Below are 113,701 nucleotides of genomic sequence, written 5' to 3' on the forward strand. Positions count from 1 at the left end.
TATGCGGATATTAGAGAGGACACAAATTTCCCCTTGAACAGATTTTACTTTCACACTTATCCACAGTGGAACACTTGGTGGGCCAGACTGAGAGAGCATGTGACCAGGAATGCGGCTGTAGCCCGGTGGGAGGTGGAAGCACTGGAGACTGGTCCCTCTTTCATCATTTATCCACAACAGAACAGCTTGAATGGGAAAGTAGGAGGAAACCCAACATCAGAATGTCCCCTAGCTCAGTGGTTCAAGCATTCTTCTGAGAGATGGGAGACCCCTGTTCACGTCCTTTCTCTCCCCTCAGCAGACAGGGGGAATGAAACCTGGGTCTCCCATATTCCAGGTGAATGCTCTAACCGCTGGGCTAAAACTTCTGAGGAGGACACCACGTCCTGCTGCAGTACAATTGTGAATTGTATGGGCAACATGGGCAAGCAGCACAGCTAGCGAATTGAGCTCCGCATATGAGGTAGGCAACTAAATGCCTAACTTCCCCTGGCTCATGGACGGCTCCGGCCTTAGGTGGGAGACAGGTGCCCAGACTCCCAGAGGGAGGCAGCTGGGCATGTGCCCACAGGCTGGGACACGGGCACCTAGGGAACTTTATACTGTAAAAACTTCGGAGCTGCTGAATGAATTTGGGCACCTACAGAGTTCGCTGTATGGTTTGTATCAGAGGGGTAGCATCTGATGAAGTGGGTATTCACCCATGAAAACTTATGCTCCAATACCTCTGTTAGTCTATAAGGTGCCTCAGGACTCTTTGCCGCTGTGTGATTTGTGGATCACAGTGGAGCCAAACCCAGGACTTACAGACCGAAATTGGGGATTGAGGGGCCTGGGTCCCTTTGTGGTGGAGCCCACCCTTAGCCTTCCATTGAACGAAACAGGGCAGGAATTTCCCAAACTGCAGCTGATGTACTGACCAACAGGTGGAGCTGATTCCCATTGGCCCTCCTATTTCCTCGGTTTAGGGCATGAGCACTGGGTATGATTGGGCCCCGGTTACCTGCAGATTAGGGGAGGCTGTTAATTACCTGGGACAGCTGTCACCTGGCTCTGGGTCACAGTATAAAGCCCCAGAGCACCAGTTTCCCTCCATACTGGATTTGCTGCAAGCAGGCAGGATGAGTCACAGAAACAACTTGGGCTTTGCTCTTCTGTGCTGGGTGGTCAGTGGGGTGACCTGTTACAATCGCTGGGATTTCTCTAGGAGTGACTCTGCCATCTGGAGACCCACCCCCAGGGCTGAGCCCCCTCAACGACAAGCCCATGTTCTCTCTCTTGCCCAGCCCTCCCCCTGGGCTTGGGCTGATGCTTCCCAGCTCAGGGCTGTGTCCGTGCTGCAGCCTGTCATGGTGCAGTGTGAGGAGGCTCAGATGGTGATCACTGTGCACAGAGATCTCTTTGGGATGGGGAGACTGATCAAAGCTGCTGACCTGAGCCTTGGCCCAGCTGCCTGCCGGTACGTGTCCCTTAATGATGCAGAGAACACAGTGATCTTTGTAGCTGGGCTCCATGAATGTGGCAGCACCTTGCAGGTAAGGATTTATGCAAGTCAGGAGCCCCTACTGATCGCTAGCATCACTGCCCCTGCCTTGTCTGATGGGGTAAAAATGGGGCAGCAGGAGAGAACAGTGGGTGGGATTTTGTCCATCTTATTGATAAGCTCCCTGGTTTTTCCTGGGTGCTTCTTCTTAGCTTCCAATCTCATGCACCAGGCAAAGAATTCTGGCCTGCTCAGCTCCTGGAGCAGGCTCACAAGTGGAGCCTGAAGAGGGTGCTCTTGTGGCTCAGACAGACTTTACTTCTAGACCCCCCTGTCCAAAGTCTGTCTGCAGACTCCACAGACCAGAGCCTGCAACTGAATAAACTGATTGGTGTTAGCCTGAGCTCTGCATAGTCTGTAGGAGGGAAAGGGACAGACTACTGGCTTCCTTAATCCCTGCTCAAAATTCACCTCAAAGCAGCTAACAGATTAACCCTGGGGGTTTTACTGTCTGAGATTCCTTCACAACCGGCACAGAGGAAACCCGTGAGCAGAGTTGTGTAAAATGGCACTACTGTGGTGCTCATCTTCCGATGGCTGCTCTAGCAGACTGAGCTCTGAAATCCCCTGCTTCTAGTGTCCAGTCCTTCCAAAGACAGTTGCCAGTTGACTGGGCACTGGTTGGAAAACTTGAGGTCATGTTTTCCATCTGGCTGAGGCTTGTTCTTAGGCCCATCTGAATAACTTTACAAATGCTCTGTGTACTAGTATTTAACCCTTCCATGTCTGCTCCTTCCCAGATGACCCCAGACTCCCTGGTTTACAGCACAAGCCTGAGCTATAACCCCACCCCTGCCAGCAACCCAGTGATCCTGAGAACCAATCCAGCTGTGATTCCCATTGAGTGTCACTACCCCAGGTGAGAGTCTGAGATGCTCAGATTCCCTCCCTCCCCTTCAGTCCCTGGTCTGGGATCTGGCTCAGTGACTGAGGTTTGCTCCTCTCCCAGGAAGGACAATGTGAGCAGTAAAGCCATCAAGCCAACATGGGTTCCCTTCAGCTCCACCCTGTCTGCTGAGGAGAGGCTGGATTTCTCCCTGCACCTGATGAATGGTAGGTGGGAGGAGCCTTCAGGGGAGCCCAGCCCTGCCTGCCTGTCTGTCTGTCCTGCTCACTGTGAACTTGCCTTGCAGATGACTGGAGTGCTGAGAGACCCTCCAATGGATTCCAGCTGGGGGAGGTCATGCATATCCAAGCTGATGTCAGCACTGGGAACCATGTGGCTCTGAGGCTCTTTGTGGATAGCTGTGTGGCCACCCTGAGCCCAGACAGGGACTCCTCTCCCCATTATGCTGTCATTGACTTTAATGGGTAAGAGCTGGGAGCCCTTTCTAGTCTAAAACAAGACTGATCAGGGACTCTTACTGACCCTTGATTCTTGTGTGTAGGTGCCTGGTGGATGGGAGATCAGATGACACCACCTCGGCCTTCATATCCCCCAGGCCCAGGCAGGACTCACTGCAGTTCATGGTGGATGTGTTCAGGTTTGCAGGAGATGCCAGGAACTTGGTGAGAGCCCACATTTCTGCTCCAAGTTGATTTCCCCAGGCTAAGCAGCTGTTAGGGTCCCCTGAGATGGTCCTAACCCCTCTTCCCACTTCCCTTCCAGATCTACATCACCTGTCATCTGAAAGTCACTGCAGCTGAGCAAGCCCCAGATCCTTTGAACAAGGCTTGTTCCTTCAACAAAGCAGGCAACATGTGAGTAGCCTAGAACCCCATCAGGGGAGTGACAGGCAGCCTAGAACAGAACTCTTCACTGTAGATGACTGTTCCTGTTCTGTTCCAGCTGGTCTCCAGTGGAAGGCACCAGAGACATCTGCAGGTGCTGTGAGACTGGGAACTGTGGGCCCGCTGGACAGTCCAGGAGAGTGAACCCTCTGGACAGATGGTCAGGGAGGCGCTTCCAGAGAGATGTGGCCTCCAGGCATGGTAGGATCTATATAATCAGAGTTAATAGGTGGCTGTGTGGTGTTTAGGTCTCTCTCAATAAAAAAGGGGGTTCTGCTAGACAACCCAGGGACCTTCAACTTGGCTTTATCATAATGTGGATAACAAAAGAAGCAACACGGATGTAGTAACGTCTCTTACCTCAATACAGGTGACTCCTCACTGAGGGAGGCTGAGGCTGATGTTGTGGTAGGACCCCTATTCATCACTGATGCCTATTGGGGATCCAGGAATCTTGTGGAAGAACAAATGGAAGTAGGGAAGGCAGCATCACCAGGTACTTAACTTGTATAGTAGTAATCCATGCACCTTCAGGGCATTGGGCCTTTTATGAAAAGTGAAAACTCCCTCCAACCACCAGGCTCAGCCCTGCAACCCAAGGGAACACTGAGTAAATGGCTTTGCCAGGACAAACCTATGGGCTGTCAGACCAGTGGGGAGGACCCAAAAGAAGCAAACTAGAATCCAGGGAAGTTCTCCATCCTCCACTCCTGACTCCACCCCCAGCTGGGCTGAAGCACTAAAGTGGCTGAGACTAATTTATAATCTGGGTGGCTTGTTTAACAGGAAGTGCCTGACTCCTGTTCCAGGAAGTTATGACAAAACACATACCACATAACCAATAGAGTGACCTTAACAGAGGGCTAGATTTAGGAGGGAACATGGAAAATTACAGTAGGGTCATAGGATTAACAAGGTGGGAATCTCATCCATGTCTTGGATGTTGATCCACAAATCCAAGGAGTATAGGGAAGCAGATGTCAGGTGTATGTATAGACGTTTTTTAGTCAGCCTTGGATCAGTCCAATGAGTCTCATAAGCAAACTAAGGAAATGCATGTAGATGCAACTGGTTGAAAGATGTTACTCAGTAATTATCAGTGGTCTGCTGTGACTCTGAGAGGGTGTATTTAAGCAGACAGTCCCTGGGTCTGGTACTAGTCAATAGTTTTGTTAATCTCTTAGATAAGAGGGGTGAGTGTACTTAAAGGGTGGCTGACACCGTGCAACCCCTCTCAGCTTGCACTCTGGAGTACAGGATAAGAATTCAAAACTGACTGGAGAATTCAAGATGAAAGTCCATGAAGTGCTAAGCACTACACTTAAGAAGGGAAAAATCAAATGCCTGGCTACAAAAGAGGGAATAACTGGCTTGCTTATGTAGGATGCAAACACCCAGCGATTTCACTAAAGCTGGAAAAGTGCCTGGTTCCCATTCTAACCACAGATCTTTCCTACAGGTGCAGAAAAGACTCCTGGGCTGGTGCTTGGGCTGAGCTTGGTGGCTGCTGCTATTGGTTTGGCCTCCATGACTCTGACCATCTGCTTCATATACAAAAACCGCAGCCGTGCAATGGCTGGTGCTGTCATGGGACTTGGCCCTTCTGTGTCATGTAAAATAAACCCATAAATGGACTTGAGTCTGGTCAGTGCTGACTTCTTAATGGGTGGGAGTGATGCTTTCTGTGCTGTGGGGGTAACTCAACCAGCTGGTCCTTTCATGAACTGACACTGCAATGATTACTATTCACACAGTAGGGGGATGAGTGCAGAGTTAGCCTCTCTCCTGGCAACAGAGTTGAGCTGTTAATGTGAAATGTTGGCAGTGCTGTCCTGAGCTGCTTGGGATCTAACACCTGCTACCTGTAGTCCTTCTCCAAACAAAAGCAGTCTGCCTTCATTTGCAGGGGGAGTCATGGCTGGAAGTCACTGGTGACAACAGCTAGAGGCAGCCAGAATGCTGAGAACCCATCTAACAGCAGGCCTATCCTAGATAGAAAGGTATAAATTCCACCTCGAGGGGAGACACCCACGCCATAACTAGTGTGGCTGTGGAGTGGGAGGGGCTCCCTGCCTCACTATGTACCAGGGTATCACTGTCAAGGCAACTAGCCCCTCACAATACCCCACGCAACAATTTTATTTTAAAGTTGGCAAGCTCAACAGACAAGTGCAGATAAGCTTCCTCCAGCTGGAATTTACACCTGGTCAAGTCTAGGGTAGCATTATTGCTAATGAGAACAAGCTACCAGTGGACCAAACTCATCCCTGGTATAACTTCAATGGCCAGGCATTAGTCATAGTCCTGGCCCTGCGGTGGTTCAGTAGGGCTTGGCTTATTTATACAGTGGCCCAGCCAACATCACTTAAACAACCTCCTGCACTATCTTGGTCAGAAAACTCTGCTGCATGACACCCCTTACAGTGTGGGGAAGGGACGCTGCAGCTGTGCTCTGATGACCTCTGTAGCCAGCATCCTCCATCCAACCTGCCTTGCTCTAGAGAAGTCCTGGTACAGTAAAAAGAAAAGATGTACTAGTGGCACCTTTAGAGACTAACCAGTTTATTTGAGCATCAAATGCATCCGAGGAAGTGAGCTGTAGCTCACAAAAGCTTATGCTCAAATAAATTAGCTAGTCTCTAAGGTGCCACTAGTACCCATTTTCCTTTTGCAAATACAGACTAACACAGCTGCTACTCTGAAACCTGGTACAATAAAAACTGCCTTGGAAGGAAAACTGCAAATGCAGGGGCCAGAGCAGGCCGCGGGGGGAGGGGGGGGAGAGGGGTGCATAGAGCAGGACCACTGAGGGCACCAGTAATGCTAGGGTGGAGGATGCCAGTAGCTAAGATGCATGTTCCTATCTGACAAGATGTGGAATAGGAAATAATCCCATGTGCCTCCTAAACATCTTCATAGGGCTGTGCTGCTGTGGGGAAAACTATGGCCTTATCTAGAGTGAACCCTTGTGCTGAAATGTAACTCCCCTGCAATGGCAACATCATAAAACCATTGCAGGGAGTGGTGTAGCACTTCCGTCCATGTAGTTAGGATGATGGAGTGTCTGGGTAGATACTGTTCCATACATCAGCTGTTCTTGTCAATTTTGTGGCTGCAGGGGAGCCATGTAACTAACAAGAAAGCCAGTTCCCCAGCCTGGCTGCTATTCTTGCTTGGGCTGCTACCTGGGCTCCCCACTGGGAGCCCTACTGCCCCCCAGAGTCCCTGCCAGGAGTACAGCAGCCAGCTAGATTCCAGCTGTGGATCTCTCTGCTGGAAGCAAGAAGCCCCAGGTACCTGCCCTCCTGGCTGGGAGCACAGAGGCAAGAACTGTTCATGGTGGGTGGGAGGCACAGGGAGCGGGAGGTGCTGATGGGCAAGGCCCGCTGGCGGGCAGGAGGCACTGGGTTGCCAGTGGGTGCTCAGCACCCACCATTTTTTTTCCCATGGGTGCTCCAGCCCCAGAGCACCCATGGAGTCGGCACCTGTGATGACACAAGATGCAGGGAGGAATTTTATCCCTCTTTTACACCTGTGGAAACTGAGGCATAGAGAGGCTGTGACATGGTCATGGTCACCCAAGAATATGGCAGCAGACCTAGAAGTTGAACCCTGAGCTGGTGAGTCCAAAGCCAGTGCTTCAACCACAAGAACACACCTCAAGGTCATCAGCAGGGTTCTGCACACATACTGCCCTCAAAAGAGCAGAGCTGGCTCTAGCTGCTGACCGTCCCTCTGTTCTCCCAACCTTCCCACGCCTGGTGCTGCAGAGATACTGACTGCTCAGCTGCCTCTAGGACAACTTTAACCTTCCCACCATTCCTTAAGCTTTCAACCCAGCCCTTTGTTCCACTCTAGACAGCTCCATGCCCCTAACATCCCTCCACTATGACTGCATTTATCTATCCAAACCTGCAGTTGGGGAGGGGTCGTGTAATCATCCCCATCTCACACAGGGGAACTGAGGCACGGTGACAAAGCGCCAGAATTAGTGGCCACCTATCTAAATTCCCATGTAAGTGATTTTGAAAAAAAAAAATGCAAAATTTGGTTTTAAAGAGAAATTTAGCTGCGGCCTTCACTAGACTGGCTATAGAGAATTTCTATCAGGTGGAGCCATAAAATGCCCAACCATGATCGGCATCCAATTTAACGCAGGCCCTTTAGAACCAGCCCGTGGCCCTCTGCCCGTTCAGCTAATCCACCGTATAAGTGGACTGTTCAACAGTTGGTTAGACAGCAGCAGATTCAGGCTGCTTGTGTCAGGAATGGAAGTGTTCTCTAGTGGTTAGAACCGTGGCTACAGACAGGACAACCAACCACATGCTTCGGATGTTCGCTTCAATAGACAGCCTGGCTCAGTGGATGACACTCAGATCTGCCATATTAATGACCTAGATATAAATGTGACCTTTCCCAAGAGGACCATTGTGCAGCCTCTTGGTGACCTTACCTATAAAACAGGGGAGAATGAGACCTGTCTCCCCTAGTGCATGCGGAGGAAGCTAGTCAAGTATAAATACACATAAATATGAACAGCCATCGCTGGAAGCAACAAATCTTGAACTTACAGTCTCCTGGGCCCAGTTCTTCCAAGGTATTTAGGCTCCTAACTTCCATTGAGCCTAACTACCTATGAGGAACTGGGTCATGGTTCCTAGCCCAGTGCCCTGTTCCCTGGTTGAAAGAGGAATCCTGTGTTTATCTGTGCATACAGACACAGCATGCATGGCTCACAGAAAACCCCTGGGCTCTTCCCCAGGACCAGAAATAAAACAGAATGATTTTGGATAGGCTAAGTTTTGGGACTTGTTCTTTGGACTGGACATTAGCCTTCAGCAGGGGTAGCCCAACGATCTCCGTTTCACGGGGATCCCTCCCTGATCATTTCTTAGCTGTGCAAAAATATCATGATCAGATTGTTCAAACAGCATACTCAAAATTTAAAAGCAGGCCACTTGGGAGAGCTGTGGCTGGCAAACCCTTTGGTCAAATGAACTCAAGTTGGCATCCCAAAATGCACCTCAGCCGCTGAACTAGAATGCCAGTTTGGGAGCTGATCTGACTATCGACGCCAAGTTCAGATAAGAGACAAAATTCAGAGACCAGGAATTTAAACAGAGAGTGGGTTTCAAACGTAACCATGATGCAGCGATCACTGCTCCATAATAAAAATCCCCTTTGGAATGCTCGGCAGCTCTCCAACACGAGTTTCTACAAGCCATTACCCTATGATCCCACTGAGAGTTACCAAAAGCAACTACAGCATTTGCTCAAGAAACTTCCTGAAAAAGCACAAGATCAAATCCGCACAGACACACCCCTGGAACCCCGACCTGGGATATTCTATCTACTACCCAAGATCCATAAACCTGGAACTCCTGGGCACCCCATCATTTCAGGCATTGGCACCCTGACAGCAGGATTGTCTGGCTATGTAGACTCCCTCCTCAGGCCCTACGCTACCAGCACTCCCAGCTACCTTCGAGACACCACTGACTTCCTGAGGAAACTTCAATCCATCGGTGATCTTCCTGATAACACCATCCTGGCCTCTATGGATGTAGAAGCCCTCTACACCAACATTCCACACAAAGATGGACTACAAGCCGTCAGGAACACTATCCCCGATAATGTCACGGCTAACCTGGTGGCTGAACTTTGTGACTTTGTCCTTACCCATAACTATTTCACATTTGGGGACAATGTATACCTTCAGATCAGCGGCACTGCTATGGGTACCCGCATGGCCCCACAGTATGCCAACATTTTTATGGCTGATTTAGAACAACGCTTCCTCAGCTCTCGTCCCCTAAAGCCCCTACTCTACTTGCGCTATATTGATGACATCTTCATCATCTGGACCCATGGAAAAGAAGCCCTTGAGGAATTCCACTATGATTTCAACAATTTCCATCCCACCACCAACCTCAGCCTGGTCCAGTCCACACAAGAGATCCACTTCCTGGACACTACAGTGCTAATAAACAATGGTCACATAAACACCACCCTATACCGGAAACCTACTGACCGCTATTCCCACCTGCATGCCTCCAGCTTTCACCCTGACCACACCACACGATCCATCGTCTACAGCCAAGCTCTGCGATACAACCGCATTTGCTCCAACCCCTCAGACAGAGACAAACACCTACAAGATCTCTGTCAAGCTTTCTTACAACTACAGTACCCACCTGCGGAAGTAAAGAAACAGATTGATAGAGCCAGAAGAGTTCCCAGAAGTTACCTACTACAGGACAGGCCTAACAAAGAAAATAACAGAACGCCACTAGCCGTCACCTTCAGCCCCCAACTAAAACCCCTCCAACGCATTATTAAGGATCTACAACCTATCCTAAAGGATGACCCAACACTCTCACAAATCTTGGGAGACAGGCCAGTCCTTGCCTACAGACAGCCCCGCAACCTGAAGCAAATACTCACCAACAACCACATACCACACAACAGAACCACTAACCCAGGAACTTATCCTTGCAACAAAGCCTGTTGCCAATTGTGCCCACATATCTATTCAGGGGACACCATCACAGGGCCTAATAACATCAGCCACACTATCAGAGGCTCGTTCACCTGCACATCCACCAATGTGATTTATGCCATCATGTGCCAGCAATGCCCCTCTGCCATGTACATTGGTCAAACTGGACAGTCTCTACCTAAAAGAATAAATGGACACAAATCAGATGTCAAGAATTATAACATTCATAAACCAGTCGGAGAACACTTCAATCTCTCTGGTCACGCAATCACAGACATGAAGGTCGCTATCTTAAAACAAAAAAACTTCAAATCCAGACTCCAGCGAGAAACTGCCGAATTGGAATTCATTTGCAAATTGGATACTATTAATTTAGGCTTAAATAGAGACTGGGAGTGGCTAAGTCATTATGCAAGGTAGCCTATTTCCTCTTGTTTTTTCCTAACCCCCTCCCCCTCCCCCAGATGTTCTGGTTTAACTTGGATTTAAACTTGGAGAGTGGTCAGTTTGGATGAGCTATTACCAGCAGGAGAGTGAGTTTGTGTGTGTATGGGGCTGGGTTTTTGGAGGGGGGTGAGGGAGTGAGAGAACCTGGATTTGTGCAGGAAATGGCCTAACTTGATTATCATGCACATTGTGTAAAGAGTTGTCACTTTGGATGGGCTATCACCAGCAGGAGAGTGAATTTGTGTGGGGGGGGTGGAGGGTGAGAAAACCTGGATTTGTGCTGGAAATGGCCTAACCTGATGATTACTTTAGATAAGCTATTACCAGCAGGACAGTGGGGTGGGAGGAGGTATTGTTTCATATTCTCTGTGTATATATAAAGTCTGCTGCAGTTTCCACGGTATGCATCTGATGAAGTGAGCTGTAGCTCACGAAAGCTCATGCTCAAATAAATTGGTTAGTCTCTAAGGTGCCACAAGTACTCCTTTTCTCTTTGGAATTGAGTATCAGCATTGCAGACTCTGCACAACTGATGTTTCACATCCACGACAAAATGTGTCAGATTTAATTGAATGAAACCTCACAGGAATCTCCCAGAATACAACTGATGAACTGACCAACAGGTGGAGCTGATTCCCATTGGTCCTCCCATTTCCCTGCTCCAGGGATGGGTAGTGGATGTGATTGGGCCCCAGCTGCTTGCAGTCTAGGGGAGGGTGTTCATTACCTGGAGCAGCTGTGAACTGGCTTTAGGTGCAGGGTATAAAAGGCCCGCAGCAGATTCTCCCCATAGTGGGTTTGCTACTGGTAGGCAGGATGGGGCACAGAGGTAGCCTGGGCTTTGCTCTTCTGTGTTGGGTGGTCAGTGGGGTGACCTGTTACAATCCCTGGGATTTCTCTAGGATTGACTCAGCCATCTGGAGACCCACCCCCAGAGCTGAGCCCCCTCAACGACAAGCCCATGTGCCTTCTCTTGCCCAGCCCTCCCCCTGGGCTCGGGTTGATGCTTCCCAGCTCAGGGCTGTGTCCCTGCTGCAGCCTGTCACAGTGCAGTGTGAGGAGGCTCAGATGGTGATCACTGTGCACAGGGATCTGTTTGGGATGGGGAGACTGATCAAAGCTGCTGACCTGAGCCTTGGCCAGGCCACCTGCAGGTACACATCCCTTAATACTGCAGAGAACACTGTGACCTTTGCAGCTGGGCTCCATGAATGTGGCAGCACCTTGCAGGTAAGGCAGCTTCATAGAAACCAGGAGCTTCCTATTTGTGGGATTAAAAAGGGTAACAGTGCTGCACAGGGTCTTGGCTCAGTTACTGAGCCGCTAGCTATTTCTTGGAGGGGAGGGTGTCTTTTTTTCTCTTCAGTCTCCTTACAGTTGAGAACTATTTCATGCCTTTATGCTCCAAAAGGAGGTTTAAGAGCATGCATGGGGAGTGAGCCATGGTGGCTCTGTCAGATTTCACCAGTGGACCCTTGTGCTCAGTCCGAGCCAGGGACTTTGACTGCCAGTAAAGCCCACTTTGGCTCACTGAATTCTGTGAGCTCTCCAAACCCTGTAGATGGGAAGGAGGCAGCTGAATGTGTTTCTGTACTCTGGTAGCGCAGTAACTTGAGAAGTGGAGTGAGTGTGTTTTACATGGGGGGGAGGGGGGAGCAGTTACTGTATGGCACATGCCTCAGAATAGGCACAGAGGAAACTCGTGAATAGTCATGCGAAGGGGGCACGACCATAGCTCCAGTATTTCGATGGCTGCTCCAGCAGAATGAGCACAGGAACTACTTGTTGGAAGACATGCCCACTTCCTGGAGAACTGTCTTAAATTCTCAGCTCTCAGCTGAACTCCTTGCCCTTAATCTGTCCGATGTCCCCTCCTTCCAGATGACCCCAGACTCCCTGGTTTACAGCACAAGCCTGAACTATAACCCCACCCCTGCCAGCAACCCAGTGATCCTGAGAACCAATCCAGCTGTGATTCCCATTGAGTGTCACTACCCCAGGTGAGAGTCTGACATGCTCAGATCCCCTCTCTCCCCTTCTGGAATCTGGCTCAGTGACTGAGGTTTGCTCCTCCTCCCAGGAAGGACAATGTGAGCAGTAAAGCCATCAAGCCAACATGGGTTCCCTTCAGCTCCACCCTGTCTGCTGAGGAGAGGCTGGATTTCTCCCTGCACCTGATGAATGGTAGGTGGAAGGTCCCTCCAGGGGAGCCCTGCCTGCCTGTCTGTCCTGCTCACTGTGAACTTGCCTTGCAGATGACTGGAGTGCTGAGAGACCCTCCAATGGATTCCAGCTGGGGGAGGTCATGCATATCCAAGCTGATGTCAGCACTGGGAACCATGTGGCTTTGAGGCTCTTTGTGGACAGCTGTGTGGCCACCCTGAGCCCAGACAGGGACTCCTCTCCTCGCTATTCTGTCATTGACTTCAATGGGTAAGAGCTGGGAGCCCTTTCTAGTCTAGAATCTACCTCAAGTCTGTGGGGATCTTACTAACCAGAGTTCTTGTGTGTAGGTGCCTGGTGGATGGGAGATCAGATGACACCACCTCGGCCTTCATATCCCCCAGGCCCAGGCAGGACACACTGCAGTTCATGGTGGATGTGTTCAGGTTTGCAGGAGATGCCAGGAACTTGGTGAGAGCCCACATTTCTGCTCCAAGTCGATTTCCCCAAGCTAAGCAGCTGTTAGGGTCCCCTGGGATGGTCCTAACCCCTCTTCCCACTTCCCTTCCAGATCTACATCACCTGTCATCTGAAAGTCACTGCAGCTGAGCAAGCCCCAGATCCTTTGAACAAGGCTTGTTCCTTCAACAAAGCAGGCAACATGTGAGTAGCCTAGAACCCCATCAGGGGAGTGACAGGCAGCCTAGAACAGAACTCTTCACTGTAGATGTCTGTTCCTGTTCTGTTCCAGCTGGTCTCCAGTGGAAGGCACCCGAGACATCTGCAGGTGCTGTGAGACTGGGAACTGCGCATTCCTTGGAGGACAGTCTGGGAGAGGCAGCCCTCTGGACAGATGGTCAGGGAGGCGCTTCCAGAGAGATGTGGCCTCCAGGCATGGTAGGTTCTGTGCCCACTTCACCTGGGAAGATGTCTGGCTTACTCCAACAGACTGTTCCTGGGGGATCTTCCACCCAAAATGGGATGGATTGGTTTTCTAATAGTGCTTCTCTCCCAATACAGGTGAGCCCTTGGTGAGGGAAGCTGAGGCTGATGTTGTGGTAGGACCCATAATCATCTTGGATACTGATCAAGGATCAAGGGATCTCTCAGTTGCTCAAATGGAAGCAGAGAAGGCAGCATCAGAGGGTAACTAGTTCTAATGAACAAGTCTCATGGTGCCTCTATTGTCACTACTAATCTACATTAGGTTTGCTGGGAAAAGATCTTCTAAAAGATGGAAGAAATGAGTTTTATGAAGTCAGTTGTAAGAATCCCTTAGGCCAAGGAGGGAGTGTTAATAATGAGTCAACAAGACTCAAGAAGGGCTCCTTGTTGAGAGGGTCCAACCAGAGCCAGTCACATAGGACTGTTGGCCACTGTAGCCTGGGCTTATCTGCTGGGACATCAGTTGTGTCACCTGAGACCTGCAACCTATTATCCAGTGGGATTTATAAAGAGGTGCTGATCTCCTGCTCCAGCCACTTCTAGTAGACAAACTCCAATATGTATGGCTATAAAACACTTCAAAAAACACAGCCCTACAATACAGCTCAAATAAAAAATCCCCCAGTTAATAAAATGTGGCCTTCACTCATGTACCCAGCGAGTCCCTGGTAGATTTTTGGAGAGGAGAGGTTGCTGGAGAAGCAACTAGCTGCAGTTTTAACCATGTGTCCTTCCTCTTGTAGGCTTCTCTTCTACAGCTGGGCTGATCTCAGTGGCAGCTGCCATTGCACTGGCCTTTATTACTCTGGGGATACTTGTATACAGAAGATGCAGCCGTTCCAGTGCCTGAGCAGTCACATGCCTTGGTACCTTCTGTCTAATGTAAATAAACCCCAGTGACTTGATTCTGGTGTGTGATGTATTAATGGGCAAGGGAGATGCCTTCCCTTCTGTGGGAAGGAAATGGTGTGGTTGATGCACCAACTACATTATGGACACACCCACGGGGCTGCATGGGGAGAGATCATGTGAGGGTGAAGAAAGCAGAGATTGCTGCCTTCAGGTTCCCAGAGGCAAACGGCAGGGGGATTTCCCTCCACCTGAACTGTCCATCTGGCACCTGTAACCATTACAGGGCTCTTGCAGTAGAGAGAACGCAAATCCCCCAGCCACTGGGCCCTCTGAATGAAACAGATGCCATGAGGGAGTTCCTACTGACTCCATGACTGGCTTTAGGTGATGCTCTAGGGCAAGGGTTTTTAAACTTCATTGCACTGCAATCCCTGTTGTCCAACTACTGCCCTGGCCCAGGGGGTCAAACCCCCAGGGCTTACCCTGGGGAGCAGGGGCTGTAACCTGAGTCCCACTGCCTAGGGCAAAAGACTGACCTGCCAAACAGGGCTGAAGCCCTTGTGCTTTGGCCCTGGGCACTGGGGCTCAGTCGGCAACTTTAGTTTGAGCCAGTCTAACACAGCCTTGGCAAACCCATTAAAATCGGGTGGTGACCCACTTTGGGATCCTAACCTGCAGTTTAAGAACTGCTGCTCTAGGGTAACTACTCACCTTAGAGAGAAGGATCGGGGCACTTTAGACAACTTGTTCTCACCATGGACTGAAATCATGGCTGGGGTGAACTCTTTAGGCTCAGGCTAGTTAGTTCTGCAGGCTAGCCCTGTTCTCTTGCCACCAGGCCTAGGCAGAAAGTATCTTAAAAAAAACTTTCCAGTTTCTGTGCCCTTACCTGCAGTGTAGTGAGGCCTGTACAACAACGATCATGCAGCCTCTACTCAAACCCAAGTGTAAAGGGCTCTATCTAGTTCTCTACAGTGGTAGAGACAACACAGCCAACCCTGCTCTAGGACAGGATGTCACTTCCTCAACATCTGCCCTTTAGCTGTGTGGGGAGCAGATCCAAGACCAGGGTTGCACAAATAAACATCCTCAGCAGGCCAGAGGAGAGCAAAGGGAGCAGCAGCGTGTATGTTCCCAGAACAAGCTCTCTGCCGGAGTGGTTATTCACCCTCTCCCGGGTGATGCTGCAGGGGGCAGGAGCAGCCTCTTTCCTCCAACACATGCAGCTCTCTGAGCAGGGGCCCTTGGAGGCTTGCTGTGCACCTGCAAGTGGAAGGGACTCTGAGCGAGTAAGGTCCTGACAGGGACTGTCTAAGGTCAGAGCGCCTCATCTACAGTGTCCAATGACTCCCCCAATGCCCTGGGAGGTAGGGGAATGCTGACCACCTTTCATACAAGGGGGAAAAGACAGAGTTATTAAGTGAGGTTGCCCAGGAAGGCTTTGGCACAATGTGGAATTTAACCTTGGTCTCTTGCATGCCAAGGTGGTGTCTCAACCATCAGACCATGTCTCTCAATGCTTTTCAGCCCATATTCCCAAAGTCCCTCTGTTCTTGTCCCCTCTGACTAGCTGAGATCCAGCCCTCAAGCCGTAGGTACATTTCCCCCTGCCTCTGGCACAACTCCAGCCCTTCCTCTAAAATATGGGTCCTCTAGTTGGGAAGCTCCAAGACCCTGACATCCTTCAAATCCCCCTCCTTTCTCTGCACTCAGCTTGTTTCTCTCCCTCCCAAATATTGTTGGCTGGATCTAGACAAACAGCAGGAATCATTCCTGTCCTCATTTCACAGAGGAGACTCTAAGGTTCAGTGCTGCTAAGCCAAAATTAGTGGCCAGGTCCCAAGTGAAGAGGAGTTGGTGCTGCGTGAGGGGCGTGGATTCAATGCCTGGAGGTACTGCAGCTGGTAGAGCTGTCAGGCCCTGACCTGCCAGTTTTCTGGCTTTCTCGGGTGGCTTGAAGAGGGGATGCAAAATCTGATTTTTAAATAGAAATTTTGCTACAACCTTCACTAAACTGGGAAAAGAGCAATTCCATCATGTGGAGCCAAAATTACACCCCTGGGACTCACCTGGTTTGGACACAGTCCTCTGCCCCTTGACCTAACCTTTCTGTCAGTGGGCTTCACAGCTGCTTGGCAGAGAATCAGGATTCCTGGGTTCTCGACCCAGCCGTGGGAGGAGACTGTGGTTTCGTGCTTAGCACAGGGAAGGTAACCGACCACATTCACTCCATGCATTCATTCATTCATGCACGGCTGTGACTGGGGTCATCTGGAGAGACCTGGGTTTTATTTCTAGCTTACCCAGGGCGAACATGATGTAACTTCTCAGTTAGCTTAGCTCTAAGATACCGGAGCATGAGAGCTGCCTTGCCCTAGTATAGGGCAATGAAGCCTTAATCAGTTATTAGTGCTGCAGGAACAAATACGTATTAAGAGCTGTCAGTGGAATGGACCAGTTGCATGCCATCCCATGGGCTCCCCACAGGTATGGTGTTGAGAACAAGTGTCTGTCTCCCTCTGGGCACACTGTCATTCCATGCAGGGCTCGCAGCAGTCCCATTCGTTGCTCCATCAAACCAGAGATAAAGTTGAATAACTTCATATGGACTAGCTTTTGGAGCTTGCCCCTGGTGCAGGCCACTAGATTCCCACAGGGGTACCTCTGCCCCAAGAATCTCATGATGCCAACTGACAGAGGGTACTGGGAGACACCGGGGCACAGGGACCCCCTGGGTTCACCAAAAGAATGTCATGTAAGGTCTTGAATGAAGCCTCGGGTCACACAGGTCATCATAACCTTTGTGAGATGTAGGTATGGGAAGTATGCAAGGAGCACTGAAAATTACGATCTGTAGGCCTTGTAGATGAAGCAGGCCTCTCAAAGGTAGTGCATCTTGAGACAAACTCCTCCAGCCAGCTAATGAGGAGCTGGCAGAGACTTCAGAAAGAAACTAACAGGATGAAGTCAACATTGGAGGGGGAACCCTAGCTAGAGGTAAACATCAAAGGTGCATTCTGGTGTATTTGAGGAGCAAAAAGACACCCCGACATCAGGTGCCTAGGAAGTAAACTGATAGCGAGTTGGTGTCATGAAAAAGGAGTCTAAGCCAGGCTTAGCTGAAAATGCTGGAGAGAACTTCGGTGAGAGACACTTTTCGAGACTGGAGGATAACTTGTTAGTTAAGCATAGGCTCCAGAACGCGAGTTATGATTTTGTTTCACAACTAGCCATTTGTTTCCAGCTCTCACACCATTTTTATGTGACTATTCTGTCTTAAATAAATCTCCTTTTGCTTTAGAATTCGGCTGAAGCGTTGTGCGTGATACAAGAGCGGTGAGCTAACGCCAAACTGGTAAAGGGGGACGCCCTGTCCTTTAGCAACAGAAGGTCTGGGATTTCTGTGGATCTCCAGTGATCAGGGCTGGATCCCACATTGAAGGACTTGAAGCCTGGGGCGCATTGATTGTCAACCTGCCAGGCAAAACACAGGCCTGGGCTATCCCAGAGGAGAATGCTTGAGGCGCTGATGGGCTGGTTGCATTGGGGAGCTAACACCCAGCTGGCACAGGCAAGGCTCCTTCATACAGGAGGCTGGTGGCAACTAGGTTGCTGCACAGCCCTGGCTGCCCTGAGAAGTGTCACAGTCCCTATCCCAGGAATCTCAGTTTCACATGGATCCTCCCCCCAGGACAGGCCCTCTCTTGGCTTTGAGAAACAAACCATTCTGGGGGAGGGGAAATATAGGGGCAGATGTGGGTACATGTTGGGGAAAACAATTCAACCCAGCAAACTCCACCCCAACCCTGGAAGGAGAACACCAGTTTTGGAATTCATCTGACGAGTTATGCGGATATTAGAGAGGACACAAATTTCCCCTTGAACAGATTTTACTTTCACACTTATCCACAGTGGAACACTTGGTGGGCCAGACTGAGAGAGCATGTGACCAGGAATGCAGCTGTAGTCCAGTGGGAGGTGGAAGCACTGGAGACTGGTCCCTCTTTCATCATTTATCCACAACAGAACAGCTTGAATGGGAAAGTAGGAGGAAGCCCAACATCAGAATGTCCCCTAGCTCAGTGGTTCAAGCATTCTTCTGAGAGATGGGAGACCCCTGTTCACGTCCTTTCTCTCCCCTCAGCAGACAGGGGGAATGAAACCTGGGTCTCCCATATTCCAGGTGAATGCTCTAACCGCTGGGCTAAAACATCTGAGGAGGACACCACGTCCTGCTGCAGTACAATTGTGAATGGGGTCAACATGGGCAAGCAGCACAGCTAGCGAATTGAGCTCCGCATATGAGGTAGGCAACTAAATGCCTAACTTCCCCTGGCTCATGGATGGCTCTGGGCTTAGGTGGGAGACAGGTGCCCGGACTCCCAGAGGGAGGCAGCTGGGCACGTGCCCAGAGGCTGAGACACGGGCACCAGGGAACTTTATACTGTAAAAACTTCGGTGCTGCTGAGTGAATTTGGGCACCTACAGAGTTCGCTGTATGGTTTGTATCAAAGGGGTAGCATCCGATGAAGTGGGTATTTACCCATGAAAGCTTATGCTCCAATACCTCTGTTAGTCTATAAGGTGCCTCAGGACTCTTTGCCGCTGTGTGATTTGTGGATCACAGTGGAGCCAAACCCAGGACTTACAGACCGAAATTGGGGATTGAGGGGCCTGGGTCCCTTTGTGGTGGAGCCCACCCTTAGCCTTCCATTGAATGCAACAGGGCAGGAATTTCCCATACTGCAGCTGATGTACTGACCAACAGGTGGAGCTGATTCCCATTGGCCCTCCTATTTCCTCGGTTTAGGGCATGAGCACTGGGTATGATTGGGCCCCGGTTACCTGCAGATTAGGGGAGGGTGTTAATTACCTGGGACAGCTGTCACCTGGCTCTGGGTCACAGTATAAAGCCCCAGAGCAACAGTTTCCCTCCATACTGGATTTGCTGCAAGCAGGCAGGATGGGGTACAGAAACAGCCTGGGCTTTGCTCTTCTGTGCTGGGTGGTCAGTGGGGTGACCTGTTACAATCCCTGGGATTTCTCTAGGAGTGACTCTGCCATCTGGAGACCCACCCCCAGGGCTGAGCCCCCTCAACAACAAGCCCATGTTCTCTCTCTTGCCCAGCCCTCCCCCTGGGCTCGGGCTGATGTTTCCCAGCTCAGGGCTGTGTCCGTGCTGCAGCCTGTCATGGTGCAGTGTGAGGAGGCTCAGATGGTGATCACTGTGCACAGGGATCTGTTTGGGATGGGGAGACTGATCAAAGCTGCTGACCTGAGCCTTGGCCCAGCTGCCTGCCTGTACGTGTCTCTTAATGATGCAGAGAACACAGTGATCTTTGTAGCTGGGCTCCATGAATGTGGCAGCACCTTGCAGGTAAGGATTTATGCAAGTCAGGAGCCCCTACTGATCCCTAGCATCACTGCCCCTGCCTTGTCTGATGGGGTAAAAATGGGGCAGCGGGAGAGAACAGTGGGTAGGATTTTGTCCATGTTATTGATAAGCTCCCTGGTTTTTCCTGGGTGCTTCTTCTTAGCTTCCTGTCTCATGCGCCAGGCAAAGAATTCTGCCTTGCTCAGCTCCTGGAGCAGGCTCACAAGTGGAGCCTGAAGAGGGTGCTCTTGTGGCTCAGACAGACTTTACTTCTAGACCCCCGTCCAAAGTCTGTCTGCAGACTCCACAGACCGGAGCCTGCAACTGAATAAACTGATTGGTGTTAGCCTGAGCTCTGCATAGTCTGTAGGAGGGAAAGGGACAGACTACTGGCTTCCTTAATCCCTACTCAAAATTCACCTCAAAGCAGCTAACAGATTAACCCTGGGGGTTTTACTGTCTGAGATTCCTTCACAACCTGCACAGAGGAAACCAGTGAGCAGAGTTGTGTAAAATGGCACTACTGTGGTGCTCATCTTCCGATGGCTGCTCTAGCAGACTGAGCTCTGAAATCCCCTGCTTCTAGTGTCTAGTCCTTCCAAAGACAGTTGCCAGTTGACTGGGCACTGGTTGGAAAACTTGAGCTCAAGTTTTCTATCTGGCTGAGGCTTGTTCTTAGGCCCATCTCAATGACTTTACAAATGCTCTGTGTACTAGTGTTAACCCTTCCATGTCTGCTCCTTCCCAGATGACCCCAGACTCCCTGGTTTACAGCACAAGCCTGAACTATAACCCCACCCCTGCCAGCAACCCAATGATCCTGAGAACCAATCCAGCTGTGATTCCCATTGAGTGTCACTACCCCAGGTGAGAGTCTGAGATGCTCAGATCCCCTCCCTCCCTTTCAGTCCCTGGTCTGGGATCTGGCTCAGTGACTGAGGTTTGCTCCTCTCCCAGGAAGGACAATGTGAGCAGTAAAGCCATCAAGCCAACGTGGGTTCCCTTCAGCTCTACCCTGTCTGCTGAGGAGAGGCTGGATTTCTCCCTGCACCTGATGAATGGTAGGTGGGAGGTCCCTTCAGGGGAGCCCAGCCATGCCTGTCTGTCCTGCTCACTGTGAACTTGCCTTGTAAATGACTGGAGTGCTGAGAGACCCTCCGATGGATTCCAGCTGGGGGAGGTCATGCATATCCAAGCTGATGTCAGCACTGTGAACCATGTGGCTTTGAGGCTCTTTGTGGACAGCTGTGTGGCCACCCTGAGCCCAGACAGGGACTCCTCTCCCCGCTATGCTGTCATTGACTTCAATGGGTAAGAGCTGGGAGCCCTTTCTAGTCTAAAACAAGACTGATCAGGGACTCTTACTGACCCTTGGTTCTTGTGTGTAGGTGCCTGGTGGATGGGAGATCAGATGACACCACCTCGGCCTTCATATCCCCCAGGCATAGGCAGGACACACTGCAGTTCATGGTGGATGTGTTCAGGTTTGCAGGAGATGCCAGGAACTTGGTGAGAGCCCACATTTCTGCTCCAAGGCGATTTCCCCAGGCTAAGTAGCTGTTAGGGTCCCCTGGGATGGTCCTAACCCCTCTTCCCACTTCCCTTGCAGATCTACTTCACCTGTCATCTGAAAGTCACTGCAGCTGAGCAAGCCCCAGATCCCTTGAACAAGGCTTGTTCCTTCAACAAAGCAGGCAACATGTGAGTAGCCTAGAACCCCATCAGGGGAGTGACAGGCAGCCTAGAACAAAACTCTTCACTGTCGATGACTGTTCCTGTTCTGTTCCAGCTGGTCTCCAGTGGAAGGCACCCGAGACATCTGCAGGTGCTGTGAGACTGGGAACTGTGGGCCCGCTGGACAGTCCAGGAGAGTGAACCCTCTGGACAGATGGTCAGGGAGGCGCTTCCAGAGAGACATGGCCTCCAGGCATGGTAGGATCTATATAATCAGAGTTAATAGGTGGCTGTGTTGTGTTTAGGTCTCCCTCAATAAAAAAGGGGGTTCTGCTAGACAACCCAGGGACCTTCAGCTTGGCTTTATCACAATGTGAATTACAAAAGAAGCAACACGGATGTAGTAACGTCTCTTACCTCAATACAGGTGACTCCTCACTGAGGGAGGCTGAGGCTGATGTTGTGGTAGGACCCCTATTCATCACTGATGCCTATTGGGGATCCAGGAATCTTGTGGAAGAACAAATGGAAGTAGGGAAGGCAGCATCACCAGGTACTTAACTTGTATAGTAGTAATGCATGCCCCTTCAGGGCATTGGGCCTTTTATGAAAAGTGAAAACTCCCTCCAACCACCAGGCTCAGCCCTGCAACCCAAGGGAACACTGAGTAAATGGCTTTGCCAGGACAAACCTATGGGCTGTCAGACCAGTGGGGAGGACCCAAAAGAAGCAAACTAGAATCCAGGGAAGTTCTCCATCCTCCACTCCTGACTCCACCCCCAGCTGGGCTGAAGCACTAAAGTGGCTGAGACTAATTTATAATCTGGGTGGCTTGTTTGACAGGAAGTGCCTGACTCCTGCTCCAGGAAGTTATGACAAAACACATACCACATAACCAATAGAGTGACCTTAACAGAGGGCTAGATTTAGGAGGGAACATGGAAAATTACAGTAGGGTCATAGGATTAACAAGGTGGGAATCTCATCCATGTCTTGGATGTTGATCCACAAATCCAAGGAGTATAGGGAAGCAGATGTCAGGTGTGTGTATAGACGTTTTTTAGTCAGCCTTGGATCAGTCCAATGAGTCTCATAAGCAAACTAAGGAAATGCATGTAGATGCAACTGGTTGAAAGATGTTACTCAGTAATTATCAGTGGTCTGCTGTGACTCTGAGAGGGTGTATTTAAGCAGACAGTCCCTGGGTCTGGTACTAGTCAATAGTTTTGTTAATCTCTTAGATAAGAGGGGTGAGTGTACTTAAAGGGTGGCTGACACCGTGCAACCCCTCTCAGCTTGCACTCTGGAGTACAGGATAAGAATTCAAAACTGACTGGAGAATTCAAGATGAAAGTCCATGAAGTGCTAAGCACTACACTTAAGAAGGGAAAAATCAAATGCCTGGCTACAAAAGAGGGAATAACTGGCTTGCTTATGTAGGATGCAAACACCCAGCGATTTCACTAAAGCTGGAAAAGTGCCTGGTTCCCATTCTAACCACAGATCTTTCCTACAGGTGCAGAAGAGACTCCTGGGCTGGTGCTTGGGCTGAGCTTGGTGGCTGCTGCTATTGGTTTGGCCTCCGTGACTCTGACCATCTGCTTCATATACAAAAACCGCAGCCGTGCAATGGCTGGTGCTGCCATGTGACTTGGCCCTTCTGTGTCATGTAAAATAAACCCATAAATGGACTTGAGTCTGGTCAGTGCTGACTTGTTAATGGGTGGGAGTGATGCTTTCTGTGCTGTGGGGGTAGCTCAACCAGCTGGTCCTCTCATGAACTGACACTGCAATGATTACTATTCACACAGTGCGGGGATGAGTGCAGAGTTAGCCTCTCTCCTGGCAACAGAGTTGAGCTGTTAATGTGAAATGTTGGCACTGCTGTCCTGAGCTGCTTGGGATCTAACACCTGCTACCTGTAGTCGTTCTCCAAACAAAAGCAGTCTGCCTTCATTTGCAGGGGGAGTCATGGCTGAAAGTCACTGGTGACAACAGCTAGAGGCAGCCAGAATGCTGAGAACCGATCTAACAGCAGGCCTATCCTAGATAGAAAGGTATAAATTCCACCTCGAGGGGAGACACCCACGCCATAACTAGTGTGGCTGTGGAGTGGGAGGGGCTCCCTGCCTCACTATGTACCAGGGTATCACTGTCAGGGCAACTAGCCCCTCACAATACCCCACGCAACAATTTTATTTTAAAGTTGGCAAGCTCAACAGACAAGTGCAGATAAGCTTCCTTCAGCTGGAATTTACACCTGGTCAAGTCTAGGGTAGCATTATTGCTAATGAGAACAAGCCACCAGTGGACCAAACTCATCCCTGGTATAACTTCAGTGGCCAGGCATTAGTCATAGTCCTGGCCTTGCGGTGGTTCAGTAGGGCTTGGCTTATTTATACAGTGGCCCAGCCAACATCACTTAAACAACCTCCTGCACTATCTTGGTCAGAAAACTCTGCTGCATGACACCCCTTACAGTGTGGGGAAGGGACGCTGCAGCTGTGCTCTGATGACCTCTGTAGCCAGCATCCTCCATCCAACCTGCCTTGCTCTAGAAAAGTCCTGGTACAGTAAAAAGAAAAGACGTACTAGTGGCACCTTTAGAGACTAACCAGTTTATTTGAGCATCGAATGCATCCGAGGAAGTGAGCTGTAGCTCACAAAAGCTTATGCTCAAATAAATTAGCTAGCCTCTAAGGTGCCCCTAGTACCCATTTTCCTTTTGCAAATACAGACTAACACAGCTGCTACTCTGAAACCTGGGACAGTAAAAACTGCCTTGGAAGGAAAACTGCAAATGCAGAGGACAGAGCAGGCCTGGGGGGGGAGGGGTGCATAGAGCAGGACCACTGAGGGCACCAGGAATGCTAGGGTGGAGGATGCCAGTAGCTAAGATGCATGTTCCTATCTGACAAGATGTGGAATAGGAAATAATCCCATGTGCCTCCTAAACATCTTCATAGGGCTGTGCTGCTGTGGGGAAAACTATGACCTTGTCTACAGTTAACACTTGTGCTGAAATGTAACTCCCCTCCAATGGCAACATCATAAAACCATTGCAGGGAGCGGTGTAACACTTCTGTCCATGTAGTTAGGATGATGGAGTGTCTGGGTAGATACTGTTCCATACATCAGCTGTTCTTGTCAATTTTGTGGCTCCAGGGGAGCCATGTAACTAACAAGAAAGCCAGTTCCCCAGCCTGGCTGCTATTCTGGCTTGGGCTGCTACCTGGGCTCCCCACTGGGAGCCTTACTGCCCCCCAGAGTCCCTGCCAGGAGTACAGCAGCCAGCTAGACTCCAGCTGTGGATCTCTCTGCTGGAAGGAAGAAGCCCCAGGTACCTGCCCTCCTGGCTGGGAGCACAGAGGCAAGAACTGTTCATGGTGGGTGGGAGGCACAGGGAGAGTGCTGGTGGGTAAGGCCCGCTGGCGGGCAGGAGGCACTGGGTTGCCAGTGGGTGCTCAGCACCCACCATTTTTTTTCCCATGGGTGCTCCAGCCCCAGAGCACCCATGGAGTTCGCACCTGTGATGACACAAGATGCAGGGAGGAATTTTATCCCTATTTTACACCTGTGGAAACTGAGGCATAGAGAGGCTGTGACATGGTCATGGTCACCCAAGAATATGGCAGCAGACCTAGAAGTTGAACCCTGAGCTGGGGAGTCCAAAGCCAGTGCTTCAACCACAAGAACACACCTCAAGGTCATCAGCAGGGTTCTGCACACATACTGCCCTCAAAAGAGCAGAGCTGGCTCTAGCTGCTGACCGTCCCTCTGTTCTCCCAACCTTCCCACGCCTGGTGCTGCAGAGATACTGACTGCTCAGCGGCCTCTAGGACAACTTTAACCTTCCCACCATTCCTTAAGCTTTCAACCCAGCCCTTTGTTCCACTCTAGACAGCTCCCTGCCCCTAACATCCCTCCACTATGACTGCATTTATCTATCCAAACCTGCAGTTAGGGAGGGGTCGTGTAATCATCCCCATCTCACACAGGGGAACTGAGGCACGGTGACAAAGGGCCAGAATTAGTGGCCACTTATCTAAATTCCCATGTAAGTGATTTTGAAAAACAAAATGCAAAATTTGGTTTTAAAGAGAAATTTAGCTGCGGCCTTCACTAGACTGGCTATAGAGAATTTCTATCAGGTGGAGCCATAAAATGCCCAACCATGATCGGCATCCAATTTAACGCAGGCCCTTTAGAACCAGCCCGTGGCCCTCTGCTCATTCAGCTAATCCACCGTATAAGTGGACTGTTCAACGGTTGGTTAGACAGCATGAGATTCAGGCTGCTTGTGTCAGGAATGGAAGTGTTCTCTAGTGGTTAGAACCGTGGCTACAGACAGGACAACCAACCACATGCTTCGGATGTTCGCTTCAATAGACAGCCTGGCTCAGTGGATGACACTCAGGTCTGCCATATTAATGACCTAGATATAAATGTGACCTTTCCCAAGAGGACCATTGTGCAGCCTCTTGGTGACGTTACCTATAAAACAGGGGAGAATGAGACCTGTCTCCCCTAGTGCATGCGGAGGAAGCTAGTCAAGTATAAATACACATAAATATGAACAGCCATCGCTGGAAGCAACAAATCTTGAACTTACAGTCTCCTGGGCCCAGTTCTTCCAAGGTATTTAGGCTCCTAACTTCCACTGAGCCTAACTACCTATGAGGAGCTGGGTCATGGTTCCTAGCCCAGTGCCCTGTCCCCTGGTTGAAAGAGGAATCCTGTGTTTATCTGTGCATACAGGCACAGCATGCATGGCTCCCAGAAAACCCCTGGGCTCTTCCCCAGGACCAGAAATAAAACAGAATGATTTTGGATAGGCTAAGTTTTGGGACTTGTTCTTTGGACTGGACATTAGCCTTCAGCAGGGGTAACCCAATGATCTCCGTTTCACGGGGATCCCTCCCTGATCATTTCTTAGCTGTGCAAAAATATCATGATCAGATTGTTCAAACAGCATACTCAAAATTTAAAAGCAGGCCATTTGGGAGAGCTGTGGCTGGCAAACCATTTGGTCAAATGAACTCAAGTTGGCATCCCAAAATGCACCTCAGCCGCTGAACTAGAATGCCAGTTTGGGAGCTGATCTGACTATCAACGCCAAGTTCAGATAAGAGGCAAAATTCAGAGACCAGGAATTTAAACAGAGAGTGGGTTTCAAACGTAACCATGATGCAGCGATCACTGCTCCATAATAAAAATCCCCTTTGGAATTGAGTATCAGCATTGCAGACTCTGCACAGCTGATGTTTCACATCCACGACAAAATGTGTCAGATTTAATTGAATGAAACCTCACAGGAATCTCCCAGAATACAACTGATGAACTGACCAACAGGTGGAGCTGATTCCCATTGGTCCTCCCATTTCCCTGCTCCAGGGATGGGTAGTGGATGTGATTGGGCCCCAGCTGCTTGCAGTCTAGGGGAGGGTGTTCATTACCTGGAGCAGCTGTGAACTGGCTTTAGGTGCAGGGTATAAAAGGCCCACAGCAGGAGATTCTCCCCATACTGGGTTTGCTACTGGTAGGCAGGATGGGGTACAGAGGTAGCCTGGGCTTTGCTCTTCTGTGCTGGGTGGTCAGTGGGGTGACCTGTTACAATCCCTGGGATTTCTCTAGGATTGACTCAGCCATCTGGAGACCCACCCCCAGAGCTGAGCCCCCTCAAGGACAAGCCCATGTGCCTTCTCTTGCCCAGCCCTCCCCCTGGGCTCGGGTTGATGCTTCCCAGCTCAGGGCTGTGTCCCTGCTGCAGCCTGTCACAGTGCAGTGTGAGGAGGCTCAGATGGTGATCACTGTGCACAGGGATCTGTTTGGGATGGGGAGACTGATCAAAGCTGCTGACCTGAGCCTTGGCCAGGCCACCTGCAGGTACACATCTCTTAATGCTGCAGAGAACACTGTGACCTTTGCAGCTGGGCTCCATGAATGTGGCAGCACCTTGCAGGTAAGGCAGCTTCATAGAAACCAGGAGCTTCCTATTTGTGAGATTAAAAAGGGTAACAGTGCTGCACAGGGTCTTGGCTCAGTTACTGAGCCGCTAGCTATTTCTTGGAGGGGAAGGTGTCTTTTTTTTCCCTTAGTCTTCAGTCTCCTTACAGTTGAGAACTATTTCATGCCTTTATGCTCCAAAAGGAGGTTTAAGAGCATGCATGGGGAGTGAGCCATGGTGGCTCTGTCAGATTTCACCAGTGGACCCTTGTGCTCAGTCCGAGCCAGGGACTTTGACTGCCAGTAAAGCCCACTTTGGCTCACTGAATTCTGTGAGCTCTCCAAACCCTGTAGATGGGAAGGAGGCAGCTGAATGTGTTTCTGTACTCTGGTAGCGCAGTAACTTGAGAAGTGGAGTGAGTGTGTTTTACATGCGGGGGGGGGGGGGGGCGCAGTTACTGTATGGCACATGCCTCAGAATAGGCACAGAGGAAATGCGTGAATAGTCATGCGAAGGGGGCACGACCATAGCTCCAGTATTTCGATGGCTGCTCCAGCAGAATGAGCACAGGAACTACTTGTTGGAAGACATGCCCACTTCCTGGAGAACTGTCTTAAATTCTCAGCTCTCAGCTGAACTCCTTGCCCTTAATCGGTCCAATGTCCCCTCCTTCCAGATGACCCCGGACTCCCTGGTTTACAGCACAAGCCTGAACTATAACCCCACCCCTGCCAGCAACCCAGTGATCCTGAGAACCAATCCAGCTGTGATTCCCATTGAGTGTCACTACCCCAGGTGAGAGTCTGAGATGCTCAGATCCCCTCTCTCCCCTTCTGGAATCTGGCTCAGTGACTGAGGTTTGCTCCTCCTCCCAGGAAGGACAATGTGAGCAGTAAAGCCATCAAGCCAACATGGGTTCCTTTCAGCTCCACCCTGTCTGCTGAGGAGAGGCTGGATTTCTCCCTGCACCTGATGAATGGTAGGTGGAAGGTCCCTTCAGGGGAGCTGAGCCCTGCCCTGTCTGTCCTGCTCACTGTGAACTTGCCTTGCAGATGACTGGAGTGCTGAGAGACCCTCCAATGGATTCCAGCTGGGGGAGGTCATGCATATCCAAGCTGATGTCAGCACTGGGAACCATGTGGCTTTGAGGCTCTTTGTGGACAGCTGTGTGGCCACCCTGAGCCCAGACAGGGACTCCTCTCCTCGCTATTCTGTCATTGACTTCAATGGGTAAGAGCTGGGAGCCCTTTCTAGTCTAGAATCTACCTCAAGTCTGTGGGGATCTTACTAACCAGAGTTCTTGTGTGTAGGTGCCTGGTGGATGGGAGATCCGATGACACCACCTCGGCCTTCATATCCCCCAGGCCCAGGCAGGACACATTGCAGTTCATGGTGGATGTGTTCAGGTTTGCAGGAGATGCCAGGAACTTGGTGAGAGCCCACATTTCTGCTCCAAGTCAATTTCCCCAAGCTAAGCAGCTGTTAGGGTCCCCTGGGATGGTCCTAACCCCTCTTCCCACTTCCCTTCCAGATCTACATCACCTGTCATCTGAAAGTCACTGCAGCTGAGCAAGCCCCAGATCCCTTGAACAAGGCTTGTTCCTTCAGCAAAGCAGGCAACATGTGAGTAGCCTAGAACCCCATCAGGGGAGTGACAGGCAGCCTAGAACAGAACTCTTCACTGTAGATGTCTGTTCCTGTTCTGTTCCAGCTGGTCTCCAGTGGAAGGCACCAGAGACATCTGCAGGTGCTGTGAGACTGGGAACTGTGCATTCCTTGGAGGACAGTCTGGGAGAGGCAGCCCTCTGGACAGATGGTCAGGGAGGCGCTTCCAGAGAGATGTGGCCTCCAGGCATGGTAGGTTCTGTGCCCACTTCACCTGGGAAGATGTCTGGCTTACTCCAACAGACTGTTCCTGGGGGATCTTCCACCCAAAATGGGATGGATTGGTTTTCTAATAGTGCTTCTCTCCCAATACAGGTGAGCCCTTGGTGAGGGAAGCTGAGGCTGATGTTGTGGTAGGACCCATAATCATCTTGGATACTGATCAAGGATCAAGAGATCTCTCAGTTGCTCAAATGGAAGCAGAGAAGGCAGCATCAGAGGGTAACTAGTTCTAATGAACAAGTCTCATGGTGCCTCTATTGTCACTACTAATCTACATTAGGTTTGCTGGGAAAAGATGCTCTAAAAGATGGAAGAAATGAGTTTTATGAAGTCAGTTGTAAGAATCCCTTAGTCCAAGGAGGGAGTGTTAATAATGAGTCAACAAGACTCAAGAAGGGCTCCTTGTTGAGAGGGTCCAACCAGAGCCAGTCACATAGGACTGTCGGCCACTGTAGCCTGGGCTTATCTGCTGGGACATCAGTTGTGTGACCTGAGACCTGCAACCTATTATCCAGTGGGATTTATAAAGAGGTGCTGATCTCCTGCTCCAGCCACTTCTAGTAGACAAACTCCAATATGTATGGCTATAAAACACTTCAAAAAACACAGCCCTACAATACAGCTCAAATAAAAAATCCCCCAGTTAATAAAATGTGGCCTTCACTCATGTACCCAGCGAGTCCCTGGTAGATTTTTGGAGAGGAGAGGTTGCTGGAGAAGCAACTAGCTGCAGTTTTAACCATGTGTCCTTCCTCTTGTAGGATTCTCTTCTACAGCTGGGCTGATCTCAGTGGCAGCTGCCATTGCACTGGCCTTTATTACTCTGGGGATACTCGTATACAGAAGATGCAGCCGTTCCAGTGCCTGAGCAGTCACATGCCTTGTACCTTCTGTCTAATGTAAATAAACCCCAGTGACTTGATTCTGGTCTGTGATGTATTAATGGGCAAGGGAGATGCCTTCCCTTCTGTGGGGAAGGAAATGGTGTGGTTGATGCACCAACCACATTATGGACACACCCATGGGGCTGCATGGGGAGAGATCATGTGAGGGTGAAGAAAGCAGAGATTGCTGCCTTCCGGTTCCCAGAGGCAAATGGCAGGGGGATTTCCCTCCATCTGAACTGTCCATCTGGCACCTGTAACCATTACAGGGCTCTTGCAGTAGAGAGAACACAAATCCCCCCAGCCACTGGGCCCTCTGAGTGAAACAGATGCCATGAGGGAGTTCCTACTGACTCCATGGCTGGCTTTAGGTGATGCTCTAGGGCAAGGGTTTTTAAACTTCATTGCACTGCAATCCCCGTTGTCCAACTACTGCCCTGGCCCAGGGGGTCAAACCCCCAGGGCTTACCCTGGGGAGCAGGGGCTGTAACCTGAGCCCCACTGCCTAGGGCAAAAGACTGAGACCTGCCAAACAGGGCTGACGCCCTTGTGCTTTGGCCCTGGGCACTGGGGCTCAGTTGGCAACTTTAGTTTGAGCCAGTCTAACACAGCCTTGGCAAACCCATTAAAATGGGGTGGTGACCCACTTTGGGATCCTAACCTGCAGTTTAAGAACTGCTGCTCTAGGGTAACTACTCACCTTAGAGAGAAGGATCGGGGCACTTCAGACAAATTGTTCTCACCATGGACTGAAATCATGGCTGGGGTGAACTCTTTAGGCTCAGGCTAGTTAGTTCTGCAGGCTAGCCCTGTTCTCTTGCCACCAGGCCTAGGCAGAAAGTGTCTGAAAAAAAACTTTCCAGTTTCTGTGCCCTTACCTGCAGTGTAGTGAGGCCTGTACAACAACGATCATGCAGCCTCTACTCAAACCCAAGTGTAAAGGGCTCTATCTAGTTCTCTACAGTGGTAGAGACAACACAGCCAACCCTGCTCTAGGACAGGATGTCACTTCCTCAACATCTGCCCTTTAGCTGTGTGGGGAGCAGATCCAAGGCCAGGGTTGCACAAATAAACATCCTCAGCAGGCCAGAGGAGAGCAAAGGGAGCAGCAGCGTGTATGTTCCCAGAACAAGCTCTCTGCCGGAGTGGTTATTCACCCTCTCCCGGGTGATGCTGCAGGGGGCAGGAGCAGCCTCTTTCCTCCAACACATGCAGCTCTCTGAGCAGGGGCCCTTGGAGGCTTGCTGTGCACCTGCAAGTGGAAGGGACTCTGAGCGAGTAAGGTCCTGACAGGGACTGTCTAAGGTCAGAGCACCTCATCTACAGTGTCCAATGACTCCCCCAATGCCCTGGGAGTAGGGGAATGCTGACCACCTTTCATACAAGGGGGGAAAAGACAGGGTTATTAAGTGAGGTTGCCCAGGAAGGCTTTGGCACAATGTGGAATTTAACCTTGGTCTCTTGCATGCCAAGGTGGTGTCTCAACCATCAGACCATGTCTCTCAATGCTTTTCAGCCCATATTCCCAAATTCCCTCTGTTCTTGTCCCCTCTGACTAGCTGAGATCCAGCCCTCAGCCGTAGGTACATTTCCCCCTGCCTCTGGCACAACTCCAGCCCTTCCTCTAAAATATGGGTCCTCTAGTTGGGAAGATCCAAGACCCTGACATCCTTCAAATCCCCCTCCTTTCTCTGCACTCAGCTTGTTTCTCTCCCTCCCAAATATTGTTGGCTGGATCTAGACAAACAGCAGGAATCATTCCTGTCCTCATTTCACAGAGGAGACTCTAAGGTTCAGTGCTGCTAAGCCAAAATTAGTGGCCAGTTCCCAAATGAAGAGGAGTTGGTGCTGCATGAGGGGCGTGGATTCAATGCCTGGAGGTACTGCAGCTGGTAGAGCTGTCAGGCCCTGACCTGCCAGTTTTCTGGCTTTCTCGGGTGCCTTGAAGAGGGGATGCCAAATCTGATTTTTAAATAGAAATTTTGCTACAACCTTCACTAAACTGGGAAAAGAGCAATTCCATCATGTGGAGCCAAAATTACACCCCTGGGACTCACCTGGTTTGGACACAGTCCTCTGCCCCTTGACCTAACCTTTCTGTCAGTGGGCTTCACAGCTGCTTGGCAGAGAATCAGGATTCCTGGGTTCTCGACCCAGCTGTGGGAGGAGACTGTGGTCTCGTGCGTAGCACAGGGAAGGTAACCGACCACATTCACTCCATGCATTCATTCATTCATGCACGGCTGTGGCTGGGGTCATCTGGAGAGACCTGGGTTTTATTTCTAGCTTACCCAGGGCGAACATGATGTAACCTCTCAGTTAGCTTAGCTCTAACATGCCGGAGCATGAGAGCTGCCTTGCCCTAGTATAGGGCAATGAAGCCTTAATCAGTTATTAGTTCTGCAGGAACAAATACGTATTAAGAGCTGTCAGTGGAATGGACCAGTTGCATGCCATCCCATGGGCTCCCCACAGGTATGGTGTTGAGAACAAGTGTCTGTCTCCCTCTGGGCACACTGTCATTCCATGCAGGGCTCGCAGCAGTCCCATTCGTTGCTCCATCAAACCAGAGATAAAGTTGAATAACTTCATATGGACTAGCTTTTGGAGCTTGCCCCTGGTGCAGGCCACTAGATTCCCACAGGGGTACCTCTGCCCCAAGAACCTCATGATGCCAACTGACAGAGGGTACTGGGAGACACCGGGGCACAGGGACCCCCTGGGTTCACCAAAAGAATGTCATGTAAGGTCTCGAATGAAGCCTCGGGTCACACAGGTCATCATAACTTTTGTGAGATGTAGGTATGGGAAGTATGCAAGGAGCACTGAAAATTACGATCTGTAGGCCTTGTAGATGAAGCAGGCCTCTCAAAGGTAGTGCATCTTGAGACAAACTCCTCCAGCCAGCTAATGAGGAGCTGGCAGAGACTTCAGAAAGAAACTAACAGGATGAAGTCAACATTGGAGGGGGAACCCTAGCTAGAGGTAAACATCAAAGGTGCATTCTGGTGTATTTGAGGAGCAAAAAGACACCCCGACATCAGATGCCTAGGAAGTAAACTGACAGCGAGTTGGTGTCATGAAAAAGGAGTCTCAGCCAGGCTTAGCTGAAAATGCTGGAGAGAACTTCGGTGAGAGACACTTTTCGAGACTGGAGAATAACTGGTTAGTTAAGCATAGGCTCCAGAACGCGAGTTATGATTTTGTTTCACAGCTAGCCGTTTGTTTCCAGCTCTCACACCATTTTTATGTGACTATTCTGTCTTAAATAAATCTCCTTTTGCTTTAGAATTCGGCTGAAGCGTTGTGCGTGATACAAGAGCGGTGAGCTAACGCCAAACTGGTAAAGGGGGACGCCCTGTCCTTTAGCAACAGAAGGTCTGGGATTTCTGTGGATCTCCAGTGATCAGGGCTGGATCCCACATTGAAGGGACTTGAAGCCTGGGGCGCATTGATTGTCAACCTGCCAGGCAAAACACAGGGCTGGGCTATCCCAGAGAAGAATGCTTGAGGCGCTGATGGGCTGGTTGCACTGGGGAGCTAACACCCAGCTGGCACAGGCAAGGCTCCTTCATACAGGAGGCTGGTGGCAACTAGGTTGCCGCACAGCCCTGGCTGCCCTGAGAAGTGTTTGGGCACCTACAGAGTTTGCTGTATGGTTTGTATCAGAGGGGTAGCATCCGACGAAGTGGGTATTCACCCATGAAAGCTTATGCTCCAATACCTCTGTTAGTCTATAAGGTGCTTCAGGATTCTTTGCCGCTGTGCGATTTGTAGATCACAGTGGAGCCAAACCCAGGATTTACAGGCCTAAATTGGGGATTAAGGGGCCTGGGTCCCTTTGTGGTGGAGCCCACCCTTAGCCTTCCATTGAATGCAACAGGGCAGGAATTTCCCAAACTGCAGCTGATGTACTGACCAACAGGTGGAGCTGATTCCCATTGGCCCTCCTATTTCCCTGGTTCAGGGCATGGGCACTGGGTATGATTGGGCCCTGGTTACCTGCAGATTAGGGGAGGGTGTTAATTACCTGGGACAGCTGTCACCTGGCTCTGGGTCACAGTATAAAGCCCCAGAGCAGCAGTTTCCTCCATACTGGGGTTGCTGCAAGCAGGCAGGATGGGGTACAGAAACAGCCTGGGCTTTGCTCTTCTGTGCTGGGTGGTCAGTGGGGTGACCTGTTACAATCCCTGGGATTTTTCTAGGAGTGACTCTGCCATCTGGAGACCCACCCCCAGGTCTGAGCCCCCTTGACGGCAAGCCCATGCGCCTTCTCTTGCCCAGCCCTCCCCCTGGGCTTGGGCTGATGCTTCCCAGCTCAGGGCTGTGTCTGTACTGCAGCCTGTCATGGTGCAGTGTGAGGAGGCTCAGATGGTGATCACTGTGCACAGGGATCTGTTTGGGATGGGGAGACTGATCAAAGCTGCTGACCTGAGCCTTGGCCCAGCTGCCTGCAGGTACACATCCCTTAATGCTGCAGAGAACACAGTGATCTTTGTAGCTGGGCTCCATGAATGTGGCAGCACCTTGCAGGTAAGGATTTATGCAAGCCAGGAGCCCCTACTGATCCTTAGCATCACTACCCGTCTTGTCTGATGGGGTAAAAATGGGGCAGCAGGAGAGAACAGTGGGTGGGATTTTTGTCCATCTTATTGATAAGCTCCCTGGTTTTTCCTGGGTGCTTCTTCTTCGCTTCAATCTCATGCACCAGGCAAAGAATTCTGGCCTGCTCAGCTCCTGGAGCAGGCTCACCAGTGGAGTCTGAAGAGGGTGCTCTGGTGGCTCAGACAGACTTTACTTCTAGACACACCTGTCCAAAGACTGTCTGGAGACTCCACAGACAGGAGTCTGCAACTGAATAAACTGATTGGTGTTTAATAGGTTAACCCTGGGGGTTTTACTGTCTGAGATTCCTTCACAACCTGCACAGAGGAAACCAGTGAGCAGAGTTGTGTAAAATGGCACTACTGTGGTGCTTGTCTTCCGATGGCTGCTCTAGCAGACTGAGCTCTGAAATCCCCTGCTTCTAGTGTCCAGTCCTTCCAAAGGCAGTTGCCAGTTGACTGGGCACTGGTTGGAAAACTTGAGCTCGAGTTTTCTATCTAGCTGAGGCTTGTTCTTGGGCTCATCTGAATGACTTTACAAATACTCTGTGTACTAGTGTTAACCCTTCCATGTCTGCTCCTTCCCAGATGACCCCAGACTCCCTGGTTTACAGCACAAGCCGGAACTATAACCCCACCCCTGCCAGCAACCCAGTGATCCTGAGAACCAATCCAGCTGTGATTCCCATTGAGTGTCACTACCCCAGGTGAGAGTCTGAGATGCTCAGATCCCCTTCCTCCCTCCCTCCCCTTCAGTCCCTGGTCTGGGATCTGGCTCAGTGACTGAGGTTTGCTCCTCCTCCCAGGAAGGACAATGTGAGCAGTAAAGCCATCAAGCCAACATGGGTTCCCTTCAGCTCCACCGTCTGCTGAGGAGAGGCTGGATTTCTCCCTGCACCTGATGAATGGTAGGTGGGAGGAGCCTTCAGGGGACCTGAGCCCTGCCCTGTCTGTCCTGCTCACTGTGAACTTGCCTTGCAGATGACTGGAGTGCTGAGAGACCCTCCAATGGATTCCAGCTGGGGGAGGTCATGCATATCCAAGCTGATGTCCACAAAGAGCCTCAGAGCCACATGGTTCCCAGTGTGGACAGCTGTGTGGCCACCCTGAGCCCAGACAGGGACTCCTCTCCCCGCTATGCTGTCACTGACTTCAATGGGTAAGAGCTGGGAGCCCTTTCTAGTCTAAAACAAGACTGATCAGGGACTCTTACTGACCCTTGATTCTTGTGTGTAGGTGCCTGGTGGATGGGAGATCAGATGACACCACCTCGGCCTTCGTATCCCTCAGGCCCAGGCAGGACACGCTGCAGTTCATGGTGGATGTGTTCAGGTTTGCAGGAGATACCAGGAACTTGGTGAGAGCCCACATTTCTGCTCCAAGTTGATTTCCCCATGCTAAGCAGCTGTTAGTGTCCCCTGGGATGGTCCTAACCCCTCTTCCCACTTCCGTTCCAGATCTACATCACCTGTCATCTGAAAGTCACTGCAGCTGAGCAAGCCCCAGATCCCTTGAACAAGGCTTGTTCCTTCAACAAAGCAGGCAACATGTGAGTAGCCTAGAACCCCATCAGGGGAGTGACAGGCAGCCTAGAACAGAACTCTTCACTGTAGATGACTGTTTCTGTTCTGTTCTAGCTGGTCTCCAGTGGAAGGCACCCGAGACATCTGCAGGTGCTGTGAGACTGGGAACTGTGGGCTGGCTGGACAGTCCAGGAGAGTGAACCCTCTGGACATATGGTCAGGGAGGCGCTTCCAGAGAGATGTAGGCACAGAACCTACCATGCCTGGAGGCCACTTCACCTGGGAAGATGTCTAGCTAACTCCAACAGACTGTTCCTGGGGGATCTTCCACCCAAAATGGGATGGATGAGACTAACCTGACATGTATTGGTTTTCTAGTAGTGCTTCTTTCCCAATACAGGTGACCCCTTTGTGAGAGAAGCTGAGGCTAATGTTGTGGTAGGACCCCTAATCATCTTGGATGCTGATCAAGGGATCTCTTAACTGGTCAAATGGAAGCAGAGAAGGCAGCATCAGTGGGTAACTAGTTCTAATGAAGAATAAGTCTCATGGTGCCTCTACTGTCACTTATTAATCTACATTAGGGTGGCTTGGAAAAGTTGATCTAAAGGATGGAAGAAATGATTCTTACAAGATCAGCTGTAAGAATCCCTTAGCCCCAGGAGGGGTTGTTGGTAATGAGTAACCTTGGCTCAAGGAGGGCTCCTCGGTGAGATGGTACGACATTGACTGGCTCTGGTTAGACCATCGACCACTGTAGCCTGGGCTTATCTGCTGGGACACCAGTTGTGTGGCCTGAGACCTGCAACCTATTATCTAGTGGGATTTATAAAGAGGTGCTGATCTCCTGCTCTGGCCACTTCTAGTAGACCAACTCCAAATATGGCCCTACCACAGAGCTCAAATAAAATCCCCCATTTTATTAACTGTGGCCTTCACTCATGTACCCCGGAAGTCCATGGTGGATTTTTGGAGAGGTTGCTGGAAAAGCAACTAGCTGCAGTTTTAACCATGTGTTCTTCCTCTTGTAGAATTCTCTTCTACAGCTGGGCTGATCTCAGTGGCAGCTGCCATTGCACTGGCCTTCATTACTCTGGGGATACTTGTATACAGAAGATGCAGCCGTTCCAGTGCCTGAGCAGTCACATGCCTTGTACCTTCTGTCTGATGTAAATAAATCCAATGACTTGAGTCTGGTCTAGGACTTATTCTTAATGGGCAAGGGAGATGCCTTCCCTACTGTGGGGTTGGAAATGATGGGGTTTGTGCAGAAACCCCCTCATGGACTCACCAATGGGCTTCAAAGGAGAGACCATGGGAGGGTGAAGAAAGCAGAGATTGCTGCCTTCAGGTTCCCAGAGTCAAATGCTTAGTATCTCTCATAGGCAAATGGCAGGGGAATTTCCTTCCTATAACCATTACAGGGATCTAGCAGTAGAGAACAGAAATCCCTCAGCCACTGTGCCCTCTGAGTGAAACAGATGCCATGAGGGAGTTCCTGCTGACTCTGACTCTGACTGTGGGTTCAGGTGATACTTTAGGACAGGGGTTCTCAAACTTCATTTCACCACACTCACCTTCGGTCAACAATTACTGTCCTGGCCTAGGGCATCAACCCCCAAGGGCTTCAGCCCTGAAGCCCTGGGGCTTTGACCCTGGGCAGTTGGGCTCAGTCTGTGGCTTTAGCCCCAGTCAGTCTAAGACAGCCCTAGGAACCCTATCAAAATGGGGTCATGACCCACAGTTTGAGAACTGCTGTTCTAGGATAACTTCCCCCTGATCCTTGTGTCTAAGGTGAGCAGGCTTGCAAGTTCTTCTCACTATGGCCTGAAATCACCTCTGGTGTGAGATGTTGGGGTTAGGGCTAGATGTGAGTGTTCAGACCAGCCCCGTTCATTGCCCTATGCAACCAGGCAAAAGTGGTCTAAGATGGGTGGGCAAACTTCTTGGTCTGAGGGCCACAGCTGGGTATGGAAATTGTATGGTGGGCTATGAACGCTCACAAAATTAACAATTCATAGTGGGGCTCTATAAGGCATGTTACTGAGCTGGGGGGAGGGGACTCCACAGGTCAGTAACAGCAACTCCTAGGGGCCCTGCTGATAGTCACATCAAGGTGACCATACCAGGCCCCGTAGCTGGGATGGTTGTGGCCCTTGGATGGTTGTGAGAGTCTGGAGGGTCATATGCTGCTAGCCTTAATCATTGGCTAGTTTGGGTGGAGGCTGGGGCCAGGAGGCTGGTGCTGTGGGAATAGGGGGTATGGCCATATAGGGGCAGGTTCCAATCCTGGAAACAGCCCAGTGAAGTCTGAGTAAGCGATGCCGGTCGCACCTGTGCAGTGTGACTCTGCTTGCAGGAAAATGGTGCTCATCAAGGTGTTGTGAGACGGGAGCGGGACAAGCCCCTGACCCTGCTCCCCAGCAGCAGCTCAAGGCCTGGATTAAAAGGTGTGATGGGCCAGATGTGGCCCACAGGCCTTCGGTTGCCCACGCCGGTCTAAGAAAATCTTCCAATTTCTGCTCATGCTCTGGGCTATGACCTGCAGATCAGTGATCATGCATCCAGGGCAAGCTCGACTCAGTCTGAAGGGCTCTGCTGTCTTGATCTCTCTACCACTGTAGAGAACACAGCCCACCCTGCTATGTGACGGGGCGTCATTTGTTCAAACAACCTGTTATAAATGTAAAGGGAAGGGTAAACACCTTTAAAATCCCTCCTGGACCTAGGAAAAACCCTGTTACCTGTAAAGGGTTACGAAGCTAGGTTAAGCTTGCTGGCACCTGACCAAAATGACCAATGAGGAGACAAGATACTTTCAAAGCTGGAGTGGGGGGGGAAACAAAGGGTCTCTGTCTCTGTGATGCTTTTGCTGGGGACAGAACAGGAATGGAGTCTTAGAACTTAGTAAGTAATCTAGCTAGATATGCGTTAGATTATGAGTTCTTTAAATGGCTGAGAAAATAAGCTGTGCTGAATGGAATAGATATTCCTGTTTTTCTGTCTTTTTGTAACTTAAGGTTTTGCCTCGAGGGATTCTCAATGTTTTGAATCTAATTACCCTGTACGGTGTTTACCATCCTGATTTTACAGAGGTGATTCTTTTTACTTTTTCTTCTATTAAAATTCTTCTTTTAAGAAACTGAATGCTTTTTCATTGTTTTTAAGATCCAAGGGTTTGGGTCTGTAGTCACCTATGCAAATTGGCGAGGATTTTTATCAAACCTTTCCCAGGAAAGGGGGGTAACATTTGGGAGGATTTGGGTAGGGGGGAAAGATGTTTCCAAACGGACTCTTTCCTAATAATAATACTGGTTAGACGCTTGATGGTGGCAGCGACAGTCCAAGTGCGAAACGTAAAATAGTTTGTACCTTGGGGAAGTTTTAACCTAAGCTGGTAAAAGTAAGCTTAGGAGGTTTTCATGCAGGTCGCCCCTTCTGTACCTTAGAGTTCAGAGTGGGGAAGGAACCTTGACACAACCTCTCTCCTATAGCTGCGGGGGAGCAGATTTCAGCCAGGGCTGCACAAACAAGACGTGCTGTCAGCAAACCCAGGGAGGGTATAGGACCAGCACAGTGTATGTTCCCAGAACAAGCTCTCTGCAGGAGTGGTTATTCAGCCTCGTGACGCTGCAGTGGGGCACGGAAAATGGTAGGCAAGATAGTGGGGAAGGAGCGGCCCCTTTTTCCTCAAACAAATGTAGCACTTTCAGAGCAATGGCCTTTGTAGGCTTCCTGTGCACCTAGACTTGGAAGGGACTCTAAGCTATAAAGGTAGTGATGGGGGCTGTCTAACGCCAGCACCTAGCACACAGTATAAAAATTCCCCTAACAGAACCCCAGGGGGAGGGGTGTGCTGACCCCTTTTCCCACAAGGCAGGAAAAGACTAAGACACAGGAAGATTAAGTGAGATTGCCCAGAAAGGCTTTGACACAGTGTGGAACGTATCCTTGGTCTATTGCATGCTAAGGTGGTGTCTCAACCATCAGACCATTTCTCTCAATGCTTTTCAGCCCACAGTCCCTCTGTTCTCGTCCCCTCTGACTAGCCGAGATCCAGCCCACATGCCATAGGTACATTTCCCCCATCTCTGGCACAATTCCAGTCCTTCCTCCAAAATATGGGTCCTCTAGTTGGGAAGCTCCAAGGCCCTGACATTCCTCGAATCCACCTTCTTTCTCTGCACTCAGCTTGTTTCTCTCCCTCCCAAATATTGTTGGCTGTATCTAGACAAACAGCAGGAATCATTCCTGTCCTCATTTCATAGAGGAGATTCTGAGGTTCAGTGCCGCTAAGCCAAAATTAGTGGCCAGTTCCCAAACTAAGAGTTGTTGGTGCTGCGTGAGAGGCGTGGATTCACTGCCTGGAGGTACTGCAGCTGGTAGAGCTGTCAGCCCCCCAACCCTCCAACTTTCTGACTTTCTTGGGTGCCTTGAAGAGGGGATGCAAAATTTAGTTTCTAAATAAAAATTTTGCTACAACCTTCACTAAATTGGGAAAAGAAAAATTCCGTCATGTGGAGCCAAAATTACACCCCTGGGACTCACCCGTTTTGGACACAGTCCTCTGCCCCTTGACCTAACCTTTCTGTCAGTGGGCTTCACAGCTGCTTGGCAGAGAATCAGGATTCCTGGGTTCTCGACTCACCTCTGGGAGGAGACTGTGGTCTCGTGCTTAGCACAGGGAGGGTAACCGACCACATTCACTTCATGCATTCATTTCAGACAGCAGCATGGATCAGGGCTGGATCCCTCTCTGAAGGGACTTGAAGCCTGGGGCGCACTGATTGTCAACCTGCCAGGCAAAACACAGGCCTGGGCTATCCCAGAGAAGAATGCTTGAGGCGCTGATGGGCTGGTTGCATTGGGGAGCTAACACCCAGCTGGCACAGGCAAGGCTCCTTCATACAGGAGGCTGGTGGCAACTAGGTTGCCGCACAGCCCTGGCTGCCCTGAGAAGTGTCACAGTCCCTATCCCAGGAATCTCAGTTTCACATGGATCCTCCCTCCAGGACAGGCCCTCTCTTGGCTTTGAGAAACAAACCATTCTGGGGAGGGGAGATATAGGGGCAGATGTGGGTACACGTTGGGGAAAACAATTCAACCCAGCAAACTCCACCCCAACCCTGGAAGGAGAACACCAGTTTTGGAACTCATCTGACGAGTTATGCGGATATTAGAGAGGACACAAATTTCCCCTTGAACAGATTTTACTTTCACACTTATCCACAGTGGAACACTTGGTGGGCCAGACTGAGAGAACAAGTGACCAGGAATGCAGCTGTAGCCCAGTGGGAGGCGGAAGCACTGGAGACTGGTCCCTCTTTCATCATTTATCCTCAACAGAAAAGCTTGAATGGGAGAGTAGGAGGAAGCCCAACATCAGAATGTCCCCTAGCTCAGTGGTTCAAGCATTCTTCTGAGAGATGGGAGACCCCTGTTCACATCCTTTCTCTCCCCTCAGCAGACAGGGGGAATGAAACCTGGGTCTCCCACGTTCCAGGTGAATGCTCTAACCACTGGGCTAAAAGATGGGAGGAGGACACCGCGTCCTGCTCCAGTGCAATTGTGAATGGGGTCAACATGGACAAACAGCACAGCTAGTGAATTGGGCTCCGCATACGACGTAGGCAACTAAATGCCTAACTTCCCCTGGCTCATGGACAGCTCTGGCCTTAGGTGGGAGACAGGTGCCCAGACTCCCAGAGGGAGGCAGCTGGGCATGTGCCCACAGGCTGGGACACGGGCACCTAGGGAACTTTATACTGTAAAAACTTCAGAGCTGCTGAATGAATTTGGGCACCTACAGAGTTCGCTGTATGGTTTGTATCAGAGGGGTAGCATCCGATGAAGTGGGTTTTCACCCACAAAAGCTTATGCTCCTATACCTCTGTTAGTCTATAAGGTGCCTCAGGACTCGTTGCCGCTGTGTGGTTTGTGGATCACAGTGGAGCGAAACCCAGGACTTACAGACCGAAATTGGGGATTGAGGGGCCTGGGTCCCTTTGTGGTGGAGCCCACCCTTAGCCTTCCATTGAACGAAACAGGGCAGGAATTTCCCAAACTGCAGCTGATGTACTGACCAACAGGTGGAGCTGATTCCCATTGGCCCTGCTATTTCCCCGGTTCAGGGCATGGGCACTGGGTATGATTGGGCCCCGGTTACCTGCAGATTAGGGGAGGCTGTTAATTACCTGGGACAGCTGTCACCTGGCTCTGGGTCACAGTATAAAGTCCCAGAGCAACAGTTTCCCTCCATACTGGATTTGCTGCAAGCAGGCAGGATGAGTCACAGAAACAACTTAGGCTTTGCTCTTCTGTGCTGGGTGGTCAGTGGGGTGACCTGTTACAATCCCTGGGATTTCTCTAGGATTGACTCTGCCATCTGGAGACCCACCCCCAGGGCTGAGCCCCCTCAACAACAAGCCCATGTTCTCTCTTTTGCCCAGTCCTATCCCTGGGCTCGGGCTGATGCTTCCCAGCTCAGGGCTGTGTCCGTGCTGCAGCCTGTCATGGTGCAGTGTGAGGAGGCTCAGATGGTGATCACTGTGCACAGAGATCTGTTTGGGATGGGGAGACTGATCAAAGCTGCTGACCTGAGCCTTGGCCCAGCTGCCTGCCGGTACGTGTCCCTTAATGATGCAGAGAACACAGTGATCTTTGTAGCTGGGCTCCATGAATGTGGCAGCACCTTGCAGGTAAGGATTTATGCAAGTCAGGAGCCCCTACTGATCCCTAGCATCACTGCCCCTGCCTTGTCTGATGTGGTAAAAATGGCTTGTTCTTAGGCCCATCTGAATGACTTTACAAATGCTCTGTGTACTAGTGTTAACCCTTCCATGTCTGCTCCTTCCCAGATGACCCCAGACTCCCTGGTTTACAGCACAAGCCTGAACTATAACCCCACCCCTGCCAGCAACCCAATGATCCTGAGAACCAATCCAGCTGTGATTCCCATTGAGTGTCACTACCCCAGGTGAGAGTCTGAGATGCTCAGATCCCCTCCCTCCCTTTCAGTCCCTGGTCTGGGATCTGGCTCAGTGACTGAGGTTTGCTCCTCTCCCAGGAAGGACAATGTGAGCAGTAAAGCCATCAAGCCAACGTGGGTTCCCTTCAGCTCTACCCTGTCTGCTGAGGAGAGGCTGGATTTCTCCCTGCACCTGATGAATGGTAGGTGGGAGGTCCCTTCAGGGGAGCCCAGCCATGCCTGTCTGTCCTGCTCACTGTGAACTTGCCTTGTAGATGACTGGAGTGCTGAGAGACCCTCCGATGGATTCCAGCTGGGGGAGGTCATGCATATCCAAGCTGATGTCAGCACTGGGAACCATGTGGCTTTGAGGCTCTTTGTGGACAGCTGTGTGGCCACCCTGAGCCCAGACAGGGACTCCTCTCCCCGCTATGCTGTCATTGACTTCAATGGGTAAGAGCTGGGAGCCCTTTCTAGTCTAAAACAAGACTGATCAGGGACTCTTACTGACCCTTGGTTCTTGTGTGTAGGTGCCTGGTGGATGGGAGATCAGATGACACCACCTCGGCCTTCATATCCCCCAGGCCCAGGCAGGACACACTGCAGTTCATGGTGGATGTGTTCAGGTTTGCAGGAGATGCCAGGAACTTGGTGAGAGCCCACATTTCTGCTCCAAGTTGATTTCCCCAGGCTAAGCAGCTGTTAGGGTCCCCTGGGATGGTCCTAACCCCTCTTCCCACTTCCCTTCCAGATCTACATCACCTGTCATCTGAAAGTCACTGCAGCTGAGCAAGCCCCAGATCCCTTGAACAAGGCTTGTTCCTTCAGCAAAGCAGGCAACATGTGAGTAGCCTAGAACCCCATCAGGGGAGTGACAGGCAGCCTAGAACAGAACTCTTCACTGTCGATGACTGTTCCTGTTCTGTTCCAGCTGGTCTCCAGTGGAAGGCACCCGAGACATCTGCAGGTGCTGTGAGACTGGGAACTGTGGGCTGGCTGGACAGTCCAGGAGAGTGAACCCTCTGGACAGATGGTCAGGGAGGCGCTTCCAGAGAGACATGGCCTCCAGGCATGGTAGGATCTATATAATCAGAGTTAATAGGTGGCTGTGTTGTGTTTAGGTCTCTCTCAATAAAAAAGGGGGTTCTGCTAGACAACCCAGGGACCTTCAGCTTGGCTTTATCACAATGTGAATTACAAAAGAAGCAACACGGATGTAGTAACGTCTCTTACCTCAATACAGGTGACTCCTCACTGAGGGAGGCTGAGGCTGATGTTGTGGTAGGACCCCTATTCATCACTGATGCCTATTGGGGATCCAGGAATCTTGTGGAAGAACAAATGGAAGTAGGGAAGGCAGCATCACCAGGTACTTAACTTGTATAGTAGTAATGCATGCCCCTTCAGGGCATTGGGCCTTTTATGAAAAGTGAAAACTCCCTCCAACCACCAGGCTCAGCCCTGCAACCCAAGGGAACACTGAGTAAATGGCTTTGCCAGGACAAACCTATGGGCTGTCAGACCAGTGGGGAGGACCCAAAAGAAGCAAACTAGAATCCAGGGAAGTTCTCCATCCTCCACTCCTGACTCCACCCCCAGCTGGGCTGAAGCACTAAAGTGGCTGAGACTAATTTATAATCTGGGTGGCTTGTTTGACAGGAAGTGCCTGACTCCTGCTCCAGGAAGTTATGACAAAACACATACCACATAACCAATAGAGTGACCTTAACAGAGGGCTAGATTTAGGAGGGAACATGGAAAATTACAGTAGGGTCATAGGATTAACAAGGTGGGAATCTCATCCATGTCTTGGATGTTGATCCACAAATCCAAGGAGTATAGGGAAGCAGATGTCAGGTGTGTGTATAGACTTTTTTAGTCAGCCTTGGATCAGTCCAATGAGTCTCATAAGCAAACTAAGGAAATGCATGTAGATGCAACTGGTTGAAAGATGTTACTCAGTAATTATCAGTGGTCTGCTGTGACTCTGAGAGGGTGTATTTAAGCAGACAGTCCCTGGGTCTGGTACTAGTCAATAGTTTTGTTAATCTCTTAGATAAGAGGGGTGAGTGTACTTAAAGGGTGGCTGACACCGTGCAACCCCTCTCAGCTTGCACTCTGGAGTACAGGATAAGAATTCAAAACTGACTGGAGAATTCAAGATGAAAGTCCATGAAGTGCTAAGCACTACACTTAAGAAGGGAAAAATCAAATGCCTGGCTACAAAAGAGGGAATAACTGGCTTGCTTATGTAGGATGCAAACACCCAGCGATTTCACTAAAGCTGGAAAAGTGCCTGGTTCCCATTCTAACCACAGATCTTTCCTACAGGTGCAGAAGAGACTCCTGGGATGGTGCTTGGGCTGAGCTTGGTGGCTGCTGCTATTGGTTTGGCCTCCATGACTCTGACCATCTGCTTCATATACAAAAACCGCAGCCGTGCAATGGCTGGTGCTGTCATGTGACTTGGCCCTTCTGTGTCATGTAAAATAAACCCATAAATGGACTTGAGTCTGGTCAGTGCTGACTTCTTAATGGGTGGGAGTGATGCTTTCTGTGCTGTGGGGGTAACTCAACCAGCTGGTCCTCTCATGAACTGACACTGCAAAGATTACTATTCACACAGTGGGGGGATGAGTGCAGAGTTAGCCTCTCTCCTGGCAACAGAGTTGAGCTGTTAATGTGAAATGTTGGCAGTGCTGTCCTGAGCTGCTTGGGATCTAACACCTGCTACCTGTAGTCCTTCTCCAAGCAAAAGCAGTCTGCCTTCATTTGCAGGGGGAGTCATGGCTGGAAGTCACTGGTGACAACAGCTAGAGGCAGCCAGAATGCTGAGAACCGATCTAACAGCAGGCCTATCCTAGATAGAAAGGTATAAATTCCACCTCGAGGGGAGACACCCACGCCATAACTAGTGTGGCTGTGGAGTGGGAGGGGCTCCCTGCCTCACTATGTACCAGGGTATCACTGTCAGGGCAACTAGCCCCTCACAATACCCCACGCAACAATTTTATTTTAAAGTTGGCAAGCTCAACAGACAAGTGCAGATAAGCTTCCTCCAGCTGGAATTTACACCTGGTCAAGTCTAGGGTAGCATTATTGCTAATGAGAACAAGCTACCAGTGGACCAAACTCATCCCTGGTATAACTTCAGTGGCCAGGCATTAGTCATAGTCCTGTCCCTGCAGTGGTTCAATAGGGCTTGGCTTATTTATACAGTGGCCCAGCCAACATCACTTAAACAACCTCCTGCACTATCTTGGTCAGAAAACTCTGCTGCATGACACCCCTTACAGTGTGGGGAAGGGACGCTGCAGCTGTGCTCTGATGACCTCTGTAGCCAGCATCCTCCATCCAACCTGCCTTGCTCTAGAAAAGTCCTGGTACAGTAAAAAGAAAATATGTACTAGTGGCACCTTTAGAGACTAACCAGTTTATTTGAGCATCGAATGCGTCCGAGGAAGTGAGCTGTAGCTCACAAAAGCTTATGCTCAAATAAATTAGCTAGTCTCTAAGGTGCCACTAGTACCCATTTTCCTTTTGCAAATACAGACTAACACAGCTGCTACTCTGAAACCTGGTACAGTAAAAACTCCCTTGGAAGGAAAACTGCAAATGCAGGGGACAGAGCAGGCCTGGGGTGGGGGGGGGGTGCATAGAGAGCAGGACCACTGAGGGCACCAGTAATGCTAGGGTGGAGGATGCCAGCAGCTAAGATGCATGTTCCTATCTGACAAGATGTGGAATAGGAAATAATCCCATGTGCCTCCTAAACATCTTCATAGGGCTGTGCTGCTGTGGGGAAAACTATGGCCTTGTCTACAGTGAACACTTGTGCTGAAATGTAACTCCCCTGCAATGGCAACATCATAAAACCATCAAAAAACTTCTGTCCATGTAGTTAGGATGATGGAGTGTCTGGGTAGATACTGTTCCATACATCAGCTGTTCTTGTCAATTTTGTGGCTCCAGGGGAGCCATGTAACTAACAAGAAAGCCAGTTCCCCAGCCTGGCTGCTATTCTGGCTTGGGCTGCTACCTGGGCTCCCCACTGGGAGCCCTACTGCCCCCCAGAGTCCCTGCCAGGAGTACAGCAGCCAGCTAGACTCCAGCTGTGGATCTCTCTGCTGGAAGCAAGAAGCCCCAGGTACCTGCCCTCCTGGCTGGGAGCACAGAGGCAAGAACTGTTCATGGTGGTTGGGAGGCACAGGGAGCGGGAGGTGCTGATGGGCAAGGCCCGCTGGAAGGCAGGAGGCACTGGGTTGCCAGTGGGTGCTCAGCACCCACCATTTTTTTTCCCATGGGTGCTCTGGGGCTGGAGCACCCATGGAGTCGGCACCTGTGATGACACAAGATGCAGGGAGGAATTTTATCCCTATTTTACACCTGTGGAAACTGAGGCATAGAGAAGCTGTGACATGGTCATGGTCACCCAAGAATATGGCAGCAGAACTAGAAGTTGAACCCTGAGCTGGGGAGTCCAAAGCCAGTGCTTCAACCACAAGAACACACCTCAAGGTCATCAGCAGGGTTCTGCACACATACTGCCCTCAAAAGAGCAGAGCTGGCTCTAGCTGCTGACCGTCCCTCTGTTCTCCCAACCTTCCCACGCCTGGTGCTGCAGAGATACTGACTGCTCAGCGGCCTCTAGGACAACTTTAACCTTCCCACCATTCCTTAAGCTTTCAACCCAGCCCTTTGTTCCACTCTAGACAGCTCCCTGCCCCTAACATCCCTCCACTATGACTGCATTTATCTATCCAAACCTGCAGTTAGGGAGGGGTCATGTAATCATCCCCATCTCACACAGGGGAACTGAGGCACGGTGACAAAGCGCCAGAATTAGTGGCCACCTATCTAAATTCCCATGTAAGTGATTTTGAAAAAAAAAAATGCAAAATTTGGTTTTAAAGAGAAATTTAGCTGCGGCCTTCACTAAACTGGCTACAGAGAATTTCTATCAGGTGGAACCATAAAATGCCCAACCATGATCGGCATCCAATTTAACGCAGGCCCTTTAGAACCAGCCCGTGGCCCTCTGCCCATTCAGCTAATCCACCGTATAAGTGGACTGTTCAACGGTTGGTTAGACAGCACGAGATTCAGGCTGCTTGTGTCAGGAATGGAAGTGTTCTCTAGTGGTTAGAACCGTGGCTACAGACAGGACAACCAACCACATGCTTCGGATGTTCGCTTCAATAGACAGCCTGGCTCAGTGGATGACACTCAGGTCTGCCATATTAATGACCTAGATATAAATGTGACCTTTCCCAAGAGGACCATTGTGCAGCCTCTTGGTGACCTTACCTATAAAACAGGGGAGAATGAGACCTGTCTCCCCTAGTGCATGCGGAGGAAGCTAGTCAAGTATAAATACACATAAATATGAACAGCCATCGCTGGAAGCAACAAATCTTGAACTTACAGTCTCCTGGGCCCAGTTCTTCCAAGGTATTTAGGCTCCTAACTTCCATTGAGCCTAACTACCCATGAGGAGCTGAGTCATGGTTCCTAGCCCAGTGCCCTGTCCCCTGGTTGAAAGAGGAATCCTGTGTTTATCTGTGCATACAGACACAGCATGCATGGCTCCCAGAAAACCCCTGGGCTCTTCCCCAGGACCAGAAATAAAACAGAATGATTTTGGATAGGCTAAGTTTTGGGACTTGTTCTTTGGACTGGACATTAGCCTTCAGCAGGGGTAGCCCAACGATCTCCGTTTCACAGGGATCCCTCCCTGATCATTTCTTAGCTGTGCAAAAATATCATGATCAGATTGTTCAAACAGCATACTCAAAATTTAAAAGCAGGCCACCTGGGAGAGCTGTGGCTGGCAAACCCTTTGGTCAAATGAACTCAAGTTGGCATCCCAAAATGCACCTCAGCCGCTGAACTAGAATGCCAGTTTGGGAGCTGATCTGACTATCAACGCCAAGTTCAGATAAGAGGCAAAATTCAGAGACCAGGAATTTAAACAGAGAGTGGGTTTCAAACGTAACCATGATGCAGCGATCACTGCTCCATAATAAAAATCCCCTTTGGAATTGAGTATCCGCATTGCAGACTCTGCACAGCTAATGTTTCACATCCACGACAAAATGTGTCAGATTTAATTGAATGAAACCTCACAGGAATCTCCCAGAATACAACTGATGAACTGACCAACAGGTGGAGCTGATTCCCATTGGTCCTCCCATTTCCCTGCTCCAGGGATGGGTAGTGGATGTGATTGGGCCCCAGCTGCTTGCAGTCTAGGGGAGGGTGTTCATTACCTGGAGCAGCTGTGAACTGACTTTAGGTGCAGGGTATAAAAGGCCCACAGCAGCAGATTCTCCCCATACTGGGTTTGCTACTGGTAGGCAGGATGGGGTACAGAGATAGCCTGGGCTTTGCTCTTCTGTGTTGGGTGGTCAGTGGGGTGACCTGTTACAATCCCTGGGATTTCTCTAGGATTGACTCAGCCATCTGGAGACGCACCCCCAGAGCTGAGCCCCCTCAACGACAAGCCCATGTGTCTTCTCTTGCCCAGCCCTCCCCCTGGGCTCGGGTTGATGCTTCCCAGCTCAGGGCTGTGTCCCTGCTGCAGCCTGTCATGGTGCAGTGTGAGGAGGCTCAGATGGTGATCACTGTGCACAGGGATCTGTTTGGGATGGGGAGACTGATCAAAGCTGCTGACCTGAGCCTTGGCCAGGCCACCTGCAGGTACACATCCCTTAATGCTGCAGAGAACACTGTGACCTTTGCAGCTGGGCTCCATGAATGTGGCAGCACCTTGCAGGTAAGGCAGCTTCATAGAAACCAGGAGCTTCCTATTTGTGGGATTAAAAAGGGTAACAGTGCTGCACAGGGTCTTGGCTCAGTTACTGAGCCGCTAGCTATTTCTTGGAGGGGAAGGTGTCTTTTTTTTCCCTTAGTCTTCAGTCTCCTTACAGTTGAGAACTATTTCATGCCTTTATGCTCCAAAAGGAGGTTTAAGAGCATGCATGGGGAGTGAGCCATGGTGGCTCTGTCAGATTTCACCAGTGGACGCTTGTGCTCAGTCCAAGCCAGGGACTTTTACTGCCAGTAAAGCCGAGTTTGGCTCACTGAATTCTGTGAGCTCTCCAAACCCTGTAGATGGGAAGGAGGCAGCTGAATGTGTTTCTGTACTCTGGTAGCGCAGTAACTTGAGAAGTGGAGTGAGTGTGTTTTACATGGGGGGGGGGGCAGTTACTGTATGGCACATGCCTCAGAATAGGCACAGAGGAAACGCGTGAATAATCATGCGAAGGGGGGCACTACCATAGCTCCAGTATTTCGATGGCTGCTCCAGCAGAATGAGCACAGGAACTACTTATTGGAAGACATGCCCACTTCCTGGAGAACTGTCTTAAATTCTCAGCTCTCAGCTGAACTACTTGCCCTTAATCTGTCCAATGTCCCCTCCTTCCAGATGACCCCAGACTCCCTGGTTTACAGCACAAGCCTGAACTATAACCCCACCCCTGCCAGCAACCCAGTGATCCTGAGAACCAATCCAGCTGTGATTCCCATTGAGTGTCACTACCCCAGGTGAGAGTCTGAGATGCTCAGATCCCCTCTCTCCCCTTCTGGAATCTGGCTCAGTGACTGAGGTTTGCTCCTCCTCCCAGGAAGGACAATGTGAGCAGTAAAGCCATCAAGCCAACATGGGTTCCCTTCAGCTCCACCCTGTCTGCTGAGGAGAGGCTGGATTTCTCCCTGCACCTGATGAATGGTAGGTGGGAGGAGCCTTCAGGGGAGCCCAGCCCTGCCTGCCTGTCTGTCCTGCTCACTGTGAACCTGCCTTGCAGATGACTGGAGTGCTGAGAGACCCTCCAATGGATTCCAGCTGGGGGAGGTCATGCATATCCAAGCTGATGTCAGCACTGGGAACCATGTGGCTTTGAGGCTCTTTGTGGACAGCTGTGTGGCCACCCTGAGCCCAGACAGGGACTCCTCTCCCCATTATGCTGTCATTGACTTCAATGGGTAAGAGCTGGGAGCCCTTTCTAGTCTAGAATCTACCTCAAGTCTGTGGGGATCTTACTAACCAGAGTTCTTGTGTGTAGGTGCCTGGTGGATGGGAGATCAGATGACACCACCTCAGCCTTCATATCCCCCAGGCCCAGGCAGGACACGCTGCAGTTCATGGTGGATGTGTTCAGGTTTGCAGGAGATGCCAGGAACTTGGTGAGAGCCCACATTTCTGCTCCAAGTCGATTTCCCCAGGCTAAGCAGCTGTTAGTGTCCCCTGGGATGGTCCTAACCCCTCTTCCCACTTCCCTTCCAGATCTACATCACCTGTCATCTGAAAGTCACTGCAGCTGAGCAAGCCCCAGATCCCTTGAACAAGGCTTGTTCCTTCAGCAAAGCAGGCAACATGTGAGTAGCCTAGAACCCCATCAGGGGAGTGACAGGCAGCCTAGAACAGAACTCTTCACTGTAGATGTCTGTTCCTGTTCTGTTCCAGCTGGTCTCCAGTGGAAGGCACCCGAGACATCTGCAGGTGCTGTGAGACTGGGAACTGCGCATTCCTTGGAGGACAGTCTGGGAGAGGCAGCCCTCTGGACAGATGGTCAGGGAGGCGCTTCCAGAGAGATGTGGCCTCCAGGCATGGTAGGTTCTGTGCCCACTTCACCTGGGAAGATGTCTGGCTTACTCCAACAGACTTTTCCTGGGGGATCTTCCACCCAAAATGGGATGGATTGGTTTTCTAGTAGTGCTTCTCTCCCAATACAGGTGAGCCCTTGGTGAGGGAAGCTGAGGCTGATGTTGTGGTAGGACCCATAATCATCTTGGATACTGATCAAGGATCAAGGGATCTCTCAGTTGCTCAAATGGAAGCAGAGAAGGCAGCATCAGAGGGTAACTAGTTCTAATGAACAAGTCTCATGGTGCCTCTATTGTCACTACTAATCTACATTAGGTTTGCTGGGAAAAGATCTTCTAAAAGATGGAAGAAATGAGTTTTATGAAGTCAGTTGTAAGAATCCCTTAGTCCAAGGAGGGAGTGTTAATGATGAGTCAACAAGACTCAAGAAGGGCTCCTTGTTGAGAGGGTCCAACCAGAGCCAGTCACATAGGACTGTCGGCCACTGTAGCCTGGGCTTATCTGCTGGGACATCAGTTGTGTGACCTGAGACCTGCAACCTATTATCCAGTGGGATTTATAAAGAGGTGCTGATCTCCTGCTCCAGCCACTTCTAGTAGACAAACTCCAATATGTATGGCTATAAAACACTTCAAAAAACACAGCCCTACAATGCAGCTCAAATAAAAAATCCCCCATTTTACTAACTGTGGCCTTCACTCATATACCCAGCAAGTCCCTAGTAGATTTTTGGAGAGGAGAGGTTGCTGGAGAAGCAACTAGCTGCAGTTTTAACCATGTGTCCTTCCTCTTGTAGGATTCTCTTCTACAGCTGGGCTGATCTCAGTGGCAGCTGCCATTGCACTGGCCTTTATTACTCTGGGGATACTTGTATACAGAAGATGCAGCCGTTCCAGTGCCTGAGCAGTCACATGCCTTGTACCTTCTGTCTAATGTAAATAAACCCCAGTGACTTGATTCTGGTCTGTGATGTATTAATGGGCAAGGGAGATGCCTTCCCTTCTGTGGGAAGGAAATGGTGTGGTTGATGCACCAACCACATTATGGACACACCCACGGGGCTGCATGGGGAGAGATCATGTGAGGGTGAAGAAAGCAGAGATTGCTGCCTTCAGGTTCCCAGAGGCAAATGGCAGGGGGATTTCCCTCCACCTGAACTGTCCATCTGGCACCTGTAACCATTACAGGGCTCTTGCAGTAGAGAGAACACAAATCCCCCAGCCACTGGGCCCTCTGAGTCAAACAGATGCCATGAGGGAGTTCCTACTGACTCCATGGCTGGCTTTAGGTGATGCTCTAGGGCAAGGGTTTTTAAACTTCATTGCACTGCAATCCCCGTTGTCCAACTACTGCCCTGGCCCAGGGGGTCAAACCCCCAGGGCTTACCCTGGGGAGCAGGGGCTGTAACCTGAGCCCCACTGCCTAGGGCAAAAGACTGAGACCTGCCAAACAGGGCTGAAGCCCTTGTGCTTTGGCCCTGGGCACTGGGGCTCAGTCGGCAACTTTAGTTTGAGCCAGTCTAACACAGCCTTGGCAAACCCATTAAAATGGGGTGGTGACCCACTTTAGGATCCTAACCTGCAGTTTAAGAACTGCTGCTCTAGGGTAACTACTCACCTTAGAGAGAAGGATCGGGGCACTTTAGACAAATTGTTCTCACCATGGACTGAAATCATGGCTGGGGTGAACTCTTTAGGCTCAGGCTAGTTAGTTCTGTAGGCTAGCCCTGTTCTCTTGCCACCAGGCCTAGGCAGAAAGTGTCTGAAAAAAAACTTTCCAGTTTCTGTGCCCTTACCTGCAGTGTAGTGAGGCCTGTACAACAACGATCATGCAGCCTCTACTCAAACCCAAGTGTAAAGGGCTCTATCTAGTTCTCTACAGTGGTAGAGACAACACAGCCAACCCTGCTCTAGGACAGGATGTCACTTCTTCAACATCTGCCCTTTAGCTGTGTGGGGAGCAGATCCAAGGCCAGGGTTGCACAAATAAACATCCTCAGCAGGCCAGAGGAGAGCAAAGGGAGCAGCAGCGTGTATGTTCCCAGAACAAGCTCTCTGCCGGAGTGGTTATTCACCCTCTCCCGGGTGATGCTGCAGGGGGCAGGAGCAGCCTCTTTCCTCCAACACATGCAGCTCTCTGAGCAGGGGCCCTTGGAGGCTTGCTGTGCACCTGCAAGTGGAAGGGACTCTGAGCGAGTAAGGTCCTGACAGGGACTGTCTAAGGTCAGAGCACCTCATCTACAGTGTCCAATGACTCCCCCAATGCCCTGGGAGTAGGGGAATGCTGACCACCTTTCATACAAGGGGGGAAAAGACAGGGTTATTAAGTGAGGTTGCCCAGGAAGGCTTTGGCACAATGTGGAATTTAACCTTGGTCTCTTGCATGCCAAGGTGGTGTCTCAACCATCAGACCATGTCTCTCAATGCTTTTCAGCCCATATTCCCAAATTCCCTCTGTTCTTGTCCCCTCTGACTAGCTGAGATCCAGCCCTCAAGCCGTAGGTACATTTCCCCCTGCCTCTGGCACATCTCCAGCCCTTCCTCTAAAATATGGGTCCTCTAGTTGGGAAGATCCAAGACCCTGACATCCTTCAAATCCCCCTCCTTTCTCTGCACTCAGCTTGTTTCTCTCCCTCCCAAATATTGTTGGCTGGATCTAGACAAACAGCAGGAATCATTCCTGTCCTCATTTCACAGAGGAGACTCTAAGGTTCAGTGCTGCTCAGCCAAAATTAGTGGCCAGTTCCCAAATGAAGAGGAGTTGGTGCTGCATGAGGGGCGTGGATTCAATGCCTGGAGGTACTGCAGCTGGTAGAGCTGTCAGGCCCTGACCTGCCAGTTTTCTGGCTTTCTCGGGTGCCTTGAAGAGGGGATGCAAAATCTGATTTTTAAATAGAAATTTTGCTACAACCTTCACTAAACTGGGAAAAGAGCAATTCCATCATGTGGAGCCAAAATTACACCCCTGGGACTCACCTGGTTTGGACACAGTCCTCTGCCCCTTGACCTAACCTTTCTGTCAGTGGGCTTCACAGCTGCTTGGCAGAGAATCAGGATTCCTGGGTTCTCGACCCAGCTGTGGGAGGAGACTGTGGTCTCGTGCTTAGCACAGGGAAGGTAACCGACCACATTCACTCCATGCATTCATTCATTCATACACGGCTGTGACTGGGGTCATCTGGAGAGACCTGGGTTTTATTTCTAGCTTACCCAGGGCGAACATGATGTAACCTCTCAGTTAGCTTAGCTCTAACATGCCGGAGCATGAGAGCTGCCTTGCCCTAGTATAGGGCAATGAAGCCTTAATCAGTTATTAGTTCTGCAGGAACAAATACGTATTAAGAGCTGTCAGTGGAATGGACCAGTTGCATGCCATCCCATGGGCTCCCCACAGGTATGGTGTTGAGAACAAGTGTCTGTCTCCCTCTGGGCACACTGTCATTCCATGCAGGGCTCGCAGCAGTCCCATTCGTTGCTCCATCAAACCAGAGATAAAGTTGAATAACTTCATATGGACTAGCTTTTGGAGCTTGCCCCTGGTGCAGGCCACTAGATTCCCACAGGGGTACCTCTGCCCCAAGAACCTCATGATGCCAACTGACAGAGGGTACTGGGAGACACCGGGGCACAGGGACCCCCTGGGTTCACCAAAAGAATGTCATGTAAGGTCTCGAATGAAGCCTCGGGTCACACAGGTCATCATAACTTTTGTGAGATGTAGGTATGGGAAGTATGCAAGGAGCACTGAAAATTACGATCTGTAGGCCTTGTAGATGAAGCAGGCCTCTCAAAGGTAGTGCATCTTGAGACAAACTCCTCCAGCCAGCTAATGAGGAGCTGGCAGAGACTTCAGAAAGAAACTAACAGGATGAAGTCAACATTGGAGGGGGAGCCCTAGCTAGAGGTAAACATCAAAGGTGCATTCTGGTGTATTTGAGGAGCAAAAAGACACCCCGACATCAGATGCCTAGGAAGTAAACTGACAGCGAGTTGGTGTCATGAAAAAGGAGTCTCAGCCAGGCTTAGCTGAAAATGCTGGAGAGAACTTCGGTGAGAGACACTTTTCGAGACTGGAGGATAACTGGTTAGTTAAGCGTAGGCTCCAGAACGCGAGTTATGATTTTGTTTCACAGCTAGCCGTTTGTTTCCAGCTCTCACACCATTTTTATGTGACTATTCTGTCTTAAATAAATCTCCTTTTGCTTTAGAATTCGGCTGAAGCGTTGTGCGTGATACAAGAGCGGTGAGCTAACGCCAAACTGGTAAAGGGGGACGCCCTGTCCTTTAGTAACAGAAGGTCTGGGATTTCTGTGGATCTCCAGTGATCAGGGCTGGATCCCACATTGAAGGGACTTGAAGCCTGGGGCGCATTGATTGTCAACCTGCCAGGCAAAACACAGGGCTGGGCTATCCCAGAGAAGAATGCTTGAGGCGCTGATGGGCTGGTTGCACTGGGGAGCTAACACCCAGCTGGCACAGGCAAGGCTCCTTCATACAGGAGGCTGTTGGCAACTAGGTTGCCGCACAGCCCTGGCTGCCCTGAGAAGTGTTTGGGCACCTACAGAGTTCGCTGTATGGTTTGTATCAGAGGGGTAGCATCCGACGAAGTGGGTATTCACCCATGAAAGCTTATGCTCCAATACCTCTGTTAGTCTATAAGGTGCTTCAGGATTCTTTGCCGCTGTGTGATTTGTAGATCACAGTGGAGCCAAACCCAGGATTTACAGGCCTAAATTGGGGATTAAGGGGCCTGGGTCCCTTTGTGGGGGAGCCCACCCTTAGCCTTCCATTGAATGCAACAGGGCAGGAATTTCCCAAACTGCAGCTGATGTACTGACCAACAGGTGGAGCTGATTCCCATTGGCCCTCCTATTTCCCTGGTTCAGGGCATGGGCACTGGGTATGATTGGGCCCTGGTTACCTGCAGATTAGGGGAGGGTGTTAATTACCTGGGACAGCTGTCACCTGGCTCTGGGTCACAGTATAAAGCCCCAGAGCAGCAGTTTCCTCCATACTGGGGTTGCTGCAAGCAGGCAGGATGGGGTACAGAAACAGCCTGGGCTTTGCTCTTCTGTGCTGGGTGGTCAGTGGGGTGACCTGTTACAATCCCTGGGATTTCTCTAGGAGTGACTCTGCCATCTGGAGACCCACCCCCAGGGCTGAGCCCCCTTGACGGCAAGCCCATGCGCCTTCTCTTGCCCAGCCCTCCCCCTGGGCTTGGGCTGATGCTTCCCAGCTCAGGGCTGTGTCTGTGCTGCAGCCTGTCATGGTGCAGTGTGAGGAGGCTCAGATGGTGATCACTGTGCACAGGGATCTGTTTGGGATGGGGAGACTGATCAAAGCTGCTGACCTGAGCCTTGGCCCAGCTGCCTGCAGGTACACATCCCTTAATGCTGCAGAGAACACAGTGATCTTTGTAGCTGGGCTCCATGAATGTGGCAGCACCTTGCAGGTAAGGATTTATGCAAGCCAGGAGCCCCTACTGATCCTTAGCATCACTACCCGTCTTGTCTGATGGGGTAAAAATGGGGCAGCAGGAGAGAACAGTGGGTGGGATTTTTGTCCATCTTATTGATAAGCTCCCTGGTTTTTCCTGGGTGCTTCTTCTTGGCTTCAATCTCATGCACCAGGCAAAGAATTCTGGCCTGCTCAGCTCCTGGAGCAGGCTCACCAGTGGAGTCTGAAGAGGGTGCTCTGGTGGCTCAGACAGACTTTACTTCTAGACACACCTGTCCAAAGACTGTCTGGAGACTCCACAGACAGGAGTCTGCAACTGAATAAACTGATTGGTGTTTAATAGGTTAACCCTGGGGGTTTTACTGTCTGAGATTCCTTCACAACCTGCACAGAGGAAACCAGTGAGCAGAGTTGTGTAAAATGGCACTACTGTGGTGCTTGTCTTCCGATGGCTGCTCTAGCAGACTGAGCTCTGAAATCCCCTGCTTCTAGTGTCCAGTCCTTCCAAAGGCAGTTGCCAGTTGACTGGGCACTGGTTGGAAAACTTGAGCTCAAGTTTTCTATCTAGCTGAGGCTTGTTCTTGGGCTCATCTGAATGACTTTACAAATACTCTGTGTACTAGTGTTAACCCTTCCATGTCTGCTCCTTCCCAGATGACCCCAGACTCCCTGGTTTACAGCACAAGCCGGAACTATAACCCCACCCCTGCCAGCAACCCAGTGATCCTGAGAACCAATCCAGCTGTGATTCCCATTGAGTGTCACTACCCCAGGTGAGAGTCTGAGATGCTCAGATCCCCTTCCTCCCTCCCTCCCCTTCAGTCCCTGGTCTGGGATCTGGCTCAGTGACTGAGGTTTGCTCCTCCTCCCAGGAAGGACAATGTGAGCAGTAAAGCCATCAAGCCAACATGGGTTCCCTTCAGCTCCACCGTCTGCTGAGGAGAGGCTGGATTTCTCCCTGCACCTGATGAATGGTAGGTGGGAGGAGCCTTCAGGGGACCTGAGCCCTGCCCTGTCTGTCCTCCTCACTGTGAACTTGCCTTGCAGATGACTGGAGTGCTGAGAGACCCTCCAATGGATTCCAGCTGGGGGAGGTCATGCATATCCAAGCTGATGTCCACAAAGAGCCTCAGAGCCACATGGTTCCCAGTGTGGACAGCTGTGTGGCCACCCTGAGCCCAGACAGGGACTCCTCTCCCCGCTATGCTGTCATTGACTTCAATGGGTAAGAGCTGGGAGCCCTTTCTAGTCTAAAACAAGACTGATCAGGGACTCTTACTGACCCTTGATTCTTGTGTGTAGGTGCCTGGTGGATGGGAGATCAGATGACACCACCTCGGCCTTCGTATCCCCCAGGCCCAGGCAGGACACGCTGCAGTTCATGGTGGATGTGTTCAGGTTTGCAGGAGATACCAGGAACTTGGTGAGAGCCCACATTTCTGCTCCAAGTTGATTTCCCCATGCTAAGCAGCTGTTAGTGTCCCCTGGGATGGTCCTAACCCCTCTTCCCACTTCCCTTCCAGATCTACATCACCTGTCATCTGAAAGTCACTGCAGCTGAGCAAGCCCCAGATCCCTTGAACAAGGCTTGTTCCTTCAACAAAGCAGGCAACATGTGAGTAGCCTAGAACCCCATCAGGGGAGTGACAGGCAGCCTAGAACAGAACTCTTCACTGTAGATGACTGTTTCTGTTCTGTTCTAGCTGGTCTCCAGTGGAAGGCACCCGAGACATCTGCAGGTGCTGTGAGACTGGGAACTGTGGGCTGGCTGGACAGTCCAGGAGAGTGAACCCTCTGGACAGATGGTCAGGGAGGCGCTTCCAGAGAGATGTAGGCACAGAACCTACCATGCCTGGAGGCCACTTCACCTGGGAAGATGTCTAGCTAACTCCAACAGACTGTTCCTGGGGGATCTTCCACCCAAAATGGGATGGATGAGACTAACCTGACATGTATTGGTTTTCTAGTAGTGCTTCTTTCCCAATACAGGTGACCCCTTTGTGAGAGAAGCTGAGGCTAATGTTGTGGTAGGACCCCTAATCATCTTGGATGCTGATCAAGGGATCTCTTAACTGGTCAAATGGAAGCAGAGAAGGCAGCATCAGTGGGTAACTAGTTCTAATGAAGAATAAGTCTCATGGTGCCTCTACTGTCACTTATTAATCTACATTAGGGTGGCTTGGAAAAGTTGATCTAAAGGATGGAAGAAATGATTCTTACAAGATCAGCTGTAAGAATCCCTTAGCCCCAGGAGGGGTTGTTGGTAATGAGTAACCTTGGCTCAAGGAGGGCTCCTCGGTGAGATGGTACGACATTGACTGGCTCTGGTTAGACCATCGACCACTGTAGCCTGGGCTTATCTGCTGGGACACCAGTTGTGTGGCCTGAGACCTGCAACCTATTATCTAGTGGGATTTATAAAGAGGTGCTGATCTCCTGCTCTGGCCACTTCTAGTAGACCAACTCCAAATATGGCCCTACCACAGAGCTCAAATAAAATCCCCCATTTTATTAACTGTGGCCTTCACTCATGTACCCCGGAAGTCCATGGTGGATTTTTGGAGAGGTTGCTGGAAAAGCAACTAGCTGCAGTTTTAACCATGTGTTCTTCCTCTTGTAGAATTCTCTTCTACAGCTGGGCTGATCTCAGTGGCAGCTGCCATTGCACTGGCCTTCATTACTCTGGGGATACTTGTATACAGAAGATGCAGCCGTTCCAGTGCCTGAGCAGTCACATGCCTTGTACCTTCTGTCTGATGTAAATAAATCCAATGACTTGAGTCTGGTCTAGGACTTATTCTTAATGGGCAAGGGAGATGCCTTCCCTACTGTGGGGTTGGAAATGATGGGGTTTGTGCAGAAACCCCCTCATGGACTCACCAATGGGCTTCAAAGGAGAGACCATGGGAGGGTGAAGAAAGCAGAGATTGCTGCCTTCAGGTTCCCAGAGTCAAATGCTTAGTATCTCTCATAGGCAAATGGCAGGGGAATTTCCTTCCTATAACCATTACAGGGATCTAGCAGTAGAGAACAGAAATCCCTCAGCCACTGTGCCCTCTGAGTGAAACAGATGCCATGAGGGAGTTCCTGCTGACTCTGACTCTGACTGTGGGTTCAGGTGATACTTTAGGACAGGGGTTCTCAAACTTCATTTCACCACACTCACCTTCGGTCAACAATTACTGTCCTGGCCTAGGGCATCAACCCCCAAGGGCTTCAGCCCTGAAGCCCTGGGGCTTTGACCCTGGGCAGTTGGGCTCAGTCTGTGGCTTTAGCCCCAGTCAGTCTAAGACAGCCCTAGGAACCCTATCAAAATGGGGTCATGACCCACAGTTTGAGAACTGCTGTTCTAGGATAACTTCCCCCTGATCCTTGTGTCTAAGGTGAGCAGGCTTGCAAGTTCTTCTCACTATGGCCTGAAATCACCTCTGGTGTGAGATGTTGGGGTTAGGGCTAGATGTGAGTGTTCAGACCAGCCCCGTTCATTGCCCTATGCAACCAGGCAAAAGTGGTCTAAGATGGGTGGGCAAACTTCTTGGTCTGAGGGCCACAGCTGGGTATGGAAATTGTATGGTGGGCTATGAACGCTCACAAAATTAACAATTCATAGTGGGGCTCTATAAGGCATGTTACTGAGCTGGGGGGAGGGGACTCCACAGGTCAGTAACAGCAACTCCTAGGGGCCCTGCTGATAGTCACATCAAGGTGACCATACCAGGCCCCGTAGCTGGGATGGTTGTGGCCCTTGGATGGTTGTGAGAGTCTGGAGGGTCATATGCTGCTAGCCTTAATCATTGGCTAGTTTGGGTGGAGGCTGGGGCCAGGAGGCTGGTGCTGTGGGAATAGGGAGTATGGCCATATAGGGGCAGGTTCCAATTCTGGAAACAGCCCAGTGAAGTCTGAGTAAGCGATGCCGGTCGCACCTGTGCAGTGTGACTCTGCTTGCAGGAAAATGGTGCTCATCAAGGTGTTGTGAGACGGGAGCGGGACAAGCCCCTGACCCTGCTCCCCAGCAGCAGCTCAAGGCCTGGATTAAAAGGTGTGATGGGCCAGATGTGGCCCACAGGCCTTCGGTTGCCCACGCCGGTCTAAGAAAATCTTCCAATTTCTGCTCATGCTCTGGGCTATGACCTGCAGATCAGTGATCATGCATCCAGGGCAAGCTCGACTCAGTCTGAAGGGCTCTGCTGTCTTGATCTCTCTACCACTGTAGAGAACACAGCCCACCCTGCTATGTGACGGGGCGTCATTTGTTCAAACAACCTGTTATAAATGTAAAGGGAAGGGTAAACACCTTTAAAATCCCTCCTGGACCTAGGAAAAATCCTGTTACCTGTAAAGGGTTACGAAGCTAGGTTAAGCTTGCTGGCACCTGACCAAAATGACCAATGAGGAGACAAGATACTTTCAAAGCTGGAGTGGGGGGGGAAACAAAGGGTCTCTGTCTCTGTGATGCTTTTGCTGGGGACAGAACAGGAATGGAGTCTTAGAACTTAGTAAGTAATCTAGCTAGATATGCGTTAGATTATGAGTTCTTTAAATGGCTGAGAAAATAAGCTGTGCTGAATGGAATAGATATTCCTGTTTTTCTGTCTTTTTGTAACTTAAGGTTTTGCCTCGAGGGATTCTCAATGTTTTGAATCTAATTACCCTGTACGGTGTTTACCATCCTGATTTTACAGAGGTGATTCTTTTTACTTTTTCTTCTATTAAAATTCTTCTTTTAAGAAACTGAATGCTTTTTCATTGTTTTTAAGATCCAAGGGTTTGGGTCTGTAGTCACCTATGCAAATTGGCGAGGATTTTTATCAAACCTTTCCCAGGAAAGGGGGGTAACATTTGGGAGGATTTGGGTAGGGGGGAAAGATGTTTCCAAACGGACTCTTTCCTAATAATAATACTGGTTAGACGCTTGATGGTGGCAGCGACAGTCCAAGTGCGAAACGTAAAATAGTTTGTACCTTGGGGAAGTTTTAACCTAAGCTGGTAAAAGTAAGCTTAGGAGGTTTTCATGCAGGTCGCCCCTTCTGTACCTTAGAGTTCAGAGTGGGGAAGGAACCTTGACACAACCTCTCTCCTATAGCTGCGGGGGAGCAGATTTCAGCCAGGGCTGCACAAACAAGACGTGCTGTCAGCAAACCCAGGGAGGGTATAGGACCAGCACAGTGTATGTTCCCAGAACAAGCTCTCTGCAGGAGTGGTTATTCAGCCTCGTGACGCTGCAGTGGGGCACGGAAAATGGTAGGGAAGGAGCGGCCCCTTTTTCCTCAAACAAATGTAGCACTTTCAGAGCAATGGCCTTTGTAGGCTTCCTGTGCACCTAGACTTGGAAGGGACTCTAAGCTATAAAGGTAGTGATGGGGGCTGTCTAACGCCAGCACCTAGCACACAGTATAAAAATTCCCCTAACAGAACCCCAGGGGGAGGGGTGTGCTGACCCCTTTTCACACAAGGCAGGAAAAGACTAAGACACAGGAAGATTAAGTGAGATTGCCCAGAAAGGCTTTGACACAGTGTGGAACGTATCCTTGGTCTATTGCATGCTAAGGTGGTGTCTCAACCATCAGACCATTTCTCTCAATGCTTTTCAGCCCACAGTCCCTCTGTTCTCGTCCCCTCTGACTAGCCGAGATCCAGCCCACATGCCATAGGTACATTTCCCCCATCTCTGGCACAATTCCAGTCCTTCCTCCAAAATATGGGTCCTCTAGTTGGGAAGCTCCAAGGCCCTGACATTCCTCGAATCCACCTTCTTTCTCTGCACTCAGCTTGTTTCTCTCCCTCCCAAATATTGTTGGCTGTATCTAGAAAAACAGCAGGAATCATTCCTGTCCTCATTTCATAGAGGAGATTCTGAGGTTCAGTGCCGCTAAGCCAAAATTAGTGGCCAGTTCCCAAACTAAGAGTTGTTGGTGCTGCGTGAGAGGCGTGGATTCACTGCCTGGAGGTACTGCAGCTGGTAGAGCTGTCAGCCCCCCAACCCTCCAACTTTCTGACTTTCTTGGGTGCCTTGAAGAGGGGATGCAAAATTTAGTTTCTAAATAAAAATTTTGCTACAACCTTCACTAAATTGGGAAAAGAAAAATTCCATCATGTGGAGCCAAAATTACACCCCTGGGACTCACCCGTTTTGGACACAGTCCTCTGCCCCTTGACCTAACCTTTCTGTCAGTGGGCTTCACAGCTGCTTGGCAGAGAATCAGGATTCCTGGGTTCTCGACCCAGCTGTGGGAGGAGACTGTGGTCTCGTGCTTAGCACAGGGAGGGTAACCGACCACATTCACTTCATGCATTCATTTCAGACAGCAGCATGGATCAGGGCTGGATCCCTCTCTGAAGGGACTTGAAGCCTGGGGCGCACTGATTGTCAACCTGCCAGGCAAAACACAGGCCTGGGCTATCCCAGAGAAGAATGCTTGAGGCGCTGATGGGCTGGTTGCATTGGGGAGCTAACACCCAGCTGGCACAGGCAAGGCTCCTTCATACAGGAGGCTGGTGGCAACTAGGTTGCCGCACAGCCCTGGCTGCCCTGAGAAGTGTCACAGTCCCTATCCCAGGAATCTCAGTTTCACATGGATCCTCCCTCCAGGACAGGCCCTCTCTTGGCTTTGAGAAACAAACCATTCTGGGGAGGGGAGATATAGGGGCAGATGTGGGTACACGTTGGGGAAAACAATTCAACCCAGCAAACTCCACCCCAACCCTGGAAGGAGAACACCAGTTTTGGAACTCATCTGACGAGTTATGCGGATATTAGAGAGGACACAAATTTCCCCTTGAACAGATTTTACTTTCACACTTATCCACAGTGGAACACTTGGTGGGCCAGACTGAGAGAACAAGTGACCAGGAATGCAGCTGTAGCCCAGTGGGAGGTGGAAGCACTGGAGACTGGTCCCTCTTTCATCATTTATCCTCAACAGAAAAGCTTGAATAGGAGAGTAGGAGGAAGCCCAACATCAGAATGTCCCCTAGCTCAGTGGTTCAAGCATTCTTCTGAGAGATGGGAGACCCCTGTTCACATCCTTTCTCTCCCCTCAGCAGACAGGGGGAATGAAACCTGGGTCTCCCACGTTCCAGGTGAATGCTCTAACCACTGGGCTAAAAGATGGGAGGAGGACACCGCGTCCTGCTCCAGTGCAATTGTGAATGGGGTCAACATGGACAAACAGCACAGCTAGTGAATTGGGCTCCGCATACGACGTAGGCAACTAAATGCCTAACTTCCCCTGGCTCATGGACAGCTCTGGCCTTAGGTGGGAGACAGGTGCCCAGACTCCCAGAGGGAGGCAGCTGGGCATGTGCCCACAGGCTGGGACACAGGCACCTAGGGAACTTTATACTGTAAAAACTTCGGAGCTGCTGAATGAATTTGGGCACCTACAGAGTTCGCTGTATGGTTTGTATCAGAGGGGTAGCATCCGACAAAGTGGGTTTTCACCCACAAAAGCTTATGCTCCTATACCTCTGTTAGTCTATAAGGTGCCTCAGGACTCGTTGCCGCTGTGTGGTTTGTGGATCACAGTGGAGCGAAACCCAGGACTTACAGACCGAAATTGGGGATTGAGGGGCCTGGGTCCCTTTGTGGTGGAGCCCACCCTTAGCCTTCCATTGAACGAAACAGGGCAGGAATTTCCCAAACTGCAGCTGATGTACTGACCAACAGGTGGAGCTGATTCCCATTGGCCCTCCTATTTCCCCGGTTCAGGGCATGGGCACTGGGTATGATTGGGCCCCGGTTACCTGCAGATTAGGGGAGGCTGTTAATTACCTGGGACAGCTGTCACCTGGCTCTGGGTCACAGTATAAAGTCCCAGAGCAACAGTTTCCCTCCATACTGGATTTGCTGCAAGCAGGCAGGATGAGTCACAGAAACAACTTAGGCTTTGCTCTTCTGTGCTGGGTGGTCAGTGGGGTGACCTGTTACAATCCCTGGGATTTCTCTAGGATTCACTCTGCCATCTGGAGACCCACCCCCAGGGCTGAGCCCCCTCAACAACAAGCCCATGTTCTCTCTCTTGCCCAGCCCTATCCCTGGGCTCGGGCTGATGCTTCCCAGCTCAGGGCTGTGTCCGTGCTGCAGCCTGTCATGGTGCAGTGTGAGGAGGCTCAGATGGTGATCACTGTGCACAGAGATCTCTTTGGGATGGGGAGACTGATCAAAGCTGCTGACCTGAGCCTTGGCCCAGCTGCCTGCCGGTACGTGTCCCTTAATGATGCAGAGAACACAGTGATCTTTGTAGCTGGGCTCCATGAATGTGGCAGCACCTTGCAGGTAAGGATTTATGCAAGTCAGGAGCCCCTACTGATCCCTAGCATCACTGCCCCTGCCTTGTCTGATGGGGTAAAAATGGGGCAGCGGGAGAGGACAGTGGGTGGGATTTTGTCCATGTTATTGATAAGCTCCCTGGTTTTTCCTGGGTGCTTCTTCTTAGCTTCCAGTCTCATGCACCAGGCAAAGAATTCTGGCCTGCTCAGCTCCTGGAGCAGGCTCACCAGTGGAGTCTGAAGAGGGTGCTCTGGTGGCTCAGACAGACTTTACTTCTAGACACACCTGTCCAAAGACTGTCTGGAGACTCCACAGACAGGAGTCTGCAACTGAATAAACTGATTGGTGTTTAATAGGTTAACCCTGGGGGTTTTACTGTCTGAGATTCCTTCACAACCTGCACAGAGGAAACCAGTGAGCAGAGTTGTGTAAAATGGCACTACTGTGGTGCTTGTCTTCCGATGGCTGCTCTAGCAGACTGAGCTCTGAAATCCCCTGCTTCTAGTGTCCAGTCCTTCCAAAGGCAGTTGCCAGTTGACTGGGCACTGGTTGGAAAACTTGAGCTCGAGTTTTCTATCTAGCTGAGGCTTGTTCTTGGGCTCATCTGAATGACTTTACAAATACTCTGTGTACTAGTGTTAACCCTTCCATGTCTGCTCCTTCCCAGATGACCCCAGACTCCCTGGTTTACAGCACAAGCCGGAACTATAACCCCACCCCTGCCAGCAACCCAGTGATCCTGAGAACCAATCCAGCTGTGATTCCCATTGAGTGTCACTACCCCAGGTGAGAGTCTGAGATGCTCAGATCCCCTTCCTCCCTCCCTCCCCTTCAGTCCCTGGTCTGGGATCTGGCTCAGTGACTGAGGTTTGCTCCTCCTCCCAGGAAGGACAATGTGAGCAGTAAAGCCATCAAGCCAACATGGGTTCCCTTCAGCTCCACCGTCTGCTGAGGAGAGGCTGGATTTCTCCCTGCACCTGATGAATGGTAGGTGGGAGGAGCCTTCAGGGGACCTGAGCCCTGCCCTGTCTGTCCTGCTCACTGTGAACTTGCCTTGCAGATGACTGGAGTGCTGAGAGACCCTCCAATGGATTCCAGCTGGGGGAGGTCATGCATATCCAAGCTGATGTCCACAAAGAGCCTCAGAGCCACATGGTTCCCAGTGTGGACAGCTGTGTGGCCACCCTGAGCCCAGACAGGGACTCCTCTCCCCGCTATGCTGTCACTGACTTCAATGGGTAAGAGCTGGGAGCCCTTTCTAGTCTAAAACAAGACTGATCAGGGACTCTTACTGACCCTTGATTCTTGTGTGTAGGTGCCTGGTGGATGGGAGATCAGATGACACCACCTCGGCCTTCGTATCCCTCAGGCCCAGGCAGGACACGCTGCAGTTCATGGTGGATGTGTTCAGGTTTGCAGGAGATACCAGGAACTTGGTGAGAGCCCACATTTCTGCTCCAAGTTGATTTCCCCATGCTAAGCAGCTGTTAGTGTCCCCTGGGATGGTCCTAACCCCTCTTCCCACTTCCGTTCCAGATCTACATCACCTGTCATCTGAAAGTCACTGCAGCTGAGCAAGCCCCAGATCCCTTGAACAAGGCTTGTTCCTTCAACAAAGCAGGCAACATGTGAGTAGCCTAGAACCCCATCAGGGGAGTGACAGGCAGCCTAGAACAGAACTCTTCACTGTAGATGACTGTTTCTGTTCTGTTCTAGCTGGTCTCCAGTGGAAGGCACCCGAGACATCTGCAGGTGCTGTGAGACTGGGAACTGTGGGCTGGCTGGACAGTCCAGGAGAGTGAACCCTCTGGACATATGGTCAGGGAGGCGCTTCCAGAGAGATGTAGGCACAGAACCTACCATGCCTGGAGGCCACTTCACCTGGGAAGATGTCTAGCTAACTCCAACAGACTGTTCCTGGGGGATCTTCCACCCAAAATGGGATGGATGAGACTAACCTGACATGTATTGGTTTTCTAGTAGTGCTTCTTTCCCAATACAGGTGACCCCTTTGTGAGAGAAGCTGAGGCTAATGTTGTGGTAGGACCCCTAATCATCTTGGATGCTGATCAAGGGATCTCTTAACTGGTCAAATGGAAGCAGAGAAGGCAGCATCAGTGGGTAACTAGTTCTAATGAAGAATAAGTCTCATGGTGCCTCTACTGTCACTTATTAATCTACATTAGGGTGGCTTGGAAAAGTTGATCTAAAGGATGGAAGAAATGATTCTTACAAGATCAGCTGTAAGAATCCCTTAGCCCCAGGAGGGGTTGTTGGTAATGAGTAACCTTGGCTCAAGGAGGGCTCCTCGGTGAGATGGTACGACATTGACTGGCTCTGGTTAGACCATCGACCACTGTAGCCTGGGCTTATCTGCTGGGACACCAGTTGTGTGGCCTGAGACCTGCAACCTATTATCTAGTGGGATTTATAAAGAGGTGCTGATCTCCTGCTCTGGCCACTTCTAGTAGACCAACTCCAAATATGGCCCTACCACAGAGCTCAAATAAAATCCCCCATTTTATTAACTGTGGCCTTCACTCATGTACCCCGGAAGTCCATGGTGGATTTTTGGAGAGGTTGCTGGAAAAGCAACTAGCTGCAGTTTTAACCATGTGTTCTTCCTCTTGTAGAATTCTCTTCTACAGCTGGGCTGATCTCAGTGGCAGCTGCCATTGCACTGGCCTTCATTACTCTGGGGATACTTGTATACAGAAGATGCAGCCGTTCCAGTGCCTGAGCAGTCACATGCCTTGTACCTTCTGTCTGATGTAAATAAATCCAATGACTTGAGTCTGGTCTAGGACTTATTCTTAATGGGCAAGGGAGATGCCTTCCCTACTGTGGGGTTGGAAATGATGGGGTTTGTGCAGAAACCCCCTCATGGACTCACCAATGGGCTTCAAAGGAGAGACCATGGGAGGGTGAAGAAAGCAGAGATTGCTGCCTTCAGGTTCCCAGAGTCAAATGCTTAGTATCTCTCATAGGCAAATGGCAGGGGAATTTCCTTCCTATAACCATTACAGGGATCTAGCAGTAGAGAACAGAAATCCCTCAGCCACTGTGCCCTCTGAGTGAAACAGATGCCATGAGGGAGTTCCTGCTGACTCTGACTCTGACTGTGGGTTCAGGTGATACTTTAGGACAGGGGTTCTCAAACTTCATTTCACCACACTCACCTTCGGTCAACAATTACTGTCCTGGCCTAGGGCATCAACCCCCAAGGGCTTCAGCCCTGAAGCCCTGGGGCTTTGACCCTGGGCAGTTGGGCTCAGTCTGTGGCTTTAGCCCCAGTCAGTCTAAGACAGCCCTAGGAACCCTATCAAAATGGGGTCATGACCCACAGTTTGAGAACTGCTGTTCTAGGATAACTTCCCCCTGATCCTTGTGTCTAAGGTGAGCAGGCTTGCAAGTTCTTCTCACTATGGCCTGAAATCACCTCTGGTGTGAGATGTTGGGGTTAGGGCTAGATGTGAGTGTTCAGACCAGCCCCGTTCATTGCCCTATGCAACCAGGCAAAAGTGGTCTAAGATGGGTGGGCAAACTTCTTGGTCTGAGGGCCACAGCTGGGTATGGAAATTGTATGGTGGGCTATGAACGCTCACAAAATTAACAATTCATAGTGGGGCTCTATAAGGCATGTTACTGAGCTGGGGGGAGGGGACTCCACAGGTCAGTAACAGCAACTCCTAGGGGCCCTGCTGATAGTCACATCAAGGTGACCATACCAGGCCCCGTAGCTGGGATGGTTGTGGCCCTTGGATGGTTGTGAGAGTCTGGAGGGTCATATGCTGCTAGCCTTAATCATTGGCTAGTTTGGGTGGAGGCTGGGGCCAGGAGGCTGGTGCTGTGGGAATAGGGAGTATGGCCATATAGGGGCAGGTTCCAATTCTGGAAACAGCCCAGTGAAGTCTGAGTAAGCGATGCCGGTCGCACCTGTGCAGTGTGACTCTGCTTGCAGGAAAATGGTGCTCATCAAGGTGTTGTGAGACGGGAGCGGGACAAGCCCCTGACCCTGCTCCCCAGCAGCAGCTCAAGGCCTGGATTAAAAGGTGTGATGGGCCAGATGTGGCCCACAGGCCTTCGGTTGCCCACGCCGGTCTAAGAAAATCTTCCAATTTCTGCTCATGCTCTGGGCTATGACCTGCAGATCAGTGATCATGCATCCAGGGCAAGCTCGACTCAGTCTGAAGGGCTCTGCTGTCTTGATCTCTCTACCACTGTAGAGAACACAGCCCACCCTGCTATGTGACGGGGCGTCATTTGTTCAAACAACCTGTTATAAATGTAAAGGGAAGGGTAAACACCTTTAAAATCCCTCCTGGACCTAGGAAAAATCCTGTTACCTGTAAAGGGTTACGAAGCTAGGTTAAGCTTGCTGGCACCTGACCAAAATGACCAATGAGGAGACAAGATACTTTCAAAGCTGGAGTGGGGGGGGAAACAAAGGGTCTCTGTCTCTGTGATGCTTTTGCTGGGGACAGAACAGGAATGGAGTCTTAGAACTTAGTAAGTAATCTAGCTAGATATGCGTTAGATTATGAGTTCTTTAAATGGCTGAGAAAATAAGCTGTGCTGAATGGAATAGATATTCCTGTTTTTCTGTCTTTTTGTAACTTAAGGTTTTGCCTCGAGGGATTCTCAATGTTTTGAATCTAATTACCCTGTACGGTGTTTACCATCCTGATTTTACAGAGGTGATTCTTTTTACTTTTTCTTCTATTAAAATTCTTCTTTTAAGAAACTGAATGCTTTTTCATTGTTTTTAAGATCCAAGGGTTTGGGTCTGTAGTCACCTATGCAAATTGGCGAGGATTTTTATCAAACCTTTCCCAGGAAAGGGGGGTAACATTTGGGAGGATTTGGGTAGGGGGGAAAGATGTTTCCAAACGGACTCTTTCCTAATAATAATACTGGTTAGACGCTTGATGGTGGCAGCGACAGTCCAAGTGCGAAACGTAAAATAGTTTGTACCTTGGGGAAGTTTTAACCTAAGCTGGTAAAAGTAAGCTTAGGAGGTTTTCATGCAGGTCGCCCCTTCTGTACCTTAGAGTTCAGAGTGGGGAAGGAACCTTGACACAACCTCTCTCCTATAGCTGCGGGGGAGCAGATTTCAGCCAGGGCTGCACAAACAAGACGTGCTGTCAGCAAACCCAGGGAGGGTATAGGACCAGCACAGTGTATGTTCCCAGAACAAGCTCTCTGCAGGAGTGGTTATTCAGCCTCGTGACGCTGCAGTGGGGCACGGAAAATGGTAGGGAAGGAGCGGCCCCTTTTTCCTCAAACAAATGTAGCACTTTCAGAGCAATGGCCTTTGTAGGCTTCCTGTGCACCTAGACTTGGAAGGGACTCTAAGCTATAAAGGTAGTGATGGGGGCTGTCTAACGCCAGCACCTAGCACACAGTATAAAAATTCCCCTAACAGAACCCCAGGGGGAGGGGTGTGCTGACCCCTTTTCACACAAGGCAGGAAAAGACTAAGACACAGGAAGATTAAGTGAGATTGCCCAGAAAGGCTTTGACACAGTGTGGAACGTATCCTTGGTCTATTGCATGCTAAGGTGGTGTCTCAACCATCAGACCATTTCTCTCAATGCTTTTCAGCCCACAGTCCCTCTGTTCTCGTCCCCTCTGACTAGCCGAGATCCAGCCCACATGCCATAGGTACATTTCCCCCATCTCTGGCACAATTCCAGTCCTTCCTCCAAAATATGGGTCCTCTAGTTGGGAAGCTCCAAGGCCCTGACATTCCTCGAATCCACCTTCTTTCTCTGCACTCAGCTTGTTTCTCTCCCTCCCAAATATTGTTGGCTGTATCTAGAAAAACAGCAGGAATCATTCCTGTCCTCATTTCATAGAGGAGATTCTGAGGTTCAGTGCCGCTAAGCCAAAATTAGTGGCCAGTTCCCAAACTAAGAGTTGTTGGTGCTGCGTGAGAGGCGTGGATTCACTGCCTGGAGGTACTGCAGCTGGTAGAGCTGTCAGCCCCCCAACCCTCCAACTTTCTGACTTTCTTGGGTGCCTTGAAGAGGGGATGCAAAATTTAGTTTCTAAATAAAAATTTTGCTACAACCTTCACTAAATTGGGAAAAGAAAAATTCCATCATGTGGAGCCAAAATTACACCCCTGGGACTCACCCGTTTTGGACACAGTCCTCTGCCCCTTGACCTAACCTTTCTGTCAGTGGGCTTCACAGCTGCTTGGCAGAGAATCAGGATTCCTGGGTTCTCGACCCAGCTGTGGGAGGAGACTGTGGTCTCGTGCTTAGCACAGGGAGGGTAACCGACCACATTCACTTCATGCATTCATTTCAGACAGCAGCATGGATCAGGGCTGGATCCCTCTCTGAAGGGACTTGAAGCCTGGGGCGCACTGATTGTCAACCTGCCAGGCAAAACACAGGCCTGGGCTATCCCAGAGAAGAATGCTTGAGGCGCTGATGGGCTGGTTGCATTGGGGAGCTAACACCCAGCTGGCACAGGCAAGGCTCCTTCATACAGGAGGCTGGTGGCAACTAGGTTGCCGCACAGCCCTGGCTGCCCTGAGAAGTGTCACAGTCCCTATCCCAGGAATCTCAGTTTCACATGGATCCTCCCTCCAGGACAGGCCCTCTCTTGGCTTTGAGAAACAAACCATTCTGGGGAGGGGAGATATAGGGGCAGATGTGGGTACACGTTGGGGAAAACAATTCAACCCAGCAAACTCCACCCCAACCCTGGAAGGAGAACACCAGTTTTGGAACTCATCTGACGAGTTATGCGGATATTAGAGAGGACACAAATTTCCCCTTGAACAGATTTTACTTTCACACTTATCCACAGTGGAACACTTGGTGGGCCAGACTGAGAGAACAAGTGACCAGGAATGCAGCTGTAGCCCAGTGGGAGGTGGAAGCACTGGAGACTGGTCCCTCTTTCATCATTTATCCTCAACAGAAAAGCTTGAATAGGAGAGTAGGAGGAAGCCCAACATCAGAATGTCCCCTAGCTCAGTGGTTCAAGCATTCTTCTGAGAGATGGGAGACCCCTGTTCACATCCTTTCTCTCCCCTCAGCAGACAGGGGGAATGAAACCTGGGTCTCCCACGTTCCAGGTGAATGCTCTAACCACTGGGCTAAAAGATGGGAGGAGGACACCGCGTCCTGCTCCAGTGCAATTGTGAATGGGGTCAACATGGACAAACAGCACAGCTAGTGAATTGGGCTCCGCATACGACGTAGGCAACTAAATGCCTAACTTCCCCTGGCTCATGGACAGCTCTGGCCTTAGGTGGGAGACAGGTGCCCAGACTCCCAGAGGGAGGCAGCTGGGCATGTGCCCACAGGCTGGGACACAGGCACCTAGGGAACTTTATACTGTAAAAACTTCGGAGCTGCTGAATGAATTTGGGCACCTACAGAGTTCGCTGTATGGTTTGTATCAGAGGGGTAGCATCCGACAAAGTGGGTTTTCACCCACAAAAGCTTATGCTCCTATACCTCTGTTAGTCTATAAGGTGCCTCAGGACTCGTTGCCGCTGTGTGGTTTGTGGATCACAGTGGAGCGAAACCCAGGACTTACAGACCGAAATTGGGGATTGAGGGGCCTGGGTCCCTTTGTGGTGGAGCCCACCCTTAGCCTTCCATTGAACGAAACAGGGCAGGAATTTCCCAAACTGCAGCTGATGTACTGACCAACAGGTGGAGCTGATTCCCATTGGCCCTCCTATTTCCCCGGTTCAGGGCATGGGCACTGGGTATGATTGGGCCCCGGTTACCTGCAGATTAGGGGAGGCTGTTAATTACCTGGGACAGCTGTCACCTGGCTCTGGGTCACAGTATAAAGTCCCAGAGCAACAGTTTCCCTCCATACTGGATTTGCTGCAAGCAGGCAGGATGAGTCACAGAAACAACTTAGGCTTTGCTCTTCTGTGCTGGGTGGTCAGTGGGGTGACCTGTTACAATCCCTGGGATTTCTCTAGGATTCACTCTGCCATCTGGAGACCCACCCCCAGGGCTGAGCCCCCTCAACAACAAGCCCATGTTCTCTCTCTTGCCCAGCCCTATCCCTGGGCTCGGGCTGATGCTTCCCAGCTCAGGGCTGTGTCCGTGCTGCAGCCTGTCATGGTGCAGTGTGAGGAGGCTCAGATGGTGATCACTGTGCACAGAGATCTCTTTGGGATGGGGAGACTGATCAAAGCTGCTGACCTGAGCCTTGGCCCAGCTGCCTGCCGGTACGTGTCCCTTAATGATGCAGAGAACACAGTGATCTTTGTAGCTGGGCTCCATGAATGTGGCAGCACCTTGCAGGTAAGGATTTATGCAAGTCAGGAGCCCCTACTGATCCCTAGCATCACTGCCCCTGCCTTGTCTGATGGGGTAAAAATGGGGCAGCGGGAGAGGACAGTGGGTGGGATTTTGTCCATGTTATTGATAAGCTCCCTGGTTTTTCCTGGGTGCTTCTTCTTAGCTTCCAGTCTCATGCGCCAGGCAAAGAATTCTGCCTTGCTCAGCTCCTGGAGCAGGCTCACAAGTGGAGCCTGAAGAGGGTGCTCTTGTGGCTCAGACAGACTTTACTTCTAGACCCCCCTGTCCAAAGTCTGTCAGCAGACTCCACAGACCAGAGCCTCCAACTGAATAAACTGATTGGTGTTAGCCTGAGCTCTGCATAGTCTGTAGGAGGGAAAGGGACAGACTACTGGCTTCCTTAATCCCTGCTCAAAATTCACCTGAAAGCAGCTAACAGATTAACCCTGGGGGTTTTACTGTCTGAGATTCCTTCACAACCTCCACAGAGGAAACCAGTGAGCAGAGTTGTGTAAAATGGCATTACTGTGGTGCTCATCTTCCGATGGCTGCTCTAGCAGACTGAGCTCTGAAATCCCCTACTTCTAGTGTCCAGTCCTTCCAAAGGCAGTTGCCAGTTGACTGGGCACTGGTTGAAAAACTTGAGCTCAAGTTTTCCATCTGGCTGAGGCTTGTTCTTGGGCTCATCTGAATGACTTTATAAATGCTCTGTGTACTAGTGTTAACCCTTCCATGTCTGCTCCTTCCCAGATGACCCCAGACTCCCTGCTTTACAGCACAAGCCTGAACTATAACCCCACCCCTGCCAGCAACTCAGTGATCCTGAGAACCAATCCAGCTGTGATTCCCATTGAGTGTCACTACCCCAGGTAAGAGTCTGAGATGCTCAGATCCCCTCCCTCCCCTTCTGGAATCTGGCTCAGTGACTGAGGTTTGCTCCTCCTCCCAGGAAGGACAATGTGAGCAGTAAAACATCAAGCCAACATGGGTTCCCTTCAGCTCCACCCTGTCTGCTGAGGAGAGGCTGGATTTCTCCCTGCACCTGATGAATGGTAGGTGGGAGGAGCCTTCAGGGGAGCCCAGCCCTGCCTGCCTGTCTGTCCTGCTCACTGTGAACTTGCCTTGCAGATGACTGGAGTGCTGAGAGACCCTCCAATGGATTCCAGCTGGGGGAGGTCATGCATATCCAAGCTGATGTCAGCACTGGGAACCATGTGGTTCTGAGGCTCTTTGTGGACAGCTGTGTGGCGACCCTGAGCCCAGACAGGGACTCCTCTCCCCATTATGCTGTCATTGACTTCAATGGGTAAGAGGTGGGAGCCCTTTCTAGACTAATACAAGACTGATCAGGGGCTCTTACTGACCCTTGGTTCTTGTGTGTAGGTGCCTGGTGGATGGGAGATCGGATGACACCACCTCGGCCTTCATATCCCCCAGGCCCAGGCAGGACACACTGCAGTTCATGGTGGATGTGTTCAGGTTTGCAGGAGATGCCAGGAACTTGGTGAGAGCCCACATTTCTGCTCCAAGTCGATTTCCCCAGGCTAAGCAGCTGTTAGGGTCCCCTGGGATGGTCCTAACCCCTCTTCCCACTTCCCTTCCAGATCTACATCACCTGTCATCTGAAAGTCACTGCAGCTGAGCAAGCCCCAGATCCCTTGAACAAGGCTTGTTCCTTCAGCAAAGCAGGCAACATGTGAGTAGCCTAGAACCCCATCAGGGGAGTGACAGGCAGCCTAGAACAGAACTCTTCACTGTAGATGACTGTTCCTGTTCTGTTCCAGCTGGTCTCCAGTGGAAGGCACCCGAGACATCTGCAGGTGCTGTGAGACTGGGAACTGTGGGCTGGCTGGACAGTCCAGGAGAGTGAACCCTCTGGACAGATGGTCAGGGAGGCGCTTCCAGAGAGACATGGCCTCCAGGCATGGTAGGATCTATATAATCAGAGTTAATAGGTGGCTGTGTTGTGTTTAGGTCTCTCTCAATAAAAAAGGGGGTTCTGCTAGACAACCCAGGGACCTTCAGCTTGGCTTTATCACAATGTGAATAACAAAAGAAGCAACACGGATGTAGTAACGTCTCTTACCTCAATACAGGTGACTCCTCACTGAGGGAGGCTGAGGCTGATGTTGTGGTAGGACCCCTATTCATCACTGATGCCTATTGGGGATCCAGGAATCTTGTGGAAGAACAAATGGAAGTAGGGAAGGCAGCATCACCAGGTACTTAACTTGTATAGTAGTAATCCATGCCCCTTCAGGGCATTGGGCCTTTTATGAAAAGTGAAAACTCCCTCCAACCACCAGGCTCAGCCCTGCAACCCAAGGGAACACTGAGTAAATGGCTTTGCCAGGACAAACCTATGGGCTGTCAGACCAGTGGGGAGGACCCAAAAGAAGCAAACTAGAATCCAGGGAAGTTCTCCATCCTCCACTCCTGACTCCACCCCCAGCTGGGCTGAAGCACTAAAGTGGCTGAGACTAATTTATAATCTGGGTGGCTTGTTTGACAGGAAGTGCCTGACTCCTGCTCCAGGAAGTTATGACAAAACACATACCACATAACCAATAGAGTGACCTTAACAGAGGGCTAGATTTAGGAGGGAACATGGAAAATTACAGTAGGGTCATAGGATTAACAAGGTGGGAATCTCATCCATGTCTTGGATGTTGATCCACAAATCCAAGGAGTATAGGGAAGCAGATGTCAGGTGTGTGTATAGACTTTTTTTAGTCAGCCTTGGATCAGTCCAATGAGTCTCATAAGCAAACTAAGGAAATGCATGTAGATGCAACTGGTTGAAAGATGTTACTCAGTAATTATCAGTGGTCTGCTGTGACTCTGAGAGGGTGTATTTAAGCAGACAGTCCCTGGGTCTGGTACTAGTCAATAGTTTTGTTAATCTCTTAGATAAGAGGGGTGAGTGTACTTAAAGGGTGGCTGACACCGTGCAACCCCTCTCAGCTTGCACTCTGGAGTACAGGATAAGAATTCAAAACTGACTGGAGAATTCAAGACGAAAGTCCATGAAGTGCTAAGCACTACACTTAAGAAGGGAAAAATCAAATGCCTGGCTACAAAAGAGGGAATAACTGGCTTGCTTATGTAGGAGGCAAACACCCAGCGATTTCACTAAAGCTGGAAAAGTGCCTGGTTCCCATTCTAACCACAGATCTTTCCTACAGGTGCAGAAGAGACTCCTGGGATGGTGCTTGGGCTGAGCTTGGTGGCTGCTGCTATTGGTTTGGCCTCCATGACTCTGACCATCTGCTTCATATACAAAAACCGCAGCCGTGCAATGGCTGGTGCTGTCATGGGACTTGGCCCTTCTGTGTCATGTAAAATAAACCCATAAATGGACTTGAGTCTGGTCAGTGCTGACTTCTTAATGGGTGGGAGTGATGCTTTCTGTGCTGTGGGGGTAGCTCAACCACCTGGTCCTCTCATGAACTGACACTGCAATGATTACTATTCACACAGTGGGGGGATGAGTGCAGAGTTAGCCTCTCTCCTGGCAACAGAGTTGAGCTGTTAATGTGAAATGTTGGCAGTGCTGTCCTGAGCTGCTTGGGATCTAACACCTGCTACCTGTAGTCCTTCTCCAAGCAAAAGCAGTCTGCCTTCATTTGCAGGGGGAGTCATGGCTGGAAGTCACTGGTGACAACAGCTAGAGGCAGCCAGAATGCTGAGAACCCATCTAACGGCAGGCCTATCCTAGATAGAAAGGTATAAATTCCACCTCGAGGGGAGACACCCACGCCATAACTAGTGTGGCTGTGGAGTGGGAGGGGCTCCCTGCCTCACTATGTACCAGGGTATCACTGTCAGGGCAACTAGCCCCTCACAATACCCCACGCAACAATTTTATTTTAAAGTTGGCAAGCTCAACAGACAAGTGCAGATAAGCTTCCTCCAGCTGGAATTTACACCTGGTCAAGTCTAGGGTAGCATTATTGCTAATGAGAACAAGCTACCAGTGGACCAAACTCATCCCTGGTATAACTTCAGTGGCCAGGCATTAGTCATAGTCCTGTCCCTGCAGTGGTTCAATAGGGCTTGGCTTATTTATACAGTGGCCCAGCCAACATCACTTAAACAACCTCCTGCACTATCTTGGTCAGAAAACTCTGCTGCATGACACCCCTTACAGTGTGGGGAAGGGATGCTGCAGCTGTGCTCTGATGACCTCTGTAGCCAGCATCCTCCATCCAACCTGCCTTGCTCTAGAAAAGTCCTGGTACAGTAAAAAGAAAATATGTACTAGTGGCACCTTTAGAGACTAACCAGTTTATTTGAGCATCGAATGCGTCCGAGGAAGTGAGCTGTAGCTCACAAAAGCTTATGCTCAAATAAATTAGCTAGTCTCTAAGGTGCCACTAGTACCCATTTTCCTTTTGCAAATACAGACTAACACAGCTGCTACTCTGAAACCTGGTACAGTAAAAACTCCCTTGGAAGGAAAACTGCAAATGCAGGGGACAGAGCAGGCCTGGGGTGGGGGGGGGTGCATAGAGAGCAGGACCACTGAGGGCACCAGTAATGCTAGGGTGGAGGATGCCAGCAGCTAAGATGCATGTTCCTATCTGACAAGATGTGGAATAGGAAATAATCCCATGTGCCTCCTAAACATCTTCATAGGGCTGTGCTGCTGTGGGGAAAACTATGGCCTTGTCTACAGTGAACACTTGTGCTGAAATGTAACTCCCCTGCAATGGCAACATCATAAAACCATCAAAAAACTTCTGTCCATGTAGTTAGGATGATGGAGTGTCTGGGTAGATACTGTTCCATACATCAGCTGTTCTTGTCAATTTTGTGGCTCCAGGGGAGCCATGTAACTAACAAGAAAGCCAGTTCCCCAGCCTGGCTGCTATTCTGGCTTGGGCTGCTACCTGGGCTCCCCACTGGGAGCCCTACTGCCCCCCAGAGTCCCTGCCAGGAGTACAGCAGCCAGCTAGACTCCAGCTGTGGATCTCTCTGCTGGAAGCAAGAAGCCCCAGGTACCTGCCCTCCTGGCTGGGAGCACAGAGGCAAGAACTGTTCATGGTGGTTGGGAGGCACAGGGAGCGGGAGGTGCTGATGGGCAAGGCCCGCTGGAAGGCAGGAGGCACTGGGTTGCCAGTGGGTGCTCAGCACCCACCATTTTTTTTCCCATGGGTGCTCTGGGGCTGGAGCACCCATGGAGTCGGCACCTGTGATGACACAAGATGCAGGGAGGAATTTTATCCCTATTTTACACCTGTGGAAACTGAGGCATAGAGAAGCTGTGACATGGTCATGGTCACCCAAGAATATGGCAGCAGAACTAGAAGTTGAACCCTGAGCTGGGGACTCCAAAGCCAGTGCTTCAACCACAAGAACACACCTCAAGGTCATCAGCAGGGTTCTGCACACATACTGCCCTCAAAAGAGCAGAGCTGGCTCTAGCTGCTGACCGTCCCTCTGTTCTCCCAACCTTCCCACGCCTGGTGCTGCAGAGATACTGACTGCTCAGCGGCCTCTAGGACAACTTTAACCTTCCCACCATTCCTTAAGCTTTCAACCCAGCCCTTTGTTCCACTCTAGACAGCTCCCTGCCCCTAACATCCCTCCACTATGACTGCATTTATCTATCCAAACCTGCAGTTAGGGAGGGGTCATGTAATCATCCCCATCTCACACAGGGGAACTGAGGCACGGTGACAAAGGGCCAGAATTAGTGGCCACCTATCTAAATTCCCATGTAAGTGATGTTGAAAAAAAAAATGCAAAATTTGGTTTTAAAGAGAAATTTAGCTGCGGCCTTCACTAAACTGGCTACAGAGAATTTCTATCAGGTGGAACCATAAAATGCCCAACCATGATCGGCATCCAATTTAACGCAGGCCCTTTAGAACCAGCCCATGGCCCTCTGCCCATTCAGCTAATCCACCGTATAAGTGGACTGTTCAACGGTTGGTTAGACAGCAGCAGATTCAGGCTGCTTGTGTCAGGAATGGAAGTGTTCTCTAGTGGTTAGAACCGTGGCTACAGACAGGACAACCAACCACATGCTTCGGATGTTCGCTTCAATAGACAGCCTGGCTCAGTGGATGACACTCAGGTCTGCCATATTAATGACCTAGATATAAATGTGACCTTTCCCAAGAGGACCATTGTGCAGCCTCTTGGTGACCTTACCTATAAAACAGGGGAGAATGAGACCTGTCTCCCCTAGTGCATGCGGAGGAAGCTAGTCAAGTATAAATACACATAAATATGAACAGCCATCGCTGGAAGCAACAAATCTTGAACTTACAGTCTCCTGGGCCCAGTTCTTCCAAGGTATTTAGGCTCCTAACTTCCATTGAGCCTAACTACCTATGAGGAGCTGGGTCATGGTTCCTAGCCCAGTGCCCTGTCCCCTGGTTGAAAGAGGAATCCTGTGTTTATCTGTGCATACAGACACAGCATGCATGGCTCCCAGAAAACCCCTGGGCTCTTCCCCAGGACCAGAAATAAAACAGAATGATTTTGGATAGGCTAAGTTTTGGGACTTGTTCTTTGGACTGGACATTAGCCTTCAGCAGGGGTAGCCCAACGATCTCCGTTTCACAGGGATCCCTCCCTGATCATTTCTTAGCTGTGCAAAAATATCATGATCAGATTGTTCAAACAGCATACTCAAAATTTAAAAGCAGGCCACTTGGGAGAGCTGTGGCTGGCAAACCCTTTGGTCAAATGAACTCAAGTTGGCATCCCAAAATGCACCTAAGCCGCTGAACTAGAATGCCAGTTTGGGAGCTGATCTGACTATCAACGCCAAGTTCAGATAAGAGGCAAAATTCAGAGACCAGGAATTTAAACAGAGAGTGGGTTTCAAACGTAACCATGATGCAGCGATCACTGCTCCATAATAAAAATCCCCTTTGGAATTGAGTATCCGCATTGCAGACTCTGCACAGCTAATGTTTCACATCCACGACAAAATGTGTCAGATTTAATTGAATGAAACCTCACAGGAATCTCCCAGAATACAACTGATGAACTGACCAACAGGTGGAGCTGATTCCCATTGGTCCTCCCATTTCCCTGCTCCAGGGATGGGTAGTGGATGTGATTGGGCCCCAGCTGCTTGCAGTCTAGGGGAGGGTGTTCATTACCTGGAGCAGCTGTGAACTGACTTTAGGTGCAGGGTATAAAAGGCCCACAGCAGATTCTCCCCATATTGGGTTTGCTACTGGTAGGCAGGATGGGGTACAGAGGTAGCCTGGGCTTTGCTCTTCTGTGTTGGGTGGTCAGTGGGGTGACCTGTTACAATCCCTGGGATTTCTCTAGGATTGACTCAGCCATCTGGAGACGCACCCCCAGAGCTGAGCCCCCTCAACGACAAGCCCATGTGTCTTCTCTTGCCCAGCCCTCCCCCTGGGCTCGGGTTGATGCTTCCCAGCTCAGGGCTGTGTCCCTGCTGCAGCCTGTCACAGTGCAGTGTGAGGAGGCTCAGATGGTGATCACTGTGCACAGGGATCTGTTTGGGATGGGGAGACTGATCAAAGCTGCTGACCTGAGCCTTGGCCAGGCCACCTGCAGGTACACATCCCTTAATGCTGCAGAGAACACTGTGACCTTTGCAGCTGGGCTCCATGAATGTGGCAGCACCTTGCAGGTAAGGCAGCTTCATAGAAACCAGGAGCTTCCTATTTGTGGGATTAAAAAGGGTAACAGTGCAGCACAGGGTCTTGGCTCAGTTACTGAGCCGCTAGCTATTTCTTGGAGGGGAAGGTGTCTTTTTTTCCCTTAGTCTTCAGTCTCCTTACAGTTGAGAACTATTTCATGCCTTTATGCTCCAAAAGCAGGTTTAAGAGCATGCATGGGGAGTGAGCCATGGTGGCTCTGTCAGATTTCACCAGTGGACGCTTGTGCTCAGTCCAAGCCAGGGACTTTTACTGCCAGTAAAGCCGAGTTTGGCTCACTGAATTCTGTGAGCTCTCCAAACCCTGTAGATGGGAAGGAGGCAGCTGAATGTGTTTCTGTACTCTGGTAGCGCAGTAACTTGAGAAGTGGAGTGAGTGTGTTTTACATGGGGGGGGGCAGTTACTGTATGGCACATGCCTCAGAAGAGGCACAGAGGAAACTCGTGAATAGTCATGCGAAGGGGGCACTACCATAGCTCCAGTATTTCGATGGCTGCTCCAGCAGAATGAGCACAGGAACTACTTATTGGAAGACATGCCCACTTCCTGGAGAACTGTCTTAAATTCTCAGCTCTCAGCTGAACTACTTGCCCTTAATCTGTCCAATGTCCCCTCCTTCCAGATGACCCCAGACTCCCTGGTTTACAGCACAAGCCTGAACTATAACCCCACCCCTGCCAGCAACCCAGTGATCCTGAGAACCAATCCAGCTGTGATTCCCATTGAGTGTCACTACCCCAGGTGAGAGTCTGAGATGCTCAGATCCCCTCTCTCCCCTTCTGGAATCTGGCTCAGTGACTGAGGTTTGCTCCTCCTCCCAGGAAGGACAATGTGAGCAGTAAAGCCATCAAGCCAACATGGGTTCCCTTCAGCTCCACCCTGTCTGCTGAGGAGAGGCTGGATTTCTCCCTGCACCTGATGAATGGTAGGTGGGAGGAGCCTTCAGGGGAGCCCAGCCCTGCCTGCCTGTCTGTCCTGCTCACTGTGAACCTGCCTTGCAGATGACTGGAGTGCTGAGAGACCCTCCAATGGATTCCAGCTGGGGGAGGTCATGCATATCCAAGCTGATGTCAGCACTGGGAACCATGTGGCTTTGAGGCTCTTTGTGGACAGCTGTGTGGCCACCCTGAGCCCAGACAGGGACTCCTCTCCCCATTATGCTGTCATTGACTTCAATGGGTAAGAGCTGGGAGCCCTTTCTAGTCTAGAATCTACCTCAAGTCTGTGGGGATCTTACTAACCAGAGTTCTTGTGTGTAGGTGCCTGGTGGATGGGAGATCAGATGACACCACCTCAGCCTTCATATCCCCCAGGCCCAGGCAGGACACGCTGCAGTTCATGGTGGATGTGTTCAGGTTTGCAGGAGATGCCAGGAACTTGGTGAGAGCCCACATTTCTGCTCCAAGTCGATTTCCCCAGGCTAAGCAGCTGTTAGTGTCCCCTGGGATGGTCCTAACCCCTCTTCCCACTTCCCTTCCAGATCTACATCACCTGTCATCTGAAAGTCACTGCAGCTGAGCAAGCCCCAGATCCCTTGAACAAGGCTTGTTCCTTCAGCAAAGCAGGCAACATGTGAGTAGCCTAGAACCCCATCAGGGGAGTGACAGGCAGTCTAGAACAGAACTCTTCACTGTAGATGTCTGTTCCTGTTCTGTTCCAGCTGGTCTCCAGTGGAAGGCACCCGAGACATCTGCAGGTGCTGTGAGACTGGGAACTGTGCATTCCTTGGAGGACAGTCTGGGAGAGGCAGCCCTCTGGACAGATGGTCAGGGAGGCGCTTCCAGAGAGATGTGGCCTCCAGGCATGGTAGGTTCTGTGCCCACTTCACCTGGGAAGATGTCTGGCTTACTCCAACAGACTTTTCCTGGGGGATCTTCCACCCAAAATGGGATGGATTGGTTTTCTAGTAGTGCTTCTCTCCCAATACAGGTGAGCCCTTAGTGAGGGAAGCTGAGGCTGATGTTGTGGTAGGACCCATAATCATCTTGGATACTGATCAAGGATCAAGGGATCTCTCAGTTGCTCAAATGGAAGCAGAGAAGGCAGCATCAGAGGGTAACTAGTTCTAATGAACAAGTCTCATGGTGCCTCTATTGTCACTACTAATCTACATTAGGTTTGCTGGGAAAAGATCTTCTAAAAGATGGAAGAAATGAGTTTTATGAAGTCAGTTGTAAGAATCCCTTAGTCCAAGGAGGGAGTGTTAATGATGAGTCAACAAGACTCAAGAAGGGCTCCTTGTTGAGAGGGTCCAACCAGAGCCAGTCACATAGGACTGTCGGCCACTGTAGCCTGGGCTTATCTGCTGGGACATCAGTTGTGTGACCTGAGACCTGCACCTATTATCCAGTGGGATTTATAAAGAGGTGCTGATCTCCTGCTCCAGCCACTTCTAGTAGACAAACTCCAATATGTATGGCTATAAAACACTTCAAAAAACACAGCCCTACAATGCAGCTCAAATAAAAAATCCCCCATTTTACTAACTGTGGCCTTCACTCATATACCCAGCAAGTCCCTAGTAGATTTTTGGAGAGGAGAGGTTGCTGGAGAAGCAACTAGCTGCAGTTTTAACCATGTGTCCTTCCTCTTGTAGGATTCTCTTCTACAGCTGGGCTGATCTCAGTGGCAGCTGCCATTGCACTGGCCTTTATTACTCTGGGGATACTTGTATACAGAAGATGCAGCCGTTCCAGTGCCTGAGCAGTCACATGCCTTGGTACCTTCTGTCTAATGTAAATAAACCCCAGTGACTTGATTCTGGTGTGTGATGTATTAATGGGCAAGGGAGATGCCTTCCCTTCTGTGGGAAGGAAATGGTGTGGTTGATGCACCAACCACATTATGGACACACCCACGGGGCTGCATGGGGAGAGATCATGTGAGGGTGAAGAAAGCAGAGATTGCTGCCTACAGGTTCCCAGAGGCAAAGGGCAGGGGGATTTCCCTCCACCTGAACTGTCCATCTGGCACCTGTAACCATTACAGGGCTCTTGCAGTAGAGAGAACACAAATCCCCCAGCCACTGGGCCCTCTGAGTCAAACAGATGCCATGAGGGAGTTCCTACTGACTCCATGGCTGGCTTTAGGTGATGCTCTAGGGCAAGGGTTTTTAAACTTCATTGCACTGCAATCCCCGTTGTCCAACTACTGCCCTGGCCCAGGGGGTCAAACCCCCAGGGCTTACCCTGGGGAGCAGGGGCTGTAACCTGAGCCCCACTGCCTAGGGCAAAAGACTGAGACCTGCCAAACAGGGCTGAAGCCCTTGTGCTTTGGCCCTGGGCACTGGGGCTCAGTCGGCAACTTTAGTTTGAGCCAGTCTAACACAGCCTTGGCAAACCCATTAAAATGGGGTGGTGACCCACTTTGGGATCCTAACCTGCAATTTAAGAACTGCTGCTCTAGGGTAACTACTCACCTTAGAGAGAAGGATCGGGGCACTTCAGACAAATTGTTCTCACCATAGACTGAAATCATGGCTGGGGTGAACTCTTTAGGCTCAGGCTAGTTAGTTCTGCAGGCTAGCCCTGTTCTCTTGCCACCAGGCCTAGGCAGAAAGTGTCTGGAAAAAAAACTTTCCAGTTTCTGTGCCCTTACCTGCAGTGTAGTGAGGCCTGTACAACAACGATCATGCAGCCTCTACTCAAACCCAAGTGTAAAGGGCTCTATCTAGTTCTCTACAGTGGTAGAGACAACACAGCCAACCCTGCTCTAGGACAGGATGTCACTTCTTCAACATCTGCCCTTTAGCTGTGTGGGGAGCAGATCCAAGGCCAGGGTTGCACAAATAAACATCCTCAGCAGGCCAGAGGAGAGCAAAGGGAGCAGCAGCGTGTATGTTCCCAGAACAAGCTCTCTACCGGAGTGGTTATTCACCCTCTCCCGGGTGATGCTGCAGGGGGCAGGAGCAGCCTCTTTCCTCCAACACATGCAGCTCTCTGAGCAGGGGCCCTTGGAGGCTTGCTGTGCACCTGCAAGTGGAAGGGACTCTGAGCGAGTAAGGTCCTGACAGGGACTGTCTAAGGTCAGAGCACCTCATCTACAGTGTCCAATGACTCCCCCAATGCCCTGGGAGTAGGGGAATGCTGACCACCTTTCATACAAGGGGGGAAAAGACAGGGTTATTAAGTGAGGTTGCCCAGGAAGGCTTTGGCACAATGTGGAATTTAACCTTGGTCTCTTGCATGCCAAGGTGGTGTCTCAACCATCAGACCATGTCTCTCAATGCTTTTCAGCCCATATTCCCAAAGTCCCTCTGTTCTTGTTCTCTCCGACTAGCTGAGATTCAGCCCTCAAGCCATAGGTACATTTCCCCCTGCCTCTAGCACAACTCCAGCCCTTTCTCTAAAATATGGGTCCTCTAGTTGGGAAGCTCCAAGACCCTGACATCCTTCAAATCCCCCTCCTTTCTCTGCACTCAGCTTGTTTCTCTCCCTCCCAAATATTGTTGGCTGTATCTAGACAAACAGCAGGAATCATTCCTGTCCTCATTTCACAGAGGAGACTCTATGGTTCAGTGCTGCTAAGCCAAAATTAGTGGCCAGTTCCCAAATGAAGAGGAGTTGGTGCTGCATGAGGGGCGTGGATTCAATGCCTGGAGGTACTGCAGCTGGTAGAGCTGTCAGGCCCTGACCTGCCAGTTTTCTGGCTTTCTCGGGTGCCTTGAAGAGGGGATGCAAAATCTGATTTTTAAATAGAAATTTTGCTACAACCTTCACTAAACTGGGAAAAGAGCAATTCCATCATGTGGAGCCAAAATTACACCCCTGGGACTCACCTGGTTTGGACACAGTCCTCTGCCCCTTGACCTAACCTTTCTGTCAGTGGGCTTCACAGCTGCTTGGCAGAGAATCAGGATTCCTGGGTTCTCGACCCAGCTGTGGGAGGAGACTGTGGTCTCGTGCTTAGCACAGGGAAGGTAACCGACCACATTCACTCCATGCATTCATTCATTCATGCACGGCTGTGACTGGGATCATCTGGAGAGACCTGGGTTTTATTTCTAGCTTACCCAGGGCGAACATGATGTAACTTCTCAGTTAGCTTAGCTCTAAGATACCGGAGCATGAGAGCTGCCTTGCCCTAGTATAGGGCAATGAAGCCTTAATCAGTTATTAGTGCTGCAGGAACAAATACGTATTAAGAGCTGTCAGTGGAATGGACCAGTTGCATGCCATCCCATGGGCTCCCCACAGGTATGGTGTTGAGAACAAGTGTCTGTCTCCCTCTGGGCACACTGTCATTCCATGCAGGGCTCGCAGCAGTCCCATTCGTTGCTCCATCAAACCAGAGATAAAGTTGAATAACTTCATATGGACTAGCTTTTGGAGCTTGCCCCTGGTGCAGGCCACTAGATTCCCACAGGGGTACCTCTGTCCCAAGAACCTCATGATGCCAACTGACAGAGGGTACTGGGAGACACCGGGACACAGGGACCCCCTGGGTTCACCAAAAGAATGTCATGTAAGGTCTCGAATGAAGCCCCGGGTCACACAGGTCATCATAACCTTTGTGAGATGTAGGTATGGGAAGTATGCAAGGAGCACTGAAAATTACGATCTGTAGGCCTTGTAGATGAAGCAGGCCTCTCAAAGGTAGTGCATCTTGAGACAAACTCCTCCAGCCAGCTAATGAGGAGCTGGCAGAGACTTCAGAAAGAAACTAACAGGATGAAGTCAACATTGGAGGGGGAACCCTAGCTAGAGGTAAACATCAAAGGTGCATTCTGGTGTATTTGAGGAGCAAAAAGACACCCCGACATCAGGTGCCTAGGAAGTAAACTGACAGCGAGTTGGTGTCATGAAAAAGGAGTCTCAGCCAGGCTTAGCTGAAAATGCTGGAGAGAACTTCGGTGAGAGACACTTTTCGAGATTGGAGGATAACTGGTTAGTTAAGCGTAGGCTCCAGAACGCGAGCTATGATTTTGTTTCACAGCTAGCCGTTTGTTTCCAGCTCTCACACCATTTTTATGTGACTATTCTGTCTTAAATAAATCTCCTTTTGCTTTAGAATTCGGCTGAAGCGTTGTGCGTGATACAAGAGCGGTGAGCTAACGCCAAACTGGTAAAGGGGGACGCCCTGTCCTTTAGCAACAGAAGGTCTGGGATTTCTGTGGATCTCCAGTGATCAGGGCTGGATCCCTTTCTGAAGGGACTTGAAGCCTGGGGCGCATTGATTGTCAACCTGCCAGGCAAAACACAGGCCTGGGCTATCCCAGAGAAGAATGCTTGAGGCGCTGATGGGCTGGTTGCATTGGGGAGCTAACACCCAGCTGGCACAGGCAAGGCTCCTTCATACAGGAGGCTGGTGGCAACTAGGTTGCCGCACAGCCCTGGCTGCCCTGAGAAGTGTCACAGTCCCTGTCCCAGGAATCTCAGTTTCACATGGATCCTCCCTCCAGGACAGGCCCTCTCTTGGCTTTGAGAAACAAACCATTCTGGGGAGGGGAGATATAGGGGCAGATGTGGGTACACGTTGGGGAAAACAATTCAACCCAGCAAACTCCACCCCAACCCTGGAAGGAGAACACCAGTTTTGGAACTCATCTGACGAGTTATGCGGATATTAGAGAGGACACAAATTTCCCCTTGAACAGATTTTACTTTCACACTTATCCACAGTGGAACACTTGGTGGGCCATACTGAGAGAGCATGTGACCAGGAATGCGGCTGTAGCCCGGTGGGAGGTGGAAGCACTGGAGACTGGTCCCTCTTTCATCATTTATCCACAACAGAACAGCTTGAATGGGAAAGTAGGAGGAAGCCCAACATCAGAATGTCCCCTAGCTCAGTGGTTCAAGCATTCTTCTGAGAGATGGGAGACCCCTGTTCACGTCCTTTCTCTCCCCTCAGCAGACAGGGGGAATGAAACCTGGGTCTCCCATATTCCAGGTGAATGCTCTAACCGCTGGGCTAAAACTTCTGAGGAGGACACCACGTCCTGCTGCAGTACAATTGTGAATGGGGTCAACATGGGCAAGCAGCACAGCTAGCGAATTGAGCTCCGCATATGAGGTAGGCAACTAAATGCCTAACTTCCCCTGGCTCATGGACGGCTCTGGCCTTAGGTGGGAGACAGGTGCCCAGACTCCCAGAGGGAGGCAGCTGGGCATGTGCCCACAGGCTGGGACACGGGCACCTAGGGAACTTTATACTGTAAAAACTTCGGAGCTGCTGAATGAATTTGGGCACCTACAGAGTTCGCTGTATGGTTTGTATCAGAGGGGTAGCATCCGATGAAGTGGGTATTCACCCATGAAAACTTATGCTCCAATACCTCTGTTAGTCTATAAGGTGCCTCAGGACTCTTTGCCGCTGTGTGATTTGTGGATCACAGTGGAGCCAAACCCAGGACTTACAGACCGAAATTGGGGATTGAGGGGCCTGGGTCCCTTTGTGGTGGAGCCCACCCTTAGCCTTCCATTGAACGAAACAGGGCAGGAATTTCCCAAACTGCAGCTGATGTACTGACCAACAGGTGGAGCTGATTCCCATTGGCCCTCCTATTTCCCTGGTTCAGGGCATGGGCACTGGGTATGATTGGGCCCCGGTTACCTGCAGATTAGGGGAGGGTGTTAATTACCTGGGACAGCTGTCACCTGGCTCTGGGTCACAGTATAAAGCCCCAGAGCAACAGTTTCCCTCCATACTGGATTTGCTGCAAGCAGGCAGGATGAGTCAGAGAAACAACTTAGGCTTTGCTCTTCTGTGCTGGGTGGTCAGTGGGGTGACCTGTTACAATCCCTGGGATTTCTCTAGGAGTGACTCTGCCATCTGGAGACCCACCCCCAGGGCTGAGCCCCCTCAACGACAAGCCCATGTTCTCTCTCTTGCCCAGCCCTCCCCCTGGGCTCGGGCTGATGCTTCCCAGCTCAGGGCTGTGTCCGTGCTGCAGCCTGTCATGGTGCAGTGTGAGGAGGCTCAGATGGTGATCACTGTGCACAGAGATCTCTTTGGGATGGGGAGACTGATCAAAGCTGCTGACCTGAGCCTTGGCCCAGCTGCCTGCCGGTACGTGTCCCTTAATGATGCAGAGAACACAGTGATCTTTGTAGCTGGGCTCCATGAATGTGGCAGCACCTTGCAGGTAAGGATTTATGCAAGTCAGGAGCCCCTACTGATCCCTAGCATCACTGCCCCTGCCTTGTCTGATGGGGTAAAAATGGGGCAGCAGGAGAGAACAGTGGGTGGGATTTTGTCCATCTTATTGATAAGCTCCCTGGTTTTTCCTGGGTGCTTCTTCTTAGCTTCCAATCTCATGCACCAGGCAAAGAATTCTGGCCTGCTCAGCTCCTGGAGCAGGCTCACAAGTGGAGCCTGAAGAGGGTGCTCTTGTGGCTCAGACAGACTTTACTTCTAGACCCCCCTGTCCAAAGTCTGTCTGCAGACTCCACAGACCAGAGCCTGCAACTGAATAAACTGATTGGTGTTAGCCTGAGCTCTGCATAGTCTGTAGGAGGGAAAGGGACAGACTACTGGCTTCCTTAATCCCTGCTCAAAATTCACCTCAAAGCAGCTAACAGATTAACCCTGGGGGTTTTACTGTCTGAGATTCCTTCACAACCGGCACAGAGGAAACCCGTGAGCAGAGTTGTGTAAAATGGCACTACTGTGGTGCTCATCTTCCGATGGCTGCTCTAGCAGACTGAGCTCTGAAATCCCCTGCTTCTAGTGTCCAGTCCTTCCAAAGACAGTTGCCAGTTGACTGGGCACTGGTTGGAAAACTTGAGCTCATGTTTTCCATCTGGCTGAGGCTTGTTCTTAGGCCCATCTGAATAACTTTACAAATGCTCTGTGTACTAGTGTTTAACCCTTCCATGTCTGCTCCTTCCCAGATGACCCCAGACTCCCTGGTTTACAGCACAAGCCTGAGCTATAACCCCACCCCTGCCAGCAACCCAGTGATCCTGAGAACCAATCCAGCTGTGATTCCCATTGAGTGTCACTACCCCAGGTGAGAGTCTGAGATGCTCAGATCCCCTCCCTCCCCTTCAGTCCCTGGTCTGGGATCTGGCTCAGTGACTGAGGTTTGCTCCTCTCCCAGGAAGGACAATGTGAGCAGTAAAGCCATCAAGCCAACATGGGTTCCCTTCAGCTCCACCCTGTCTGCTGAGGAGAGGCTGGATTTCTCCCTGCACCTGATGAATGGTAGGTGGGAGGAGCCTTCAGGGGAGCCCAGCCCTGCCTGCCTGTCTGTCTGTCCTGCTCACTGTGAACTTGCTTTGCAGATGACTCGAGTGCTGAGAGACCCTCCAATGGATTCCAGCTGGGGGAGGTCATGCATATCCAAGCTGATGTCAGCACTGGGAACCATGTGGCTCTGAGGCTCTTTGTGGATAGCTGTGTGGCCACCCTGAGCCCAGACAGGGACTCCTCTCCCCGCTATGCTGTCATTGACTTTAATGGGTAAGAGCTGGGAGCCCTTTCTAGACTAAAACAAGACTGATCAGGGACTCTTACTGACCCTTGATTCTTGTGTGTAGGTGCTTGGTGGATGGGAGATCAGATGACACCACCTCGGCCTTCATATCCCCCAGGCCCAGGCAGGACTCACTGCAGTTCATGGTGGATGTGTTCAGGTTTGCAGGAGATGCCAGGAACTTGGTGAGAGCCCACATTTCTGCTCCAAGTTGATTTCCCCAGGCTAAGCAGCTGTTAGGGTCCCCTGAGATGGTCCTAACCCCTCTTCCCACTTCCCTTCCAGATCTACATAACCTGTCATCTGAAAGTCACTGCAGCTGAGCAAGCCCCAGATCCTTTGAACAAGGCTTGTTCCTTCAACAAAGCAGGCAACATGTGAGTAGCCTAGAACCCCATCAGGGGAGTGACAGGCAGCCTAGAACAGAACTCTTCACTGTAGATGACTGTTCCTGTTCTGTTCCAGCTGGTCTCCAGTGGAAGGCACCAGAGACATCTGCAGGTGCTGTGAGACTGGGAACTGTGGGCTGGCTGGACAGTCCAGGAGAGTGAACCCTCTGGACAGATGGTCAGGGAGGCGCTTCCAGAGAGATGTGGCCTCCAGGCATGGTAGGATCTCTATAATCAGAGTTAATAGGTGGCTGTGTGGTGTTTAGGTCTCTCTCAATAAAAAAGGGGGTTCTGCTAGACAACCCAGGGACCTTCAACTTGGCTTTATCACAATGTGGATAACAAAAGAAGCAACACGGATGTAGTAACGTCTCTTACCTCAATACAGGTGACTCCTCACTGAGGGAGGCTGAGGCTGATGTTGTGGTAGGACCCCTATTCATCACTGATGCCTATTGGGGATCCAGGAATCTTGTGGAAGAACAAATGGAAGTAGGGAAGGCAGCATCACCAGGTACTTAACTTGTATAGTAGTAATCCATGCACCTTCAGGGCATTGGGCCTTTTATGAAAAGTGAAAACTCCCTCCAACCACCAGGCTCAGCCCTGCAACCCAAGGGAACGCTGAGTAAATGGCTTTGCCAGGACAAACCTATGGGCTGTCAGACCAGTGGGGAAGACCCAAAAGAAGCAAACTAGAATCCAGGGAAGTTCTCCATCCTCCACTCCTGACTCCACCCCCAGCTGGGCTGAAGCACTAAAGTGGCTGAGACTAATTTATAATCTGGGTGGCTTGTTTAACAGGAAGTGCCCTTAACAGAGGGCTAGATTTAGGAGGGAACATGGAAAATTACAGTAGGGTCATAGGATTAACAAGGTGGGAATCTCATCCATGTCTTGGATGTTGATCCACAAATCCAAGGAGTATAGGGAAGCAGATGTCAGGTGTATGTATAGACGTTTTTTAGTCAGCCTTGGATCAGTCCAATGAGTCTCATAAGCAAACTAAGGAAATGCATGTAGATGCAACTGGTTGAAAGATGTTATTCAGTAATTATCAGTGGTCTGCTGTGACTGAGAGGGTGTATTTAAGCAGACAGTCCCTGGGTCTGGTACTAGTCAATATTTTTGTTAATCTCTTAGATAAGAGGGGTGAGTGTACTTAAAGGGTGGCTGACACCGTGCAACCCCTCTCAGCTTGCACTCTGGAGTACAGGATAAGAATTCAAAACTGACTGGAGAATTCAAGATGAAAGTCCATGAAGTGCTAAGCACTACACTTAAGAAGGGAAAAATCAAATGCCTGGCTACAAAAGAGGGAATAACTGGCTTGCTTATGTAGGATGCAAACACCCAGCGATTTCACTGAAGCTGGAAAAGTGCCTGGTTCCCATTCTAACCACAGATCTTTCCTACAGGTGCAGAAAAGACTCCTGGGCTGGTGCTTGGGCTGAGCTTGGTGGCTGCTGCTATTGGTTTGGCCTCCATGACTCTGACCATCTGCTTCATATACAAAAACCGCAGCCGTGCAATGGCTGGTGCTGTCATGGGACTTGGCCCTTCTGTGTCATGTAAAATAAACCCATAAATGGACTTGAGTCTCGTCAGTGCTGACTTCTTAATGGGTGGGAGTGATGCTTTCTGTGCTGTGGGGGTAACTCAACCAGCTGGTCCTCTCATGAACTGACACTGCAATGATTACTATTCACACAGTAGGGGGATGAGTGCAGAGTTAGCCTCTCTCCTGGCAACAGAGTTGAGCTGTTAATGTGAAATGTTGGCAGTGCTGTCCTGAGCTGCTTGGGATCTAACACCTGCTACCTGTAGTCCTTCTCCAAACAAAAGCAGTCTGCCTTCATTTGCAGGGGGAGTCATGGCTGGAAGTCACTGGTGACAACAGCTAGAGGCAGCCAGAATGCTGAGAACCCATCTAATGGCAGGCCTATCCTAGATAGAAAGGTATAAATTCCACCTCGAAGGGAGACACCCACGCCATAACTAGTGTGGCTGTGGAGTGGGAGGGGCTCCCTGCCTCACTATGTACCAGGGTATCACTGTCAGGGCAACTAGCCCCTCACAATACCCCACGCAACAATTTTATTTTAAAGTTGGCAAGCTCAACGGACAAGTGCAGATAAGCTTCCTCCAGCTGGAATTTACACCTGGTCAAGTCTAGGGTAGCATTATTGCTAATGAGAACAAGCTACCAGTGGACCAAACTGATCCCTGGTATAACTTCAATGGCCAGGCATTAGTCATAGTCCTGGCCCTGCGGTGGTTCAGTAGGGCTTGGCTTATTTATACAGTGGCCCAGCCAACATCACTTAAACAACCTCCTGCACTATCTTGGTCAGAAAACTCTGCTGCATGACACCCCTTACAGTGTGGGGAAGGAATACTGCAGCTGTGCTCTGATGACCTCTGTAGCCAGCATCCTCCATCCCACCTGCCTTGCTCTAGAGAAGTCCTGGTACAGTAAAAAGAAAAGATGTACTAGTGGCACCTTTAGAGACTAACCAGTTTATTTGAGCATCGAATGCATCCGAGGAAGTGAGCTGTAGCTCACAAAAGCTTATGCTCAAATAAATTAGCTAGTCTCTAAGGTGCCACTAGTACCCATTTTCCTTTTGCAAATACAGACTAACACAGCTGCTACTCTGAAACCTGGTACAATAAAAACTGTCCTGGAAGGAAAACTGCAAATGCAGGGGACAGAGCAGGCCGCGGGGGGAGGAGAGGGGTGCATAGAGCAGGACCACTGAGGGCACCAGTAATGCTAGGGTGGAGGATGCCAGCAGCTAAGATGCATGTTCCTATCTGACAAGATGTGGAATAGGAAATAATCCCATGTGCCTCCTAAACATCTTCATAGGGCTGTGCTGCTGTGGGGAAAACTATGGTCTTATCTAGAGTGAACACTTGTGCTGAAATGTAACTCCCCTGCAATGGCAACATCATAAAACCATTGCAGGGAGTGGTGTAGCACTTCCGTCCATGTAGTTAGGATGATGGAGTGTCTGGGTAGATACTGTTCCATACATCAGCTGTTCTTGTCAATTTTGTGGCTCCAGGGGAGCCATGTAACTAACAAGAAAGCCAGTTCCCCAGCCTGGCTGCTATTCTTGCTTGGGCTGCTACCTGGGCTCCCCACTGGGAGCCCTACTGCCCCCCAGAGTCCCTGCCAGGAGTACAGCAGCCAGCTAGATTCCAGCTGTGGATCTTTCTGCTGGAAGCAAGAAGCCCCAGGTACCTGCCCTCCTGGCTGGGAGCACAGAGGCAAGAACTGTTCATGGTGGGTGGGAGGCACAGGGAGCGGGAGGTGCTGATGGGCAAGGCCCGCTGGTGGGCAGGAGGCACTGGGTTGCCAGTGGGTGCTCAGCACCCACCATTTTTTTTCCCATGGGTGCTCCGGCCCCAGAGTACCCATGGAGTCGGCACCTGTGATGACACAAGATGCAGGGAGGAATTTTATCCCTATTTTACACCTGTGGAAACTGAGGCATAGAGAGGCTGTGACATGGTCATGGTCACCCAAGAATATGGCAGCAGACCTAGAAGTTGAACCCTGAGCTGGGGAGTCCAAAGCCAGTGCTTCAACCACAAGAACACACCTCAAGGTCATCAGCAGGGTTCTGCACACATACTGCCCTCAAAAGAGCAGAGCTGGCTCTAGCTGCTGACCGTCCCTCTGTTCTCCCAACCTTCCCACGCCTGGTGCTGCAGAGATACTGACTGCTCAGCTGCCTCTAGGACAACTTTAACCTTCCCACCATTCCTTAAGCTTTCAACCCAGCCCTTTGTTCCACTCTAGACAGCTCCCTGCCCCTAACATCCCTCCACTATGACTGCATTTATCTATCCAAACCTGCAGTTAGGGAGGGGTCGTGTAATCATTCCCATCTCACACAGGGGAACTGAGGCACGGTGACAAAGGGCCAGAATTAGTGGCCACTTATCTAAATTCCCATGTAAGTGATTTTGAAAAACAAAATGCAAAATTTGGTTTTAAAGAGAAATTTAGCTGCGGCCTTCACTAGACTGGCTATAGAGAATTTCTATCAGGTGGAGCCATAAAATGCCCAACCATGATCGGCATCCAATTTAACGCAGGCCCTTTAGAACCAGCCCGTGGCCCTCTGCCCATTCAGCTAATCCACCGTATAAGTGGACTGTTCAACGGTTGGTTAGACAGCATGAGATTCAGGCTGCTTGTGTCAGGAATGGAAGTGTTCTCTAGTGGTTAGAACCGTGGCTACAAACAGGACAACCAACCACATGCTTCGGATGTTCGCTTCAATAGAGAGCCTGGCTCAGTGGATGACACTCAGATCTGCCATATTAATGACCTAGATATAAATGTGACCTTTCCCAAGAGGACCATTGTGCAGCCTCTTGGTGACCTTACCTATAAAACAGGGGAGAATGAGACCTGTCTCCCCTAGTGCATGCGGAGGAAGCTAGTCAAGTATAAATACACATAAATATGAACAGCCATCGCTGGAAGCAACAAATCTTGAACTTACAGTCTCCTGGGCCCAGTTCTTCCAAGGTATTTAGGCTCCTAACTTCCATTGAGCCTAACTACCTATGAGGAGCTGGGTCATGGTTCCTAGCCCAGTGCCCTGTCCCCTGGTTGAAAGAGGAATCCTGTGTTTATCTGTGCATACAGACACAGCATGCATGGCTCCCAGAAAACCCCTGGGCTCTTCCCCAGGACCAGAAATAAAACAGAATGATTTTGGATAGGCTAAGTTTTGGGACTTGTTCTTTGGACTGGACATTAGCCTTCAGCAGGGGTAGCCCAACGATCTCCGTTTCACGGGGATCCCTCCCTGATCATTTCTTAGCTGTGCAAAAATATCATGATCAGATTGTTCAAACAGCATACTCAAAATTTAAAAGCAGGCCACTTGGGAGAGCTGTGGCTGGCAAACCCTTTGGTCAAATGAACTCAAGTTGGCATCCCAAAATGCACCTCAGCCGCTGAACTAGAATGCCAGTTTGGGAGCTGATCTGACTATCGACGCCAAGTTCAGATAAGAGACAAAATTCAGAGACCAGGAATTTAAACAGAGAGTGGGTTTCAAACGTAACCATGATGCAGCGATCACTGCTCCATAATAAAAATCCCCTTTGGAATGCTCGGCAGCTCTCCAACACGAGTTTCTACAAGCCATTACCCTATGATCCCACTGAGAGTTACCAAAAGCAACTACAGCATTTGCTCAAGAAACTTCCTGAAAAAGCACAAGATCAAATCCGCACAGACACACCCCTGGAACCCCGACCTGGGATATTCTATCTACTACCCAAGATCCATAAACCTGGAACTCCTGGGCACCCCATCATTTCAGGCATTGGCACCCTGACAGCAGGATTGTCTGGCTATGTAGACTCCCTCCTCAGGCCCTACGCTACCAGCACTCCCAGCTACCTTCGAGACACCACTGACTTCCTGAGGAAACTTCAATCCATCGGTGATCTTCCTGATAACACCATCCTGGCCTCTATGGATGTAGAAGCCCTCTACACCAACATTCCACACAAAGATGGACTACAAGCCGTCAGGAACACTATCCCCGATAATGTCACGGCTAACCTGGTGGCTGAACTTTGTGACTTTGTCCTTACCCATAACTATTTCACATTTGGGGACAATGTATACCTTCAGATCAGCGGCACTGCTATGGGTACCCGCATGGCCCCACAGTATGCCAACATTTTTATGGCTGATTTAGAACAACGCTTCCTCAGCTCTCGTCCCCTAAAGCCCCTACTCTACTTGCGCTATATTGATGACATCTTCATCATCTGGACCCATGGAAAAGAAGCCCTTGAGGAATTCCACCATGATTTCAACAATTTCCATCCCACCACCAACCTCAGCCTGGTCCAGTCCACACAAGAGATCCACTTCCTGGACACTACAGTGCTAATAAACAATGGTCACATAAACACCACCCTATACCGGAAACCTACTGACCGCTATTCCCACCTGCATGCCTCCAGCTTTCACCCTGACCACACCACACGATCCATCGTCTACAGCCAAGCTCTGCGATACAACCGCATTTGCTCCAACCCCTCAGACAGAGACAAACACCTACAAGATCTCTGTCAAGCTTTCTTACAACTACAGTACCCACCTGCGGAAGTAAAGAAACAGATTGATAGAGCCAGAAGAGTTCCCAGAAGTTACCTACTACAGGACAGGCCTAACAAAGAAAATAACAGAACGCCACTAGCCGTCACCTTCAGCCCCCAACTAAAACCCCTCCAACGCATTATTAAGGATCTACAACCTATCCTAAAGGATGACCCAACACTCTCACAAATCTTGGGAGACAGGCCAGTCCTTGCCTACAGACAGCCCCGCAACCTGAAGCAAATACTCACCAACAACCACATACCACACAACAGAACCACTAACCCAGGAACTTATCCTTGCAACAAAGCCTGTTGCCAATTGTGCCCACATATCTATTCAGGGGACACCATCACAGGGCCTAATAACATCAGCCACACTATCAGAGGCTCGTTCACCTGCACATCCACCAATGTGATTTATGCCATCGTGTGCCAGCAATGCCCCTCTGCCATGTACATTGGTCAAACTGGACAGTCTCTACCTAAAAGAATAAATGGACACAAATCAGATGTCAAGAATTATAACATTCATAAACCAGTCGGAGAACACTTCAATCTCTCTGGTCACGCAATCACAGACATGAAGGTCGCTATCTTAAAACAAAAAAACTTCAAATCCAGACTCCAGCGAGAAACTGCCGAATTGGAATTCATTTGCAAATTGGATACTATTAATTTAGGCTTAAATAGAGACTGGGAGTGGCTAAGTCATTATGCAAGGTAGCCTATTTCCTCTTGTTTTTTCCTAACCCCCTCCCCCTCCCCCAGATGTTCTGGTTTAACTTGGATTTAAACTTGGAGAGTGGTCAGTTTGGATGAGCTATTACCAGCAGGAGAGTGAGTTTGTGTGTGTATGGGGCTGGGTTTTTGGAGGGGGGTGAGGGAGTGAGAGAACCTGGATTTGTGCAGGAAATGGCCTAACTTGATTATCATGCACATTGTGTAAAGAGTTGTCACTTTGGATGGGCTATCACCAGCAGGAGAGTGAATTTGTGTGGGGGGGTGGAGGGTGAGAAAACCTGGATTTGTGCTGGAAATGGCCTAACCTGATGATTACTTTAGATAAGCTATTACCAGCAGGACAGTGGGGTGGGAGGAGGTATTGTTTCATATTCTCTGTGTATATATAAAGTCTGCTGCAGTTTCCACGGTATGCATCTGATGAAGTGAGCTGTAGCTCACGAAAGCTCATGCTCAAATAAATTGGTTAGTCTCTAAGGTGCCACAAGTACTCCTTTTCTCTTTGGAATTGAGTATCAGCATTGCAGACTCTGCACAACTGATGTTTCACATCCACGACAAAATGTGTCAGATTTAATTGAATGAAACCTCACAGGAATCTCCCAGAATACAACTGATGAACTGACCAACAGGTGGAGCTGATTCCCATTGGTCCTCCCATTTCCCTGCTCCAGGGATGGGTAGTGGATGTGATTGGGCCCCAGCTGCTTGCAGTCTAGGGGAGGGTGTTCATTACCTGGAGCAGCTGTGAACTGGCTTTAGGTGCAGGGTATAAAAGGCCCACAGCAGCAGATTCTCCCCATACTGGGTTTGCTACTGGTAGGCAGGATGGAGCACAGAGGTAGCCTGGGCTTTACTCTTCTGTGTTGGGTGGTCAGTGGGGTGACCTGTTACAATCCCTGGGATTTCTCTAGGATTGACTCAGCCATCTGGAGACCCACCCCCAGAGCTGAGCCCCCTCAAGGACAAGCCCATGTGCCTTCTCTTGCCCAGCCCTCCCCCTGGGCTCGGGTTGATGCTTCCCAGCTCAGGGCTGTGTCCCTGCTGCAGCCTGTCACAGTGCAGTGTGAGGAGGCTCAGATGGTGATCACTGTGCACAGGGATCTGTTTGGGATGGGGAGACTGATCAAAGCTGCTGACCTGAGCCTTGGCCAGGCCACCTGCAGGTACACATCCCTTAATGCTGCAGAGAACACTGTGACCTTTGCAGCTGGGCTCCATGAATGTGGCAGCACCTTGCAGGTAAGGCAGCTTCATAGAAACCAGGAGCTTCCTATTTGTGGGATTAAAAAGGGTAACAGTGCTGCACAGGGTCTTGGCTCAGTTACTGAGCCGCTAGCTATTTCTTGGAGGGGAGGGTGTCTTTTTTTTTTTCCCCTTAGTCTTCAGTCTCCTTACAGTTGAGAACTATTTCATGTCTTTATGCTCCAAAAGGAGGTTTAAGAGCATGCATGGGGAGTGAGCCATGGTGGCTCTGTCAGATTTCACCAGTGGACCCTTGTGCTCAGTCCGAGCCAGGGACTTTGACTGCCAGTAAAGCCCACTTTGGCTCACTGAATTCTGTGAGCTCTCCAAACCCTGTAGATGGGAAGGAGGCAGCTGAATGTGTTTCTGTACTCTGGTAGCGCAGTAACTTGAGAAGTGGAGTGAGTGTGTTTTACATGGGGGGGGAGCAGTTACTGTATGGCACATGCCTCAGAATAGGCACAGAGGAAACTCGTGAATAGTCATGCGAAGGGGGCACGACCATAGCTCCAGTATTTCGATGGCTGCTCCAGCAGAATGAGCACAGGAACTACTTGTTGGAAGACATGCCCACTTCCTGGAGAACTGTCTTAAATTCTCAGCTCTCAGCTGAACTCCTTGCCCTTAATCTGTCCAATGTCCCCTCCTTCCAGATGACCCCAGACTCCCTGGTTTACAGCACAAGCCTGAACTATAACCCCACCCCTGCCAGCAACCCAGTGATCCTGAGAACCAATCCAGCTGTGATTCCCATTGAGTGTCACTACCCCAGGTGAGAGTCTGACATGCTCAGATCCCCTCTCTCCCCTTCTGGGATCTGGCTCAGTGACTGAGGTTTGCTCCTCCTCCCAGGAAGGACAATGTGAGCAGTAAAGCCATCAAGCCAACATGGGTTCCCTTCAGCTCCACCCTGTCTGCTGAGGAGAGGCTGGATTTCTCCCTGCACCTGATGAATGGTAGGTGGAAGGTCCCTCCAGGGGAGCCCTGCCTGCCTGTCTGTCCTGCTCACTGTGAACTTGCCTTGCAGATGACTGGAGTGCTGAGAGACCCTCCAATGGATTCCAGCTGGGGGAGGTCATGCATATCCAAGCTGATGTCAGCACTGGGAACCATGTGGCTTTGAGGCTCTTTGTGGACAGCTGTGTGGCCACCCTGAGCCCAGACAGGGACTCCTCTCCCCGCTATGCTGTCATTGACTTCAATGGGTAAGAGCTGGGAGCCCTTTCTAGTCTAGAATCTACCTCAAGTCTGTGGGGATCTTACTAACCAGAGTTCTTGTGTGTAGGTGCCTGGTGGATGGGAGATCAGATGACACCACCTCGGCCTTCATATCCCCCAGGCCCAGGCAGGACACATTGCAGTTCATGGTGGATGTGTTCAGGTTTGCAGGAGATGCCAGGAACTTGGTGAGAGCCCACATTTCTGCTCCAAGTCGATTTCCCCAAGCTAAGCAGCTGTTAGGGTCCCCTGGGATGGTCCTAACCCCTCTTCCCACTTCCCTTCCAGATCTACATCACCTGTCATCTGAAAGTCACTGCAGCTGAGCAAGCCCCAGATCCCTTGAACAAGGCTTGTTCCTTCAACAAAGCAGGCAACATGTGAGTAGCCTAGAACCCCATCAGGGGAGTGACAGGCAGCCTAGAACAGAACTCTTCACTGTAGATGACTGTTCCTGTTCTGTTCCAGCTGGTCTCCAGTGGAAGGCACCCGAGACATCTGCAGGTGCTGTGAGACTGGGAACTGCGCATTCCTTGGAGGACAGTCTGGGAGAGGCAGCCCTCTGGACAGATGGTCAGGGAGGCACTTCCAGAGAGATGTGGCCTCCAGGCATGGTAGGTTCTGTGCCCACTTCACCTGGGAAGATGTCTGGCTTACTCCAACAGACTGTTCCTGGGGGATCTTCCACCCAAAATGGGATGGATTGGTTTTCTAGTAGTGCTTCTCTCCCAATACAGGTGAGCCCTTGGTGAGGGAAGCTGAGGCTGATGTTGTGGTAGGACCCATAATCATCTTGGATACTGATCAAGGATCAAGGGATCTCTCAGTTGCTCAAATGGAAGCAGAGAAGGCAGCATCAGAGGGTAACTAGTTCTAATGAACAAGTCTCATGGTGCCTCTATTGTCACTACTAATCTACATTAGGTTTGCTGGGAGAAGATGCTCTAAAAGATGGAAGAAATGAGTTTTACAAAGTCAGTTGTAAGAATCCCTTAGTCCAAGGAGGGAGTGTTAATGATGAGTCAAAAAGACTCAAGAAGGGCTCCTTGTTGAGAGGGTCCAACCAGAGCCAGTCACATAGGACTGTCGGCCACTGTAGCCTGGGCTTATCTGCTGGGACATCAGTTGTGTGACCTGAGACCTGCACCTATTATCCAGTGGGATTTATAAAGAGGTGCTGATCTCCTGCTCCAGCCACTTCTAGTAGACAAACTCCAATATGTATGGCTATAAAACACTTCAAAAAACACAGCCCTACAATGCAGCTCAAATAAAAAATCCCCCATTTTACTAACTGTGGCCTTCACTCATATACCCAGCAAGTCCCTAGTAGATTTTTGGAGAGGAGAGGTTGCTGGAGAAGCAACTAGCTGCAGTTTTAACCATGTGTCCTTCCTCTTGTAGGATTCTCTTCTACAGCTGGGCTGATCTCAGTGGCAGCTGCCATTGCACTGGCCTTTATTACTCTGGGGATACTTGTATACAGAAGATGCAGCCGTTCCAGTGCCTGAGCAGTCACATGCCTTGGTACCTTCTGTCTAATGTAAATAAACCCCAGTGACTTGATTCTGGTGTGTGATGTATTAATGGGCAAGGGAGATGCCTTCCCTTCTGTGGGAAGGAAATGGTGTGGTTGATGCACCAACCACATTATGGACACACCCACGGGGCTGCATGGGGAGAGATCATGTGAGGGTGAAGAAAGCAGAGATTGCTGCCTTCAGGTTCCCAGAGGCAAATGGCAGGGGGATTTCCCTCCACCTGAACTGTCCATCTGGCACCTGTAACCATTACAGGGCTCTTGCAGTAGAGAGAACACAAATCCCCCAGCCACTGGGCCCTCTGAGTCAAACAGATGCCATGAGGGAGTTCCTACTGACTCCATGACTGGCTTTAGGTGATGCTCTAGGGCAAGGGTTTTTAAACTTCATTGCACTGCAATCCCTGTTGTCCAACTACTGCCCTGGTCCAGGGGGTCAAACCCCCAGGGCTTACCCTGGGGAGCAGGGGCTGTAACCTGAGCCCCACTGCCTAGGGCAAAAGACTGAGACCTGCCAAACAGGGCTGAAGCCCTTGTGCTTTGGCCCTGGGCACTGGGGCTCAGTCGGCAACTTTAGTTTGAGCCAGTCTAACACAGCCTTGGCAAACCCATTAAAATGGGGTGGTGACCCACTTTGGGATCCTAACCTGCAGTTTAAGAACTGCTGCTCTAGGGTAACTACTCACCTTAGAGAGAAGGATCGGGGCACTTCAGACAAATTGTTCTCACCATGGACTGAAATCATGGCTGGGGTGAACTCTTTAGGCTCAGGCTAGTTAGTTCTGCAGGCTAGCCCTGTTCTCTTGCCACCAGGCCTAGGCAGAAAGTGTCTTAAAAAAAACTTTCCAGTTTCTGTGCCCTTACCTGCAGTGTAGTGAGGCCTGTACAACAACGATCATGCAGCCTCTACTCCAACCCAAGTGTAAAGGGCTCTATCTAGTTCTCTACAGTGGTAGAGACAACACAGCCAACCCTGCTCTAGGACAGGATGTCACTTCTTCAACATCTGCCCTTTAGCTGTGTGGGGAGCAGATCCAAGACCAGAGTTGCACAAATAAACATCCTCAGCAGGCCAGAGGAGAGCAAAGGGAGCAGCAGCGTGTATGTTCCCAGAACAAGCTCTCTGCCGGAGTGGTTATTCACCCTCTCCCGGGTGATGCTGCAGTGGGGCAGGAGCAGCCTCTTTCCTCCAACACATGCAGCTCTCTGAGCAGGGGCCCTTGGAGGCTTGCTGTGCACCTGCAAGTGGAAGGGACTCTGAGCGAGTAAGGTCCTGACAGGGACTGTCTAAGGTCAGAGCACCTCATCTACAGTGTCCAATGACTCCCCCAATGCCCTGGGAGTAGGGGAATGCTGACCACCTTTCATACAAGGGGGAAAAGACAGGGTTATTAAGTGAGGTTGCCCAGGAAGGCTTTGGCACAATGTGGAATTTAACCTTGGTCTCTTGCATGCCAAGGTGGTGTCTCAACCATCAGACCATGTCTCTCAATGCTTTTCAGCCCATATTCCCAAAGTCCCTCTGTTCTTGTCCCCTCTGACTAGCTGAGATCCAGCCCTCAAGCCGTAGGTACATTTCCCCCTGCCTCTGGCACATCTCCAGCCCTTCCTCTAAAATATGGGTCCTCTAGTTGGGAAGATCCAAGACCCTGACATCCTTCAAATCCCCCTCCTTTCTCTGCACTCAGCTTGTTTCTCTCCCTCCCAAATATTGTTGGCTGTATCTAGACAAAGAGCAGGAATAATTCCTGTCCTCATTTCACAGAGGAGACTTTAAGGTTCAGTGCTGCTAAGCCAAAATTAGTGGCCAGGTCCCAAGTGAAGAGGAGTTGGTGCTGCGTGAGGGGCGTGGATTCAATGCCTGGAGATACTGCAGCTGGTAGAGCTGTCAGGCCCTGACCTGCCAGTTTTCTGGCTTTCTCGCGTGCCTTGAAGAGGGGATGCAAAATCTGATTTTTAAATAGAAATTTTGCTACAACCTTCACTAAACTGGGAAAAGAGCAATTCCATCATGTGGAGCCAAAATTACACCCCTGGGACTCACCTGGTTTGGACACAGTCCTCTGCCCCTTGACCTAACCTTTCTGTCAGTGGGCTTCACAGCTGCTTGGCAGAGAATCAGGATTCCTGGGTTCTCGACCCAGCCGTGGTAGGAGACTGTGGTTTCGTGCTTAGCACAGGGAAGGTAACCGACCACATTCACTCCATGCATTCATTCATTCATGCACGGCTGTGACTGGGGTCATCTGGAGAGACCTGGGTTTTATTTCTAGCTTACCCAGGGCGAACATGATGTAACTTCTCAGTTAGCTTAGCTCTAAGATACCGGAGCATGAGAGCTGCCTTGCCCTAGTATAGGGCAATGAAGCCTTAATCAGTTATTAGTGCTGCAGGAACAAATACGTATTAAGAGCTGTCAGTGGAATGGACCAGTTGCATGCCATCCCATGGGCTCCCCACAGGTATGGTGTTGAGAACAAGTGTCTGTCTCCCTCTGGGCACACTGCCATTCCATGCAGGGCTCGCAGCAGTCCCATTCGTTGCTCCATCAAACCAGAGATAAAGTTGAATAACTTCATATGGACTAGCTTTTGGAGCTTGCCCCTGGTGCAGGCCACTAGATTCCCACAGGGGTACCTCTGCCCCAAGAATCTCATGATGCCAACTGACAGAGGGTACTGGGAGACACCGGGGAACAGGGACCCCCTGGGTTCACCAAAAGAATGTCATGTAAGGTCTTGAATGAAGCCTCGGGTCACACAGGTCATCATAACCTTTGTGAGATGTAGGTATGGGAAGTATGCAAGGAGCACTGAAAATTACGATCTGTAGGCCTTGTAGATGAAGCAGGCCTCTCAAAGGTAGTGCATCTTGAGACAAACTCCTCCAGCCAGCTAATGAGGAGCTGGCAGAGACTTCAGAAAGAAACTAACAGGATGAAGTCAACATTGGAGGGGGAACCCTAGCTAGAGGTAAACATCAAAGGTGCATTCTGGTGTATTTGAGGAGCAAAAAGACACCCCGACATCAGGTGCCTAGGAAGTAAACTGACAGCGAGTTGGTGTCATGAAAAAGGAGTCTCAGCCAGGCTTAGCTGAAAATGCTGGAGAGAACTTCGGTGAGAGACACTTTTCGAGACTGGAGGATAACTGGTTAGTTAAGCATAGGCTCCAGAACGCGAGTTATGATTTTGTTTCACAACTAGCCATTTGTTTCCAGCTCTCACACCATTTTTATGTGACTATTCTGTCTTAAATAAATCTCCTTTTGCTTTAGAATTCGGCTGAAGCGTTGTGTGTGATACAAGAGCGGTGAGCTAACGCCAAACTGGTAAAGGGGGACGCCCTGTCCTTTAGCAACAGAAGGTCTGGGATTTCTGTGGATCTCCAGTGATCAGGGCTGGATCCCACATTGAAGGACTTGAAGCCTGGGGCGCATTGATTGTCAACCTGCCAGGCAAAACACAGGGCTGGGCTATCCCAGAGGAGAATGCTTGAGGCGCTGATGGGCTGGTTGCATTGGGGAGCTAACACCCAGCTGGCACAGGCAAGGCTCCTTCATACAGGAGGCTGGTGGCAACTAGGTTGCTGCACAGCCCTGGCTGCCCTGAGAAGTGTCACAGTCCCTATCCCAGGAATCTCAGTTTCACATGGATCCTCCCCCCAGGACAGGCCCTCTCTTGGCTTTGAGAAACAAACCATTCTGGGGGAGGGGAAATATAGGGGCAGATGTGGGTACATGTTGGGGAAAACAATTCAACCCAGCAAACTCCACCCCAACCCTGGAAGGAGAACACCAGTTTTGGAACTCATCTGACGAGTTATGCGGATATTAGAGAGGACACAAATTTCCCCTTGAACAGATTTTACTTTCACACTTATCCACAGTGGAACACTTGGTGGGCCAGACTGAGAGAGCATGTGACCAGGAATGCAGCTGTAGTCCAGTGGGAGGTGGAAGCACTGGAGACTGGTCCCTCTTTCATCATTTATCCACAACAGAACAGCTTGAATGGGAAAGTAGGAGGAAGCCCAACATCAGAATGTCCCCTAGCTCAGTGGTTCAAGCATTCTTCTGAGAGATGGGAGACCCCTGTTCACGTCCTTTCTCTCCCCTCAGCAGACAGGGGGAATGAAACCTGGGTCTCCCATATTCCAGGTGAATGCTCTAACCGCTGGGCTAAAACATCTGAGGAGGACACCACGTCCTGCTGCAGTACAATTGTGAATGGGGTCAACATGGGCAAGCAGCACAGCTAGCGAATTGAGCTCCGCATATGAGGTAGGCAACTAAATTTCTAACTTCCCCTGGCTCATGGATGGCTCTGGGCTTAGGTGGGAGACAGGTGCCCGGACTCCCAGAGGGAGGCAGCTGGGCACGTGCCCAGAGGCTGAGACACGGGCACCAGGGAACTTTATACTGTAAAAACTTCGGTGCTGCTGAGTGAATTTGGGCACCTACAGAGTTCGCTGTATGGTTTGTATCAAAGGGGTAGCATCCGATGAAGTGGGTATTTACCCATGAAAGCTTATGCTCCAATACCTCTGTTAGTCTATAAGGTACCTCAGGACTCTTTGCCGCTGTGTGATTTGTGGATCACAGTGGAGCCAAACCCAGGACTTACAGACCGAAATTGGGGATTGAGGGGCCTGGGTCCCTTTGTGGTGGAGCCCACCCTTAGCCTTCCATTGAATGCAACAGGGCAGGAATTTCCCAAACTGCAGCTGATGTACTGACCAACAGGTGGAGCTGATTCCCATTGGCCCTCCTATTTCCTCGGTTTAGGGCATGAGCACTGGGTATGATTGGGCCCCGGTTACCTGCAGATTAGGGGAGGGTGTTAATTACCTGGGACAGCTGTCACCTGGCTCTGGGTCACAATATAAAGCCCCAGAGCAACAGTTTCCCTCCATACTGGATTTGCTGCAAGCAGGCAGGATGAGTCACAGAAACAACTTGGGCTTTGCTCTTCTGTGCTGGGTGGTCAGTGGGGTGACCTGTTACAATTCCTGGGATTTCTCTAGGAGTGACTCTGCCATCTGGAGACCCACCCCCAGGGCTGAGCCCCCTCAACAACAAGCCCATGTTCTCTCTCTTGCCCAGCCCTATCCCTGGGCTCGGGCTGATGTTTCCCAGCTCAGGGCTGTGTCCGTGCTGCAGCCTGTCATGGTGCAGTGTGAGGAGGCTCAGATGGTGATCACTGTGCACAGGGATCTGTTTGGGATGGGGAGACTGATCAAAGCTGCTGACCTGAGCCTTGGCCCAGCTGCCTGCCTGTACGTGTCTCTTAATGATGCAGAGAACACAGTGATCTTTGTAGCTGGGCTCCATGAATGTGGCAGCACCTTGCAGGTAAGGATTTATGCAAGTCAGGAGCCCCTACTGATCCCTAGCATCACTGCCCCTGCCTTGTCTGATGGGGTAAAAATGGGGCAGCGGGAGAGAACAGTGGGTAGGATTTTGTCCATGTTATTGATAAGCTCCCTGGTTTTTCCTGGGTGCTTCTTCTTAGCTTCCAGTCTCATGCGCCAGGCAAAGAATTCTGCCTTGCTCAGCTCCTGGAGCAGGCTCACAAGTGGAGCCTGAAGAGGGTGCTCTTGTGGCTCAGACAGACTTTACTTCTAGACCCCCGTCCAAAGTCTGTCTGCAGACTCCACAGACCGGAGCCTGCAACTGAATAAACTGATTGGTGTTAGCCTGAGCTCTGCATAGTCTGTAGGAGGGAAAGGGACAGACTACTGGCTTTCTTAATCCCTACTCAAAATTCACCTCAAAGCAGCTAACAGATTAACCCTGGGGGTTTTACTGTCTGAGATTCCTTCACAACCTGCACAGAGGAAACCAGTGAGCAGAGTTGTGTAAAATGGCACTACTGTGGTGCTCATCTTCCGATGGCTGCTCTAGCAGACTGAGCTCTGAAATCCCCTGCTTCTAGTGTCTAGTCCTTCCAAAGACAGTTGCCAGTTGACTGGGCACTGGTTGGAAAACTTGAGCTCAAGTTTTCTATCTGGCTGAGGCTTGTTCTTAGGCCCATCTGAATGACTTTACAAATGCTCTGTGTACTAGTGTTAACCCTTCCATGTCTGCTCCTTCCCAGATGACCCCAGACTCCCTGGTTTACAGCACAAGCCTGAACTATAACCCCACCCCTGCCAGCAACCCAATGATCCTGAGAACCAATCCAGCTGTGATTCCCATTGAGTGTCACTACCCCAGGTGAGAGTCTGAGATGCTCAGATCCCCTCCCTCCCTTTCAGTCCCTGGTCTGGGATCTGGCTCAGTGACTGAGGTTTGCTCCTCTCCCAGGAAGGACAATGTGAGCAGTAAAGCCATCAAGCCAACGTGGGTTCCCTTCAGCTCTACCCTGTCTGCTGAGGAGAGGCTGGATTTCTCCCTGCACCTGATGAATGGTAGGTGGGAGGTCCCTTCAGGGGAGCCCAGCCATGCCTGTCTGTCCTGCTCACTGTGAACTTGCCTTGTAGATGACTGGAGTGCTGAGAGACCCTCCGATGGATTCCAGCTGGGGGAGGTCATGCATATCCAAGCTGATGTCAGCACTGGGAACCATGTGGCTTTGAGGCTCTTTGTGGACAGCTGTGTGGCCACCCTGAGCCCAGACAGGGACTCCTCTCCCCGCTATGCTGTCATTGACTTCAATGGGTAAGAGCTGGGAGCCCTTTCTAGTCTAAAACAAGACTGATCAGGGACTCTTACTGACCCTTGGTTCTTGTGTGTAGGTGCCTGGTGGATGGGAGATCAGATGACACCACCTCGGCCTTCATATCCCCCAGGCATAGGCAGGACACACTGCAGTTCATGGTGGATGTGTTCAGGTTTGCAGGAGATGCCAGGAACTTGGTGAGAGCCCACATTTCTGCTCCAAGTCGATTTCCCCAGGCTAAGTAGCTGTTAGGGTCCCCTGGGATGGTCCTAACCCCTCTTCCCACTTCCCTTGCAGATCTACTTCACCTGTCATCTGAAAGTCACTGCAGCTGAGCAAGCCCCAGATCCCTTGAACAAGGCTTGTTCCTTCAACAAAGCAGGCAACATGTGAGTAGCCTAGAACCCCATCAGGGGAGTGACAGGCAGCCTAGAACAGAACTCTTCACTGTCGATGACTGTTCCTGTTCTGTTCCAGCTGGTCTCCAGTGGAAGGCACCCGAGACATCTGCAGGTGCTGTGAGACTGGGAACTGTGGGCTGGCTGGACAGTCCAGGAGAGTGAACCCTCTGGACAGATGGTCAGGGAGGCGCTTCCAGAGAGACATGGCCTCCAGGCATGGTAGGATCTATATAATCAGAGTTAATAGGTGGCTGTGTTGTGTTTAGGTCTCCCTCAATAAAAAAGGGGGTTCTGCTAGACAACCCAGGGACCTTCAGCTTGGCTTTATCACAATGTGGATAACAAAAGAAGCAACACGGATGTAGTAACGTCTCTTACCTCAATACAGGTGACTCCTCACTGAGGGAGGCTGAGGCTGATGTTGTGGTAGGACCCCTATTCATCACTGATGCCTATTGGGGATCCAGGAATCTTGTGGAAGAACAAATGGAAGTAGGGAAGGCAGCATCACCAGGTACTTAACTTGTATAGTAGTAATGCATGCCCCTTCAGGGCATTGGGCCTTTTATGAAAAGTGAAAACTCCCTCCAACCACCAGGCTCAGCCCTGCAACCCAAGGGAACACTGAGTAAATGGCTTTGCCAGGACAAACCTATGGGCTGTCAGACCAGTGGGGAGGACCCAAAAGAAGCAAACTAGAATCCAGGGAAGTTCTCCATCCTCCACTCCTGACTCCACCCCCAGCTGGGCTGAAGCACTAAAGTGGCTGAGACTAATTTATAATCTGGGTGGCTTGTTTGACAGGAAGTGCCTGACTCCTGCTCCAGGAAGTTATGACAAAACACATACCACATAACCAATAGAGTGACCTTAACAGAGGGCTAGATTTAGGAGGGAACATGGAAAATTACAGTAGGGTCATAGGATTAACAAGGTGGGAATCTGATCCATGTCTTGGATGTTGATCCACAAATCCAAGGAGTATAGGGAAGCAGATGTCAGGTGTATGTATAGACGTTTTTTAGTCAGCCTTGGATCAGTCCAATGAGTCTCATAAACAAACTAAGGAAATGCATGTAGATGCAACTGGTTGAAAGATGTTACTCAGTAATTATCAGTGGTCTGCTGTGACTCTGAGAGGGTGTATTTAAGCAGACAGTCCCTGGGTCTGGTACTAGTCAATAGTTTTGTTAATCTCTTAGATAAGAGGGGTGAGTGTACTTAAAGTGTGGCTGACACCGTGCAACCCCTCTCAGCTTGCACTCTGGAGTACAGGATAAGAATTCAAAACTGACTGGAGAATTCAAGATGAAAGTCCATGAAGTGCTAAGCACTACACTTAAGAAGGGAAAAATCAAATGCCTGGCTACAAAAGAGGGAATAACTGGCTTGCTTATGTAGGAGGCAAACACCCAGCGATTTCACTAAAGCTGGAAAAGTGCCTGGTTCCCATTCTAACCACAGATCTTTCCTACAGGTGCAGAAGAGACTCCTGGGCTGGTGCTTGGGCTGAGCTTGGTGGCTGCTGCTATTGGTTTGGCCTCCGTGACTCTGACCATCTGCTTCATATACAAAAACCGCAGCCGTGCAATGGCTGGTGCTGCCATGTGACTTGGCCCTTCTGTGTCATGTAAAATAAACCCATAAATGGACTTGAGTCTGGTCAGTGCTGACTTCTTAATGGGTGGGAGTGATGCTTTCTGTGCTGTGGGGGTAGCTCAACCACCTGGTCCTCTCATGAACTGACACTGCAATGATTACTATTCACACAGTGGGGGGATGAGTGCAGAGTTAGCCTCTCTCCTGGCAACAGAGTTGAGCTGTTAATGTGAAATGTTGGCAGTGCTGTCCTGAGCTGCTTGGGATCTAACACCTGCTACCTGTAGTCCTTCTCCAAACAAAAGCAGTCTGCCTTCATTTGCAGGGGGAGTCATGGCTGGAAGTCACTGGTGACAACAGCTAGAGGCAGCCAGAATGCTGAGAACCGATCTAACAGCAGGCCTATCCTAGATAGAAAGGTATAAATTCCACCTCGAGGGGAGACACCCACGCTATAACTAGTGTGGCTGTGGAGTGGGAGGGGCTCCCTGCCTCACTATGTACCAGGGTATCACTGTCAGGGCAACTAGCCCCTCACAATACCCCACGCAACAATTTTATTTTAAAGTTGGCAAGCTCAACAGACAAGTGCAGATAAGCTTCCTTCAGCTGGAATTTACACCTGGTCAAGTCTAGGGTAGCATTATTGCTAATGAGAACAAGCTACCAGTGGACCAAACTCATCCCTGGTATAACTTCAGTGGCCAGGCATTAGTCATAGTCCTGGCCTTGCGGTGGTTCAGTAGGGCTTGGCTTATTTATACAGTGGCCCAGCCAACATCACTTAAACAACCTCCTGCACTATCTTGGTCAGAAAACTCTGCTGCATGACACCCCTTACAGTGTGGGGAAGGGACGCTGCAGCTGTGCTCTGATGACCTCTGTAGCCAGCATCCTCCATCCAACCTGCCTTGCTCTAGAAAAGTCCTGGTACAGTAAAAAGAAAAGACGTACTAGTGGCACCTTTAGAGACTAACCAGTTTATTTGAGCATCGAATGCATCCGAGGAAGTGAGCTGTAGCTCACAAAAGCTTATGCTCAAATAAATTAGCTAGCCTCTAAGGTGCCCCTAGTACCCATTTTCCTTTTGCAAATACAGACTAACACAGCTGCTACTCTGAAACCTGGGACAGTAAAAACTGCCTTGGAAGGAAAACTGCAAATGCAGAGGACAGAGCAGGCCTGGGGGGGAGGGGTGCATAGAGCAGGACCACTGAGGGCACCAGGAATGCTAGGGTGGAGGATGCCAGTAGCTAAGATGCATGTTCCTATCTGACAAGATGTGGAATAGGAAATAATCCCATGTGCCTCCTAAACCATCTTCATAGGGCTGTGCTGCTGTGGGGAAAACTATGGCCTTGTCTACAGTGAACACTTGTGCTGAAATGTAACTCCCCTCCAATGGCAACATCATAAAACCATTGCAGGGAGCGGTGTAACACTTCTGTCCATGTAGTTAGGATGATGGAGTGTCTGGGTAGATACTGTTCCATACATCAGCTGTTCTTGTCAATTTTGTGGCTCCAGGGGAGCCATGTAACTAACAAGAAAGCCAGTTCCCCAGCCTGGCTGCTATTTTGGCTTGGGCTCCTACCTGGGCTCCCCACTGGGAGCCCTACTGCCCCCCAGAGTCCCTGCCAGGAGTACAGCAGCCAGCTAGACTCCAGCTGTGGATCTCTCTGCTGGAAGGAAGAAGCCCCAGGTACCTGCCCTCCTGGCTGGGAGCACAGAGGCAAGAACTGTTCATGGTGGGTGGGAGGCACAGGGAGAGTGCTGGTGGGCAAGGCCCGCTGGCGGGCAGGAGGCACTGGGTTGCCAGTGGGTGCTCAGCACCCACCATTTTTTTTCCCATGGGTGCTCCAGCCCCAGAGCACCCATGGAGTTTGCACCTGTGGTGACACAAGATGCAGGGAGGAATTTTATCCCTATTTTACACCTGTGGAAACTGAGGCATAGAGAGGCTGTGACATGGTCATGGTCACCCAAGAATATGGCAGCAGACCTAGAAGTTGAACCCTGAGCTGGGGAGTCCAAAGCCAGTGCTTCAACCACAAGAACACACCTCAAGGTCATCAGCAGGGTTCTGCACACATACTGCCCTCAAAAGAGCAGAGCTGGCTCTAGCTGCTGACCGTCCCTCTGTTCTCCCAACCTTCCCACGCCTGGTGCTGCAGAGATACTGACTGCTCAGCTGCCTCTAGGACAACTTTAACCTTCCCACCATTCCTTAAGCTTTCAACCCAGCCCTTTGTTCCACTCTAGACAGCTCCCTGCCCCTAACATCCCTCCACTATGACTGCATTTATCTATCCAAACCTGCAGTTAGGGAGGGGTCGTGTAATCATTCCCATCTCACACAGGGGAACTGAGGCACGGTGACAAAGGGCCAGAATTAGTGGCCACTTATCTAAATTCCCATGTAAGTGATTTTGAAAAACAAAATGCAAAATTTGGTTTTAAAGAGAAATTTAGCTGCGGCCTTCACTAGACTGGCTATAGAGAATTTCTATCAGGTGGAGCCATAAAATGCCCAACCATGATCGGCATCCAATTTAACGCAGGCCCTTTAGAACCAGCCCGTGGCCCTCTGCCCATTCAGCTAATCCACCGTATAAGTGGACTGTTCAACGGTTGGTTAGACAGCATGAGATTCAGGCTGCTTGTGTCAGGAATGGAAGTGTTCTCTAGTGGTTAGAACCGTGGCTACAAACAGGACAACCAACCACATGCTTCGGATGTTCGCTTCAATAGAGAGCCTGGCTCAGTGGATGACACTCAGATCTGCCATATTAATGACCTAGATATAAATGTGACCTTTCCCAAGAGGACCATTGTGCAGCCTCTTGGTGACCTTACCTATAAAACAGGGGAGAATGAGACCTGTCTCCCCTAGTGCATGCGGAGGAAGCTAGTCAAGTATAAATACACATAAATATGAACAGCCATCGCTGGAAGCAACAAATCTTGAACTTACAGTCTCCTGGGCCCAGTTCTTCCAAGGTATTTAGGCTCCTAACTTCCATTGAGCCTAA

The 113,701-nt window shown here is 50.4% G+C and overlaps 11 protein-coding genes and 3 pseudogenes across 11 annotated transcripts; all 14 read left to right on the plus strand.

Annotated features, from left to right (window-relative positions):
* Nucleotides 1–1,121: 1,121 nt before the first annotated feature.
* LOC144271740 (zona pellucida sperm-binding protein 3-like) lies at nt 1,122–4,903 on the plus strand. The gene is made up of 9 exons (XM_077829313.1): nt 1,122–1,535; nt 2,284–2,402; nt 2,493–2,596; nt 2,677–2,854; nt 2,932–3,052; nt 3,153–3,244; nt 3,333–3,475; nt 3,645–3,770; nt 4,734–4,903. The coding sequence occupies exons 1-9, from the start codon at nt 1,122–1,124 to the stop codon at nt 4,901–4,903; spliced, it is 1,467 nt and encodes a 488-aa protein (XP_077685439.1).
* Nucleotides 4,904–11,036: 6,133 nt separating this feature from the next.
* On the plus strand, nt 11,037–14,178 carry LOC144271250 (zona pellucida sperm-binding protein 3-like). The gene is made up of 9 exons (XM_077828466.1): nt 11,037–11,450; nt 12,102–12,220; nt 12,301–12,404; nt 12,476–12,653; nt 12,734–12,854; nt 12,955–13,046; nt 13,135–13,280; nt 13,404–13,529; nt 14,072–14,178. Exons 1-9 carry the CDS (start codon nt 11,037–11,039, stop codon nt 14,176–14,178), a joined length of 1,407 nt encoding a protein of 468 aa, XP_077684592.1.
* A 4,965-nt stretch (nt 14,179–19,143) lies between these two features.
* Nucleotides 19,144–22,878, plus strand: LOC144271255 (zona pellucida sperm-binding protein 3-like). Its single transcript, XM_077828469.1, has 9 exons — nt 19,144–19,557; nt 20,303–20,421; nt 20,512–20,615; nt 20,688–20,865; nt 20,943–21,063; nt 21,164–21,255; nt 21,344–21,486; nt 21,656–21,781; nt 22,745–22,878. Exons 1-9 carry the CDS (start codon nt 19,144–19,146, stop codon nt 22,876–22,878), a joined length of 1,431 nt encoding a protein of 476 aa, XP_077684595.1.
* Nucleotides 22,879–26,776: 3,898 nt separating this feature from the next.
* On the plus strand, nt 26,777–29,930 carry LOC144271259 (zona pellucida sperm-binding protein 3-like). Its single transcript, XM_077828474.1, has 9 exons — nt 26,777–27,190; nt 27,852–27,970; nt 28,051–28,154; nt 28,228–28,405; nt 28,486–28,606; nt 28,707–28,798; nt 28,887–29,032; nt 29,156–29,281; nt 29,824–29,930. The coding sequence occupies exons 1-9, from the start codon at nt 26,777–26,779 to the stop codon at nt 29,928–29,930; spliced, it is 1,407 nt and encodes a 468-aa protein (XP_077684600.1).
* Nucleotides 29,931–34,065: 4,135 nt separating this feature from the next.
* On the plus strand, nt 34,066–37,211 carry LOC144271237 (zona pellucida sperm-binding protein 3-like; annotated as a pseudogene).
* A 5,146-nt stretch (nt 37,212–42,357) lies between these two features.
* LOC144271241 (zona pellucida sperm-binding protein 3-like) lies at nt 42,358–45,505 on the plus strand. Its single transcript, XM_077828457.1, has 9 exons — nt 42,358–42,771; nt 42,931–43,049; nt 43,140–43,243; nt 43,316–43,493; nt 43,571–43,691; nt 43,792–43,883; nt 43,972–44,114; nt 44,284–44,409; nt 45,372–45,505. Exons 1-9 carry the CDS (start codon nt 42,358–42,360, stop codon nt 45,503–45,505), a joined length of 1,431 nt encoding a protein of 476 aa, XP_077684583.1.
* A 3,896-nt stretch (nt 45,506–49,401) lies between these two features.
* On the plus strand, nt 49,402–52,551 carry LOC144271257 (zona pellucida sperm-binding protein 3-like). The gene is made up of 9 exons (XM_077828472.1): nt 49,402–49,815; nt 50,470–50,588; nt 50,669–50,772; nt 50,849–51,026; nt 51,107–51,227; nt 51,328–51,419; nt 51,508–51,653; nt 51,777–51,902; nt 52,445–52,551. Exons 1-9 carry the CDS (start codon nt 49,402–49,404, stop codon nt 52,549–52,551), a joined length of 1,407 nt encoding a protein of 468 aa, XP_077684598.1.
* Nucleotides 52,552–56,685: 4,134 nt separating this feature from the next.
* LOC144271243 (zona pellucida sperm-binding protein 3-like) lies at nt 56,686–59,831 on the plus strand (annotated as a pseudogene).
* A 5,134-nt stretch (nt 59,832–64,965) lies between these two features.
* On the plus strand, nt 64,966–68,113 carry LOC144271238 (zona pellucida sperm-binding protein 3-like; annotated as a pseudogene).
* Nucleotides 68,114–73,247: 5,134 nt separating this feature from the next.
* Nucleotides 73,248–77,013, plus strand: LOC144271741 (zona pellucida sperm-binding protein 3-like). Its single transcript, XM_077829314.1, is given in 10 exon segments — nt 73,248–73,661; nt 74,409–74,527; nt 74,608–74,627; nt 74,630–74,710; nt 74,787–74,964; nt 75,042–75,162; nt 75,263–75,354; nt 75,443–75,585; nt 75,755–75,880; nt 76,844–77,013. Coding segments are annotated over 10 exon segments (1,464 nt in total).
* Nucleotides 77,014–80,868: 3,855 nt separating this feature from the next.
* Nucleotides 80,869–84,013, plus strand: LOC144271258 (zona pellucida sperm-binding protein 3-like). Its single transcript, XM_077828473.1, has 9 exons — nt 80,869–81,282; nt 81,933–82,051; nt 82,132–82,235; nt 82,312–82,489; nt 82,570–82,690; nt 82,791–82,882; nt 82,971–83,116; nt 83,240–83,365; nt 83,907–84,013. Exons 1-9 carry the CDS (start codon nt 80,869–80,871, stop codon nt 84,011–84,013), a joined length of 1,407 nt encoding a protein of 468 aa, XP_077684599.1.
* Nucleotides 84,014–88,982: 4,969 nt separating this feature from the next.
* Nucleotides 88,983–92,705, plus strand: LOC144271742 (zona pellucida sperm-binding protein 3-like). Its single transcript, XM_077829315.1, has 9 exons — nt 88,983–89,396; nt 90,145–90,263; nt 90,354–90,457; nt 90,538–90,715; nt 90,793–90,913; nt 91,014–91,105; nt 91,194–91,336; nt 91,506–91,631; nt 92,536–92,705. The coding sequence occupies exons 1-9, from the start codon at nt 88,983–88,985 to the stop codon at nt 92,703–92,705; spliced, it is 1,467 nt and encodes a 488-aa protein (XP_077685441.1).
* A 6,128-nt stretch (nt 92,706–98,833) lies between these two features.
* On the plus strand, nt 98,834–101,979 carry LOC144271254 (zona pellucida sperm-binding protein 3-like). Its single transcript, XM_077828468.1, has 9 exons — nt 98,834–99,247; nt 99,904–100,022; nt 100,103–100,206; nt 100,278–100,455; nt 100,536–100,656; nt 100,757–100,848; nt 100,937–101,082; nt 101,206–101,331; nt 101,873–101,979. The coding sequence occupies exons 1-9, from the start codon at nt 98,834–98,836 to the stop codon at nt 101,977–101,979; spliced, it is 1,407 nt and encodes a 468-aa protein (XP_077684594.1).
* Nucleotides 101,980–106,946: 4,967 nt separating this feature from the next.
* Nucleotides 106,947–110,681, plus strand: LOC144271240 (zona pellucida sperm-binding protein 3-like). The gene is made up of 9 exons (XM_077828455.1): nt 106,947–107,360; nt 108,106–108,224; nt 108,315–108,418; nt 108,491–108,668; nt 108,746–108,866; nt 108,967–109,058; nt 109,147–109,289; nt 109,459–109,584; nt 110,548–110,681. The coding sequence occupies exons 1-9, from the start codon at nt 106,947–106,949 to the stop codon at nt 110,679–110,681; spliced, it is 1,431 nt and encodes a 476-aa protein (XP_077684581.1).
* The last annotated feature ends 3,020 nt before the right edge of the window (nt 110,682–113,701 follow it).

Source organism: Eretmochelys imbricata, chromosome 10 (genome assembly GCF_965152235.1).
Source record: "Eretmochelys imbricata isolate rEreImb1 chromosome 10, rEreImb1.hap1, whole genome shotgun sequence".
Classification (NCBI taxonomy): domain Eukaryota; kingdom Metazoa; phylum Chordata; order Testudines; family Cheloniidae; genus Eretmochelys; species Eretmochelys imbricata.

Coding starts and splice junctions, on each gene's coding strand:
- LOC144271241 (XM_077828457.1), top strand. CDS start 42,358: ATGAGTCACAGAAACAACTTAGGCTTTGCTCTTCTGTGCTGGGTGGTC. Junction 43,050..43,139: donor ATTGAGTGTCACTACCCCAG/GTGAGAGTCTGA, acceptor CTCCTCTCCCAG/GAAGGACAATGTGAGCAGTA. Junction 44,410..45,371: donor AGGGAAGGCAGCATCACCAG/GTACTTAACTTG, acceptor TCTTTCCTACAG/GTGCAGAAGAGACTCCTGGG.
- LOC144271255 (XM_077828469.1), top strand. CDS start 19,144: ATGGGGTACAGAAACAGCCTGGGCTTTGCTCTTCTGTGCTGGGTGGTC. Junction 21,064..21,163: donor CAGGAGATGCCAGGAACTTG/GTGAGAGCCCAC, acceptor CTTCCCTTGCAG/ATCTACTTCACCTGTCATCT. Junction 21,256..21,343: donor TTCAACAAAGCAGGCAACAT/GTGAGTAGCCTA, acceptor GTTCTGTTCCAG/CTGGTCTCCAGTGGAAGGCA.
- LOC144271259 (XM_077828474.1), top strand. CDS start 26,777: ATGGGGTACAGAGGTAGCCTGGGCTTTGCTCTTCTGTGCTGGGTGGTC. Junction 28,155..28,227: donor CTCCCTGCACCTGATGAATG/GTAGGTGGAAGG, acceptor CTTGCCTTGCAG/ATGACTGGAGTGCTGAGAGA. Junction 29,282..29,823: donor AGAGAAGGCAGCATCAGAGG/GTAACTAGTTCT, acceptor TTCCTCTTGTAG/GATTCTCTTCTACAGCTGGG.
- LOC144271254 (XM_077828468.1), top strand. CDS start 98,834: ATGGAGCACAGAGGTAGCCTGGGCTTTACTCTTCTGTGTTGGGTGGTC. Junction 100,456..100,535: donor GCTGTCATTGACTTCAATGG/GTAAGAGCTGGG, acceptor TCTTGTGTGTAG/GTGCCTGGTGGATGGGAGAT. Junction 101,332..101,872: donor AGAGAAGGCAGCATCAGAGG/GTAACTAGTTCT, acceptor TTCCTCTTGTAG/GATTCTCTTCTACAGCTGGG.
- LOC144271742 (XM_077829315.1), top strand. CDS start 88,983: ATGAGTCAGAGAAACAACTTAGGCTTTGCTCTTCTGTGCTGGGTGGTC. Junction 90,264..90,353: donor ATTGAGTGTCACTACCCCAG/GTGAGAGTCTGA, acceptor CTCCTCTCCCAG/GAAGGACAATGTGAGCAGTA. Junction 90,458..90,537: donor CTCCCTGCACCTGATGAATG/GTAGGTGGGAGG, acceptor CTTGCTTTGCAG/ATGACTCGAGTGCTGAGAGA.
- LOC144271257 (XM_077828472.1), top strand. CDS start 49,402: ATGGGGTACAGAGATAGCCTGGGCTTTGCTCTTCTGTGTTGGGTGGTC. Junction 50,589..50,668: donor ATTGAGTGTCACTACCCCAG/GTGAGAGTCTGA, acceptor TCCTCCTCCCAG/GAAGGACAATGTGAGCAGTA. Junction 50,773..50,848: donor CTCCCTGCACCTGATGAATG/GTAGGTGGGAGG, acceptor CCTGCCTTGCAG/ATGACTGGAGTGCTGAGAGA.
- LOC144271740 (XM_077829313.1), top strand. CDS start 1,122: ATGAGTCACAGAAACAACTTGGGCTTTGCTCTTCTGTGCTGGGTGGTC. Junction 2,403..2,492: donor ATTGAGTGTCACTACCCCAG/GTGAGAGTCTGA, acceptor CTCCTCTCCCAG/GAAGGACAATGTGAGCAGTA. Junction 3,771..4,733: donor AGGGAAGGCAGCATCACCAG/GTACTTAACTTG, acceptor TCTTTCCTACAG/GTGCAGAAAAGACTCCTGGG.
- LOC144271250 (XM_077828466.1), top strand. CDS start 11,037: ATGGGGCACAGAGGTAGCCTGGGCTTTGCTCTTCTGTGTTGGGTGGTC. Junction 12,221..12,300: donor ATTGAGTGTCACTACCCCAG/GTGAGAGTCTGA, acceptor TCCTCCTCCCAG/GAAGGACAATGTGAGCAGTA. Junction 12,405..12,475: donor CTCCCTGCACCTGATGAATG/GTAGGTGGAAGG, acceptor CTTGCCTTGCAG/ATGACTGGAGTGCTGAGAGA.
- LOC144271240 (XM_077828455.1), top strand. CDS start 106,947: ATGAGTCACAGAAACAACTTGGGCTTTGCTCTTCTGTGCTGGGTGGTC. Junction 108,419..108,490: donor CTCCCTGCACCTGATGAATG/GTAGGTGGGAGG, acceptor CTTGCCTTGTAG/ATGACTGGAGTGCTGAGAGA. Junction 109,290..109,458: donor AGACATGGCCTCCAGGCATG/GTAGGATCTATA, acceptor ACCTCAATACAG/GTGACTCCTCACTGAGGGAG.
- LOC144271258 (XM_077828473.1), top strand. CDS start 80,869: ATGGGGTACAGAGGTAGCCTGGGCTTTGCTCTTCTGTGTTGGGTGGTC. Junction 82,236..82,311: donor CTCCCTGCACCTGATGAATG/GTAGGTGGGAGG, acceptor CCTGCCTTGCAG/ATGACTGGAGTGCTGAGAGA. Junction 82,490..82,569: donor GCTGTCATTGACTTCAATGG/GTAAGAGCTGGG, acceptor TCTTGTGTGTAG/GTGCCTGGTGGATGGGAGAT.